This window comes from Dendropsophus ebraccatus, chromosome 7 (genome assembly GCF_027789765.1).
Source record: "Dendropsophus ebraccatus isolate aDenEbr1 chromosome 7, aDenEbr1.pat, whole genome shotgun sequence".
Lineage (NCBI taxonomy): Eukaryota > Metazoa > Chordata > Amphibia > Anura > Hylidae > Dendropsophus > Dendropsophus ebraccatus.
The window spans coordinates 28,303,684-28,447,862 of record NC_091460.1 but is presented as its reverse complement, the minus strand read 5'-3'; the positions used below and the strand labels follow the sequence as shown (position 1 = coordinate 28,447,862).

Below are 144,179 nucleotides of genomic sequence, written 5' to 3'. Positions count from 1 at the left end.
GTTGCTTACTGTTTTATGTAGCGTTAAACAGTCAAATCTGGTTAAGCGCGATGCAGTAAAGACGGGATATAATTTAGCGCAGCGGTACATAGATTTTGAGATTTTGATTTGAGGGGTTTATTATTGTAAAATTATACGTGACTTAATGTTTTACAGCAATTTCTGCCTTATAACAAGGTAATACCACGACAGGAGGACAAATATATTGTCCCATCTAATTTCATACAAGCTCGTGGTTTACTTTCAGTAATTTATATTCTTGTTCCTGGCTTTTATATCACAACTATAAAGGATATATTGCCGCTGTATATCACTCTTCATTCCTTCATGATCCAGTTATTTTAATCTTCATCCCCGAGTGCCATAAAATTAGAAATACCTAGTGCTCGAAAGTCTTTACACTCTCATTGCCGAGGGATCAAACTGTTTAATCCTCCAGTCTCAGTGCTTAACATGTATCTGATTTCGCCTCCTGTAGCTATTATTGTAATCTATAAGAATGTGCCTTGATTCTTGGCTGTAATGAGGATTTCACAAGTCTTTATTAAGGAAATATTCGCCGTCTCCTGCTGGGCCGCTTGTCGAGAGCCATGAAGACTGATTGCTGTTACCATCATATTTCAGCTTCTCTGACCTCCAGGTGCATTAACACTGTAGGTGTCCGGGAGGAAAAGAGTACTCAGAGACTAGTGATGTGTTTCATATCGGAGAGACAGATAAACCCGAAGGAACGATTAAGGTGATTAACATGTCAGGAGCAGCTTTATAATAGTTATATTCTTGTATATAGGAGCAGTATTATAGTAGTTATATTCTTGTATATAGGAGCAGTATTATAGTAGTTATAGTCTTGTATATAGGAGCAGTATTATAGTAGTTATATTCTTGTATATAGGGGCAGTATTATAGTAGTTATATTCTTGTATATAGGGGGCAGTATTATAGTATGTATATTCCTGTATATAGGAGCAGTATTATAGTAGATATATTCTTGTATATAGGAGCAGTATTATAGTAGTATATTCTTGTATATAGGAGCAGTATTATAGTAGTTATACATGAACTGGAGAAAATGGAACGGCTGCACATCCCATCTATGGCTGATACTAATGCCGCTAGGCCTATATTAAAAATCAACACCAGAGTGTCTGTATATGAATTGATCAAGCCATATTGCCCCGTGTACCACCGCGCAGGTCCTCTGGTCCACACGGGTCCCTACGCTAACTCCACACCGTGTCGGTCAGCGACCGCCAACCCCGCAAAGCGTGCACGTGCAGGGAAGGGAGGCCATGGAATGGCCCTGCAACCCCAATGTCACAGGACCAGACCCAAAAAGCCCCACCAAAACCCGGCCAGCACCACCGGCTGGGAAGGCTGCCCCCAAACGACACAAGTATGGATATGGTATTACACTTACCATTGCTGCTCTCACAGAATGGGGAAGACATAGGGTCCAGACATGTGAGCACAGGCATATCCTGCTAATTTTGGTCATGTGGGTCTTATAAAGGAGTGCTAGCTGTTCAGAGAGGGAGAACTGTAAAACACGAACTGGAGAAAATGGAACGGCTGCACATCCCATCTATGGCTGATACTAATGCCGCTAGGCCTATATTAAAAATCAACACCAGAGTGTCTGTATATGAATTGATCAAGCCATATTGCCCCGTGTACCACCGCGCAGGTCCTCCATGTCGGTCAGCGACCGCCAACCCCGCAAAGCGTGCACGTGCAGGGAAGGGAGGCCATGGAATGGCCCTGCAACCCCAATGTCACAGGACCAGACCCAAGACTTGTGCTGTTTGGGGGCGACCTTCTCCGCCGGCGGTGCTGGCCGGGTTCTGGTGTGGTGTTTTTGGGTCTGGTCCTGTGGCATGGGGGTCGCAGGGCCGTCCCATGGCCCCCGTTCCCTGACTGTGCACGCCTGCGGGGATGGCTTGATCAATTCATACACAAAATTCTGATGTTTTTTATTTAGCCTAGGGGCACTAGTATCAGCCATAGGTGTGAGGTGCAGCGCTCTTTTTCTTCCCTGAACCGTATTATATTAGTTATATTATTGTATCTAGGAGCAGTATTAGAGTAGTTATATTCTTTGATATAGGAGGCAGTATTAATGTAGTTACTGTATATTCTTGTATATAGTAGCAGTATTATAGTAGTTATATTCTTGTACATAGGGGGCAGTATTATAGTAGTTATGAACAAGGAAAGGAAGAATAACTCTCGCACTCACCTGTTCGGCGTCTTTAAACTTTATTGCAGATCATTAGCAGGGAGGGTGCAGGCGCGTCTACCTGGGAACGGACGTTTTTGGGGAACACCCCTTTCTTCTGGCCAGGATACACGTCATTGCTACGTAGTGCTCTTTATAGACAGGATCACGTGATAGTGAACAACAAGTGACAGGTACAATTAAATACATAAAAATCAGCTTATAAAAAGACACTAAGGTCATTCCGCTCATTCAGACCAATAGGTGCCATTGCATTCAGTTTTGAGATCCATAGCGATTCTCTTTGCAGCAATGTTTGATGTCTATCATCGCCCCCTGGGACGTCTTTAACTCTCTTTAGACCGAGGAATTGCAGGACCGAGGTATCGCTATGGTGCACTTGTCTAACTTGCTTGATGAGGTGGGGAGCCCCCTTTCCTGTCCTAACCGAGTAACCGTGCCCTTTATAGCGAACCCATAATGGTCTCTGGATTTTCCCAATATAGAAACGATCACAAGGGCAGGTGATAGCCTAAACATGATATTCACATGTGGGTTAACCAGTTCCCACTCTTTTTGTTACCTCTTGTCTTCCATAGCACATCTCCAATCGTCTTATTCTTTCGATAGGTTACGAGTGGTGGCTGAGCTGTAAGAGCTTTCAGATCGGGGTCTTGTTGGAGTAGATGCCAGTGTTTCCTAACTGTGCTACGGAAAAAAGGAAAATTTTTTGTTATTCTTTTGAGCCTTTGTTCTTGATTTGGAGTAATTGATCCCTATCCTAGTCTAAAGGCTCTATCGAATGCCTTTCTAACCAGTTCTCTGGCATATGCTCGCTCAACAAATCTGCCCTCCAGTTCAGGGGCTTGAGAGCAAAAAGATTCGTCTGAGTTATTTACTCTACGAAGACGGACCATCTGCCCGGTAAAGGATAGCTTCAGGGACGTGCACGGGATGTGAGCTTGTGAAGTGGAGGAGAGAATTGCAGGCAGTAGGCTTTCTATAGACTGACCTGGATAGTGTCCCTTGGCATGCTCTAACCTTGACATCCAGAAACTCTAGTGTGTCCCCTCCTATCTTATGGGTGAAAAACATATTCAATCCATTGTTGTCATTGAGATATTGAACAAAGTTCTCGAAGCTTTTGGCATCTCCATCCCAGATAACAGACCGCCGTGCCCATGGCAGTACCGATGTCCTGATCATACCAATCCCCTTGGAACTGGAAAGAGTTACTGCTCAAAATAAATCTTAAAGCTTTACAGACATAGGTGCAAAAATTCCCAGGTTTACCGCTCTGTTGTACAAACCAAAGGATCCACATCAGTAGAGGCTATAGTAAAGCCCTCGCACCAATCAATGGATTTAATGGCTTTAATAAAGTCCCCAGAGTTATTCAAGTATCCTGTCGTGCCTACCAATAGGGGCCTAAGAACCCAGTCCAGGTTTTGAGACAGTGCCTCAGTAGTTCAGGCAATGGTCAATACTATAGGGCATCCAGGTGGTCTCTCCAGGAATTTATGAATCTTAGGGAGAAAATACTACCTGGGGGCCCTAGGCAATGGAGGTAACAGTCTCTCGGCTGTCTTTTTGTCAATGGCCCCAGATTGACTGTGTCTCTGCAGAAGGGTACTGAGCTGTTCCTTGATCTTGGGCATGGGGTTAGTCTTAAGTTTGCAATATGCTCGCTCATCATTGAGCTGGCACTGTGCCTCTTGTAAGTAGTATGTCCTTGACATCACTACAGCTGCCCCCCTTTGTCAGCCCTTTTAATAATTAGATTGTGTCGCCCCTTAAGCCATTGTAGAGCCCTCTGTTCACTCTTAGAAAGATTCTGAGTTGGTTTAGTATAAACCAGGGCCTTGACATCTTGACATCTTTTTGGAAAAGGTCTATGGGCCCCCCTGGGGCTACTTGAGGACAGAATGTAGACTTATTCCCACCATTGAATACTTCTAAGGGTAGCTTCACACGTACCGTATCGCTGCGTTTTTAACGGTGCGTCTTTAACGCTGCGTTTTTGCTGCGTTTTTTACATGCACGTTTTGATTTTCACATGATTTTCATGTGAAAATCAAAACTCGCATGTAAAAATCGCACAAAACACGCAGCGTTAAAGACGCACCGTTAAAAATGCAGCGATACGGTAATCCCGATTCTTTGTCGGTCCTCCCTGGGTACCATGGTAATCGAGACATAATGATATCCTAAACATATGTTAATTCCACCCTTTGCACAGACTGCAAATTATGCTATATCATAGACAATAGTAATTTTTCATAAAAACGGAGCATAAGTAAAACCTTCATTTAGGCCGTGGGGAGACAAAGTATGTAGTTTATATATCCACTGAGCCTCAATTTGCAACATTCTTGTCTCCAAATTACCTCTTCTGGGTCCTAATTTTACGACTTGTATTCCCCATACTTTCAAGCATTTTGGATCTCCACTGTGCTTTTCATTTACATTTTTAGCTACGCTGGTTTCTACTCTGTGATGGATGTTGCTGATACGCGATCCTAGTCTCCGTCGTAGTTGTTGAGTTGTTTTACCTATATAGGTAAGTTCACAGGGGCATTTTATGGCGTAAATTACATTGGTAGTTTGACAGTTTATACATAATTTGTATTAACAAACTCTTTGGTTTTCACCATATATTGACAGAAGGAGCACATACCACACGGATGTGACCCTGTGATAGGTAAGTTCACAGGGGCATTTTATGGCGTAAATTACATTGGTAGTTTGACAGTTTGGCATCATTTGTATTAACAAACTCTTTGGTTTTCACCATATATTGACAGAAGGAGCACATACCACACGGATGTGACCCTGTGATACTGGTTTTTAACCAAGCGGTGCCTGTCTCATCTGTGGTCGCAAAATGACTATGTACGAGGAGTTCACGAAGATTTTTTCCCCTCCTATATGTCACTGAAGGGGAGGGAGAGATCATCTCTTTCAAATCTGGGTCTGCAGTCAAGAGTGGCCAATATTTAGATAGTATTTGTCGCACTTTCCAGTGGGCCGCGTCATACGTGCCAATGCACCGTATGATTTTTGATGTTGTTTTATTTTGATTGGTGTTCAGCAAACTGTCTCTTGATGCCTTCTCAGCCCTATTGTACGCCCTATGGAAGACCTTTTTAGGATACCCCCTCTCCGAGAATCTTAGGAGGAGTTCTTGACTCTCTTTCTCAAAGTTGGCCTCATCCGAGCAGTTCCTTCTCGCTCTTAATACTGCCCTATAGGTATGCCTCTTCTAAGTGGGGCCTGGTGGTGACTATCCCAAGTCAAAAAGCTGTTTGTGGATGTTTTCTTACGGTGAATTTCAGTAGATACACCTCCTTCTGTGTTGATCCTAATTTTGAGATCCAAGAAATTTAACTCTTCTTCGTGTATCTCGCTAGTGAATTTCAAGCCAAGATCGTTAGTGTTCAGTGTATTGACGAATTGTTGAAAGGAATCAGTGTCACCCTCCCACAAAATTAACACATCATCTATGTACCTTGCCCACAGTGAAATGTGTTCGGTGTAGTGACTTAGTTTATCATTAAAGACGTGCTCCGACTCCCACCACCCAAGAAAAAGATTAGCGTAATTTGGTGCACAAGCAGTGCCTAAACCCAAATTGTGTTGTATACTTGTGTACAATGCTTCTACATCTAGACTTGCGATCTTGGTTTCTGGAGATACAACAATTTCCTGTAGCTTCTTAACTGTCTCTTTTGTATCTTTTAGAAAGGATGGCAGGGTGCTCACGAAAGGTGCCAAGATTTGGTCAATATATCTACTTGCTCCCTCAGTAAGGCTACTGTTCCCTGATACTATGGGACGTCCTGGAATAGGTATACGTTCCTTGTGTAATTTGGGCAATGCATAAAAGGTTACCAGGGTAGGTGTAGGATTGTACAGTACCTTAAACTCATCATCTGTAATCAAATTATTGCCCCTTTGCTTTATTTAGCATCATTTTCAATTCCAACAGATATTATTTGGTTGGGTCACTTTTTAGAATCTGATAAGTATTCCTATCTTCCAAGACGTCCAATGTCATCCTTTTATAATCCTCTTCATTTTGGATGACCGGGTTCCCACCTTTTATCCGATGATTTAATGGTTATTCCCCGTTTTTTTTTACCAGATTGTTGAGCAATGTTCTTTCCCTTGTGGATAGGTTAGAATTATAATCTGTTATTTTACATTCGATTTGTTCGATTTCGTTAGGTAGGTGTGAGGTGCAGCACTCTTTTTCTTCCCTGAACCGAACCTTTTTAATCTATATTTTAGATCTCTCAAATTCCACACAGTCAAATGGAGATGGTCCAGATGTGGATGGTTGAAACCTTTCAATATACGCTCTTCGAGAGCTGCATCAATTGCGGGAACCAGACGCGACGCGACCAATGTGGTGCTATCAGGATTACCTGAGTTTTGTTGAGCACTCCGCCCACTCCATCCACACATCCAACTTGTCTCTGAAAGGCAGGACTCCTTGTGCCCTGTTTGTTGAGGTAGTATACTGATACTGCATTGTCCGGCTGAACTATAACTGATTTGTTCTTCAGCATGACTCTGAAATGACTAAGAGCTAGTCGGACTGCCCTCAGTTCTGAGATTGAAGGACAACTTTGACTCCTGGAGACCATTGCCTTTGGACCCACAAGTCTTGTATATGGGCACCCCAACCTAATTTGGAGGTGTCGGTAGTTAGGATAATAGGGTCCGATGACTGAAAACTGTGACCTCTTGATAGAATTTCCTTGAAAAGCCACCACCTGAGAGACTTCCTTGTGTTCCCAGAGATTGTGAGGGATTGAAACAGGGATCTCAGACTCCTGTCCCAAGCAGACAGGATTTCTTGTTGAAGGTCCCTGAATTGTGCTTTTGCCCAGAATACTGCATCTATCAAGGCTGCCATTAAAGGGGTTATCCAGTGCTACAAAAACATGGCCACTTTCTTTCAGAGACAACACGACTCTTGTCTTCAGTTCAGGTGCGGTTTGCAATTAAGCTCCATTCACTTCAATGGAACTGAGTAGCAAAACCCCACCCAAGCTGGAGACAAGACTGAAGCCGTCTCTGGAAGAAAGTGGCTATGTTTTTGTAGCGTTGGATAACCCCTTTAACCTGAGCACACACATAACCTGGCATATGCAAAATCAGTTGATGAACTTTAGAGACTAAAATATTGATCTTGTCCTCCGACAGGAAGACTGACTGCAGCTGAGAGTCCAACAGAAGACCCAGAAACTTATGAATATTTGGCTGAAAATAGGATTTCTTGTGGCTTATCAGAAACCCTGCAGACTAAGGGTATAAACCCACACACCGTATATGCAGCGTATTTACTGCTGCGATACGCAGCAAATACGCAGCAAACACGCAGCAAATTCGCAGCAGATTAGATCTAAATAACTGAACACAGCATCAAATCTGTACCAACAAATCTGCTGCGTATTTGTTGCGTATCTGCTGTGTATACGGTGTGTGGGTTTGTACCCTAAAGAAGAGCACAAGTTATTGACAGTTGCAGTTAAAGAAAAGCTTTTGAGGAGGGGATAAGCAACCAATTGTCTAAATCAGTGCTTCTCAATTCCAGTCCTCAGGTGTCACCAACAGGTCATGTTTTCAGGATTTCCTTAGTACTTAACAGGTGATATAATTATACTCAGTGCATCAGGTATTCTCACAGGTGTCCTTTGTATGGGAAATTCTCAAAACATGACCTGTTGGTGAGGCCTGAGGACTGGAATTGAGAAGCACTGGTCTAAATAGTGTACAATATGCACCCCTTGCAGGCAGAGATGAGCGACCATGACAACTGTAACTTTTGTAACTATTCTTGTGACAGGAGAGAGGCCAAAGGCTAAGACGTGGAACTGCAAGTGGCGAACTTCGGAACCCAGCACTATAGCCACCCTTAAAAATTTTCTTGAGCTTTGATGAATCGGTACGTGGAGATAATCGTCCATTAAATCTATAGTGAACATGAGTCGAACATCTGGTTTTAACAGGTTTACGGCAGAACACATGAAATGAATTTCTCTCTCTTCAGATGACGATGAGACGCCACTTTCCTACTGGTTTTGGTACAGTAAAGATTAGTGAATAGACTCCTCTGCCTTGCTCCCCACTTGGGACTTCCAAAAAGATGTTCTATTGAATGAATTCTTGCATTAAGGTTTAAAAGAAGTCTTTGAAGAAAGTTTAACTTGTAGCTGTTTGTTACAATGCCTACACCCAGGAGTCTGTCGTTATGTGCTCCCAGATCGGAAGGAAGTTTTGCAGCCTTGCACCCATGAAGGATGAACTGGCAGCAGAATTCATTTTTACTGTGACTGGTTTCACCTTGCTTGGACTTGTTGTGGGTCTGGTCCCTCGTTTGGAATTTTTTGTCCGACTTTTCTTTCTGCCTTCCTACAAAAGCTATTTCTTCCTCTGCCACAAAAGGATTTAAAGGAGTTATCCATTGCTACAAAAACATGGCCACTTTTGCCCCACTCTTGTCTTCAGATTGGGTGGGGTTTGAAACTCAGTACCATTTAAGTACACCTAAACTAGACACAAGAGTGGGGCAAAAGTGGCCATGTTTTTGTAGCAATGGATAGCCCTTTTGAAGGACTGCGGAAAGGAAAGGTCTTTTCCTGCTTTTCCAGCTTCCAAGATTTTGTCCAGCCTGGAGCATATAAGATGACCTGGAGCAAAAATTACTTTTAGAAGCCGCATCCCCAGACCATGGTTTTAGCCAGGCCAATCTTCTGATGGAATCGACTAGGGCCAAATTCTTTGCCGAGATTTTCAATGAATCTACAGGAAAGTCACAGAGATAATCTACTGACTGACTGACTTAAGTTTAGCGACTTGATTTAGCAATTCTTCTCTAGGCGTTTTATTTTCTATGTCACTCCTAAGTTGACTGAGCCATACCCTTAAAGCTCTAGCAACCGGAACAGATGAAATTGCGGCTTTAGACACATCATCTGAATTACTGTAGGTCCATTTAAGAAGAGAGTCATGGGAGGGAAGGAGTCATGGGAGAAAAGGAGCATGTTTTTAGAGAGCTTTGCCACCATTGGATCTACAGCCCCTGGATTCTCCAGGCTTCAGATTCTGCTGGATCCAACTTGTAGACTGCTTTGAAACTGGAACCTAATTCAATGCGTTTGTCTGACTTCCTTTATTCTTTTTCCATAATCGATTTTAAAACCTGATGATCTTGAAGCACTCTGGACTTCTTTTTGAGTAAATAATACAGGCTGTCTTTATCTTGAGAGGACAACTTTTTTTAAGCCTGCTCTATTTTAAACAAGTAGTAATCTTCTGATATGGGGCCATCAAAATCGGTAGAGACCAATGAAGGAGAGGATGAATTGGAGTAGAAGGAATCAGAAGACACATCACGCTTATGTGTTTTGCTGTCTTTCTTAGACCGCCCAGAGGATGTATGAGCTTAAACCAAGAGAAAAATTCTGTGGCCTCCTTTATAAAAGTAGATTGCTCTTCAAGAGGAACACGCGCAGCACATCATCACATCTTGTACATTGACTCCTTCTCTGGCTTTAACAGGCCATCTAATTCTTCATACAAAAATCACAAATGCATCCTGACAAGTCATCTGGGTACAGGTTGTTCATACAATGCACATACTGTAAGTGATGCTTATGCTGCGTTTACACGGAACAATAATTCGCCCAATCGTACAATTAACGATTTAGAAGTAACAATTTTTATTTAATAAAGATCAGCGTTTAGACAGAATGATATATCGTACGGAAAATTCGTTTTGCAATCGCTTAAGCCTATCTCGCACACAGGTAAAATCGGTGAACTGTTTACACGGAATGATCTGCGAATTTTTTGCAAATGATGAACGACGATTTTAAAACATGTAAGATCAAAATGAACGTTAGAATTCATTGGTTTGACGTCACTCCAGAGAGAAGAGAGACCTGTCAGGGAGAGGCAAGGCAGAAGAACTTATCAGGGGTGAACCCCTAAACAAAAGAACTCTGCTGGCAGAAAAACAGTACATAAGTACATAGAAGAGCAAATGAATATGTAACTAAGAAAGAGCTGGCCACAATAGTCACCTTAGCACACAAGGAATCCGCCTACTCCACACAAAGGAGGTGCACGTCGCCGGACTCCTGCTGCTGAAATGGAGCTCCAACCAAAACCACTGACATGTTCAAAAACAGGAGCTCCTGTTTTTGAGAAAGCGCTGAGGCACGAAACTGTCATCTTTCCCCTCTTGGTGTTTGGATAAAATAAATATACATACCGAAGACTACAGACCCAGCGAGTGCACAAATTTATTCTCTGACTTTCATCATTATAGTAGTTATATTCTTGTACATAGGGGCAGAATTATAGTAGTTATGTGAATATTGAGCAACAAAGAAGTGGCACTCACTCTGATTCAACCAAAGAGCTGCTTTATTGAACACACTGTTGGAATGTGGAAGGTTGAGGAGCAGGTGCAATCCTAGACAAACGTTTTCGAGCTACACCAGTGCTTCATCAGGTTGTAAACACGTCACAAGGGGTGGAGGTGCGTTATAACAGGTGAGCAATCAATACATCACAAACACCAATAAAAACAAAGTAGATCAAAAAGCAATGCATTAAGGTACAAGTACATTTAAATAATTACTTTCATTTAGTCCCAATGGACCCAACTGCATTCAGTTTAATCATCCATTGTGTCTCACGGACTAGCAAATGTTCCAGCCCAACGAGGATTTGGGATCACTTGCATGTACAGCATGAACGTGATTAATCAAACGAGGTATTCCTTTGCCGGTACACAAAGAATATAAAGAATCCATAATGCCTGTTTGGTCTTGCCCATATAAAATCGTCGACAGATGACGTGTGGTTTTGCATGTCTGATGAAACATTCCACACGACCTAGGACTATAAATGAGACATTTAGAAGTTGTGGGCAATACTGGCACTTTCCACCTAGTTTGTTGCCTGTAGAGCGATGTAATCATATGCTATTCGTCTTGATGGCAGTAGTGGTCAGGGCATCTCCTTATGTAGTATTTTTTCTAAATTTGACCAAAGGCCTACGGGTGGCCACTTCTTAAAGATCTTCATCTTGCTCTAGCAGAAACCAGTGCCAGTGAATTCTGTAACACAAAAGTAAAACATTCTATTTGTATTCTGAAAGACATTATTGTTTCTAGTTTTACAACATAAAAAGCTCTATCGTAAGCATTATCGACAAAGTCTAAGGGGTAGCCCCTCGCGAGGAGGCGTGTCATAAGTTCAGCAGCCTGTTGTTGAAGCAATTTGTCTGTATTGTTAGTTTGTTTTAGCCGGGCCATTTGACTAAAGGGGATGGAATTTTTTTTTACAATAATTGGATGTGAACTAAGGAAATGTACTAATGCATTTGAGGCCGTGGTTGTGCAAAAAACAAATGTCTGTATACTTTTATCAATGACATCTAAGAATTCAAGGGACTGACCCCCAAAATGTGATGTGAAGAACGTATTAACAGAATTATTTTTGTTTAGATAAGTGACAAAACTGTCAAAGCTGGTGAATCGTTCCAAACTATAAAAACATCATCCACGTACCTATAATAGGCTACTATATACTCAGTGAAAGGATTTTGGACAGAAAAGATAAGATTTTGCTCTAAGAGAGAGATTGTCATATGTACAGGAGACCGGCGTGCCTATCGCAGTGCTGGTATCCCGACGATACCAATCTCCTTCATAAACAAAACAATTGTTACCAAGAGAAAGACAGAATAAGGTGCTCTAGACAAGTTAAAGAAAAATAGAGTATTGTAGATACAATAATACTTATAATATTCACAAGGTATAAAATATGCCTATTTATTAAAAGTGTGTATAATATATATATATATATATATATATATATATATATGTGTATATATATATATATATATATATATTTGCAAAAAAGGGGTCCGTGGAGCCTCAGTTACGAGTCTCAAAACACGGGAATAGCCAGATATCCCTCTCTCCAGAGAAGGAAGCCCATTGCCAAGGGGTGCCTCCTAGTGGGGAGAGCACCAAACCACCCTGATACGTAGTCCCTCAGGTCCTCACTCTGTAGCGAGCTTTGGGACCTACATAGGGAAACACCAAATATATAAATATACATACATATACATAATATATAAATATATGCACAACATATACTTAAAAAAAGAGATAATTCTGGTACCAGAAAGCTAAAATTTGGGATAATAGGATGTAGTGTTTTAAAAACAACAACAACAAAAAAAAAAACATAAAAATGCAACAAATGGGTGGAAAAGTGGATGAAAAAATGAAAAAGGAGATAAAATTAGAAAAATTGTAAAACGAATACAAGAATGGAAACTGCAATAATGGAAAAATAAAAAATAACATTAATGCAAATAGAATTAAAAATACAGATTATGATGACTACGGATCAAAATACAAATGAGTCCGGTAATAATCAAAGGAATCGGCATAGAATGCGACAAAAAGTGGTTTAAAACCAATACCTTTATTATCTAATTCATAAACTCAATAGCGCTGCCAATTATTATTATTATCTTTTTCTCTATGATTAAGATGCAATGTGTATAGAATTTGTAACGCTTAGAGTTGTAATTCCGGTATATGACACCTCTCATCCGTCTGGCGCTGCAGTCCGTTTTCGGGTTGAGTTGGGTCCGGCAGGGGTATTCTATCTAGCACTACAGTCCGTTCTTAAAGGATACCTGTCACCCCCCGTCCTGGGGTGACAGGCTCCCGACCCCCGTTAGAGCGCACTATACTTACTCACAGGAGAGTCCGATGCCCATAGAGAATGACGGAGCATCGAACTCCCCATTCATTCTCTATGGGCGTCGGACTCTGCTGTGTGCGCGCGCGCCGGGCTCCGGGAGCTGAAATCTCCGTGACCCGACCGCATCAGGAAGCGGGACCCGGCGCAATTAGGTGAGTGTAGGGGGATCTAGCAGGGGGTCAGGAGCCTGTCACCCCGGCACAGGAGGTGACAGGTCCTCTTTAAGCTGAGTCAGGTCCGGCAGGGATATTCTCACATCTGCGGCATTCTAAACGTTGGCTGTCAAGTGCTTGCAGCGCTTTTCGACGCTTAATATATAGGGTAACTGCTTAGCCCATGCCCAGAGAAAGCTGTTGCCCATGGGACTTCGTGCGGGCTTGGCGCCAAATTTAAAAAATATGCTGCTCAGTAGAAGACTGTAAATGGATGAATGGATATTCCTGTTATGCAATTGTAATCAATGTTCTAATGGCTGGACACGTTTCGATGCCCTCTTGGCATCTTTATCGACAGCAAAACATTAATGATAGTCCTGTAGAGAAAATCCATATATATATTTTTTATGCAAGAGGAGTAAGTCCTGATTGGTCCTTTCTAGCCTATGGATTGTTTTCTAGCCTATGGATCTATACAGAATTATGTAAATATAATTGGATAGCTAATCAGGTTTTTAAAGTGTACAATTGCATAATGAAACATTAAATATATAAACAATATCACATATAATAGACATGTTTTAAAAAATATAGGTAAAGCAGATAGATCATTAATAGTTTAATATTTGTAGATATATCTTACATAGAATCATTAGATAACTAAAGTATGTAGATAGTGCATTTGATAGACAAATGTAATAAATAATGAGTTGTAAGGGACCTAGGGACTGATCGCAGGGTCCATCACCACACTGATAGGCAGCCTGGCAGGTAAAAGGCGATGGGAAAGGGCCCCAGAGGCCAAAGAGACTAGTCATGTATCAGATGAAACCAAAAATTTCGAATTCCTCATTCAGTCCCCTTGGAGCTACTGTTTCGAAATTGTAAATTAATCTAGATTCGGCTCTAGACATAGCCGAGATGTAATCTCCCCCTCTCCAGCTTGGTTTGATCATTTGTAATGCAGATAATTTGATACCGGAGATGGTATCAAATGGTGGTGGTGTTTGAAATGAAGGGATAGTGGGTGTTTCTCGTTACCTTTTTGTATTTTATAAAAATGCTCATGCAGTTGAGTTGTCGTTTTGTTAGTCCGATATATTGTTTGGAACACGGACATTGAATAATGTATATCACGCCTTTAGTTTGGCAAGTTAGTAGTTCTAGTAGGTTCCATGAATAATTATTAAAAGTGGAGATCCCTTTGACTGTTTTCTTTTTGAATTTTGTTTTTTGCAGCAAGAGCATGTCCCACATCTATAAAAGCCCTGAGTAGATAGCTAAGTAGACGTTTGTTGTTTCTGATGGTGGGGGCTACTTTCAAGCCTAGATTAGGGGCTTTGGAAAATATGATTGGTTGCTTTTGAGGTAGTAGGGGTGCCAATATTTTATCTTGGCAGAGAATGGGCCAGTTCTTATGTATGATTTTTTTCTATGGTATGGGTTGTATGGTAATTTTGGATAAGTTATCTTTTGAAGGGGATTGTGTGGTAGATTTTGCTTTTTCTGTAAAGTATGTAGTTCTGAGTTATGTATAATGTTGTCTGGATATTTCTTGGTTTTAAATTGTTCTGTGAGGTGTGCTGCTTCTTGATTTAACCTGTCTTATTATTATTATTATTATTATTGTGCCCTTAATTCCAGAGCGCTATACGATAGGGGTAACGAGCAGAAACAACACAAGATCAAAACACATTACATGAAGGCAAATGGCAGACTGGTACATGGGGAAGAGGACCCTTCCCACGTTTGAGACTCCTAAACTGACTGGTGGGGATGTTTAAAAGCCATCTTGGGAGCTGGCAACTGGTAAATAGGATGTAACTATTTTTAGCAATAGGTTTAGTGTATGTATGACAAGTCAGTTTATTAATTTGCACTCTAATAGTCAGATCTAGGAAGTCTATGTGTTGATTACTAATAGATGGGGTGAATTTGAGATTAAAAACGTTGTTGTTGAGTTCAGAGATGAAATTACCTAAGTCTGTTTTTTGTCCTTTCCAAATGAGTATGACATCGTCTATGTATCGTTTCCAACATAATAATTGTGAGTTTAAATGTTGTGAGATGGTTAAAGATTCCCAAAATGCCATGAAAAGATTTGCGTAGCTGGGGGCGAACCAAGTCCCCATAGCCGTACCTGTTATCTGGTTATAATAGTTTGTGTCAAAATAAAAATAGTTATGTGTTAGGATGAAATGGATCGCTTGTAATGTAAATTCTATTTGATTGGCTGGCATAGGTGTGAGTTCTAAGAAGTGTTTAATGGCTTGAATTCCTTGTTGGTGATCGATGATGTAGTTAGGTTGCCATGGAAACGTCTCTACAAATTTGACAACTTGTGTGGTATCTTTAATGTATGATTGGGTAGTTTGTACTATTGGTTGCAGTAATCTGTCTATGTAATTGGATAAGTTAGCGGTGAGTGATTGTATACCGGACATAATTGGGCAACCAGGGGGATTTATGGGGTTTTTGTGTATTTTAGGGATGCAATAAAAGACAGGTAAGCGTTCTGAGTTCCAGTAATGAAGTCGTATTCCTTTGAGTTGATGATTTCTTTGTCTTTGTCTGCGTGCGGGCAGTGCGGGAGTTTAAGGGCGCCAGGGCTGTAAGCTGCGGGTGGCCGGCAGCGGCACAGGGGTTAAAGGCCGGGCAGCGGATCCGCTGCGTGTATGGGACCCATTGAGCTTCACAGTACAGGATCCGCAGCTGATTTCGCTGCAAATTCGCAGCATGAAAATCAGCTGCGGATCTGGTAGGTGTGAACGCACCCTTAATCTTCCCCTTGAATATAAGTAGGTGTTTATCTAGCTTGTTTAAGAACACTGTTGCCTGAGCTTCAGTTACACGAGTCTGGTACTCTAGCTTAGCTTTTTTCAGGTCCGTGTTCACACAATCATATTCAGTCTGATTTCTGTTAAGGATGATGGCCATTAGATTAGTGGCCTGTACATGGTGAGCTTCCTGCCATTCTGACGAATGTGTCATCGTCCTGCTATTGCAATGGCATCTTAAAGGAGCACAAGCCTCTAGGTACTCTTACTAATGGGTTAAGTTTACGACCCCTAGAACAAGGCAGAAGAGACATGCAAAGCAGTAACCAATAAGAATTGGTCACACCATACAGTATATAAGGCAGGAAGGACCACCCACAGTCAGAGTTCGTATGCAGCAAACAATATTTAATCAGGAGGGTGTGTTGTGCTGCCTTTGGACGCCAGGAACAGGAATTTCTTGGTAGGTAGGTATTCGAAATTCCCAATTTCCTGGGTCTTACGGTAGCACACAATGGGAACTATGTAGCAGTGAAAATAAAAGGGGGGGGGGGGGGGTGCAAAACCAATACTTAGTACAACAGCACCTTCCTGCCCAGGGCTGCTTCGCCAGTGACATTCAACCTGTAGTAGGTCGTAACGTTGATGTACTTGACCACGTAGCTGCCCTGCAGATTTCATGAAGTGGTACATTTGCCGCTTCAGCCCATGAAAATGACACAGCTCTAGTTGAATGGGCTTTGATCCCTGCTGGAGCTTGGAGATCCTGCAGCGAGTGTGCCAATGTAATAGTATTACGAATCCAGTTGGAGACAATCCTCTGAGATACCTTGAAACCTTTCATCTTGCCATCATAGTGAATGAACAGATTTTCAGCAGATCTAAAGGAGCTTACTCTATTGAGGTATTCGAGGACAGATCTTCTCACATCCAGCGGGTTGCCTGTGGCTTCCAATGAAGGAAGACTTGGAAGTACAATCTCCTGATTTAGGGCTGATTTGGAAGCCATTTTTTATGTAGAAAACCTGGCATAGTTCTTAAAAATAAAGAGTCTCCTAGATCTCTGAGATAAGGTTCTCTACACGAGAGGGCCTGCAATTCGCCAACTCTTCGAGTTGATGCTATAGCTACCAAGAAGGCTGTTTTCCATAATAGGTGATGTAATTCCGCCGATTCTATTGGCTCAAATGGTGCCTTCTTTAAAGCTTCTAGCACTAGGTGTAGCTGGAGTGGGGTAGCTTACTGGAGGACTCAAGTTCCTTGCCCCTTTAAGAAATCTGGGGATTTCCTGAGAATTTTCTGGACATGAAGGAGTTGATAGCAGCAAATTGCACCCTGAAGTTTAGTACACTGGAAATAGAAAAGTCTGTAGAGGAAGCTTTGAAGGTTTTCCCGACTCCTGCGTATTTTAGTCTAGTACTTCTCCTTCTGGCATTCAACAATGTGTTCTGTACGTCTACCGAGAGGTTCTCATTGTCAAAACCAATTAGTTCATCCTCCAGGCTGTTAGCTTGAAACGTTCCAAGTTCGGATGCAGAAGACCTTTTTGGGAGAGGAGGTCCGGGATTAGAGGAAGATTCCATATTCTGCCCCTGGCAAGGCTGATTGCCAGCGAGAACCACGGCCTGCGTGGCCAATATGGTAGAATGAGGATGCATTTCACTTGTTCCCTCTTCACTTTAGAGAGAACTTTGGGAATCAAGGCTAGAGAAGGAAAGGTGTAAACAAAATTCCCTTCCCACGGAGTTGTCAGACCGTCCACAAATGTCGGGTGATGAGATGGATCTCTTGAGCAAAACTGGGGGAGCTTGGCGTTTTGCTGAGACGCAAAGGCGTCTAAGTCCGAGACTCCAAACTTCTGAGTCACTTGATGAAAAATCTCTGGTGACAGAGACCATTCCCCCGGAAGTATTGTATGCCGGCTGAGGAAATCTGTCGTCTGGTTGAGGGTCCCTTGGAGATGGATTGCTGACACCTGGGTTACATTTTGTTCTGCCCAGCGAAAGATTGAATGGCTTTCCTCCAGGAGGGAAGGGCATCTTGTGCCCCCCTGTTTGTTCAGGTAAAATACAGCAGCAAGATTGTCTGACTGTATCAGGACACTCCGATTTTTCAACAGGGATTGGAAATAAAGTAGGGCTAACTTGATTACCCTCAATTCCCTTCTGTTTGATGACTTTTCTCGGGAAGACCACCTCCTCTGGATCCAGGAGTTCTGGATATGAGCTCCCCATCCAAACTGTGAGGCAGTTGTCAGTACGATCTTCTCCTGTGGAATCAGGGATAGTCCTTGAGATACATGAGGGGGCTTGAGCCACCAACTAAGATCTTCCTGAGTCAATTTTTCGAGGTCTTCATATAGTTCTTCAATGAGCGATAATCCCTGTTCCAGGCTGTCAGAACATCTTTCTGTAGTTGCTGAATATGGGCCCTGGCCCATGGAACTGCATCCAGGGTTGATGACAGGGTGCCCAGTACCTGCATGGCCATCCTGATGGTACATGTAGTATTCTTCAGCAGTAGGGAGACTTGTTTCTTTAGTCTTTGGATCCGATCCTCTGACAGATATAGCCTCTTTTGCTGAGTGTCGATTATGAAACCCAGAAAGGTCAAGACTGCGTAGGTGTCAGATGAGACTTGTCGAAGTTCACCAGGAAACCGTGCTGCTGTAGTAGATGGATCGATTCTGTAACCTGGCAGGACAGCTGGCATGCTGAACTGGCGATGAGTAGCCAACCGTCCAAGTAGGGTACAACACGGACTCCCTTGATCCTCAGAATCGCTGACAGGACTATGCAGACCTTTGTAAATACTCTGGGGGCTGATGAGAGCTCGAAGGGGAGGCAGGAGAACTGCAGATGGTGAATCTTCTCTTCCCAGAGTAGAGCCACTCGAAGGAATCTCCGATGTGCTGTAGCTATCGGGATATGGAGATAAGCATCTGTAAGATCTAGTGATGCTAGAAAATCCCCTTGGTCCACTAGCGGTATTACAGATCTGATATTGTCCATTTTGAAAGGTATCCTTTTCATGAACTTGTTCAGATGGGATAGGTCTATGACCAACCTGTACTTCCTGTTGGATTTGGGGACCGTGAATATCCTTGAGTAGAACCCCTTGCTCCTTTGGGGATTGGGTACAGGCTCCAGCGCATTATTGGAGATAAACTCTCTGACTAGAGGGAGCAGCTGAGGACCTGAGGACCAGTTGAGAAAGTAATGGTCTGGAGGTGCAGTCCTTAACTCTAGAAAGTAGCCGTTCTCTATGAGAGATAAGACCCATTTGTCTGTTGTAGACTCTTTCCATTTTGGAAAGAAAAGCCCGAGTCTCCCGCCTACGCCTGAGCTTAGTAAATTGGCGTCATAATTGAGTCTTTTTTTGACTGGGCTTTTTTGGATGATGATGCACCTGATTGTCTTGGCCTGAAGTTTTTGAACCTATTGGTTCTGTAATCCTTACGTCCTTTTGGTGGAGACTTAGTCTGCCTCCTAGGTTTAAATATTGGCTTCCTGGGGAAGGGAAAAGAAGGACCTTTTTCTTCATGTAAGTCCTTCAAGATGCTTTTGAGTTGAGGACCGAAGAGAGATTCTGGTTGAAACGGCAAGGAGCAGAAGTGTAGTTTAGAGACAGATCCCCCGTCCACTGTTTTAGCCAAAGACATCTCCTGGTGTAGTTAGATGAGGCTAGAATCACACAAATATTCTGCAGCGGCCTTCATGGTCGGTATTTTTTCCAGGATCTCTTCCCGTGGTACCTGTGAGGAATGATGTTTAGTAATATCACTAAGCCATACCCGCAGGGCGCGTGCCACCGGAACTGTAGCTAAGGCGGCCTTGGAAATCGCTGCAGCAGCCGAGTAGGATTTCTTGGACAGAGTATCTGCTTTCCTGTCCAATGGATCTTTAAGCAGGGTAGCTTCCTCCTGTGGAAATTTTGCCACTGCAAGGTCCAACTTGGGAGGAGCTTCCCAGGTAGAGGTGTGTGCCTCCTGCAATCTATATACAGCTTTAAACCTAGAGCCAACATCCAGCTGTTTGTCTGGCTTCTCCCAGTCTGTTTTCATCCAGGACTCTAGCAAGGGATGGGATGGAAAGGTTGGCATAGGATTGCAAAGATTTTACAGTCCAGAAAAGAGACACTCCCTTTTCCGCAAGTGAGGCTATGAGGTTTCCAGGGATTTTAGATTTAGAACTTGTACTTCTTCCTCTCGAAAAATGCACCTGCGTCGACTCTTCCAGCACTGAGAGTACTAGTTGCTGTACTTGTAATAGCGTTCACATAACATCTGATTAAATGGAATGGCCATTTTGGTGAGTGGGATGGGAACTTTGGAAGTAAAGTAATAGATTGGTAGCAGTAGCCTTACAAAAGATAGATGTAGCAATAGTGTTGTCAACAAATTCTAAAAATCTAAAAATTCTAGGGCATTACCTCCTTTCCATGGCCATATTTCCATGAAAAAAGGGCTTCAGAGCCTTACCTAATCACTAAGACATCATCCACATACCTGTAGTATGCAACAATGTACTTGACAAAAGGATTAGCAGTAGCAAAAATGGTGTCATTTTCAAATTGAGAGAAGAATAGGTTGGCATACTGTAGATGCAGGAGACCGTCGTGCCCATGGCAGTGTCAATTTCCTGCCGATACCAAACCCCCTCATAAGTAAAAAAAAAGTTATTCTGCAAAAAAACAAGTAGAGCCTTGACAAAATTTCTTAGAGGAAGAGGCTCCCCCTTGCCTGTGAGGATGCGGTCAATAACCCCCACATCAATGTCATGAAGGATGCCGGTGTAGAGACTCTCCACAATCACAGAGGTAAGGGAGTAGCTGTGCTGGCAATCAGCGGCTTGAAGAGCCTGTAGGAAGTCGTTACTATCTTTCAAATACATGGGATAACTAGCTAATACAAATGCAAAGGCCAGTCTAAATATTGTGAGATGCCTTCTGCCCCTGAACGGACAGCTGAGAAAATGGGACGTGCCGGCGGCCAGTCTAGTGACTTGTGGATCTTAGGAAGTAGGTACCACTTGGGTATTCTTGGTGACTCTAGGAACAATTTTTTAGCTGTGCGTCTATCAATGACTTTATTAGCAGAATGAGTGTGTAAAACAGTCCTCAATAATTCCTTGGTCCGTTGAGTGGGCTCAGTCTTCACAATGGAGTAGGTCCTTGTACAGTATATCGTAGTTGTCATAGAGCTTTGCTACAATAGTACTCTTTGGTCATGACCGTGGCTCCGCCTTTATTGGGCCTCTTCACAATAACGTCTGGGCAATTTTGCAGCCAAGATAAAACTCATCGTTTACTTGCAGTCTTTGGATATATTAAAGGGGTTACCAGTGCTACAAAATCATGGCCACTTTCCCCCTACTGTTGTCTCCAGTTTGGGTGGGGTTTTGAAACTCAGTTCCATTAAAGTAAATGGAGCTTAATTGCAAACTGCACCTGAACTGGAGACAACAGTAGGGGGAAAAGTGGCCATGTTTTTGTAGCGTTGGATAACCCCTTTAAAGCCTTAATGTCAGATTTTTGGAAGAGGTCAATTGCTCCCCCTGGAGTTACCTGTGGTGAAAATGTGGATGACTGTCCTCCAGTAAAGGGGGTGGTGCCACTGCTGGTTGCTTCCAACATATAAGGTGTGCTAGAGGAATTCGTTTCAGCAAGTGATTTCCTGTGTGGAAAAACCTTGGGGGGCAACAAAGCTGCTCGTTGCAATTTCCGATGAGTGAGATGTTTATTAAAGGGGTACCCCAGCGTGGGGGCAGTTTTCCGCTGGGACCGGGGAGGAGGTGGCCGAGGGAAAAGACATCCACTCATCTCCCCGATTCAAGCGACATGACGTCTCAGGTCCTCTCAGTGAAGGAGGGGGGATTTGATCGGACTTGAAACGGATCCCGCCTCCTTCACTGAGTGGCTGAGCAGACCTGAGACGTCACGTCTAGGGCCCGCGTCAGACACCCGGAAGCGGCCGGGCAATAGAGCGCCGCGATGCGGCACCCACCGCTGGAACCGGGGAGGTGATTGGACGTCTTTTCCCTCGACCACCTCAGGTCCCAGCGAAAAACTGCCCCCATGCTGGAGTACCCCTTCAACTGCAAAGTATTTTGTGAGGCTAATCTTACGGATGGCTTTAAACATATGAACTTCAAAAGTTTCAGTCAAAGTCTTCTGTGATCCCAAAATTAAGTCCCTTATCCAGGAGGCCAATACCGAATCGGGGAGGACAGTATTAAAAATCTTAACGCCTCCATATCACCTGTTTCCTTGTCTGTTTGTTAAGGTTCCTTTTTCTACCATTAGTGCTGCCACTGGGAGTTACTGATTTAGTTGTTTCTTCGGTATTGCTAGAATCTGAGTCAGTAGTCCAATATTTGGACAGGTGCTTCTTATCACTTTTCCGCTTTCTTTTACCTTTCGGTTTCCCTTTTAGTATACGACCTTGATCATAATCTGTCTTGTCGCGCAAGAACTTGTTCTTTTTGTATTCCTTGATGTCAGTTTGCATAGAAACCAATCTCTCTTCTAATTTGCTGAAGAAGACAACTGTTTGAGATTCTGATAATCTTGTACTGTATTTATGTTTTGCTCTATTAAGCTCTGCAATTACACGTTCATAATCTTTTTGGCTTTTCCTCAAAACGATGGTCATTAAATAAAGGATTGAGCTAGATGTGCGTTCTGCCATTCCTTTACAAAGTCAGGATCTTCTTGAAATTGTGATGGAAGCTTATATGTACGCAAACCTCTAGGTATACGATTACTCTTATAATATGATTGTAGAGAGTTGACTTCCAGAAAAGATGGATTTCTCCCTCGGCTAAAGATGTTAAGCGGTATTCCAGTGATTTAGGACTAATTACCTGAACCACCTCCTTTGTATTACAAAGACTCTATGTATCCACGTCCTCCCTTCCTGCATTTAAATGCTTCTTCAAAACTCATATGTTCGGAGATCATATTGGCGTCCATGGCATGTAAGCTGTGTGCTTAGGCTTAAGAATAAAACGAAACATGCTGTGGCACAAGAATAAATAGCCGGCACTACTGACAGGACGCTGATGGATATCTACAGTATATGAAGAATGAACACAAAGAAATACTGGAGGTGCACAGATGAAACCAAGAAAGTTGTATAGATGGCATAAGACCAAGAATCCAGTACTCACCAGTGAGCTGCAAAGTCTTCAATTTATTACGGACATCTCGGGCACAGACAGGTAGGGGGAAGGTGATGAGCGGGCACAACTCTAGAGGCACAGAGCTGCCACAACACCGCACAAGCTACCCTGGCACACGGCATCACCACCTAAACACATAACTTGGGAGCATACATTTGTACAACAGTGTCTACATTGTCCTCATCTGTGATTACCTTTTGGGAATAACTAAAAGAAATAGAAGACACCAGGAGTGCACATAGTGTGATACTGCAAAGTGGAAGCTGAAATTCAGCAAAGGTACCAGGGGTGGTCGTGCTATGGGCACAACACCGCCGATCACTTAATCAGATAATACCTCTTGCAGCCATATCACGGGGCCGGGGGAAGCTGGTAGAAGGTCAAAGTAAGGTAGCAGACTTGAGGCACAGCCGTGCCGAAGATCCAGGACTTCTGGTGCTGGACGGCAGAAAGTAGTCCCGACTGTAACGATGGGAGTCAAAGTAGTGGGTAACATAATTGCCTAGATTACGCATTTTGAGGTGTGGCCTATTCGTCAGATCAGTATGCCATACTGATCTGAAGAAGAGTTACACATAAGTCAATGAGACACACAAGATGGAAATGTGGAATGTAGATAATAATGCATAAAGTATTCTCATTTTCTCATGTCTGTAATGTGTTTACTGATGCTTTTTTCAGCTTTCTGACTGTGCATCCAACATATTTTAGCTGGCAATCTTTGCACTCTATTATATACACCACATAATCACTTTCACAATAAATGAAATCCATAGTCTTGTATCGGTCCGAACCATTGCTATTAGTGAAAATGTTGGTGGTGGTCATGTATTTACACATGTTGCATCGAGGACGTCCACACCTATCATTACCCATCGGTTTATGTAGTTTGCTATTATTGAGTGGTTTCAAGGTGCAGGTTGACTTCCTAGAGTGTGTCCTCTCCTGGCAACACAACGTAATCCTTGGTCGATGATATTGCTAAGTATAGTGTCCTGTCTGAGTATACAGTATTTACATTTTTTTTGTAGGATATTAGTAATTTTTTATACGTGTTGGAAAAAAGTCACAGGAGTGACATCATTGTAATCAGTGGAATAAGGTGTTTTCTGTTTCTTACGCAATAAGTTACTTTTAAACTTATGAGACAACGTTACAAGCTCAAGAATTTTTTTTTACTATAGCTACGGGCTTTTATGTGGCACAAGCTTCTTCCATTTGTAGCGAAAAAACTTCTGGAGAGGAGCAAGCACGTTTAATGCCTTAGTTCGCCGACTGGCACTGACCTCACTGTGTGTTTGGGATGGTTGCTATCTGCAGGTAGCAATGGGTTTCCAGAAGTAGTCTTTCTATAGAGTAAGGTATGTACTTTGCCCTTGATGGTGTCCATTGTCAGTTGAATGTCCAAGAATGGTATGAATGTTTTGTGGGTCTGTTATGTGAAAAAAGGTTGTTATCATTATTATTGGTATATTGTAAGAATGTCTTCTTCCTCACCCTGCCATATGATGAGCATGTCATCGATGTAACGACCTTGTGTCAGGTGAGAATGGATTAGATCCAGAAAAAAAATTCTTTCCTACCACCAAGCTACAAAGAGGCCAGCTAACGTTGGGGAGAACTTCACCCCCAAAGGAGCGCCCCTGATTTGTAAATTTTTTTTATACCAGAAAAACAATGAGGCTAATTCCCATTAAAAACACTTTCTTTATTATAGAAAATACGCAAAAAAAAACAGCAAAAGTTCAACAATAGAACAGACCAGGTTAAGGTGGCAGTGTGCAAGGTAGCGTGTAACAATATATTATATTATCATTATTAACCTTTCTGGGGAGTCATATCCAACCAACCCTCATATTAAAGTGCATCAGGTTATTTCCCTTGTATAGCTGCCATCCCAATAGAATTAGTAATACCAGCATAACAATCACCCATGTATTTGCTGTCGTGTATCACTGCCACCAGGTCCCCCTCAACGCACGTTTTGCGTTATCGCTTCCTCAGTAGGGTGTCCATAATGGGGAATTCAGGTATAAGATTTTTAGCATCCTTTGCATATGCCCAAGACGACACCCTCCTCCACCAAGGGGCACAGCTGTTGTTTAACCCCTAGACGACCCAGGGCGTATAGTTACGCCATGGAAGTCTGTCCCCAGACGACCTAGGGCGTAACTGTACGTCCTGGGTGTTTCTCCGGCTATGAAGCGCGCTCCGGAGCGGAGCGCGCTTCATAGCAGGTGGGGGCCGGCTGCAATCAGCAGCCGGGACCTCACCGGTAATGACACGCTGCAGCGATCGCGCTGCCGCGTGTCATTAACTCCTTAAACTTAAGTGTAAGTGACAGGGGGAGTCCCCTGTCACTTACCGATCGGGACCCCCGCAGTGTGACTGCGGGGGTCCCGATCGGTAAAACGGACTGCCGGAGGTCTCTCACCTGCCTCCGTGCGGTCCGATCGGCGATCTGCTACACTGAGCCTGCACAGGCAGGCTCAATGAGCAGATCGCCGATAACACTGATCAATGCTATGCCTATGGCATAGCAATCATCAGTGTATAAATCTAAGTATTGTATGTACAAGTCCCCCAAAGGGACTTCAAATGTGTAAAAAAAAAAAAGTTAAAAACACTAACACACTACCCCAAAACCCCTCCACCAATAAAAGTTGAAATCACCCCCCTTTCCCATTATATAAATAAAACATATAAAAATAAATAAATAGATAAACATATAATATACCGTAGCGTGCGTAATTGTCCAATCTATTAAAATATAACAAGCATCATTGCGAACGGTAAACGGCGTACACGAAAAGAGGGAAAAAAGTGCGCGGATTACCGATTTTAAGTTACATTATATACATAAAAAAATTAATAAAAAGTGATCAAAACGTCCGATCTTCACAAATATGGTATTAATAAAAACTAGAGATCATGGCGGAAAAAATGACACCCCATACAGCCCCGTAGGTGAAAAAATAAAACCGTTATAAGCGTCACAATAGTCCCATTTTATTTATAATTAATTGCCAAAAAAAAGGATTTCATTTAAAAAAAATATATAACATTAGAGAATTTGCGTAAACCTGCATATGGTTGTGTTCGGACTGACCTATAGAGAAAAACGGAAACACTAAGATCAAAATTTGCACGGTCCACTGGGTCATTTTGGGCCTGGTCCTCAAAGGGTTAAACTTGGGTGGGGGATCACTGGAAAGTTTCACATTAATGTTTGGATTATCCAGGGTGTCATTCAAAGTGTTTCAAAAAGATCGAAATGATTAGTGGGTACAAATGACATGCCCTTAGATAATATCTGTATATTTTCTTTAGTTAGATTTACTGAAGATAAATTAACAAGGTTGTTATTATTGTCATTGACGTAAGAAGAAATAGAGGTAACTCTATTTGTCCTCGTCTAGTTCTTGGTAAATCCAACTGTGTTTAATCCGGATCACGTGCACCCTCCAAAGTATTTCTTTATTCTTATATGTATAATGGGTTTTTTTTTGTGTCTGTGTCATTGGGGTTGCCATACTGACATTGGAGACGGTGTCAAAATCCGATTCCTCCAATCTGTCCGATTCTATGGATGGAAAACTTTAACGCTGCCTTGCGTTTATTAGGTGTGGTTTTCTTCAATATGGAACATGGTCTGAAAGGGTGGATGCGTTTCCACGTTCCACGTGTACACTAAATAGTTAAGGGAATAGTCTTCATTATCTCTTGATATATATATTTTTTTTTAATGAGACAATGTAATCCTCTAATTCCTTCAGTTTATCTTTTATTTTGGAATGTAGTGTGTCATATTCACTAGTACCATTTTGCAATAAAGATTTGGTTTCGTCCAATTGTATTTTTAGTTCGTCCAGTTTTTTCTTTTCATGTTTGGTAATTGGACGTATAAGTTTTAAGGAACATTCTGTTAGCGCCTTGTACCATTCTGTGTGGAAATCATCACAAATTTTTGGTGGATTGTTTGTAAATACGTAATCCTCTGGGGATCATTACCTTTTCTAAATAACTTGTTAGTGTACTACAATCCCACCATAATTTTAGTTCCTGCATACATAATTTTTCCCATTTATCAAATAGGGTTTTTCATTCCAGGTTTACATTGCTCAGCAAATCGAAAACCATATGTAGTTTGCGTGTGTGATCATCCTCCATGTTAGAAGTAGTAGGCGTGTCAGTTGCATTAGTTGCGTTAGTGTTAGGCGTGTCCAATACTACTGTGTTTTTGGAATTTGTCAACACAGATGACCAGGCTTGTCATATTTGAAGCTCTTAGTGGGATCATCTGGATAGAAGCAAACTCCTTTCTGCCTGACAATGAAAAAGAAATAAGGTAGATGTGGTTCGATGTTACCATGTTGGTGCAGCTTAAATAAAACCTGCATAGCCATGACACAATGGGGAGGAGGGGAGCTTCACTCCAGAAAATGTTAACAATGACCATATGTAGTTTGGGTATGAAATAAAGTGGACTTTGTCCGAACACTCTGTATCCCTGAACTTGGGAAGACCAGAGCCTAACCTAGGTTTATTACTGCCAAGATGTCCACTGGCATAAACCCCATCTGGTGACAGACACTCTGTCCGACCGCAAACCTGCTATCTTGAAGGTCCTTCCTGGCACCTCTATGCCTAAACCTCTTCACATTCCTCCTTTTGAAGGCTTGGTTTGTGTAGTTGGAGGTAAAAGATGGAGCGTGATGTGAGACTGGTCACAGATTTATTTGCCATCTGCTCCGGGTAATTTTTAAAGGGATCAGGAGACCCTAAGGACTAATGACCTCTGTAGGGCCTACCAAAGCTAAGTTTATCCTACTGCTTCTTCCACCGCAAGAGTAGGTAAATTTTGACTCCCATGTACAAACACATCAGACAATCCTTCCGATGTGGAAAAGACATGACTTTACTTCATATAAGTCTTCTACCTTGAATAGTAATTTCCAGAACTAAGCACCTTCTGATTGATACCTCAGTTAACCTATGTATGGTTACATCATTGGTGTAAAACAGGATAGGAATGCAAGCACTTGGTTCCACAGCTAGTGGCCAAAATAAGGACTACACTGCCATTCCTGCTTTGCCTCTTATAAATGTCCTTAACTGAGTTTCCTGCAAGAAAAAGCATCAAAATATTTTAGATGTTCAATAAACAACTATCGTCTACACTCTAATACTATTTACATTACTGGATGTGGTTGTAAGACTGAAGTCCGCTGTTAGAGCAAAGCAGATCACAATTATCAGAGTGGGTGCGGGAGCGTCTCAAACGGCAGCAGCCATTTCAGGCTACATAGCTTGTTCTCAGGCCAGAGGTGCTTTATATAACAGGTGCACATGTGATACTATTAGACATGCAAAACATACCATGTAAATAACAGAGTATCTAACACAAAAACGACTAGGTCATTGCGCTGGTTGAGCCCTTGGGGCCCTGTAGCATTGGTTTCGCTGATCAGTAGTGATTTTTTAGGAGAATTTGGTGCCTGTCCATACCATTATAGACAGTGTCAACCTAATGCAAGCTCAGAAATTCCAAAACTCCTGTATCCACTCTATATGGGCTTCTTTAACGTGACTGACTCTGGGGACCCGTTTGTGGACAGAATAACAATGCTCTTTAAAGTGCACCCAAAGTGGTCTCTTGGTTTTACCAATATATTTGTGACATGGACATACAATGGCGTAAACTAGATAAGTGGATCTACGTGTAATAAAGTCAGTTATGTGGCACTCTTTACCACCCAGGTTATTGTATGCCACATTTTCCATCTGATGAAAATATTTACATTGGCCACATTTTCTATTTTCCTGTGGGAGTGATTGCTCTAACCAGTTGGTTTTACTATTATAGTCAAACTTAGCAATGATTACATCTCCTATCATTCTACTGCGCCTGTATGTAATCAAGGGGTTTCTTCTCGATATCTCTCTCAGATCTGGGTCTTCAAGGAGAAACCCATGCTTATGGATGGCCTTGGTGATTGTTATTACAGAGGGAATACTTAAACACAAAGGCAAAATGTCTCTTAGTACTATGTTTCTCTGTAGGACACTCAAGTAATTGCGATCTTTTGTAGATTTTTAGCTCTCTCAAGGGCCTCTTGAACCACAACTTTAGGGTAATTACGAGCCACCAATCTGGCTTCCAATTCAGCAGCTTGTTTAGTAAACTAGTCATAACTACTATTACCCGCAAGAGTCTCACCATCTGTCCGTATGGAATGGCCTGGATGTTAACTGGTGGAGAGAATTGCTGGCTGAGTGTTTCCTGAATACAGATGTAGCCAAATGTCCTTCTTTTGCCTCAACTAGAACATCAAGGAAGTCCGGAGATGAACATCCATAATTAAGAGTGTTGACTTGCTTGTTGGTATTTAGAAACCGTGCAAAGTCTTGGAACTGTTCTTCAGTCCCCTGCCAAATGACAAATATGTTGTTGACATAGCTTATATAAGTTTCTCAGGCGTCTTGAGATCGATGACTTTTTTTGGCCACGTATTTATGTAGTAAAATTTGCAAGGATTCTTTTATTTTGGCTGTAGGGTTTTTCAAAATAGAGTAGGTATTCTAGTCCTGTAACTGACGAATAGCTTCAGAGCCATAGCCCTTAATTGTCATCACCACAGTGCAGGGCCGATTCTAGCTTTTCTGCCGCCTGAGGCGAGAACTGACAAGGCGCCCCCCCCCCCCCCCCCCCCGGCCGATATGGCCAAAAAATTAAATCTCGTTTTTGTTTTTTTTAATTTGAGACAATTCTTGATTTAAATCTCGATTTTCTATTTTTATGTTAAATAAGCAGAAAAAATACACCAATACACAGATGAAGCAGTACTAGCAGCTGTACTTGAATGAGCTGAAAAATTGCATTTCAGCATTATATCCCTGTTCCCCCCCCTGCCCTCCTCACATTCCCTGTAATATCACCATGCCCATAGTGCCCCTCACATTCCCCATACAAGAACTCCAGCACTCCCAGGTCCCCCCATTCAACATGATTAATGCCTCAGCTGAGCATCCTATCCTGTGACCTGACAGGATAACAACAATCTGCAACTGCTGACCTCTGACCTCAGGAGCCAAGAAGAGCCATAAAACGGGCTGCTCTGTTAACTCTTTCAGTACTGCAGAATGTAGAGTATTACTGTGCATCACTTACATTCTACAATACAGAAAGAGTTAACAGTAGAGCAGAACATTACTTTTATGCCTCTTCTCCTGCTCTTGCACTGTGCTGAGGTCAGCTCGGAGTTCGGCAGTGCAGAGAAGACATAATATAGCGTCCCCGCTGCTGTTAACTTTTTCTTTTCTACAGTGTGTAAGTGATGCAGAGTATAATAACTCTGCATTATTGAAAGGGTTAACAGCAGGAGACACTATATCTATGTCTTATGTGATGTGAATACCTGTGAATACGAGGCTTCCAGTGCCTCCTCAGCGCTTCTCATGAGGCAACTGACAGGAAACACAGCTGGGCACTGAGCCGTAACTAGTTGTAATGATAAGGACACAGGACGCTTATGCCGCCCCCCTCAAGAGCTGTGTTATCTGCCACCTGAGGCGAACACTTCACCTCGCCTCATGGCAGATACGGGCCTGCCACAGTGGCTCCACCTTTGTCGGTTCGACAGATTTTTAAGTCAGGTCGTGATTTTAACCATTTAATTGCCTCAAGTTCCTCCTTTTGATACTTCCGTAAGATGATTAAAAATTGAAAGCGTGTGCATGGTGTGCTGCTTGCCATTTAGCAATGACCTCACTGTCCTGTTGAAACTGTGAGGGCATCTTGTGAGATCATAGACCTCTGTGAACGCTGCTGACATACAGTAGGACTGCAGAGAATTAACAGTCCAAAACATGCAAATTTCTTTTTCTTCTTATGTAACTCAAGCGATCTGAGTCACATGATGTGAAAAAAGCTCCTGCACCCACCCTGCCCACACTGAAAGCCTCCTGATGATATGTCCCACCTGAACAAACAGCACCAGTCCAGCACCCACCAGTCAGATGAATATAGTGTGCAGTTCCTCTCGTTTAAACCTGATGGACTAGTGGCTTCTAGTTTTATTATCCAAAATGCTTCTCATATGAGAAGCTGTTTCTGTCTATCTCTGCCATCTGGGAGAGGATTAACTCTTCCAAGACCAACAAAGGTCAGAACCTTACCATTGTTATGGACATTCTTAACATGGCTGATGAGACGTGGGACGCCTTTACCTGAGCACAAGGAGTATAAGTACTTCTTGAACCGTGTCCACATGGGACGCTTGGTCTTACCCACATAGTATCTTTTGCAGGGATATACAATAGCGTTTACAACATGTTGTTTTAAAAGTTATGAAGTCCTTGATCACACATTCATGGCCACCTAAATTAACAAAAATGAGGCTGAGTGACCTGATGTGACTGAGAGCATTGTGATCTCCGAACAGTGAGTATCCTCAGTTCGGTGTCTGCACAGCGGTGGTTCTCAGCATGTGTGAGAATACAGTTCATTCAAGAACCACAAGGCTTTGAGTAAGAAAATAGAAGCCAGCGACACTTACCGAATTTTTAGAAGCAGCAGTAGTAGTTTATTTTCAAGATGCCATCATGCAGGTACGTTCAGGGTTGGAAGAGATAAGTCCAAGGGTGCTGTGCACCATAGCTGCAGCCGTTTCGCGAGCTATCTTGCCCACTTCATCTGGCCCCAATCAGGACCAGATTTCGGGCAGGTGTGTCCAGGCGAACAACCATTTTTATGCAGTAGAAATGCAGCTTGTACGAAAACGGTTGTTCACCTAGATCAGGCATGTCCAAACTTTTTTCGAAGAGTGCCAAATTTGATGAAGTGAACATGTGCGAGGGCCGACCATTTTACATGCTACATGCTATATGCTTTATAACACAGGCAGATAATAGCAAGCTGGATACCTGGGGGGCCGTAAAAGTTCGGAACGCGGGCCGCAAATGGCCCTCCGGACGGACTTTGGACATGCCTGACCTAGATGCACCTGTATCCGATTTTTTTTCCCTCCCCACATACATGCATAGAAGTCTGTGAATAAAGGACTTGTCTACAGCATATCGGTGAGTGCTAGCTCTGTTTCTTCCCATTGCATCCATTATTCTCTGCTCTTGCTGTGCACCCTGTTGACTGAGACTATATTGAAGGCTACTTTTGTCTTGACTTTGGTCGTCCTTACTCCAAGGCTGTCTAGCATGCAGCACCATGTGATGGTGCCAGCTCCTTCTTCTCTTACCATTGTATTATAGTAGTTCTATTCTTTTACATAGCAATTTTAATTGTAAAAACTTACAGTAATACAATCAAATCAAACAAAGTATGCACCTGTGTACATGAAATGATCACATTTCCATTACACATATATTCTTTCATAACTCACTATTTCTCTGGCATCTACTGATCTCTACTGTTCTTATCGACCTGAGCTCAGACATGATGTGGAACGTATGGTGGAAAGCTTCTCCATGTACAGACACTCTTGTTCTCAAGTGTCAGTGATAATACTTTGTGACCGGTATTATGTACATTGTCTCTCTGTCAACGTTATTATGGAGGGAACGCTATAAGTGATGTCAGGATGTGTCAAGGACCGTAATCGTAAAATTTTTAACTTGCTGGCAACCTCCCTCCATATTTTCCTTCCTTTCTCGCATTTCCTTATAAAGTGCTGCATTGTCTCTTCCTGCTAACATCCCAGGGAACAATTCCTATCTGACAGACTGAGGTATTTCAGATTACCCCTAACAAACATCCCTCCTTGTAGCGACAGCCAAGCAATGTCAAACAGCTTTGCGGGAAGACATTTTCCATTGAGGAACCCAAGACTTTCTTGTAAGGTGGTGGTGGGGCAATGTACCAGGTACCGGTGAAGGTGGTCACTTGTCCATCTCCTCCTCTTGAGACTGCTGCCTAGCACCAAGGAGTCATCAAAAGGCAATATCCAATAGTCCAGGTCCCCAAAATTTACTTTTAGAAACAGGGCGTCAAAAAACATATCCAGCCCACCCCCTCTCCTCCATAGGTAAGTTATACCCCTTTTTACCATATTTAACCTGTTCCTCCATAAGAACTGGAAGAAGAGGCCAAAGTGCCTAGCTGAGAGAGATTCTGGCAAAGGTAAAAACCACAGAGATGTACAAGAAGACAGGGGCCAGGTAAGTCTTAAACCTTGCAATCCTTTCTCTATAGGTCAGCCTCCAGTTCTTCCATCGCTGAACCTTTGCATTTCCGGTTTCTAACTTCTCTTTCCAATTTAGCCTGGCATTATCATCTCTCCCAGACTTAACCCCTAAGATTTCAGCATGGATTAAGGCCGTCTCAAATTTTGGTAGGTCAAATTCTGCATCATTGTTCAAAGTTTAGACAGCTTGACTCTTTTCCAGGTTGACCAGAGACCCTGATGGCTGCAGACAACATCTCCACCTCACAAGGCTCAGATATAACTACAGTCACATCATCTGTGTAGGAGGCAACAACATCCAGGGGCAGGTAATGAGGGACTAGTACCCCCTGAAAATTACACTACTGCAGTAATCTCAGGAACACACATTCAGCAGCAGACTCAGTGGGCAACCTTGTCGCACCCCTGCCTCAACCCTGAATGTGCCACCCTGCCAACCATTAATCAAAGGAAAACCTCTCAGTCTCACAATACAAAGTTCTTAGCCAATCTATAAATTGTCCGGGAATACCGTACTTTGACAAAGTAGCCCACAGATACTCATGATCCACTCTGTCAAAGGCCTCAGCTTGGTCCAAACTCACAACATCTCCCACACCTCAGAGCTTTACATCTCTCAAACCTCTCCCTGATGGAGAGCACCGCTCCAGAGATGTTCTACCCTTTTACTGTGCCAAACTGACAGCCTGACAACAATGCTGGGGACAAATATACTAACCTAGGGAACAGAATTTTTGCCAGAATCTTTCTGTCAACATTCAAGAGGGCAACTGGCCTCCAGTTCCTGATTTCGCTATGGTCCTTACCTTTAGACAGCAGAATCAATCAGGACACTCTCTTGGATGGATTCATCAGGTGATTTTCCAAATAATTTTTGTACATGAGGATTGGAGCCAAGAGGTCTCAAGTTTTTTTTGTTTTTTTTTTAAATCTGCTATTAACCCATCTGGACCTAGTGTCGTCTTCAGGTTAAACTTATCAATGGCCTCTTTGACCTTTGCCACCGTTAACTCTGCTGTCAAAGGAGAAAAGTTCCATTCATTAGTGTCAGGTCCTGGAGTTGCCTCAAAGAATTGGGCCACCGTCTCCCTGTCCAAAGCCGCCTTTTGAAATAAGTCAGCATAGTAAAATCTCAACACCCCCGAGATACCCTCCCGAGTTTCTTGCAAAACACCCTGAGAGTCAGTGAGGCCAGTGACCAGCTTCTTAGCTACACACTCCTTGCAAACCTCAAAGGGATCAGGGGCCCCTAAAGACCCATAATCCCTTTCCAGAACCAGGGAGGTATACCTGTTGTACTGATACTGACCCCTGTCATATTTCATCCGGTCTATCCTTTGTTGATCCCCATCCGCCAAATAAAGTGACTCCAATTCCTTTTGCATCCTGAGAAACCGGTTATATTTAATCTTCCCTTTTGTAGCAGAAAGTCTCTTTAAGAGGGATCTGATATCATCCTTGACATCCTACCACCAGTCTTACATGTTTTAATAGAAGTCAATTCTCTCTTTTTCACTCTCTAAAAGAGAGGTAACACAAGCCTGAACATAAGGGTCTTCTAGAAGAGTGAAGTTGAGTCTCCACAACCTTCCTGAATCTGGATGTTTCATGGCACCGAGGCAGAATTACAAAGCTAGATGATCTGAATAAGGGACTGCTTTCTCCTTCCTCTCACCAATGACTTCATTTAGACTCACTAGAGCGAAATCTATTCTGCTTTGTACAAACAAAAAAATCATGGGTGGTGTCAGCTCACCTGTCTGATGTCCCGAATTGTAATTGCAAGTGGGGGGTGCACTGATTCCAGGTAGCCAGCCCGTTTGTAACATGCAATCCAAGGAAAAAGAGTGTGGATCCAGCACATCCAAGAAATCAAAAATCTGCTAAAATATTAGACTTTATTCCATTTCCGATTAAAAACGTAAGCTCCTAAGGTTGGAGTGTGATAGCTAGACAACGCGTTTCGCGCATGCGCGCTTAATCATGTCTAAAGCCGTCATTGTGGGTGTTGATTAAAAGACTAAGCATGGCCAGTAGTGATCGTGAAACGAATCACGTGATGTTGAGTAAAGGTTCTAATCTAACAGCTGTGTTGGAACACGAATACTGTATCTTAGTTCCAAAATCTGTTGCTGTGTTTCATAAAATTTTTGCTGTATGATAGATATAAATTGCTCAATCTCTATTCATAAGGGCAAACCCAAACAAAAAATATGTATACATTTTGTATTTTCCATATCCAATGAGAGAGCAAAACAAAAAGAGAAAAGACATCGGCCAAAAAGCCATAAAGTCTGAATATTGTGCATAACTTCATAGGAGTAAACCCAGGAAAGATGACCATATAATATTATGGACTATTTATGTACTGGTCCAAAGCGATTCATATGTTAAACAAGCTAATTTGTATAAATTCAAAAGAAAACGCACTTGGACTCAACCATACAGTAGGTCTGAATGTGCACCAACGCAAAAAATGAAAATAATGAAGGTGAGAAACAAAAAAGAAAATATATAGCTATAAATGGTTATAGTAATTAGATACAGTTATACCACAACATGCCAAAAGATATGTATTATTGACATCATGCATGTTGCATGATTTGTCGCTGAGACAGGATAAACTCAGAACAGTTATTAATCATATTATATGATTAGTGTTAGTATATTAATAATGAAACAATAAATCATTCCTAAAATTAAGACCCTTCGGTGCCCTGGTATCGAGTCAAAAAATGTTTTTGGCTTCGACATGCAGTAATTTTTCTGCCAGTCGCCCCCTCTGGCGGGTCTTTGTACTTTCCTTATTCCATAGAAGTAAAATGAGGAGACTTTCCCAGCATGGACTTGAGAGAAATGCTTTGCTGCCACTGAAGATTTGCAAGTTATGCCTTTTCTGATGTCTGACAGATGTTCATTTATACGATTTTTTAGTTTGCGAATTGTGCAGCCCACATATTTCAGTTTGCAAGAGGTACATTCTGTTACATACACTATATGGTGGGATTCACAATTTATGAATTCCCTAATGTGGCGTTCATTAGTGTATTGCACAGCGTTTGTCCACATTTGTGGGAGCCCATGTATCTAGTTGGTAAACTGTTGGTTGTGGCGGTTTTGAGCATGCTTGGCGAGATCATGTCTCCAAGAGTTTTACCCCTGCGAGACACGAAACGGAAACCCCCCTCTATGATAGAACATAGAGTTTCATCTTGTCTCAATATGTGGACATTCTTATAATCTTGTTATATTGTTGAGAGTAACATGTGGAAAAAGTGATGGATTTGTTTTCCATGAATTCTGTCCCAAAATTAGTCTTTTTCTGATTCCGTGAATGGGAGTCCTCATTGTTTTGTGTGTGTCTGTTGGGATGTTTATGTTTTTCTTTCAATAGATCTGATCTGGCTTTAGATGTTACTATATTTTGTGCTATATGTAAGTTTTTTGCTTTGTAATCCCTCTGTAATAAACTTTCTGATGCACAGTCGAGATGTAAATCTCTGATTTGTGGATCTGAGCAGGCCCTTTTAATGCGTGTAAATTCCCCGACTGGAATTGCTCGTATTGTGTGAGCTGGGTGCTCACTGGTGGCATGCAAAATTGTGTTCCGGGCTGTGGGTTTACGGAATAGGGCTGTGGTGACATGGCCTAATGTTGTGGGGGCAATTCAATTAATATCCAGAAGTGATATCTGAGTGTTTTGTACATCATTAGTGAACCTTAAGTTCAAATTATTATTAATTATATATTGCATGAATTTTGCAATCTCAGATGTCTCAATAGTCCACACGATGAGTACGTCATCTTTGAAATGCCCATACCACCGCATGGACTGGCGAACCGGGTTGTTAGATGAAAAAAATTATTGTTCCTCCCACCACACCATATATAACCCTGCTAGCGTGGGTGAAAAGCGAGCTCGCATAGGCGCTCCTTGCACCTTTAAGTAAAATTCATCGTTAAATGTGAAGAAATTATGTTTTAACAAATAATCAGTGACTTTAATGATGTACTCCCTCAATTCCACACTATACTGGCTATATTTGTAAAGATGGAATGCCAATGCTTGAATGGCCAATTCGTGGGGAATTGAGGAGTACAGGGCACATACATCGCAACTCAACCATGTGTTTGGTAACCAATCAAATTTTTCGAATGCCCTAAGGACCGCCCCACTGTCCTTAAGGGTAGCCAGGTACCCGTTTCACCAAAGGTTGGAGAAGTTTATCCACCCATTCACACAGGCGCTCATTCAAGGAGCCCACGCCAGATATTATGGGGCGTAAGGGGGGAAACGCCCTTGTGTATTTTAGGTAATCCGTAGAACGTCGGTGTGATGGGTGCCGTGGACAATAATTGGGTTGCCTGTTTTTCGGTTAAAATGCCCTGAGATATTCCCTCTTGTACGATATTTTGTATTTTTTCGGAAAACAAAATTGTGGGATTTTGATTTAGTTTTTTGTAAGTAGTTGTGTCATTCAAAATATTATAGGCCATGTCCAAATACATACTCCTGTCAAGAACAACAATTTTGCCCCCTTTGTCGGCCATTTTCACAATGACGTTTGGGTTATGTTGGAGGTCCCGTATGGCCTGTCTCTCTTTAGATGAAATATTGCTTTTTTTGAAAGAGGTTTCTTCCATACTGTATCATGTAATTTACGTAAATCACGCTCCATAGCATATTGGAATTGCTCCAACGCATCCACTCTGGATCTTTTTGGATAATATGTTGGATTTTTATTTTGTTGAGATACGCTATGTATCAGTTCGCTACTAAGTGGAGTAGTTTCCTGGGCTAGGTCCATCAACTGTAGAAGGTTAACCTGGTCATCAAATAAAAGTTCGCTAAACTCATTGGTGAGAGAGTCCTCCGAATCTCTATTCAAAAGGACATAATTTGTCATATTGCTGCTGTGAAAATGCCGCTTAAGAGTAAAGAGCCTTGCAAAGCGATTAACATCCAATATTGTTTCAAATAAATCAAAATTCTTATTAGACGGAACAAAATTGAGTCCTTTGGAAAGCATATTTAAATGGTCACTAGTTAAATGTACAGAAGAAAAGTTCACAATACTCTCGTGATCAACATGATGTGTGGTTGGTATCTGTTCAGATTGTTGTAGATTTGTTTGTCCATTTATCGTCTATGGTAATAAGTTTTTTTGGGAGGATTTTTTATGTATCCTGCCTCCACGGTCCTGGATTATTTCCTTCACTATTTTGGGTGTTTGATCTTGTTAGTCGTTTATATTCTGGGTCCACATTGTTTGTTCTTCGTGCACCCCCCTGTCTTTTGTGATATTTGTTTTTTTTAGGGTTGTAGGGTTGTTGTAAAGCCAGGTTTTCCTGGCTAGTGTCAGAGGTGAATTCACATTCTGATGCCTCCGTTGTCTCTTGGTCGGTGGAATCAAAGCTGACATGGTTATCATTATATTTTCTATGGTGTTTCTTATTTTTAACATTTCCATTATTTTTCAGGATGGGTCGTGGTTTTGAGGGTCTATGAAGTTTCCACGTGTAAATTTGGTTTAATGAATAGTCCTCATTGTCACGTTGGAACTTATTTTTCTTTTTTTTTATGGTGTAATTATCCAATTCCTTAATTTTCTCTTGTGTTCTGGTGTGTAGTTCGTTATATTCCCTGGTGTTAACAAGTGGTTGGAGAGAGCCTTTGACTTCATCCAATTGTATTTTTATTTCTTCACATTTTTTCTTTTCATATCTCACTATTGTTTTTATTAGTTTTAGAGAACATTCTTAGAGTGCTTCATCCCACTCCTGTTGATATTGCTCTGGTAATGTTGTTGCCGGTGTTTTATATATGCGTAGACCTCGAGGTATCATTGCTTTCTCCAAATAAGTTGACAGAGTATTCCGCTTTGTCTTCCAGTGAAGCTAGCCCAGAACCGTTTCAAGTCTGACATTAGCTTGAAGCTTACATCATACCCCTCCCTGTCAGGAAGATTAATCATTGCTAGGATGTTACTAGACAGGAAGCCCATCAGGTCACACAGTAGGTCTCACACAATAAATCTCCTATTGGGCAGATCTTCTTTGGGGCTCTTGTCTGAACCGGACCACATTCCTCCTTTTGAAGGCCTGGCCCGTTTAGGTAGCATTGGACATAAAGGATGGTGACCCTTGGCTCCAGGCATTCCCATGAGGGGCATGACCTGTTCCACTCTCCTGAGGCAATGGTGGACATGGTGTGGGCTGCTGACCACCTGCTCTATGTGGCTCTGCCACGTCTGTGGTAACTAGTGGGGGTAAGTCCTCTTCAATTGATTGTACCACCCCTTCATTCCCAGCAGACCGAACCAAGACTGATTCTGGAACTATTTCCCACCAGACTGCAAGAAAGCATCAGACACAGCGTCCTCCACACCATCAGAACCAGGCATGTCACAATCATTAGTGGAAGCATCCTGCACAGCAGAGTCCCCAGTATTCCGCACAGCAGAGTCCTCAATATCTCGCACTGCAGAGCCCTGCGTATCCTGCACTGTAGAGTCCCGAGTGGCCTGCTCAGATACGCTCTGAGGTGCTGCTACAGTGTTACCTGTAGTACCTCACCAGGGGCTGCTGCCGGACTTGACTGTTGTTGCTTAGATGGATTTTTCTTGTACAAGCTTCTATCTTCAAAAGAAAAAGTTGCTGGCTGTAATAGGCGTCTTACCTAGGACTGCAGGGTGTGAGACCTATATGTTGTGGCAGAGTTCTTGTCTCTATCAAACATCTCCTGGTTCCTTTATGTCTAACCCACTGGTCCCATTTTCTCAATAACAGAGTCTATCTCTGTCAGACAGATTCTTGCCTAGTGGGTCCAGCTTCCCCAGGTTTGCAGCCTTTAGTTTGTATATACAGTCTGTTTGTTTCTGTAAGAGCAGTTTTTCAGAGTCTCCATCCTCCTCACCAGCCCTCGGATATGACTGGCCAGGTGGAGCTCAGGTGCTTGCTGCTCTGGGGGCCTCTGTCTTGTCGGCTGTTTGCCTGCACTGCTGGTCTCTGTAGTTCCACTCGCTCATGGCTCTGGCGTTCAAACGGCAGCATGACACATTGCTGCAGATTTTCCTGCATGGTTTGTCTTTCCAGGGATGTTCTCCTCTTTCTGCCTGGGGTGGAGGTGGAGTGTCCACCTGAGGCCTGTAAAGGAGATTGCTGCACACTCTGCATGTCTCTTTTTTTTGGGGGGGGGGGGTCCAACACTTTCTTGCTCATGTGTTTGCTCACTTACACTGGCAGGTTGTTTCACCAGACTCTCAGGCTAGATTCACACAGCGCAGCGTAAAATCCGCTTTGGATCATTTACATGTAAAGCCACCCTTACTGCTTCTTGCTTAGCACAAACTTTCTTCTCATTACTGGATCTGCTGGCACTCTTTCCATCCACAGAAACTTTGGAATTTACATCCCTTGGTTGAGTTGTCTGGGTATTATTCCCCAGATTAGGCCTTGAAGCCTGGGCCTTGCTTGGGGAAGTTCCCCGCCCAGGATGGCCTCTTCCTGGGCTTACTTCAGACATCTAAAGACTCATGAGCTCTTCAACACACAACCTCTCAGCAAGGAGGCAGTATTATGGTAGTTATATTCTTGTATATAGGGGCAGTATTATAGTAGTTATATTCTTGTATATAGGAGGCTGTATTATAGTACTTATATTCCTGTATATAGTAGCAGTATTATAGTAGTTATATTCCTGTATATAGGAGCAGTATTATAGTAGTTATATTCCTGTATATAGGAGCAGTATTATAGTAGTTATATTCTTGTATATAGGAGCAGTATTATAGTAGTTATATTCCTGTATATAGTAGCAGTATTATAGTAGTTATATTCTTGTATATAGGAGCAGTATTATAGTAGTTATAGGTATAGTGAAGAAGAATAGATGCGGTCACTCACCACAGATGATGCCGTATGAATGCTTTATTGATCTGGGGATGAACACGGCAGGGAAGGGGGAAGGTGGAGGAGCGGGTGCTAGTCAGACAAACGTTTTCACGCGGTCACGCGCTTCGTCAGGTCTGATACAACGTCACACCGGTAGAGGTGTGTTTAAGACAGGTGTGCAATTAATGTAAATACAGAACAAACATTAAAAACAAAGCGATGAAACACTCAAAATAGAAGAGCATTCAGATCTGTCCTTTCGTTAAGACCAGATACACCAGTGGCGTCTAATCTGATGATCCATTTAATTTCGCATTTTAACAATGTTTTAAGCCAGTCCCCACCACTACCTGAGGGGTTAACCCTTTCAAGGCCTATTACTTTGAGGCATCTGGCATCATTTCCATGCACAGTGCGTACATGGTCTATGAGGCGAGGGACCCCCTTGCCAGAGCATAATGAATATAGGTGCTCCTTGAACCTTATCCATAGAGCCCTTTTAGTTTGCCCTACATAATAGCGATGGCAGGGGCATAGAATGGCATATACCACGTGAGTGGTCTTGCATGTGATGAACTGTCTGATGAAGACCTCAGTCCCTCCTAAGATGATGTAAGCTGCTGTAATAAATTGTGGGCAATAGTGACATTGACCGCAGCGTTTATTGCCTACTGGGAGAGTGCGTGTAAGCCAAGATTTGGGGCGTTCAATTGTGTTAGAGGCTAATGTGTCCCCTATAGTGGTGTTCTTTTTAAATGTGAATAGGGGTTTACACAGGGCTGCGTCTTTTATGTCCTCATCTTGTTCGAGTATATACCAGTGCTTTCTGATAATGCTCTTAAGGGTCTCGTTCATGGGGGAATTCTGAAGGGAGAAAATGAACCTTCTCTGATTGCTGTTAGAATTGACGTTGTCATGTGTACTTCTATATTTAGGCTTACGAAGAGCGATCCTACTCATACTGGAAGCCCTAGTGTAAGCTTTGTTAATAGTATCTAGGGGGTAACCTCTAGCTGCTAGACGGTTACGTAACTCCTGAGCATGAATATGAAATGATTCGTCAGAGTTGTTAATACGTCTCAGTCTAACCATTTGGCTGTAGGGGATGGATTTCTTAACTGAGGGAGGGTGAGAACTGGAATAATGTAGGATGGCATTGGATGCGGTTTTCTTGCGGAATATAGTAGTTATATTCTTGTACATAGGAGCAGTATTATAGTAGTTATATTCTTGTATATAGGAGCAGTATTATAGTAGTTATATTCTTGTACATAGAAGCAGTATTATAGAAGTTATATTCTTGTACATAGGAGGTAGTATTATAGTAGTTATATTCTTGTATATAAGGGCAGTATTATAGTAGTTATATTCTTGTATATAGGAGCAGTATTATAGTATCCATTCTCTCCAGTTCGTGTTTTACAGTTCTCCCTCTCTGAACAGCTAGCACTCCTTTATAAGACCCACATGACCAAAATTAGCAGGAGATGCCTGTGCTCACATGTCTGGACCCTATGTCTTCCCCATTCTGTGAGAGCAGCAATGGTAAGTGTAATACCATATCCATACTTGTGTCGTTTGGGGGCAGCCTTCCCCGCCGGTGGTGCTGGCTGGGTTTTGGTGGGGCTTTTTGGGTCTGGTCCTGTGACATTGGGGTGGCAGGGCCGTTCCATGGCCTCCCTTCCCTGCACGTGCACGCTTTGCGGGGTTGGCGGTCGCTGACCGACACGGTGTGGAGTTAGCGTAGGGACCCGTGTGGACCAGAGGACCTGCGCGGTGGTACACGGGGCAATATGGCTTGATCAATTCATATACAGACACTCTGGTGTTGATTTTTAATATAGGCCTAGCGGCATTAGTATCAGCCATAGATGGGATGTGCAGCTGTTCCATTCTCTCCAGTTCGTATTATAGTAGTTATATTCTTGTATATAGGAGGCAGTATTATAGTAGCAATGCAAGAAAATGATTGTCCACAGCTCCATGCAGTAAAAAAGTTTTTATTTCATGTTGTTACAAAACATATACAAAAGGATAAAAAAATTCCTGACGCGTTTCGGAATAACAATTCCTTAATCATGGCAAATACATTGTACAACTTTACAAGCTTATCTACATAATGAAATGAAATCACAAGCCCCTCCCCAAAAGCCCCTCCCCAAAGCGGTGTGTGGGGAATGCAGACACATAATCACTGCAAGTCACATGATACAATCATGATATCATAAATGTATGGTCATGTTTGAAATTCAAACCAAAGGGAATCCTAGTACCTAGACATAGGATCCAAAACGCTTCTCTTTTACGCAAGGTGTCAACGCGGTCGCCACCTCGCTTGGGACAATGAACCTTCTCAATAGGAGTAACCGTGAAACTAGACAGATCTCCTTGATAAAAATAAGCAAAATGGTGTGACAAGCCAGACATAGATTTGGTGAGAAGTTGTAGTGGCATCGGAAATATGTTCCGCAATTCTTATTTTCAATTTCCGTTTAGTGCATCCTACATACTGCATTCGGCATGTTGAACATTCTGCTAAATAAACAACATAAGTAGAATTACAGTAAATAAATGTTTTGATGTCAAAATTTACATTTGAAGTCATGGAAGAGAAACAAGTACGTTTGTTTAAATATGTACATAAATTACAGCAGGGTAAACCACATTTGAAAAATCCACGTAGGCTCAACCAATTATGTTGGGGACCTGACACCTGTGGGAGTATACTAGGGGAAAGTAATGGTCCTTTTACACGAAACGATTGATCATTTTTGCGTGATAACGGTCGAATTCGAAAGATAATCGTACGTGTAAACGCAGCGAACGATCAAACAACAAGCAAAAAATCGTTCATTTTGATCTTTCAACATGTTCTCAAATCATCGTTGATCGTTCTCAAAAAATTTGCAGATCGTTCCGTGTAAACTGTCTTTCAGCGATTTCACCTATGTGTGAGATAGGCTTAACCCCTTTGTGCTGCAGCTAGTTTTGGCCTTAATGACCAGGCTAATTTTTCAAAATCTGACCTGTCTCACTTTATGCTCTTATAGCTCAGTGATGCTTTAACGTATGCTAGCGATTCTGAGATTGTTTTTTCGTGACATATGGCACTTTATGTTAGTGGCAAAATTTGGTCACTACTTTGTGTGTTTTTTGTGAAAAACATCAAAATATCATGAAAAATTTAAAAAATTTGCATTTTATGAACTTTGAAATTCTCTGCTTCTAAAAAAAGAAAGTCGTAGCACATAAATTAGTTACTAAGTCACATTACCAATATGTCTTCTTTATTCTGGCATAATTTGGGAAACATATTTTACTTTTTTAGGGTGTTATGGGGCTTAGAAATTTATCAGCAAATTATCACATTTTCGTGAAACTGATTTTTTTAGGGACCAGTTCTTTTTTTAAATGGATTTAGAAGTCTGGTATCCTGAAAACCCCCATAAGTGACCCCATTTTGGAAACTACACACCTTAAAGAATTAATCTAGGGGTATAATGAGCATTTTAACCCTACAGGGGCTGGAGGAAAGTATTCACAATTAGGCAGTAAAAAAATTGAAAATTTAAATTTTCCAATAATATATACGTTTAGATTAAAGTTTCTCATTTTCAAAAGGAATATGAGACAAAAAGCACCCCAAAATTTGTAATGCAGGTTCTCTTGAGTACAACGGTACCCCATATGTGGGCGTAAACCACTGTATGGGCACACAGCAGGGCTCAGAAGGAAGGGAGCGCCAATTAGCTTTTCCAATGCAAATTTTGCTGAAGAAGTTTCTGAGCGCCAGGTGCGTTTGCAGAGCCCCTGTAGTGTCAGCAGAGAGAAAACCCCCCATAAGTCACCCCATTTTGGAAAGTACACCCCTCAAAGAATTCATCTTGGTGTGTGGTGACCATTTTGACCCCACAGGTATTACAGGAAAGTATTCAAAAGAAGACAGTAAAAATGAAAAACTCGAATTCTTCCAATAATATGTTCGTTTAGTTTGAAATTTCTCAATTTCACGAGGAACAAGAGGAAAAAAGTACCACAAAATTTGTAACGCAGGTTCTCCTGAGTACAATGGTACCCCATATGTGGGCGTAAACCACTGTATGGGCACACAGGAGGGCTCAAAAGGGAAGGAGTGCCAATTAGCTTTTTCAATGCAGATTTTGCTGAAGAAGTTTCCGAGTGCCAGGTGCGTTTGCAGAGCCCCTGTAGTGTCCGCAGAGTAAAATCTCCCAATAAGTCACTCCATTTTGGAAAGTGCACCCCTCATAGAATTTATTTTGGGGTGTGGTGAGCATTTTGACCCCACAGGTATTTGAGGAAAGTATTCAAAAGTAGACAGTAAAAATGAAAAACTCAAATTTTTCCAATAATATGTTCCTTTAGTTTGAAATTTCTCAATTTCACGAGGAACAGGAGAGAAATGTCACCCCAATATATGTAAAGCAGGTTCTCCTGAGTAGAACGGTACCCCATATGTGGGCATAAACCACTGCATGGGCACACAGCCGGGCTCAGAAGGGAAGGAGCGCCAATTAGCATTTTCAGTGCAGATTTTTCTGAAGAAGTTTCTGAGCGCCAGGTGCGTTTGCTGAGCCCCTGTAGTGTCAGCAGAATAGATTCCCCCCAAAAGTCACCACATTTTGGAAAGAGCACCCCTCAAAGAATTCATCTTGGGGTGTGGTGACCATTTTTACCCCACAGGTATTAGAGGAAAGTATTCAAAATTGGCCAGTAAAAATGAAAAACTCGAATTTTTCCAATAATATGTTGGTTTAGTTTGAAATTTCTCAATTTGACGAGGAACAGGAGAGAAAACGCACCCCAAAATCTGTAACGCAGGTTCTCCTGAGTAAAACGGTACATCATATGTGGGCATAAATCACTGTATGGGCACACAGCAGGGCTCAGAAGGGAAGGAGCGCCAATTTACAGGAGCAAAACCGCAGCTAGTAATGGTTATTAGAATAGCGCAGTTACTAAAATAAAATAAAAAAAATGAGATTACAGGTAATGTGGGGTGGTTACGGGCAACTAGGGGTGGTTATGGGCAACCTGAGGTGGTTACAGGTAATCTGGGGTGGTTACGGACAACATGGGGTGGTCACGGGCAACCTGCTGTGGTTACAGGCATTGTGGGGTGGTTACAGGCAACGCGGGGTGGTTACGGGCAACGTGTGGTGGTTATGGGCAACCTGTGGTGGTCACGGGCAACTTGCTGTGGTTACGGCAACGTGGGGTGGTTACAGGCAACGTGGGCTGGTTACAGGCAACGTGGGCTGGTTACAGGCAACGTGGGCTAGTTACAGGCAACAAGGGCTGGTTACGGGCAACCTGCTGTGCTTACAGACAATCTGGGATGGTTACGGGAAACGTGGGGTGGTTACGGGCAACCTGCAGTGCTTACAGACAATCTGGGGTGGATACGGGCAACGTGGGGTGGTTACGGGCAACCTGCAATGCTTACAGACAATCTGGGGTGGTTACAGGCAACGTGGGCTGGTTACGGGCAACCTGCAGTGCTTACAGACAATCTGGGGTGGATACGGGCAACGTGGGCTGGTTACGGGCAACCTGCAGTGCTTACAGACAATCTGGGGTGGTTACGGGCAACGTGGGGTTGTTACGGGCAATGTGGGGTGGTTACGGATAAACTGAAGTTCTTATAGGCAATCTGGGGTGGGTACCTGTAATCTGACATGGGCACCGCAATCTGGAGGGGGTCATTGGCAATTTGGGGTGGTCAGAGGCGACGTGTGGTGGTCAGAGGCGACGTGCGGTGGTCAGAGGCGACGTGTGGAGGTCAGAGGCGACGTGCGGTGGTCAGAGGCATCGTGGCGTGGTCAGAGGCATCGTGGCGTGGTCAGAGGCATCGTGGCGTGGTCAGAGGCAACGCGCGGTGGTTACGTGCAATCTGGGGGGTTACATGTAATCTGGCATGATTACGGGGAACCTGGGGGGGTTATGTGCAACCTGGAAGGGTTACAGACAATCTGGGATTGTTACTGATAAACTGAAGTGCTTATAGGTAATCTGGGGTGGGTACATGTAATTTGGGGTGGTTACGGGCAATCTGGAGGGGGTCACTGGCAATTTGCGGTGGTTACGGGCAACGTGCGGTGGTTACGGGCAATCTGGAGGGGGTCACTGGCAATTTGCGGTGGTTACGGGCAACGTGCGGTGGTTACGGGCAACGTGCGGTGGTTACGGGCAACGTGCGGTGGTTACGGGCAACGTGCGGTGGTTACGGGCAACGTGCGGTGGTTACAGGTAATCTGGGGAGGGGTTAGGGGTAATTTGGGAGTAAACTGCAATTATTACTATAATAAAAAGTGTGTGTTTTATTTTTTGTATGTTTGTCACTTTTTGTACTTTACATATTCATTTTCACTGTATTACTATGATTACTGTGATATTTTCTATCACAGTAATCATAGTTCAGTGACAGAGACCAAATTGGTCTCTGTCACTTTAAATTTTCAGAGCTTGGCTGGTTGTGAAGCGCATGCGCACTTCATAACCAGCCAGGACGTCGAGGAGGAAGGAGCTCCGTGGATCCGGTGAGTAAATGGGGAAGGGGGGGTGACTGGGGGACGGGGGTGACAGGGGGGGTGGGGGCGACTTGGGGGGTGGGGGGACATCACTTTTTATCCCCTGTCACCAATCATTCATGGTGACAGGGGATAAAAAGTGCCGGGAGCACATGGTACAAGCGATCAGCGGTATATAGTATATACCGCTGATCGCTTGTACCGGGACCCCACAGGGGGGTCCCCGATGACTGCCCCATGCTCTCCGCTACCTCCGGTGGCGGAGAGCATGGGGCTTTCATTCATTTTAACTCTTTCATCGCTGTGAACCGACGTTAGTCGGTTCACAGCGATGGCGGCGGCCATCTTGGAAATGATGGCCGCCGGGGGAGGGGGGTTAGTGATCGCCCTACTAGGGGGGGCTGATCTGAGGTCTGGGGGACACTTATTTCATCTCCCCCCGCCGTAGATTCACGGCGGGGGGAGATGAAAGGCGGCGGCAGCACCGGTAATCCTCTTTACCGACGGCCGCCGCTATAACGTTAATAGCGGCGATCGTCGGTAAGGGGGGGGGGGCCGGGACGGACCCCACACACTGCCCCAACCCCTCAGCTACCTCCGGTAGCCGGGGGGATGGGGTGGGGGCCGTCCCGGCCCCGCAGCCTTATTCTCTGCCATCGCCGTAAAAAGCTGATGGCAGCAGAATAAGGCCCATTAGTGACCGCCGTAGAAAGCCGTATCGGCGGTCACTAAGGGGTTAAACGATCGCAAAACGATCGCATAACGAATTTTCAGTACGATGTATCGTTCCGTTTAAACGCTGATCGTTATAAAAAAAAAACTGTTCATTCAAAATCGTTAATCGTGCGATCGGGCGAATTATCGCTCCGTGTAAAAGTACCATTAGTTACCAAGTGTTACTCCTGGACGAGCAACACATCTGACACCTGCCTTTAGGATCTGTTCACATTTCTCGTCCTGTTACAACAGCGGGATATACTTGTTAATGATCTTCTTGATCTCCGTGAATTGTGGACTATATTGAGTAGAAAACGTAAGTGGAGTAGATGATGCATTACCTGAAACATTACAAGTGTCTCCATTAGTAAAGTTATGCTCTGTCCATCAGATGATAAATACAATTACGTTTTTCCGCCTCATGATGAGAGTAACCTCTGCACAAAAAGCACTGCTTAAGATCAGAGCACGCTATCTCATATAAATTTTGGCTAGAACAATTCCTACGTACGCGGACAAATTCTCCTGTTGGTAAATTATTGATAACATGTTTAGGATGGCTGCTTGCCGCATGGAGGATGCCATTTCCAGCACTAGGTTTCCTATACAGCGTAGTACTGATTCTGCCATGATCAGAGGATAGGAGGCTATCCAAAAAATGGATTGTGGGGGAGTTACACTGGTAAGTGAATTTCAGACTGAGATGATTAGAGTTAAAGGGGTTGTCCGGCGATAAAAAATTATTCACAGAATAACACACATTACAAAGTTATACAACTTTGTAATGTATGTTATGTCTGTGAATGGCCCCCTTCCCCGTGTCCCACCACCCCCACCCATGTACCCGGAAATGTGGTGCGCTATACATTACCTGTCACGTGCCGACCACGGTCTCCGATCCTCAGCAGTGACGTCTTCTTCGGGAGGCCGGCGGATCTTCCCGAGTGCCAGCCGCCCTCTGCAGCGTCATCCGAAGCTCAGCCGCGATTGGCTGAGCATAACTGTGCTCAGCCAATCGCGGCTGAGCTGCTGATGACATGGCCGCGTCATCAGCAGCTCAGCCGCGATTGGCTGAGCACAGTTATGCTCAGCCAATCGCGGCTGAGCTTCGGATGACGCTGCAGAGGGTGGCCGGCACTCGGGAAGATCCGCCGGCCTCCCGAAGAAGACGTCACTGCTGACGATCGGAGACCGTGGACGACACGAGATGCGGTGAGTATAATGCACCACACTTCCGGGTCTAGCGTGGGTGGGGGGAAACACGGGGAAGGGGGCCATTCACAGACATAACATACATTACAAAGTTGTATAACTTTGTAATGTGTGTTATTCTGTGAATAATTTTTTATCGCCGGACAACCCCTTTAATAAAAGTGACAAAATCCTGTGCCTCCTGCTCTGTATCAGTCCATATTAGGAGGAGGTCGTCTATAAATCTACCGTACCCAGAGATACCGTGTTTGTAGGGGTTGTTGGCACTATGCAAAACGACATATACAAGTTGGCCAAAGTCGGGGAGAACTTTGCTCCCATCGGACAACCAGAAATTTGGGCAAAAAAATCCTCTTCAAAACGGAAAAAAAATATGGGTCAGCAAATATCCTACTACATGAACAATATAGTCTTGTAGCAGTTTGCCATAATTACTGTATTTACACAAGTGATCTCTCAGCGCCGTAAGAGCCCTGTCATGAGAAATGCTAGGATATAATGCTGTGACATCACAAAACAGCCGCATGTCTTCTGAGCCAACACAAATACCCTCTACGGAGTTCAGGAGAGATTTACTGTCTCTGATGAAACCCATAGTACGGGTAGCTAGAGGCTGTAGTAGATCATCTACCCAAGCGCAGGGGCGTTCAAGGAGTGACCCCACACCCGAGACAATGGGGCGAAGGGGAGGAGGAAATACACCTTTGTGTATTTTGGGGAGGGCATGAAAAATGGGAGTTAAGGGATGTTAAACAGTAAAGTAAATACTAACCTTGTTGCCAAAGATACCCATGAACACGCCTCTCTCCAAAACTTCCTTGAGCCTTTAACGCTGGGTGTAGTATCAGCTGGGAGGGGTCTATCAAGGACCACCACGGACCCTCCCTTGTCTGCCTGATGGATAACAATGTGTGGATTATTGGACAATACAGTCAACGCTTGTTTTTGCCTGACTGTAAGATTATATGTATTATTAGATACTTTCGAAGATTTCTCTAGCTCAGTCAGCTCCATTTCCACTTTGGATTGAAAGACATCCATGGCTTGAACACGGGCATGAAGGGGATAAAAGTTGGGATTAGGTACTTTACAACGATTTATAGTATTGTCCACCATGGATGACTCATTAACCCCACAACATTGAAGATCTAATAAAGATTAGGTGGCTACCTGATCACAAAAAGAAAAACCCAAAGGGGTAACACCTTGACCAACCACATTAAGGTAATTTCTTTTAGTAGAGATTAAAGAAATTCCAGGACTCTCAGGTTCCTCCTGCTGGAAAAAAATGTTTTTTTGACCGTTAGTAACCTGACAAACTTATTTGCATCTTGTAAGGTTTTGTACAAGTCAAAGTTACAATCGGGTACATATGATAGTCCATATTGCAATACCTCTAATTTCGTTTGGGAGATAATACTGGCAGACAAATTATTCATTTGTTGCGTTTTGTTGTGCGTTTCCCGCCTCGGGCGATGTTTTCTCCTTGCCTGGCGGGTCCTTGTCCCTTTTTTGGAGGATTTTGAGGCTATGTTCACACTGCGTATATGTCCGGCCGGAGATTTACGCTACTTGCGGCCGGCTACGTATGGACCGCGAACTTACGCCCGAAGTCTACTTATGCTTCCCTAGTGCCCTACGTAGCGATCTGACAGCGGTCTTTTACTTGGAAAGCTTCGCCTAGCCCCAGACACCCCACAGAACCTTTTGGATCGGCACAAAAAGCTGCAAAAATGAAGAAATCACCACTACGTACGGGACCGCATGTAACGCTACGGGCGTAAGTTCCGGCATTTTTGTACGCAAACAATGGTCTGGTTCATTTTTTACGTCGCCGCGTAAGATCCGGGCGCAAGTTCGTACGTAGTGTGAACTGTGCAGCCGTACTTCGTATACTTTCCATTATACGCAAACTACGTAAGTCTCCGGCCGCTTATTCACGGAACGCGCTACGGCTGGAAACTTACGTAATGTGAACATAGCCTTAGATTGTGTAGGATTGTTAGAATTATAAAAAAGCAGAAGTATTCGGTCTAGCATAGGCCCGGTTAAACCTTTTCTTCCTTCTAACAGTTTTTTGTTGATGGAATTGTTGTGATGAAGTTGTTCGGGCATTGTTTGGATCATCATATTCAGAAAATTCTGTTTGTTTGTCCAACATATCCTTTTCAGTGATACTAAATTTTTGTTCAGTATAGTAGCATTATAGTAGTTATATTCTTGTATAAATAAAGCAGTATTATAGTAGTTATATTCTTGTACATAGGGGCAGTATTATAGTAGTTATATTCTTGTATATAGGAGCAGTATTATAGTAGGTATGTGCAAGGGAAAGAGACAGCCGATCTGCACCACTATCCAATATTCCAGTCTCAATGGGTCCACGGACGTCAGTATGCAGGATACACCGCGGTATGTTTGGCTTGGTGCCAGGGGTGCAAGACAGTAGGGAAGAAATACGTAATGTATGAGGTAGATGAAGACAGCACTCACCCGGTATGAGACAGCTCACTTTATTCCATGGATAGCGGGTAGCAGGGAGGGAGAGGTAAGGACGCGCACTGGGACCAGTGCGCGTCCTTACCTCTCCCTCCCTGCTACCCGCTATCCATGGAATAAAGTGAGCTGTCTCATACCGGGTGAGTGCTGTCTTCATCTACCTCATACATTATAGTAGGTATGTTATGATGAGATGTAGTGACCCGCACCACGCCAAAGGAATACAGCACTGTAGTGGAGAAAGTCTTTTGATAAACTCAGTTCTGATCCTTCCGTGGAGTTAAGAATGCTGTACAGGGGTGCAGGCTACGGAGTGAAGACATACATTTGTGTGTAGAAGAAGCACGTAGTAGCACTCACCAGTAGTTTTCAGCTTGCTGTCTTTATTTATTCCAGGGGAGCAGGGAGAGGAGATAGGTTCAGACGGCACCTATATTCTTGTATATAGGGGCAGTATTATTGTAGTTATAGTCTTGTATATAGGAGCAGTAAAATAGTAGTTATATTCTTGTATATAGGAGCAGTATTATAGTAGTTATATTCTTGTATATAGGAGTCGTATTATAGTAGTTATATTCTTGTATATAGGGGCAGTATTATTGTAGTTGTATTCCTGTATATAGGGAGTAGTATTAAAATAGTTATATTCTTGTACATAGGAGCAGTATTATAGCATAAATTTTAATTACCATAATTTAGCTTTCTTCAAGTCTAGAGGCAGCACAAATGGAACATTGGTTCTTCCTACTTTTTCCTAGGACCGCCCACCTAAAACAAACCTGAACACAGGTTAATCAATCACAACACAAGGTACATCATAAGTGAGCATCTGACCCAAACACCGTTGTGTATAAATGAATAGACTCCTATAATGCTCAACAGAAAAAAATTTATTGGGTGGGTATACATGTGCTGCCTCAAGACTTGAAGAAAGCAAAATTATGGTAAGTAATTAAAATGTATGCTTTCTACTTCATCTAGAGGCAGCACAGATGGGAGCTAACTAGCTAACTCAAAAAATGGGGGTGGGGGGGATAATTATACCGCAGCACCTAATACTCCAGTGCTAAAGGCAGGACTTCTGCTTATCCTGTCAAGTCTGTAGTGGATCACAAACGCCGACACTGAGGACCAGGATGCAGCATTGAAGATATCAACCAACGGAATTTGCGCTCTTTCTGCCCATGAAGTCGATTTCATGGAATGCGCTCTTAGGGGCATAGGTGGTTCTTTCCCCACCAAATTATAGGTCTCCAAAATTGTGGTCTTTATCTGGCAAAGGTATCTTTAGACACCTTCTTTCCTTTGTTGGCTTCTGCGAACTGAATAAAGAGGTTTTCATGTTTTCTGAAATCCTCTACACGATGTAGGTAACATGTCAAAGCTCTGCCCACATCCAGTGATTGTAGTTTCTGCACTTCCTCATTAGCTGGGCTTGGGGAGAATGACTGGAGCAGGATTTCTTTATTTATATTTTGGACAGAGGCTACTTTCGGTATGAAGGATGGTACAGTTTTCAGTAGTACACCCTCGGGTACAAATTGAATGAACAGATCCTTCGAAGAAAAGGCTTGCATTTCTCCCAGTCTCTTAGCTGATGTAATAGCCACCAAGAAGATTACTTTAAGGGTAAGCCATTTTAGTTCTGCTTCCTCAAGTGGTTCAAAAGGAGCATCCATCAGTTTTTGCAAGACCAGGGGCAAATCCCAGGAAGAGATGGGAGGCTTTTTCACAGGTCTAAGGTTTCTTAAAGCTTTAAAAAACCTCATAATTATGGGATTTCCTGCATGAAGTCCATCAGTAAAAGCATTAATCGCCGTCATGTGGACCCTTAGAGTATTGGCCTTTAATCCCTTTTAGAAGCCATCTTGCAGGAATTGCAATATTGCTGGTAATGAAACCTCTGCATGATTATTTTGCTGTCTCCACAACGTAAATTTTCTGCACAATTTTGAGTATAGCTTATTTGTGGATTCTTTACGGGCAGCTAACAGAGTGTCAATAACCTGATCTGACAGTCCTTTCAGTCCTCACATACTCCATGCCGTAAGATGTAGATGCGATAGGCGTGGATGTAACAGGCCCTCCTGAGAGAGCAGATCTTTGTGGAGAGGTAGAGTCCAATATTTGCCTTTGGACAGCCTCAGGAGTAACAGAAACCATGTTCTCCATGGCCAAAATGGCGCCAACAGTATCACCTTGGGCTTGTCCTGTATGATTTTCTTCAGAATGTTCACTATTAGCACTGTTGGAGGGAATAGATAAATGAATTTGTGACTCCAAGACCCTGAAAACGCGTCCAGAATGTGTGGTGTGTTTGTTGGATTCAGAGATGCAAATCTGTGCAGCCTGCGGTTCCGTCTGGTCGCCATCAAATACCAGTCAGGCACACCTCATCTCTGCGTTATCTGATGAAAATATTTCTGATTCAAGACCCACTCGTTGGGATTCAGCTCTCTGCGACTCAAGAAATCGGCTTAAACATTCTCCGTCCCTCTGATGTCAATTGCCGCTATTCTGGACTGTGATTGTCTTCTGCCCATGTCATCAGTAACCTGCATTCTCTCTCCAGGGCAGGACTTCTGGTTCCCCACTGCTTGTTGATATAAAAAAACTGTTGCTGAATTGTCCAACTGTACCAGGACTGACTTCTCTCTCAGATCTGACGCAAAGTGGAGTAGTGCTAATCTCACAGCTTCTCACATCTCTCTCAAATTGGAAGAGAGTTGGGTTTCTACAGTGGACCATCTGTCTTGAATTCACCGATCTCCCAGATGTGCTCCCAAACCTCTCTTGGAAGCATCTGTAGTTAGGACTGTAGACTCCAATAGTTAAAAACTGCTGCCCCTCGATAAGTTTTTGTGCACTAGCCACCATTGTAGGTCTGTCTTCGTTTGCAGGGAAATCTCTAATGATGCTTTTAGAGACGCTGGGTTCACCCTCGCAGGCTGAAGGTCTAACTTTTTGTGGTTTATAATGAATCATGCACTCTCCAATAGTTGTATCTGGAGATGACTGAGAAGAAGTTGTTGGGACGCTGCAATGAGTAGCCAGTCGTCCAGGTAGGGGATTAATTGAATTCCCTGTAGACGAAGATTTGCAACCAACTCAATGGGTACCTTTGTTTAAATTCTTGGAGATGAGGTGAGGCCAAACGGGAGGTGAGGCCAAACTGATAGTGATGAATTTTTGTGCCAATCTGTACCGCTACCCTCAGGAACCTTCTTGACACAGAGTGTATAGGTATCCCACGCCTCTGACTCAGCGGGATCAAGCCGATAGACCGATCTCAATCTCGAACCCAGCTGCAACTGTGTATCCGATATTTTCCATTCTCTCTCTATGATGGTTTTCAATACTTGATGACCAGAGAGTACATTAGACTTTTTGCGTGGGAAGTAATAAAGATTTTCCTTGTCGTGAGCAGAGGACTTATCTATCTTGACTTCTATGAATCTTTTAACTGCTTTAATTAACTTATCAGCATTTTCTCTCATAAAATTGACTCATCTGAGCCTGAATCTCAGCTTGAGAAAGGCTGAAGTACCAGCCAAAACGTTGTGTTTTTTTCACAAGAAGTGCTGTCTCCTACGTTTACTATTGAATCTGAATCTGACTCAGAATTGGAATCTGTATCCACAGACGAGTCGTCCAACTCTGAAAAGTCCACCTCCTGAGTTTTGTTCTCTCTCTTCTGTCCAGAAGTAGAAGGGGCCGGATTAACAGCAGACACCGATGCCATGGGCATATGGGTTTTAAACCAGGAAAAAAACGCTTTAGCTTCCAACATGAAAGCTGAAGTTTCATCTTGTGGAGTACATGACCGATGCTTTAAAGGGGCCACATGTATAAGCCAGAGTACCCAAAATGGCATGGCAACCCTTTTATTCCTGCTTTTACGCAGCGGGCACTCTGGCCAGGGTTTAGCACTAACGGTGGGCTAAGCAGGTGAGATACAAACCTCACCGCCCTCCTGAGATAGGAGGACAGAAAAAAACACAATGGTGAACAGACTCCTAGGGTGGTGCACACAGTAAAAACAAAGAGATGTATGGCACTCACCCAAAAGTAGTGGGGTCTTCTATTTATTCATGGACACAAAGTGCAAGCAAGGAAGGGGGAAAATGGCAAGCGTGCACGTCTAGAGAGGCAACGGTTTTGCGGTACAAGTGTGCTTTGTCAAGCCCAGTGCATGCCGAGTAGTGAGGGAGGTGTGCTTAAAAACAAGTAGGTGAGACAAAATAACAGGTACAACATAAACATGTAATTATGCAAATGCTAGTACAAAAGAGAACACAAATTGTTACGTTCATTTAAACCGATGGGGCCAGTAGCATTCAGGCGAGTGATCCAGGCAGACTCTCTTAATAGCAATTCTCTGTGCCTGTCACGACAGCCTCTCGCGGCATCCACTCGTTCGAGACCAAGAAATCTCAAACACTTTGTATCACCATAATGAGCAGTGCGGACATGGTTAATGAGTCTGGGAACTCCTTTCCCAGAGCGAATGGAATATAAATGCTTCTTAAAGCAAACCCACATAGGACGCTTGGTCTTGCCTACATAAAAGAAATGGCAGGGGCATAATAGGGCATAAACCCCACTTGGCGTTTTGCAGGTCATAAATTGTGTTATATGACAGTCATTACCACCGATGTTCATATACGCTACATTCAGAAGTTGGAAACAGTATGTGCATTGTCCACAACGTTTGTTTCCAGCTGGTAGATTTTGTTTTAACCAATTAGTTTATGATCATGTTTACAGTTCTTGAGGACGTCTGCAATAGTTTTATTTTTGCGGTATGTTATTAATGGTTTGTGTATGGCTATATCTTTAGGGTCCTCGTCTTTCTCTAATAAGATCCAGTGTTTTTTTTATGGAATTGGCTATGGTATTGTTCATGGGGGAGTTTTGTAGGGCAAAAGTGAAATGTTTATTCAGGCTATGATGTGGATGTCTAGTGGGTGCTCTGGCGGCAGATATACTCGTATTGCGGGCTCTATTGTATGCAAGGTCAATAGTGGAAGCTGGATAGCCCCTAGCTAGAAAACGTTTTTTGAGCTTGATAGCTTGCTGTTCAAACCCTGTGCCAGTGTTGTTCACTCTCCTAAGACGCAGCATTTGGCTAAATGGAATAGCCTTTTTGGTGTGTTCTGGGTGGGAGCTGGAGAAGTGAAGCAAGGAATTAGTAGCAGTAGCTTTGCGGTATACAGTGGTATTAATACATCCGTCTAATATCTTTATGAGGACATCTAAAAATTCCAGACTGTCACCTCCAAAATTATAGGTAAAGGCCATGTTCACAGTGTTGCGTTCGTTCAGATACTGGATGAAATCATCCAGTATCTGAACGAACGCAACCTTAAAGGGAATGTACCATCAGGCCTGGGCTGAAGCACTGGAGGCGGGCTGACCCACCCCCAATGGGAGGAAACCTCCTCCCCTCTATGACACTGCTCCATTAGAATCAATGGAGCTGTATCATAGAGGAACGGTGTTTCCTCCTTTTGGGGGTGGGTCAGCCCGCCTCCAGTGCTTCAGCCCAGGCCTGATGGTACAGTCCGTTTAAAGTGACTGTACCACCAGGCCCAGGCTGAAGCACTGGGGGCGGGCCAACCCATCCTTAGTGGGAGGAAACCCTAGCCCCTCTATGATAGGGTTCCATTGATTCTAATGGAGTCAAGTCAGGGAGGGGCTGGGGTTTCTTCCCACTAAGGGTGGGTTGGCCTGCCTCCAGTGCTTCAGCCTGGGCCTGGTGGTACAGTCACTTTAAGGACCTATAATCCCGTTCAACAACCAGGGAGGTATACCTATTGTACTAATACTGCCTCACCTCAGATTTCAGCCGGTCAATCCTTTGTTTGTCATTCCCACCCGCCGAATAGTGACTCTAATTCTTTACGCAGCTTGAGATACTGGCCATACTTACTCTTCCCTTTCTTAATTGACAGTTTCCTCGAGGGAGCAGATCCTCCCACCAGTCAGCCATATTATCATAGAAGTCCACCCGCTCTAGATGACACTGTATAAGGGGGTGAACACATCTCTGCACATAAATGTCCACCAAGATAGTGGAGTTTAGTTTCCATAGCCCTCTACCTATATCTGGACGCTTAGCGGCCCCTAAAAAAAAAAAACACAAGGCCATATGGTCCGAATAAGGGACAATCTTCTCACTTCTCCCGCTAATTGTTTCAGTCGGATTCACAAAAGCCATATCTATCCTGCTGCTACTGTCAGAGCAAGAATAAGTTAGTTTTGGCTTTCTACCACCCTGCTTAAAGACATCGCTCAAACCAGCCTGCAAGATGATGTTATTTAGGACCTTGGAGTCCCTGGCCACGGCTCTGCCTGAAGATCTGTCACCCGATGTTCTAGTGACATTAAAGTCCCCAGCCAGTACCACAGGAACAGAAGAGATACTGCTTGATGTCATTGAACAACTGGACTCTTTCAGCCACCGTCTGTGGGACATAGATATTTGTGAGCCGGAGCCTCCTACCATGAATAGTGACCTCCAAGACCAAGCACCTTCCCATGCTGACCTCTGTCAGCTTATGTACTGTCACATTGTTGGTGGTAAATAGCATGGCTACCCCGGCAAAAGGCTCCACAGACAGTGACCAGAAAGAAGGACCAGTTGTCTATTCTCTCTCAGCCTCATGTAACAGCCCGAATGTTGTCAAGTGGGTTTCCTGTATAAAGATGACATCTGTGTCCATATAATTAAGATGGTCATAGACTGTGTCCTCCTAACTTTAATGCTGTTCACATTACTGGAAACAATATTTAAAGTGAACCCAACCATCATAAGATATAACAAGAAGAGCAGAGGCATGACCCCCATTATCATAGGTCAGAGTCCGAGTCCTCCTCTCTACCACCTGTCTCCATGTCTGACTCTACCTGGGTTTCTACAGCTGGGTGTTTCCTTTTTGTTGGGGGATCGTGCCCTGTGTCTTCTTCAAATTCATCCTATATTCTTTTTAACTCTGACTCTGAGAGGATCCCATACCTATTGGACACCACCATCACTCCGGATCCATTGTTAACCCTTTTCTTTGCACTGATGTTACACTCACTCTCAGGTCTACGAGAGGACGTGTCTTTTTCCTCCTTTTATTTTGGAGGGACTTACTCTCCCCAGACACAGGTGTATATTCAGAGGAGGATAGCCCTGGCTGCTGCTGGTCCTGTGGAACAACCTCCATGCCCCCCTGTGCACTCTCTGACTGCTACGGTTCTGGTACAGTGATACTAAACCCCTGATGGACGTCTTGTCTTGTCTTTGTATGGCCCCAGACATAAAAACCTCTTCTACATCCTCTGCCCCTCCACAAGGTCCTCATCAGGAAGAGCCCTACAGATGTTTTGCCAGGCGTCAGGACAGTCCCTGTGAGGATGGCCAATCTGTCCACAAAGGTTACACCGAATATTATGGCACTCAGCACTTACGTGGTTAGTCCCACCACACATATTACATTTCACCCCAGTACAGGAGCTGGCTAGGTGACCAGGCTTGCCCCATTTGAAACACTTCCGGGGCTGACCAGGATAGAAGCATACGCCTTTCTCTCTACCAATAAAGAGTTTGGCAGATGTTGTGTAATATTACCTTGTTGGCGCAGTTTAACCAAAACCTTCCATCCACCAGTCCAGATCCCGTCATCATCTCTGTTTTTTGTGAGGTCAGACACCAGATCACAATGCCTGCAGAGCCACACAACAATGTCCTGGGGGGGGGGGGCAGCCTCATTCCAGATGATGATGTTAACAATGACAGTATCTGGTTTGGATATTGGAATGAAGCTGAATTTGCTCCAACTCTCTGTGCCTCTGAACTTGGGAAAATTAGACTAAAACCTATCCAGATTAGACATGAGCTTAAAGCTGACATCGTAGCCCTGTCTATCTGGTAGGTTAGGTAGGTGCCAGGATGTTTGCTGGCACAAACCCCATCTGGTGGCACAGGCGCTCTCACCACAAACCTATCCGGGAGGTCCACCTTGGCACCTCTGTGCCTAACCCTCACTACATTTCTCTGATTGAATGCCTGACCTGTATAGCCGGCACTGAAGGTAAACAATGGAGCACCACAGCTCCAGGCATTCCTACAGGTTTGGGGTCTACTGTAGAGGGGCCTGCTGTATCTGATGTATTTGTGGGTAAAGGGGGATAACTTAAGAACATTACTCTGTACCACATCTCCCGTCCCATCCACCTCTATATCATCATCAGACAATCCACCCCAAAAAGACTGTGCACCCCCACCAGCCACCGATCCCTCAGGTCTATTGTCAGCAATATCACCATCCCCAGTCCGTGCCCCAGCATTAGAGCTCTGCTCCATCACCCTGTCACCTTCACACACAGGTACGTGTCCACTGTCCTGTTGTTGTACTGGCCCTTCTGGGACTTGTAGTACCTCTGCTGCTTTATCCTCTGGCACAGGGGCAGCTGCAGGTTCCTCTTGCTCTCCATACTTGTAAATGTCCCCATCTTGAAAGGAGAAACTTGCGGGCTGTATGACGGGTCTTGTCACCTGCTGGGGCTCATCAGGGATGTCTGACTCCATACTGGACTCTGTATCAAAGTTCAGTTTATACCGGGAGGAGCATTCCTGATTTTTATAGGTCTCCGCCAGTGGTCCCATCCTCTACAGTGCACAGTCTATCTCCTTCACCACCTCAGCCAGCTCCATACTCAGTGAGTACAGTTGCTTGTCATGCATGGCTTTATGCTGAGGACTAGCTGTCTTTAGCTTGTACTCACAGTCTATCTGGGATTGTAGCATGAGTGTCCTCTCAGCTCCTCCATCTTCCTCACCAGCGCAGGGATCTCCTCTGCCAGCTGTAGCTCAGGTGCCCGGGTGGTCTCGTTGCCCTGCGGTCTGGGTTTGGGCAGTGTCTCAGGCTGTTTGAATACAGCAGACCCATCGCTAGGCACATGTACTGGGGTCCGGTCACAGTCACCAGGGTTAGAAGCAGACACAGTCTTACAAACATCAGGTGTTTTCCCCATAGATTTAGCAGGAGATACATGCACAGACCCCTCAGCATGGCTATGGCTCTCACCTCCGGTCTGGGATCTTGTGCGGCCTGAGCGGGCCATGCTGGTCACCACATCATGCTGCTGCAGGTTTTCTTGCAATGTCTGCCTCTCCAGGGACGTTCTCCTCTGTCTGTGTGCTGGAGAGGTGAGCTGCACAGCTGATGCATGGAGGCCGCTCTCCTGTGCACCTCCCTGGATCAGCCTCACCTCCTGTGCACCTCTCTGGATCAGCCTCACCCCCCGAGCACCTTACTGGCTCTGCTTCTCTGGCTTTGGTTTTCCTACAATGGATTCCTTCTGGGAGACGCTTGCTCTGCACGCTGCATACCTTGGCTGGTAGACCGTTTTACTGGACTTCCTTCAGATGCTTTTTCTGCTTCTTTCTTTGCTTTAATCACTTCTTATTTTCATTCTTTGCACTTGCAGTGCTGCCATGCTGGATATTCCTCTGCACAGGAATCACTTTGGGATTTGCATCCACAGTAGAAAAGGTCTGGGAGTTTTCCCCCAGTGTAGGCCGAGAAGCCTGGGCCTTGCTTGGGAAGCTTCCCTGCCCAGGGTGGCCCCTCCCTGGGCTTACTCCAGACATCAGGAGAACCACTGACACACAACCTCACAGCTAGGAGGCAGTATTATAGTAGTTATATTCTTGTATATAGGGGGCAGTATTATAGTAGTTATATTCTTGTATATAGGGGCAGTATTATAGTAGTTATATTCCTGTATATAGGAGCAGTATTATAGTAGTTATATTCCTGTATATAGGAGCAGTATTATAGTAGTTATATTCTTGTATATAGGGGGCAGTATTATAGTAGTTATATTCTTGTATATAGGGGGAAGTATTATAGTAGTTATAAACAACGGGAAGACAAAGTAGAGCGCACTCACCGTATCGGCTAAAAAAACTTGATCCTTTATTGCATCGTAGACATGGTGCTCATGGAGGAGGGAGGTGCAGATCAGCATCCTAGCAGCAAACGTTTTCGCGACACATGACGCTTCTTCCGGCTGTAGACGTCACAATGGGGGAGGGAATGGCTATTAGTGCAAGGGAAAGCCCATTAGTGCAATACAAAAATGTGAATACATACATAAAAACAATAAACCATAAATATTTCAGATGTTGGGTACAAGCAAATGATCATATGAAAGGGCCAAAGTCATTTCTTTCATTGAGACCACTGGGTCCTATGGCATTAAGCCTACTGATCCAGATGGTCTCTTTACGGAGTAAGGACTGGTGTCTATTGCCCCCTCCCTCGGGTGTGAACCCCCTTTCAAGTCCGAGGAATTGTAGCCCTTTAGTCTGTCCTCCATGTGTTTCACGCATGTGCGCTATAAGCCGGGGAACACTTTTCCCTGACCAGACTGAATAGCAGTGTTCTTTGAAACGAGTGCACATTGCACGTTTGTTCTTACCAATATAAAATAATCAGCACGGGCAGATAACAGCATAGATTACAAAACTGGTCTTGCAGGTAATAAATTCGCGTACTTTACACTCCACACCGTTCAAGGAGATGACGAAGACCGGGAGTAACTGCGAACAATATGAGCACTGACCGCAACGTTTATTGCCAGATAGCGTGGTGCTGGTCAACCAGTTGTGTGAATGAGTCGGTGTAGCTGGCGTATTTTTGGGTTTGATGGTGTCCCCTAATGTATTATTCCTTCTGTGAGTAATGAGAGGTTTTCTAATAGCCATCTCCCTAAGATCAACGTTTTCGTGGATGTAGTGCCAATGTTTGTGAATACAATTATGGATATAGGCATTCATGGCAGTGTTTTGGAAACAAAAAGAAAACCTCGCTACACTCTTATCTTCTCTCCTTCTCGGTTTGCGCAGTGTGGTAGATCTGTCCACTTGAAAAACTCTAGTCTTAGCTTGGTTGATGACCTTTCGGGGGTATTCTCTCTGTCTTAGTCTATCACTCAGCTCTTCAATTTGGCGCTGGAAAATATATTCAGTGTTATTTATTCTCCTCACTCTGAGCATCTGGCTGAATGGGATAGACTCTTTAGTGCGCTGGGGGTGCGAGCTTCCATAGTGTAAAAGAGAATTAGTGGACTGTGGTTTACGATATAAAGATGTCACAATGTGTCCCTCACTGATATCTATTGAGACATCTAGAAAGTCGAGCTTATTGCCACCATATACACTAGTGAAGGCCATGTTGACCCAGTTATTATGATTAAGGTAAGCAATGAATTCATCAAACTGCGTGTTGTCGCCTTCCCACACCACGAAGATGTCATCGACATATCTCCAGTAATGGGAAATGTATTGTATTTAGGGATTCCCAGAGGAGAAAACAACGTCTGACTCCATCTTGGACAAAAATAAATTTGCATAGGTGCACCCATAGCGGTACCGATGTTTTGACCGTACCATGCACCCTGAAACTGAAAAAAATTATTATGCAAAATGAAAAGGAGGGCTTCACTGACAAAAGCACGGAAGGCAGGGGACCTGTCAGTCTGACAAAGAAAGTAGTCGATGCGGGTGTAGAGGCTCTCGACGTCAATGGAGGCCAACACGGAAGTAGGAGACAGATGTACCGATTCAAGGGCCAACAAAAACTCGTTAGTGTCCCTAAGGTGGACAGGGGTACTATCAATGAGTGGTCTCAAAGTCCAATCCAGGAACTGGGAGAGACCTTTCCGACACCGACCCAATAGCAGAAACTATGGGGCGGCCCGGCGGCTCCCCCAGATCATGGATCTTGGGAAGATGGTACCACTTAGGGGCCTTAGGCGTCTTGACTAACAGCTTCTCAGCTAATTTTTCGGTGATAGCCCCCGTGCAAACATGTTTGGTCAATAGGGATCTAAGTCTTCTTAAGAGGGTCATGTGTTAGTCTGGAATACACAACAGAATTACCCAATTGTCTATGTGCCTCACCAATGTAGTGTTTAGTAGTCATGATAACCGTGGCCCCTCCTTTGTCTGCCTTAGTCACCGTGAGGTCAGGTCTCCCTCTAAGCCACATCACTGCTCTCTTTTCACTAGGTGTCAGATTGTCCGGTGTGGTGGGGTACACAAGTGCACGCATATCATTCATAACTGCTTTCTGAAAGCAGTCCACTGCACCCCTCGGGGCAATAGGTGGGTTAAAGCTAGACTTGTTGCCACCCATAAAAGTCTCAGGCTGTCCCTGTACATCAGATGGGACACTCAGCTCACTGAGTAGCTGCACACATTGTCTTTCTTGTGTATTATGCTCGCTAGCAATAATAAAACAAAGAGGTCCTATTCTACACCTTATCTGAAAGACTAGACTGTTGTTTCATATTTTTATTAGTGGCAAAAAAAATTTTTTAAGTTTATTCTGCGTAGTGCTAGTTGAAAATCTATCTCAAATTTGGTCAAAGAGAATTGCTCAGACACACCGTAGTTCAAACCCTTGGCCAGCAATTCAGTGCATTCAGGCGGGATAGATTCCCCTGAAATATTGACCACGTTGGCTTTTAGTCCTTCCAAGTGACCTGCTTCGCTTTCTTCTTGCCCTTCTAAATTCCCCTTCCTTTTCCTACCGCCCCGGTGGGTTCTTCTCCTCCTAAAGGGACACTTGCTGATGCGGCTTGCGCTCGAGTGATTCTGGCGTTTTTTGGTAAAATTTTTTCCGATGCGCTGCTATCTGAATCGGTCGTCCAAAAATCTGATGGCGGTCTCATCCTCGGTCTCATGGTTCTTCTCGGTTTCCTGTTGTTCCAGTCAAAGACTTTATTGTTGTCATAATCAGCCTTGTCCCATAAGAACTTGTCTCTCTTACGTTCTTTGATCTCACTCTGCAGGACAAGCAACTTTTTATCAAGTCTTTTGTAGAATGAAGATACATTAGCCTCCAATTGGCGTGTGCGTAATTCTGTCTTAGCAAGACACAGTTCTTGTGTGATATCTTCATACTTCATGCGATTACGCTTAAGTACGATGTTGAGGAGGTTCATGGAGTGTTACAGATGGGCTTCTTGCCACTCAGCCATAAAAGTATCGTCCTCGAAGTATTGGGCTGGGGGCTTGTACGATCTAAGTCCTTGTGGCACTCTCTCGCTGTCCACATAAGACTGCAACGAGTTGATGACACAGAAAAACTTAATCTCTTTCTCGGCTAGAGAACAGATCTTATACTCTAACGATTTAGAGCTAATCAATTGCAAGTCTCTTTTATGGTTGCATGACGTGAAGAACGCCTCTGCATTTTCCCTCCCCTCATGAATAGCCGCGTCTGGCGTACTTGTTTCTTGCTCCATAACTTCCTCCATGGTGCAGAATAAACGCAAATATCTGGCGCTGTGATCCGGTGTGCACAAAACCCTAGAGCAAAGCACTGGTGTAAATTATAGTAGTTATATTCTTGTATTTAGGGGGCAGTATTATAGTAGTTATAGTAGTTATATTCTTGCATATAGGGGGCAGTATTATAGTAGTTATATTCTTGTATTTTGGGGGCAGTATTTTATAGTAGTTATATTCTTGTATATAGGGGGCAGTAATATAGTAGTTATAATAGATATATTCTTGTATATAGGGGGCAGTATTATAGTAGTTATATTCTTGTATATACGAGCAGTATTATAGTAGTTATAATCTTGTATACAGGAGAAGTATTATAGTAGTTATATTTCTGTATATTGGAGCAGTATTATAGTTATATTCTTGTAAATAGGAGGCAGTATTATAGTAGTTATATTCTTATATATAGGTGGCAGTATTATAGTAGTTATATTCTTGTATATAGGAGTAGTATTATAGTAGTTATATTCTTGTATATAGGAGCAGTTTTAAAGTAGTTATATTTCTGTATATTGGAGCAGTATTATAGTAGTTATAGAGCTGGAGAGTGCAGTCGGCACTGCCGGCAACGCTAGCAATAAAAGGACGTATGATAGAGCGGACCAGCCTGAAGTGCTTGTACTAGTGGTGCTCCCAGACAAAAGGCAAACAGAAGTATGCTATGTAGTGGCGAGAGGAAATAGAGACTGGGGCACTCACCGATGCTTCCAAGCTGATAACTTGAATACCGATGTTTACAAGTCCATGGTGGAGGGAGGACAGATGGAGTAGCGGGCGCCTATACCCCGGAACGACGTTTCACGCCCACTCGGCGCTTCTTCCTGCCGGGAAGGTCACCTGACCTCAGAAGGGGGTGTTTTAAATACAGTCACCAAAACCAATAACAAATTGCAAAACAAAAACGTGATAAACAATAAATAGAGTATCACAGGCAGTTGTTATAATCATTGCGCTCGTATAGTCCTAACGGGCCAGTGGCATTGAGCTTGGATATCCAATACACTTCTCTAGATAATAGCTGCTTATGCCAGTCTCTACCGTCCGTGGGAGGTTTAACTCTTTCAAGGCCCATGTATCTCATACAGCTAGTATCTCCCTTGTGTACAGTGCGGACATGTTCGATCAGGCGTGGTACGCCTTTGCCAGTTCTTACTGAGTACATGTGTTCCTTGTAACGAATCCACATTTTCCTCTTGGTTTTGCCCACGTAAAAAAACATACAAGGACAAAAAATAACATAAACCACAAAAGTGCTTTGACACGTAATAAATTCCGTAATGTTGACGTCAGAACCATTGGCACTCACCGCTTGGGGTCGTGAAAGTCCTTTATTTAGAGGAACGTGGTACACTCAGCTAGGAAGGGGGAAGGTGGTAGAGGCAGGGAGCGTCTGGTGCAACGAACGTTTTCGCCCTATGTCGGGCTTCGTCTGGTTGTGAACACGTCAGAGGAAGGGGAGGTGCTCTTATAACAGTTGAATGCAATACAAATCTTTGCTATAAACAAGTTAACAGAAAAGCGTTAAATACATTAAGGCAACAGTACGTTCAAATCATTTCTCTCATTAAGCCCCAAAGGGCCAACAGCAATCAACTTTGTAATCCATAGAGTTTCTCTCACTAGTAAGTTTTTTAACCAGTCGCTGCCATCGTTTGGAGGGTTAACCCTTTCTAGCCCGATGTACTTCAGACATTTAGGGTCGTTAGCATGTACTGTGCGCACATGATCTATTAGTCGGGGGACCCCCTTCCCTGTTCTAAGGGAATAGAGATGCTCTTTAAATCTGACCCATAGTGCCCTCTTCGTTTTACCCACATAGAAATGGGAACAGGGACAAATTATGGCGTATATGACATGAGTTGTCTTGCACGTTATCATTTCTTTAATGAAGCACTCCTGATCTCCCAATCTAATATACGCTCTGGTGAGTAATTGCGGGCAATACTGGCATTGCCCGCATTTCTTATTGCCCTTAGGTAGAGAGCGCTGTAGCCAGGTCTGATTACTTTTAGGGGAGGTGGCTTTGAGGGAATCGCCTAGAGTTGCGTTTTTCCTAAACGCGAGTATCGGCTTTCTCGCGGCCACGTCCCTAAGATCAGTGTCCTGTTCCAAAAGGAACCAGTGTTTGTAAATTACATTACGGATGAACTGGTTCATGGGCGAATTTTGCAACGCAAATGTGAACCTTTTGCCAGTTACATTGTAATTGTTAGAACTTGTTTTGCTGTGTGGCTTGCGAAGGGAGGGGCGACTACGAGCTGCAGCTTTCTTGTATGCAATGTCTATTATATTCTGTGGATAGCCTCTAGCCAAGAGGCGTAACTTGAGTTCTTCTGCTTGCAGGTGGAAAGCCTCGTCGGTATTATTGATCCGGCGGAGGCGAACCATCTGACTATAAGGAATAGATTTTTTAACTGTGTCGGGGTGGGAACTGGAAAAGTGGAGGAGAGAATTTGAGGCAGTGCTTTTGCGGAAGACTTTAGTGCAAATCTTATTGTCAATGACGTCAACTTTTACGTCAAGGAACTCTAAGGATTGACCCCCAAAAGAAGAGGTAAAAAACATATTCTCCTGATTAATGTTGTTAAGAAAAGAAACAAAATCATTAAATTGCTCTGAGGAACCACTCCAAATAATAAAAATGTCATCCACAAACCGAAAAAAAGAAACAATGTATCGTATAAAGGGGTTATGGGCAGAAAAAACATATTTGTGTTCAAACCAAGATAGAAAGAGATTGGCGTGCCCATTGCAGTGCCGGTCTCATGACGGTACCAATCTCCCTCGTATAAAAAACAATTGTTGCGCAAAACAAAAAGCAAAGCCTCTTTAATGAACTCTCTAAAGGGCATGGGTTGTTCTGTACGCCCGAGGACGTGGTCAATAGCCTCCACACCCGCATCATGTGGGATGCGGGTGTAGAGGCTCTCCACGTCCACGGACACCAGAGAGTATCCGGGGAGCCATACAACTTCATCCAAGGCATCTAAAAAATCATTTGAATCTTTCAAATATGTTGGAAACAAAGGAAGGAGGGGACATAGAGCCCAGTCAAGATACTGGGATAGCCCTTCGGTCGCAGACCCGATAGCCGAGACGATGGGACGTACCGGCGGCCAGGTCTGTGACTTGTGCATTTTGGGCAAAAGGTACCATTTAGGGAACCTCGGGGAAGCCGGTATAAGCTTCTCAGCCGTTTTTATGTCCAAGACCTTATTGGACACAGCAGAATGCAGCAGTGTTCTAAGTCCCTCCTTTATTTTAACTGTAGGGTTGCGATCCAATTTGGCATAATTCCCACCATCTTGAAGTTGTTTGTTTGCTTCTTCCTGGTAAAGGACCCTTGGCCAAATTACAGTTGAGCCACCTTTATCGGCTCTAATGGTGATTAAGTTGGGCCGATTCTTCAGCCAGATCAAGGCTCTTTGTTCTTTAGCCGACAAATTAGCAGGGGCTGTAGGGTAAAGTAGTGCCTTGGTGTCTTTTAGTACGGACTTATAGAAAAGATCTATTGCTCCTCCTGGTTGAATCTGAGGTGCAAACGTTGAATGGTTGCCTCCAGTGAAAGGTCCAGGCGGACCTACGTGGGTAGTGGCTTGTAGTTCATCTCAGCTGTTATCCAGTGTTGCTAATGTTTTAATATTTTGCAAATCTGTGGGAGATGCCTCTTCGGGGCCAAAGAAGCCCAATGGTCCGATTGTATATTGAGGTTTAGTAGATTCCTCTGTTGCTCCACTAAAAGTATGAATGAAGAAATATTTATGTAGGTTAATTTTGCGGACAGCTTTGTATAAATCCGTCTCAAACTGTTCATATGAAAAATCTTCGTTTAGCCCGAAATTTAACCCCTTTGACAGGAGTGATAGACAACCGTCTGGTACCTTTTGGGGTTCCTTTGATTTTGCCTGTTTCCTCCTCTTCGTGCCCCCCCCCCCCCCGGCGGATCGGGCGTCTAAAGGGGCCGACTGTGGTCGATTGGACTGATATTGTCCTGTTGTGTTATCGGACTGACTGGAGTCTGAATCGGTAGTACCGTAATCCATTGCTTTTTGTCTAAAACTTGCGCTTCTCTTGCTTTTAGCCTTTTTGTGATTCCAGCTGAATATGCGATTCTGATCGTAATCAGTTTTGTCACGGAGGAATTTAGATTTTTTTATTTCTTTAATTTCCTCTTGGAATCTTGCTAAATGCTTCTCTAAATTGTTGAAAAACGTTGCAGCTGCAATGTCGCCGACTCTAACTCGATATTCACACTTTGCTTTACCTAGTTGTTCGTTCACAAGTCCATATTCAGACCTGTTCTTTTTAAGAACGATTGAGATTAAGTTCATAGCGTGCTGGTGATGGGCCTCCTGCCACTCTTGGACAAAACTTTCATCTTCCTGATATTGAGAGGGCATTTTATAGGTGCGTAACCCTCTGGGCACCCTTTTACTGATGGCATATGACTCAAGTGAGTTGATAGTCCAGAAAATTCGCGTTTCTTTCTCTGCCAGAGAGGAGATGCGATTTTCTAAGGATTTCAAGTTAATGACTTGAACTTCTTCCTTTGTATTGCAATTGACAAAAAACGCTCCTGCATCCACCCTTTCAGCTATTAGTGAATCACTTGCTACTGGTGTGCTTATGTCCATGAGAAATCCGTCTTGTGCACTGCCATGTGCCAAGGCAGGAGAGGTAGTCATTATAATCTGGAGTAGAGAGAGCAGTTTTATTCTTGTACACAGGGGGCAGTATTATAGCAGTTATATTCTTGTATATAGGAGCAGTATTGTAGTAGTTATATTCCTGTATATACAGTATGAGCAGTATTATAGTAGTTATATTCTTGTATATAGGAGCAGTATTTTAGTAGTTGTATTCTTGTTTATAGGGGCAGTATTATAGTAGTTATATTCTTACATACTGTAGAAGGCAGTTAATTTCTTCTCAAAGTCCGTCAACATACATCTAACGGGAGCTTTACTCATCTTTCCAGGCATCACATGTCGCTTATAACACATAAGAAAGTGGGTGCAATCATGCAGGAGCCTGAGGAAGGTCAGAAACAATCATGTTAACTGTATCAGCGGCCATATTGTTCTTTACAGAAACAGATAAAGCCGATGAACCGCAGAATAGAACCTTAAACAACTATTTTACGCTGGATTTATTAAAATAAATGACAAACTTTTCTACAACTTTGAAAGAGCCATGGTCATTCTCCCGGCTGTGTTAATCCCTTTCACCAGCACTGTGTATGATATCGGGTTTCTATACTATAGAAATTAAGCACTTATCTGTAATTCCAGGTTTCATCCCAGTCTCTCGGCAGTCCCATTTCTGTGTATGATAAGGAGAGCACATTCAGCCGACACGCTGCTGATCGAAGTCTAGATGGTTTAAAAATAAAAATAATTGAATTGCATTTTTTATTGTGGAGTATTCAATCCGCAAACAAAATTATCTCCATCCTCTGCCGGTACATGCACATTATACTGGGCCGAGCATTTAGCTTTAAAAGCTGGTAAGAAAGGACAAGGTAGAAGAGCAATGTAAGCTGAGGATTTTTTTTTTTTTTTACTATGTTCTATTTTCTTTTTATCAAATCATATATATCAGTGTTCTTTGAATAGGAGTTTATAATGTAACACCTACTTATAGTTGTCCAGGGCAGTAATTTATTATACTGCAATTCTAGTAGCTGTAGTACATCATAAATTAGTATGTATAGACAACACACATTATAGTGTTAGTCCCTCATAGTAATATCCATAGAGGTAAATAAGCACAAACGAAGAATCTTACAAAAAGGTGGAGACCGCTCAGACTCCCAGAAAAGCAGAAAAATAATCTTCTACATAAATAAAAAATACTGTACTCACCACTGTGTCAGTACACCAGCGTAAACTTTTAGGCTATGTTCACACTATGTATTAATTTAATAAACAATGGCCATTCTTTTCAGTAAAAACAACGGCCATTGTTAATTGAATCAATACATTTGCATTGATTCCATTGCAACAACGGCTGTAGTGTATACACACAGTATACACTAAGGCCGTTGCTGAACTGCGGCTGCAGAAAATAATGAACATGTCTATTTTCTGAGACCGCATTTCAACGGCTGCCGGCTATACTTTACATTGTGTGCAATGCTTAAAGTTATGCAGCGAAAATCTTAAAATAGTTTCAGAAAGTTACACAGATTTGTAATTTAGTTCTATGTAAAAATCTCAAGTCTTTCCATACTTATCAACTGCTGTATGTCCTGCAGGAAATGTGTTCTTTCCATTCTGACATATTGCTCCCTGCTGCCACCTTGTCCGAGACAGGAACTGTCCAGATCAGGAGAGTGTTTCTATGGGGATTTCCTGCTCTGGACAGTTCCCGACATAGACAGAGGTGGCAGCAGAGAGCACTGTGGATTGGAAACAATACACCACTTCCCGCAGGACATGCAGCAGCTTATAAGTATGGGAAGCCTTGAGATTTTTAAATAGAAGTAATTTACAAATCTGTATAACTTTCAAAAACCAGATGATTTGAAGCAAAATGATATTTACTGGACAACCCCTTTAATTGGAACACAGGCACACTCAAAGGTGCCTGCAATCCAAATAGAAATAAAATAATGTTCATCTAGCTGATACTGCAGTATCGGCCGGGTAAACATACAAGACAGCGGCTGTTTTTTGACACTGCTAACAAGGGCCGTGTCAAACAATGGCTGTTGTCCTCACACTGTGTGAACATAGCCTTAAACTGTTTAGGAGCTCCTGATATCATTGATCATGATGCTGGTCCAGTTCGCAGAACACCGTCCGTGTACATCCGGAATACTACGGACATGTGACCCCTTATAGTTAAAGAAGAAAAATCATTGGAAAAGGAAAGGAAAGAGAGATGGCACAAGGTAGGCAATCCTTCAAAATCTACATTGCCCACACATACTGTATATAGCATATCTTCTGGGTTCGATGTAAATGGAAGATGGGAGTAGGTTTTTTTTAACCCTTTCACTACCTTCGTCCACCTGGGATTTTGAACATTCAAAGACAAACTAACTGAATATGCCCAGTGATCATCTCGCTCTATCCTGGGTCCCATTTGCCACATAACCCTCTCTTCATGTCCAGAACCTCCAGAACGTTCTCCTCCTAAATATCCAAATACTTAATCACCACAATAAAGATCTCTGAATTTCATTTTTATTGCCCGGTGATAAAGGGAATAAGGTGATTTGCCGAAGGTCACAAATAATTGGAGCTGATTTCAGACCAGGGTCTCCCATTTCACAGACGACTGCCTTGACCAAAAGGCCACTAAATTAAAATGACGGCACAATTGGAAGCTGCTGCTTTTATCGCTTATCCGGCGCTGCCGAGGAGAAGTGTCAGGAGAAAAAAAAAAAGTTATAAAAGGAAAAAACACTGATGAGACAATGAAGCGCTGAGGCTTCATCCTAAACAGAAGGGGCTGTAAATGACCTCCAAATATTGAGGCTTTATGAGGCAAGAAGTGGAAGGACGGGAGGAGGGGGGTTTATGAACAGCGACAGTAAGGAGATGGGCTTCAACCTGATGGAGACCTTAAATATACTGTAACATTTATTAGCACAAGTGTGGCGGAAAGTGTCAGCAGTTTAGATAAACCTGGAGGCGATGCTTGTTATGCTGAGCCCAGGACATTATGTGGAGGATAGAAGACCTGACTACGGGAGGATCCATCTGACTTTTCAGTAATCATTACCTCCTTAAAGCACATTTCCATTACAAAAAATTGCTCATGCGGGGGTTGTAAGAGGATTTAACCCCTTACTCTTTGCCGAGCTTGTATGAGGCAGCCGTAATATTAAAATGGTGTATCTATCTGCATATTGTACCCACATAAAACCAAAAAAAGAAAACTACAAATGCAAGACCAATATATATATACAAGTACTTATTTTTATTTGAAATATCAAAGAAATAATTATTTCAGTTAAAAAATACATAATACATAACAAAGGGGCTGGAGCAAATACAAAACCCCATAGAAACGGTGGATTAACTGGGTTCTTATATATAAGATGCTATATCACAGAATAAATAACAGTAAAAGAGAACCTATATATATATATATACACGTATACTGGGCACTGGGTTGGTACTACATACAATATATAAATACAACTCAAAGTGAGTACATAAAGAAAGAACACCATTTAAATGTAGTGAATATTACCCATACATGTCTTAAGTATACGAGTCCACCTCACCATACACCCGACGCGCGTTTCGCGTGTTGCTTTATCGAGGGTTATCGAGGAATCACCCTCGATAAAGCAACACGCGAAACGCGCGTCGGGTGTATGGTGAGGTGGACTCGTATACTTAAGACATGTATGGGTAATATTCACTACATTTAAATGGTGTTCTTTCTTTATGTACTCACTTTGAGTTGTATTTATATATTGTATGTAGTACCAACCCAGTGCCCAGTATACGTGTATATATATATATATAGGTTCTCTTTTACTGTTATTTATTCTGTGATATAGCATCTTATATATAAGAACCCAGTTAATCCACCGTTTCTATGGGGTTTTGTATTTGCTCCAGCCCCTTTGTTATGTATTATGTATTTTTTAACTGAAATAATTATTTCTTTGATATTTCAAATAAAAATAAGTACTTGTATATATATATTGGTCTTGCATCTGTAGTTTTCTTTTTTTGGTTTTATGTTGGGTAGTTCTGGGTGCGCATAGACCGCACTATTTTGGCCTTATATAGGAATATTGTACCCACATAGCAACTCTGAGCCAGCAAAGCGTGGACTCCGGGGGGGGGGGGTCTCTGAAGGTGTGTCTGATGGGGGGTCTGGCAGCAGGTCATGTGGAATGGAAGTAAAGGGAATCTGACAGCTTTCAGTTTGGTGAGGTCACATGGGGATTAGTAAATAGATGCCTTTAGTGCTGCTGGAGGACTTTCACTAGCATGCCTTGTCCTTTTGGAGGATTGTTGTACAGGACCCCATGTCCGTCAAAAGGGCAGGCTGAGGAATGGGTGGGAATAATGTCCTGGGTAGTTTTTTAAAGCATTAGAAAATGATGATTTTCTTAGGAGTTGAAAGATGCTCATCAGCACTAAAGGTATGGTTCATTTAGTAGCCTTGTGATTTTGCTGTCCCGGTAAGGACCTGACAGATTTCCTGTAAAGGGGGTTATCCTGGATTACAAAAAGTAATGGTGCGTTTACACATAAAGATTTATCTGACAGATTTTGGAAGCCAAAACCAGGAATGGATTTGAAAAGAGGATAGATCCCAGGCCTTCCTTTATGACCTGATCCCTGTACATAGTCTGTTTCTGGTTTTGGCTTCAAAGATTTGTCAGATAAATCTCTCTGTGTAAATGCACCATAAAACTGCCTTCTTGCAGAAAAAGCACCACCCCTGCCCTCAGGCTGTATGTAGTATTACTATTCATCCTTATTTACTTCAATGGAACTGCTCTGTAATACCCCACCTAAACTGTTTTTATTTTACGGTGTGGCTGGGACATTATCCCGCTAAAAGAGGCCACTGCCATTGGGAATCCGGCTGCCACAAAGAGGGGGACTTTGTGTGTACAATGGTTAGATAGATGGTACATATCACAGAAAGGCCAAGTGATATCAGGACCCAAGGTTTACCAGAAGAGTATTGCTCATCACACTGCCTCTGTCAGCTTGTCATTTTCCCATAGTGCATCCTGGTTCCATCTCTTCCCCAGGTGAGCAAAGCATATGTACCCAGCTGTGTACAAGAAAACCTGATTCATCCCGCTAGGCTGCTTTCTTCCACTGCTCCTTGTTTAGACACTTTCTGCAGTGGATGGGGGTTGTATTTGAACAATAATTTGGGATTTATTCTAAAAGCCAATTTTTTGTGGGACTGAACCGGTTCAATGAGCCTTGGGAACTCATCATTCAAGTTTTCCTTCTTTGGATCACTTTTGATAGATACTGTAGAACGACTAGGAACACCCACAAGACTGGCCCATTAGGAGATACTCTGATCCAGTCTTCAAGACACCACAATTTGTCAAAAACACTTGTCGTCCCATTATAATGAGATAATGGCTGATTGGTGCAAGAAGGAACCAAAAGTTCATAATACTCCTCATGCACCTCCATTTCCATATTCTGAACTTTCAGCCATACTTACTATAAAAGAACATCAAAACAGATGAAGCCACTGATCTTCATGCTTTACACCCAGCACAAACTGCCTGTAAAATAGCCAAGCAAACTCAATGGTGACCTTCACTTTATATCCCTCTTTCTACAGATGTTTTACATACAGACGTCTTCATTCTTTATGTTTTTAATACATTTTTACTATTGTGGTGATAATAATAGACGTAGATGCTCCTGGCTGCTCTGGCAATCCATTACTCCTTCCAGTATCAAGCCACTTAGATGCTGCAGACACTATGGGTTAAAGCATTCAAGGGTTAACCAACAAGGGCTGGAATTATCTCTGATCCCAGCTGTTGCTGTAGAATATAAGCCGTATATTACAACCAACACATGCCACAAATGATGCAGGTATTAACCATAGTCACCATATTTATAGCACAAGCCGTGACCACCAGTGGACTAGAGGAAGATGAAATATACTGTAGCTGTCTCCTACACTTTACATATACATTGTGAGGTGAGGGACATGTGAAGCCCTCTTTAACATGGGCGAACCTTACCTAACATCACCCCACCGCACCCCCGCTGAAACCTTAGTCTCTATGCTTACTGACTAATACAACATTAAAACAAAGACAACAATACTGTATTCATCATACAAAATAATGCAATATAATGTATTTCAACTAATGTATAATTTTCAATGTTATGCAAATTACCTTAAGTGCACTTTATTACATTTCAACATATCACTAGAAAAGCAAAAGGAATCCATTTGCCAACATTAAGGTATTTGTTCGATTGCATTGTTATTAGGCAATTCTAAGATTTTAGATGTGACATTACAGGAGCTCCACTGAGTGACATTTTTTGTACATTCTCAGTTTTTTACATTTTTACAGAATATAAGTTATAGGAGAGAGGGAAGGAAAAATGTAAAAAAAAATTCCTCCACAAGTCTATAGGATTCCTTACAAAGACAAAGGAAACTGAATTCTTTATTGGAAATTACAGCATAAAACCAAAGCTTCCTTAATCAAGAGAGAGATATACATGCCATGGCCCGGGGTGCTTAGAAGGCAACAGCAGGTGGGCTTGTGGTGTACCACCACAGGTCTTGCTAGTCTGTATACCACTTGCAAAAGCCTGTACTCAAAAGCAAAGTGGTAATGAAGTCATGTCTAAATTTTGCCACTAGATGTCGCTAGTATGTTTATGTATACTTGTATACTGCACAGCTGTAGTGAGCAAGGGGTTATTGTTTGTTTGTCATATATGCACCAATGAGAACTATTCTTCTTCACCTCTATTTTCCTTTCCCTTTTCCTTTTTTTCTCCACCACTCACAGGTGTCGTACACACCTTGTAGGAAGTTGTCACATGGGGAGAGGAAGTGTACACCGCCGCTAGTCAAGTTCTTCTCTGGTTCTCGAAGAGGCAAGACACACAGACCACAGTCTCCTGCAGAGTTTAGCCAGGAGCCTGGCTCTGCCAGGTTTCCCCTCCGGGACAGACCAGCTGTAGTGTACCTACATGTGAAACACAGAGACTCTTTTCTTCCAAGCAACACTTATCCCAGCTATGCAGTGCTAAACGATAAGAGACGACAAGTCAGGGATCACCTCAACCCACACCGTTGAATATCTCTAAAGGTGCAGTATCTAAAGCTAGAGGAACTGATCCGGATAGAGCAAAGTTGTTACAAGCCTACATCTCGCAGCGCAGATGTAACCAGATAATTTTGGCCACCTTGCCTAACTCATGTAACAAAGACTGGGGCTTGTGTCACCTTGTTAGGACGGGTCACCCGACACTAGGGAAAAAGGTGGTATAGCAACAAAGGTCGAAACACGGGCACATGTATTCTTCTACTCTCAAGTACTCTCAAATATTCTATTACTTCTTCTAAAGTTCCAGCAGAACACAGTACTAAATTGGGTCAGGACTCTCAAGACAAACTACTCTCCACTCTCACGACCTACTCCTCTCCTCTATTCTGAGTTCTCTCTACTTCTTAGCACGCAACCAAGTAAACACTGTTACTTAGCCTATAAAGTTCATAGCACAGATTTTGTCTAGTCAAGTCAAAGGCCTATTGTCAGCTGGTGTACTAAAGTGTTATTACAGTAAAGAAGAGTTTATTTATTATAACGGGACTCAGTGGTTATTGCTCAAGCACCTACACAGTAGTTGCAGTAGTCATCTCCCCTTTCTGTAGGTGGCGGTACCGACAGTCCGGGTGGGACCCATCACATCCCGGCAGGTTACCGACCACAGGGGAAATGATATAGCCAGCCACACAAAATCAAAAGCAGGTGTGCCTCCATACCTGTGTACTGAGTCAGCACTGGCGTCACAACAAACTACTACCTGGTTGGGCTATATTCCACTGACCAAACACCACAGTAGTGGCGTCATACTGTACCATCTAGCAAGTGACTGTTCGAGCACACACCACAGGCTGCTGGTGTTTTACTAGGGCACTTGTCATGGTGGGCAGGAGTGGTGATACCCAGGCCCAGACACACTGGCACTGGGCTTTGTAAAGGGGAGCACAAGTGTGGGTGCAGGTGCGGTTAACTTTTTACTTGAGAACTTCAGTGCAATACAGCTGAACAACTTTAGTAGGTTTAGGTACAGGTACTGGTAGTGCTTGAGGTAGTAGCTGATATTAGTAGTAAGACGTAGAAGAAGTGTTGATTGACATAGATAGGTTTAGGGACTGTCTTGAGGACCTTGCCTAATTAGTGCAGTACTCTGATGGGATAGTGTGAAGAGTGAACTCATGAGAAGAACTCATGCTCACGGTTATAATAAGTAGTGAAATTAAAATTGTCTTTAGCTGTGGCAAGGTAAGATTGTTCTTCATCTCTAACATATTTCTGAGTTCCAATCCTGGACTAATAGCTTTTACTACAGCCTCAAGAATTTCTCCCTCCTGGTATCCCTTGTGTATCCCCAAGTCTATCTGGTGAATCAGGTTAGTATAAAACAGTTTCTCTTTTTGTTCTCTTTCACCAATTTGGCCATTTATTTTGAACTCTTTGCGGATGGATATCTCTGAACTGGTCATCTTTACTGGTACTTCTGTCTTGGGGGAACATGGAAATTTGTCAGCACTAATCACCTTCACAAATGTCTTAGCTGATTCCTGTACTGTCTTTTGTAAGGCAAGGAATTGTTCTTTTAACTCCTGCAGCTGAGTCTGTTAGGGAGATACCTGACTTTCTGTCCCCTGTACTGATTCTGGTTCCACAGCCTGCACACTGTCAATAAATTGAGTTAGTCTCTGAAGAAATACCAATAGAGTGTCCTCCTCCTGACTGTCCTCCAACTCATCCAATAATCGGTTCAAGGCTGCCAAAAGCTGTCGGCGATTATGCGCCTGAGCAAGATGCTCCTCTGGTAGCTTCATGAATCTGGCAACTGTCCCCAGTTCTGCATAGGACAACTGCAGCAGCAACTTAAAGAGTCACTGTCGTATTTTTTTTTTTTGCAGAAATCAATAGTCCAGGCGATTTTAAGAAACTTTGTAATTGGGTTTATTAGCCAAATCTGCCATTATCTGCATGTAAAAAGCCTTTTCCCAGGTCCCCCCCTCCTTCCTCTTTTTCATCCACTCTGAAAAATCTGAAAATTGTGACTTGTTGCAGGAGACGTACCCTGTCTGCTCTAGGGAGAGGGGAGGGGGGAGGAGGAAGGAGGGAGTTAGCCGGCAGCAGAAAGCAGATAACAGAGGATTACAGGCACGGAGCTGGGTGACAGCTGTAATCTGAGCTCAGACAGGTCACTGGTGATGGTCAGAACAGATAACGAGTGAGGGATTTGTAGATTAACTCTTTGTTGTCCTGTTTTGGTCTTTTCTTTAGCTCTCTCCATAGGAGAACAATGAAGACAGGGGGGAGAGCTTCAAACTGCTTTTTCATGATAAAAATGCATTTTTTGGATAATAAACCCAATTACAAAGTTTCTTAAAATCGCCTGGACTATTGATTTCTGCAAAAAAAAAAATTCACGACAGTGACACTTTAATAATAATAATAATAATAATAATAATAATAATAATAATAATAATGCTTTTATTTGTATAGCGCTCACAGATTCCACAGCACTTCACATAGTTTTGCCAATTATTGCTCCCTGTCCCCAATAGGGCTTACAATCTAAATCCACCCATCTGTATGTTTTGGGTGTGGGAGGAAACCGGAGTACCCGGAGGAAACCCACGCAAACACGGAGAGAACATACAAACTCTTTGCAGATGTTGCCCTTGGTGGGACTCCAGTGCTGCAAGGCTACAGTGCTAACCACTGAGCCGCCGTGCTGCCCAACTTACTGACCTTATTGATGTGTCCCTCCACATCCATGGTTGGAGATCTATTTGTTTACTTTAAACACAGTTCTACTGTATTGTTGGATGGTGTACTGTCTCTTCAAGACTGAGTGAACATGCTGGCTTATGCTGACATTTTCTGTGTGCTGCAGATATAACTGGGTTACCCTGTGTCTCAATGTGGCTGTTGTATCCCAGGTTATGCTGAATGCTGTCCCCCTTAGGCTTCAGATTCCTCTCATAATCTCCACCAGAATTGTTATCCACACACCACTCTTACTATATGGCAGCTTGTGGTGTTGTGAGTTCTTTGGGATTCTGAGGGAATTGAATGGGGTGCTGTGTCAGGTCTCCTAAGTGTATCTTCTCTCTAGCACACTTGTTAGGCAGACTCCATTGTAGTGAGGTTAAACAGGTTTTATTCTGGTACATTATCCATACAGTCAGGGCCGCCATCAGGGCAGTATTGGCAGTACAGTTGTATGGGGCCCGGGCCCAAACTAGAATTCAGGGGGCCCGCTGAAGCTCCTCACAACTGTACTGCACACACACACACACACACACATTGCTCCTGCTGTCTGTCAGACGCTCACTATCAGGAGCAGAGCTGAGAGAAGACACAAGCAGGGCCCCCTCCTCACTCCCCCCCCCCCCCAAACTGTACTGCAACTGTACTGCACACACACACACACACACACATTGCTCCTGCTGTCTGTCAGACGCTCACTATCAGGAGCAGAGCTGAGAGAAGACACAAGCAGGGCCCCCTCCTCACTCTGTCTTATCTGTGTCCATGACTTATAAGTAACGAGCTGGTAATACTGCAGGATTCCAACTCTAGATATAATTAAAAAACCATCCTTTACCTGGGTTTTTGGCTTCTCTCCATAGAGAGAGGTCAACATATAAATTTAACCTTAACATTTGGCGCCCGAACAGGGACTCAGCCTCTTGCAAACTAGAACGCAGACAGACGGGATGTGGTGATTTATCCGTCATCGGACGCGCAGATATAACTGGCCAGGTAAGAAAGACTTTCCTTTCTTACGTACTATCTGTGCCTCAGGGGAACGGATCTAATGAGATTCCCGTCACCTGTGTTCTCTATATATGTTTGTAAAGCTGAGTCTAATTGTTAGACAAAGAACTCTGTAACCCAGGATAGGACAAGGTTAAAGTGCTGCATTGCCGTCGCAAACTGTTGTGTGATTGAGATAAGCTGTTGCTGTATTTATGCTGAATTAAGGAAAGGGATTGCCGAACATGATCACTTCTGCGTCCTTACGGGGAGGCTGTGATTAATGCTTAACCCTTGTAATACAGCATGGCATCGAGAACAGCTGCGAGGTCACAGACAGCAGGCACATAACTTTTGGAGTGAACGGGTTCCTGATAAGTGATATCTGTCTCGAGCAGCGGGAACAATACTTGTATTGATCCCATTATTTGTGCTTGTACTGTGGTAGAGAGCAGGTCAGAAGATCTGTGACTTACCCCCTTGCCCCCTAGGAGGAATTAGCAACGAGGGACAGTAGGTTGCTGTAGTGCGTCGCCATAGTGTGTCACTGTGACGGCTGGGCCTATAGCGGCTGTGCTTGTTAAAACCTAAGGTTTAGGTTTCGTTCCCCAATACGCTACCTAGGGATTAGCTGAGCAAGGATGAGACAGTTATTCTCTAAAAAAAAGGGATCACCAGTCTCCACAAGAAGTTTATGTGAAGCTGATGTGAAGCTAAGGAAGATAGCGATGGGCATGTAAAGATGCAGTGCAAGATCTAGAACAGATCTTTAGGAGGCTTGATATGAAGGCAGATACATGCCTTAGCCCCACCAACCTCTGGCTCTCTGACCAACACCTGGGAAACCACTCACACTCCTGTGCACACTTATTTTTGCCTTGTGGGTAGGTAACCAGACCTACATGTAACATGCAGGGCAAATGGGTCCTTGGAATTTCCAGGAATCTTAGGGGTTAATCGAAGTACTATCCCTAAGGGGGAATCAAGGATTAGAGTTCTAAGAGGGGAGGGTGGGAAGTAGATAGAGAGATGAGAGCCAGAGGGTCAGACAGAAGGAAAACATTCAGGATAATGGGTGGGAAGCACAGGTCCAGCTGGGTGGACATGTCATGTGCCGGTGACCAACAATATCTAGATAAGACAGAATATTGTAGTGTGTGTGGCAGACCCAAGCCACATCATTATGTTACACCATTGTACCCAGTTTATATCTGTATACAAACCCCAGATCCTGCGAAAAGCCAACCTACGTCCAATGGTGGCTTATAGACCCTTTGTTCTGCAGGAATCTTCCCCTTGGTCGGCTGTTGAAGTAGTTACTTTGATTTAAAGTGCCCCTTACCTGATAGTAAGACCAATGCCTTTGTGGAGGTGGGAAGCCTAACCTCAAATAGTGTATAGTGCCATATAAGTGTCTGAGTACAAAGCCACGTACTCAGACAAGGAGAACAGTCCAGCTCATTGCTAGATACAGTACTGAGAGAGCTGAAGAGGTTAATTAATGCTGCGTAGTGAAGCAGCATACAAAGTTTTTTTTGTGTGTTATTTGTTATGTTTTGTACAAGGTCATCAACCAGCTCTGAGGGCTGCAGATCACATGCAAGCAGAGTTAGGAAAAAGAATCAGAGCTGTTAGTGTAATGTAATGTACGCTCCTACATTATACTGTATTTCAGCCAGTCTTACTAAGCTGGTGTTCCCCTTTAGAAGTATGTTACGTGTTACAAAATGTTGATCATTTTCTGTTGTCCCGACCGTGGAACATTTGCTTATTTAGCTACGCCACTTTTCTGTAATCAGCCCTCAAAGATGGCGACTGAAAGCCAACCACTCCCACATATCATCCACGTCTGTATTATAATTGTGACGTCTCAAAACCATGCCCTAAGCCAACACCCCTATATCCGGTTATCTAGTCCGGTGGCCATTTTAACTCCTGGCATTTCTGTCCTCCGCCCATACTGCTTAGTGTCACTGAGGGGGCGGGCACAGGATTCTCCGATAGAGTTTAACAACTGTTTTGCACATTTATTAATGAATATTATTACCTGATGGTGAAGAAAGTTAGACAAAGGTTTGTTGGAGGGAAAAGCAATGAGACTGTTTGAAGGAGCTGGGTCTATTAGACCTATTAGTGTATACGGAAGTGTCAGTAGGAGGAGTCAGAGAGAAAAAGTACGTTTTATTAGGAATGTCAAGAGAAAAGTGATAATTGGTAAAGATCAAACGCAGAATTTTGTGCACTTATTAAGAACCCAATGGTATAAGGAGCCTGTAGTAACTTATTACTGTAACTTACACATTTGTATTTAAAAAGTAGGTTGTAGGTATATATATGTATCCCAATATATATTGTAAGCAGATTTTCTTTAAGTGTGTGTCCCCAACGTATGATATTTCAAAGAAGAAGTAGTTTACTATAGTAAAATATATATACTTCTAAGGAGTAGTAACTTACTACTGTAATATATATTTCTATGTAACTTTATTTAACAAGTCTTTATATATATATGTGTATATATGTGTACACATCTATCCTAATAAGTTCTACGCAAATTGTTTTTTTTCCTACTAAGTTATAAGTATGTGTGCCACTGTCCAAGGTTACAGTCTGGTGCATAAGAGCACAGCGCTGATATCTTCTGTAACTTCAAGGATGTTAGAAAAAAAAAGAAAAAAAAAAAAAACTTCCAAGAAATTTTAACTCTTGTATCTATGATTTTACTGCTCACTGCTCAAGGTTAGAAGTGAGGCACAGAGCGTTCTGTTTACTGATAAGAGCAGCGTATGGAAGGAATATTCATTTCAGCGAATTCATTTAATTTTTTTAATGTTTTTATTTTTAGGGGTAACAGTTTTGTGATGATTATAGCAGACTTAGCTCATGAATATATATGTACTTTTATCCCTAGTAAAAACCAAACCCATGTCCATGGCTCCAGTCTGCACTCCTTATGCCCCCCCAATATATATATATCTTGTGTTAAGTGCATTGAATCCAGCATCTCTGTTGCCTATTGATGTAGATTCAAATGGGGGAGGGGATAGAGGTGAATGGAAATGGGAGCAGCCCATTTTGATGGAGTAGCCAATTTTGATGTTTTAAATTTTTTTTAAACACCGTACAAATTTTTTATTTTTGAATAAGGATGTTTTTGTTACTTATTGTGTTTGATATTTTAAATTGTGAAAGATGAAAATGTAATTGAAAGCCCAAATATTAATGAAAGTTTAAAAGTTTTCATTGTAGATTATCCCAGACTTTTCAAAGATGGATGACACAAGACGCAAGGATATATGGTGACCGCCATGCAGCGTGACGTTCCACTGCAGAAACCGCTCCTGCCATAAGCTGGAGGTGAGGACAATCACTGAGACATGTAGGATGGTTGAAGGTAACTGTGCAGATGTCTATATGAAGCCCACCATTATGGGTTAATTGGCAAATTAGAGATTTGTTTGGTCCCTGGGCTTACCAAAAACACTTGTAGAAAAAAAAAACTGTTCAAAGAAGAAGAAAAGCTGCCATAGAGCGGCTGACGCAACGTTCACGCTGACAAACCCTGATGCCAAAAAGGGTGATGGATGATGGATAAAGCTGGTGATGCGGTGGTTTCCGGTCTCTTCCTGAGGTAACCGTACATAGTGTACAGGTGGATGGGGAGATGTTTCCGGTCTCTTCCTGAGGTAACCGTACATAGTATACAGGTGGAGGGGGAGATGTTTCCGGTCTCTTCCTGAGGTAACCGTACATAGTGTACAGGTGGAGGGGAGATGTGGATCTGTTTGTTTTTAAGTCTTTTCCAGAGACAATCAGCAACAAGCTGAGAGACCAGCGGATGGAGAGAAGGTACAGGGTAAAGATGGCATCCAATAACTATTTGCCGACAGCCTTGTATCCCACTGTAAGTTATCTGACAAAACCAGCAGAAGGAAGCCATGTGTAATGTGATGTAGTATCCTCACATTGGGCGGCCCAGGGGACAACAAATATAGAAGAGAGGGTTGTGTACGGCTGTATTATCTACACCTGTCATAACCTACTGTAAGTAACACCGTAAAGTGCCTGTCTGCATAGTCTGTCATCTTCCTGCCTGTTTCAGGGAATGTAAGTGGACGTCATCCAGCTGCCACAGGTGGCCTATATAGGTATGTCCTTGTCTGTACTGGTGTCTTCTTTACAGGTCAAGCCAAAACTATGGGAGACAACAAAGCCAATGTCTGAGGTGATACTAGTGGCCTTAAAAGAAGCGATATAACTGAGGCCAAGAGTCCAAGTGTCTGTAAAGAGGCCTGTCAGTCAAAAGATGGGTTTAAGGATAAAGGATCCATACCAATGCTACTATTACAAAAAGGATCATATGATATATTATTCTCATAAAAAGGCTTTGAAACCTTAGGTGATGTATCGTTTACACTTTGCTTTATTTCTATGGTGGTTATTTTATGTGTAATATGTGATGATCTCAGTCAGACAAGAGACAATTCAGTAGGATCCAAATATTATATCGGTAATAAGCGCCCAGTTACCTCATATTATTGGTATATGTATTATACTATATGATTATGTACAGGAAGAGATGTGACCATGCGACCAGTCATTACTCCTGTGTGATCTAATCATAAAGATGTTTTCTAGGTACAAAATTACGTAAAAAGACTAAAAAGAAGTGGAAATTTTGAGAATCCGGTACTAAAGATTGTGAATTCACTAATTGGTTATTATAAGTGAATCTAGTGGTTACATAGTAGGTCACATTGTGGAGATTTTATTGCATTTACCTGTTATGCTGTTTTTGGTTTATGTATCAATGAATTTTTATTTTTTGCTTTTGCCATGAGATAAGATTTGTTCACATCTTAACTTTTCTTTTTCAGAAATTTTTTAAAGTTAGTTGTTGTGATTTTCCAATATCCACATGATGCCTAAGTGGTAGAGTTTTTGTGATAGAGTCACATCTGTTATATACAGTGAAGAACTTATTGTCTGATCACTCAGTGTCACAGGGAGACGTAGGAGTGACAGGAGACTAGTTAGGTTCGGGACGGAGGATTGTCTTACCTTTAAAGCAGTCCTACGGTAAAGGGACCTAGAGAAGGGGGCTACATCTGTAGTCAAGATTAGGGACAAATCTTAGGGACAGGAGTGATGAGACAATAAGGTTTGGTTATTTTGATAAAATCCGGAGAGGTATTTGTCATATATATATATTAGTTTGGGTATTGATAATAAGCTTTTATTTGTCTTGTTGTAACTAAGCTGTATATTGATGTATACTGTACAGACTCACCCATTGTTTAGTATTTTCTTTCGGTTATTGCAGATCTTACTACCACATCTGCTGTAAGTTTGTTCCGCCATCTATAACTTTCAATAAAACGTATGGTACTATTTTTGTCTATCCTATGGTGATGCCCATAAACTAATGGGAGTCCTTCAGGGTCTCTTCCAAGTGGTCTTATGCATAATACTGATCTGTTTTTCAGTAAAAGTGTTCATGTGTATTTTCTCTCGTATAAAACCTCGACAAACAGGAAGAAGCTTCACCCTCATATAAGAGACTAATGTTACTATGCTTTCTTTCTCTTATCGGTTCTCTTGAATCTGTGCCGCCTGGACATTTCTGGAGGTTGGATGCTGTACTAGTACTTGGAGGATGTTTTCACCTGTGGTCCCTTGATCAACCTGCGGCTGAGGGTAGAGTCCTTAAAACCTCCGGCTACGACCCAACCACCAGTGATGAACCATATCCATGCTCCACGGATGTCAAATGGGGGAATGATAAGGCCAGCCATACGATTTTACCTACCTGCACCGTACCTATATGACTACACATATATATAGGCCTCTTGCTCAGAAGCTCCAGCACATTAGAGAGTCCCTGATAGGGTTAACTTATAGTTGGACCATTTCTTACCTTGGAAAACTTCTGATATGACACTAGAAAGAATGTTTTGTCTCAAGAACTATTTCCCTCAGAGACATGTTTATCAGCGTCCAAGGCCATTCTCAGAGGAAAGTTGCCTGTCTGTTACAGTGGGAATAATGTGAAAGTATCATTGCACAGAATGTATTGTTTTAACCTTTTTGAATAATAATAATGAATACTAATATAGATGCCATTGCGCATGACTGAATATCTAAATCACTAGCACCGCCTCATCTATGCCTTATTAGCATTTGTTACCACCCTATATTTTATCTGTCTATAAAATGTGATTACCATAATAAAACTTGGGCCATTTTCTCCAGGCTTATAATCATGATACATTGTCTTATCTGTGTCCATGACTTATAAGTAACGAGCTGGTAATACTGCAGGATTCCAACTCTAGATATAATTAAAAAACCATCCTTTACCTGGGTTTTTGGCTTCTCTCCATAGAGAGAGGTCAACATATAAATTTAACCTTAACAAGATGATGCTTGGTTCTTTATAAAGAGAGAGGCTTATGAAGTTCTGCAGCAGCTGAGAGGTGTGTATTATGATGTTCTGCAGCAGCTGAGATGTGTGTATTATGAGGTTCTGCAGCAGCTGAGATGTGTGTATTATGAGGTTCTGCAGCAGCTGAGAGGTGTGTATTATGATGTTCTGCAGCAGCTGAGATGTGTGTATGATGAGGTTCTGCAGCAGCTGAGGTGTATGATGAGGTTCTGCAGCAGCTGAGAGGTGTGCATTATGATGTTCTGCAGCAGCTGAGGTATATTATGATGTTCTGCAGCAGCTGAGGTGTATGATAAGGTTGTGCAGCAGCTGAGGTGTGTGATGTTCTGCAGCAGCTGAGGTGTATGATAAGGTTGTGCAGCAGCTGAGGTGTGTGATGTTCTGCAGCAGCTGAGGTGTATGATAAGGTTGTGCAGCAGCTGAGGTGTATGATAAGGTTCTGCAGCAGCTGAGGTGTATGATGAGGTTCTGCAGCAGCTGAGGTGTATGATGAGGTTCTGCAGCAGCTGAGGTGTATGATAAGGTTGTGCAGCAGCTGAAGTGTGTGATGTTATGCAGCAGCTGAGGTGTATGATAAGGTTCTGCAGCAGCTGAGGTTTATGATGAGGTTCTGCATCAGCTGAGGTGTATGATAAGGTTCTGCAGCAGCTGAGGTGTGTGATGTTCTGCAGCAGCTGAGGTGTATGATAAGGTTCTGCAGCAGCTGAGGTGTGCGATGTTCTGCAGCAGCTGAGGTGTATGATGAGGTTCTGCAGCAGCTGAGGTGTGTGATGTTCTGCAGCAGCTGAGGTGTATGATGAGGTTCTGCAGCAGCTGAGGTGTGTGATGCTCTGCAGCAGCTGAGGTGTATGATGAGGTTCTGCAGCATCGCTATCCAGGAAAAAAATGGTTTGATACACAGATTTCCTGGTATTCGATAGTTCATATTAAGCTACATAATAGCGCAGTTTAACATAAAAGTATTAGTACAGAGAACACATCAGGCGGCTTGCTAAGCGACGGCCATGTTCTCTGTGCGACCCTTGCCCATTAGTGTCACCTTCGCTGCCCGGCCCACTCTCCGCTCCCAATGGCCCCAACTTTAAATAGTCGGCACTTAGCGAACACTTGTGTCGGCTGTTTTACAGTATATGGTCCTGCCCCCCATCCTCTCCCTAGGACCCGCCATTGCAGTGGCCCTTCATCTCCCCCCAGGGATGGCTGGTACAGTGGTACAGCAACTCCCAGCATACCTCTTTGTGCACAAAAAGGTATGCTTGTAGTTGTAGTGCACAAGAAGGTATGCTGGGAGTTGTAGTGCACAAGAAGGTATGCTGGGAGTTGTGTCGGGAGGCTGGTGCTGCAGCATATCTCCTTGTGCACTAGTATGAGGTTCTGCAGCAGCTGAGGTGTAATATGAAGTTCTGCAGCAGCTGAGGTGTATGATGAGGTTCTGCAGCAGCTGAGGTGTGTATTATGTTATGCAGCAGCTGAGGTGTATGATGAGGCTCTGCAGCAGCTGAGGTGTGTATTATGTTATGCAGCAGCTGAGGTATATGATGAGGTTCTGCAGCAGCTGAGGTGTGTATTATGTTCTGCAGCAGCTGAGGTGTATGATGAGGTTCTGCAGCAGCTGAGGTGTATTATGTTATGCAGCAGCTGAGGTGTATGATGAGGCTCTGCAGCAGCTGAGGTGTGCATTATGTTATGCAGCAACTGAGGTGTATGATGAGGCTCTGCAGCAGCTGAGGTGTGTATTATGTTATGCAGCAGCTGAGGTGTATGATGAGGCTCTGCAGCAGCTGAGTTGTATGATGAGGCTCTGCAGCAGCTGAGGTGTATGATAAGGCTCTGCAGCAGCTGAGGTATATGATGAGGCTCTGCAGCAGCTGAGGTGTGTATTATGTTATGCAGCAGCTGAGGTGTATGATTAGGCTCTGCAGCAGCTGAGTTGTATGATGAGGCTCTGCAGCAGCTGAGGTGTATGATAAGGCTCTGCAGCAGCTGAGGTTTATGATAAGGCTCTGCAGCAGCTGAGGTGTATGATAAGGCTCTGCAGCAGCTGAGGTTTATGATGAGACTCTGCAGCAGCTCAGGTGTATTATGATGTTTTGCAGCAGCTGAGCTGTATTATGATGTTCTGCAGCAGCTGAGGTGTATGATGAGGCTCTGCAGCAGCTGAGGTGTAGTATGCTGTCTGCTTACCTTCATAATACACCTGAGCTGCTGCAGAACGTCATAATACACCTGAGCTGCTGCAGAACATCATAATACACCTGAGCTGCTGCAGAACCTTATCATACACCTCAGCTGCTGCAGAACCTCATCCTACACCTCAGCTGCTGCAGAACATCATAATACACCTGAGCTGCTGCAGAACCTCATAATACACACCTCAGCTGCGGCAGAACCTCATAACACACCTAAGCTGCAGAACATCATAATACACCTGAGCTGCAGCAGAACCTCATAACACACCTCAGCTGCTGCAGAACATCATCATACACCTCAGCTGCTGCAGAACATCATCATACACCTCAGCTGCTGCAGAACATCACACACCTCAGCTGCTGCAGAACATCATCATACACCTCAGCTGCTGCAGCTCATCATACACCTCAGCTGCTGCAGAACCTCATCATAAAACTTAGCTGCTGCAGAACCTCATCATGAACCTTAGCTCCTGCAGATTATCATGCTACACCTCAGCTGCTGCAGAACCTCATCATAAACCTTAGCTGCTGCAGATCATAATACACACTTCAGCTGCTGCAGAGCCTCATCATACACCTCAGCTGCTGCAGATCATAATACACACTTCAGCTGCAGCAGAACATCATAATACACACTTCAGCTGCAGCAGAACATCATAATACACACTTCAGTTGCTGCAGAACATCATTTTAATTTTAACCTCAGGCACCAAAAAAGCTAGAAGTGGCCCTATGTATGATGGATGTAAATATAAAATGTACATACGTGTGTTCATATCTGTTTAAAGTGTGTGTTGTGTGTATATGATGTATGTAATATATACAGTGTGTTTTGTGTGTGTGTATGATGTATGTAATATATACAGTGTAAGTTGTGTGTATATGATGTATGTAATATATACAGTGTGTGTTGTGTGTATATGATGTATGTAATATATACAGTGTGTGTTGTGTGTATATGATGTATGTAATATATACGGTGTGTGTTGTGTGTATATGATGTATGTAATATATATGGTATGTGTTGTGTGTATATGATGTATGTAATATATATGGTATGTGTTGTGTGTATATGATGTATGTAATATATACAGTGTACGTTGTGTGTATATGATGTATGTAATATATACAGTGTAAGTTGTGTGTATATGATGTATGTAATATATATAGTGTGTGTGTATATGATGTATGTAATATATACAGTGTGTGTTGTGTGTATATGATGTATGTAATATATACAATGTGTGTTGTGTGTGTATATGATGTATGTAATATATACAGTGTAAGTTGTGTGTATAAAATGTATGTAATATATATGGTATGTGTTGTGTGTATATGATGTATGTAATATATACAGTGTAAGTTTTGTGTATATGATGTATGTCTTATATACAGTGTGTGTTGTGTGTGTATACGATGTATGTAATATATGTGGCATGTGTGTTGTGTGTATATGATGTATGTAATATATATGGTATGTGCTGTGTGTATACCATGTATGTGTGTTATTATAATGGGGGTCATCTCTTCATGGTAAGCCAGGATATTTTGTCAGTCTGTTATTTTACCCAGCAATGACGTCACTCGGGAAATTACAGGTGTAAATAGAGAAGATATTTTTGTGTGAACCATGACTACTTCGCCACTGAGGGCCGCCCACATGACTACATGGGGTAATTTACATATGGTTTTTCAAAGTTGTTTTTTGGGGACGACTGCAGCACAGTCACTCCCGCTCTGTGTTTGAAAAAAACACAAAAACAGGCTTATAATGTTAGTCGTCTATGGTGTCTTTTTTATATTACACAGAGCGGGGGAGAGGATGCACTGCAGCAGTCTTCTCCTGATTGGTATGGGTCTGAATACTCGGACCCAGACCGATCAAAACTTTTGATATGTCTCTATAACATGTCAAGTTTTTTTTTTAAGTAACAGGTACACTTTAAAGGGTACCTGTTACAAAGTTGATGTTTCTGGAGTGGTGTTCAGACGCAGGTGCTGCTGGGAGATTGGGTAGAACTAGTCTGGTGTGGGACATATCGAATTAAACCCAATCCTCTATAGGCAGCTGCGTCTGCACACCGTACCAGAGACATCAGTCAAAGATATGTCCCGGATTTTTTGTTAATGGGGGGCCCAGACACTTTGAGTGTATGGGGCCCAGAAATTCCTGATGGTGGCCCTGCATACAGTAAAACGCCATCAGCCATAAACATCAGAGTGAGACAATGCTGAAATGATTCTTCACATAGGGAGGATATGTCTCAGGTACCTGTATTTATCAGTCCTATCCTGTAACACCCTCTGCTGCTTCCCACTGGGCTGGAGCCTCTCTCTCTGTGGTAAATCCTGGTCTCTCTCTCTCTGTGGTAAATCCTGGTCTCTCTCTGTGGTAAATCCTGGTCTCTCTCTCTGTGGTAAATCCTGGTCTCTCTCTCTCTGTGGTAAATCCTGGTCTCTCTCTGTGGTAAATCCTGGTCTCTCTCTGTGGTAAATCCTGGTCTCTCTCTCTGTGGTAAATCCTGGTCTCTCTCTCTCTCTGTGGTAAATCCTGGTCTCTCTCTGTGGTAAATCCTGGTCTCTCTCCCTGTGGTAAATCCTGGTCTCTCTCTGTGGTAAATCCTGGTCTCTCTCTCTGTGGTAAATCCTGGTCTCTCTCTCTGTGGTAAATCCTGGTCTCTCTCTCTGTGGTAAATCCTGGTCTCTCTCTCTGTGGTAAATCCTCGTCTCTCTCTGTGGTAAAACTTGGTCTGTAATGTTATTTTCTGGCTCTTTAACCCCTTAGCGACCCATGACGTATCTGATACGTCATGGTGCCGCAGGGGGTGTTCATAGCGGGGTCCCGCCGGGACCCCGCTCTGAACGGCACCGATCCCGGCTGCAATCTGCAGCCGGGCAGTGCCTCTATTAGCCGGCGCGGGTCCCGTTGCCGCGCCGGCTAATTAAGCCCTTCAATGCAGCTGTCAAACCTGACAGCTGCATTGAAGTGCTTTCCTCCGTGCATCCCTGGTGTCTAGTGGCACGGATCTCCCCCCGCGATGCGATCGCGGGGGGGAGATCTGTTCTTCTGCCCGTGCTGGGCCTCAGCGTCGGAATGACGCTGATCCTGGCTCGGCAATAGATTGCTGTGGCCTGCAGCAGGCCATAGCAATCTATGACCGATCTAATGGATCTTTGCTGTGTATATACACAGCATTGATCTCTATGAGAGATCAGTGCTATGTATATACAAGCCCCCCAGGGGGGCTTCTAGTGTATGTAAAAAAAAAAGTAAAAAAGTGTTTTTATTAATAAAAAATCCCCTCCCCTAATAAAAGTCCAAATCACCCCCCTTTTCCCATTTTATAAATATAAATTAATAAATAAATAAATTAATAAACATATTTAGTATCACCGCACACGTAATCGCCCGAACTATTAATTAATCACATTCCTGATCTCGCACGGTAAACGGCGTAAGCGCAAAAAAATCCCAAAGTGCAAAATTGCGCATTTTTGGTTGCATCAAATCCAGAAAAAATGTAATAAAAAGCGATCAAAAAGTCGTATATGCGCAATCAAGGTACCGGTAGAAAGAATGCATCATGGCGCAAAAACTGACACCTCACACAGCCCCATAGACCAAAGGATAAAAGCGCTATAAGCCTGGGAATGGAGCGATTTTAAGTGACATATATTTGTTAACAATGGTTTGAATTTTTTACAGGCCATCAGATACAATATAAGTTATACATGTTATATATCGTTGTAATCGTAACGACTTGAGGAACATGCATAACAAGTCAGTTTTACCATAGGGCGAACGGCGTAAATGCAAAACTCCCCGAAATCAAAACAAATTCGGTTTTTTTTTCAATTTGACAGCGCAAATGATTTTTTTCCGGTTTCACAACATATTTTATGGAAAAATTATGCCTGTAATTGCAAAGTACAATTGGTTTCGCAAAAAATAAGCACTCATATAAGTCTCTAGGTGAAAAAATGCAAGCGCTATGGACTTTTAAACATAAAATGGAAAAAGCAAAAGCGCAAAAACGAAAATTGGCTTTGACCTTAAGGGGTTAAATAAATCTGACTTTCTCTGTGTGTTTTTACCTCACAGTACAACAGGATCTCTTGTTCATTTCTGTCTTTTTCACACAACAGAATCCTGCTTCTTTTTACCTCATAGCACACACACTGACTCACAGACTCTGACTGAATCTCCACACAAGATCCTTCTGAGCTCCTCCCCTTTGTCCCAGCATGCACAGCACACATCTGCCTGTTAACTGCTTCACTGCTGGACAATTACCAATATTATGTGCTGGCACCACTGGCACTCTCTAACTGCCAGACAGTGGTCATTATTACCCTTTACAGTAATAGTCAATATTACCCTGGGCCACACAGAAGACTGCCTTTTTTCCCAAGAAAGTCTAGCAAGTGTCAGGTTTGGTAGCATGAGACCCAGGCTTGAACTAGTGGGCAAAGCTAATCTCTCAAGATTACCCAAGAAGGCCAAGCAAGTATAAGTGCAACATGTCAGCTTAGGCTCTTTGTTCCACTGCAGATCAACCTCTGACTTCCTGAGATTGTCCTGACTTTTTAGAAGAATCCCTGGTGTAGGTAAGGTTAAACCCAGGTGACAGTTACCCCACCTTTGGGCTTAGAACTGCATCATATCTTTCTTAAAGTCGCTCATAAAGAATCTGTAGGTGGGGTGGTTCCTGACAAGGGCTCTGGCCCTGGGCCAGGCCCTGGTTACAACTGCAGCAGGAACTCTTTCTCTTTATCTTGCTATCTCCACCTTCCACTAAAGAAGACTCTCCCACCAGGAACTAACACACTTATATAGAGGTGACCCAGTCTAACTTCCTATGATGGGGAACATACTGGAAAGAGGAGAAAGAAGAAGTGTAATAGGTCAGAAGTGTGTGTGGTACCTGCACCAGTGATTGGCTGAAAAAGAACAGCGAACAAAGCAAAGTTAACCTTTTACCTTCAGCTGTGCACAGCAGATAGGGAGAGTGAGACACCAAGTGGTGATAGTGTGGAAAGGCACCCTTCATCTCAGAATATGATACCTGACAGAGTTACCTTTAGTGGAACATCCATACAGATGGCATAGAATTAGTATTGATACATAAACATAGCATGAATTAGTCAATAATAAGCAAGTCAGAAAAATATGCCTGGGCTATGTTCCTGCAAACTGAGTTAGTCTGCTTACTGAAAATGATGCATACTGTACATGAAAGGTAAATTAAGGTTTCCCCCTCATCTGACAACCCATAAAGCTCTGAGCAGCTGGCCCTTGTGTATATACCCACTGCTTTCTGTCCATAGTGTTACAATATCATCTTTGCTGTTTAGTTCTTGGTGTAACCCCTTCCTTGCTACAGTGCTTTCATAGTACCCTGCAAACCAACCATGTAAAGAATAAAGAAGAAATACAAAGGCTATACAAAATCTTATAACATATAAAATATCCCCAGTCTATGTCAAAAGTTTAAATAAATGCTCTGGACTGGATCCTTCCATGGGATTCTACTTCTAGTAGCAATGAAGAGGAAGCTGAGTAAGAGGGATCGAAATTTTGATGCACCAGAAATTACGGAAAGTAATAAAACAGCAGGATTATTGGGTATGGTACCTGTGTGTGTTTTCTAATTAAATCCACTATTTTAGCCCCAAAATACCTAAAGATAAGGGCAATTACATGTGTTATCCTGCCTCGAGCCTAAGATAGTTGGGAATAGTGGGTGTAATACAGCAGGGACTTTGAACCACCATGTTAGGATTTTATAATTGGTCTCCTGAGCTTTGCAGGAAATAGAGGATTCGTGACAAAGGGTGAAAGACGTTGCCCATTCCTTCGAGGAGAAAGTGTGGCAATGCTCTCTATCTCAACTAGATAGGAAGGTAGGAGGGGCATACAGTACCATATTAGTCAAGTTCTAGATAGAAGATATTGTTTTAATCGAGGATGTGTGTCTTAAAGGGAGGACACAGTGTCTTAAAAGGAGTAAAAGACTGAAGTTACAAGGAAATATTCCCAATATTTACTGGTCCATACAGTGTATAAGGTCACAAGGAAGTGTAATGATCAGGGAAGTGTTGAGGGGAAATGACAATAGTATGGATGTCATCCTTGGGATAAGCTCCGGATTTAAAGTGATAGAAAAAGGGGTTACCCAGAACATTACCTTTAGCAGTCACTTTCCCTGGGTTCTAACTATAGCTCCCAGTTCTCAGATATCCCTAGGACTTACAGTACGGTCAAGCTGTATGAGAAGCGGACAGGTAAAAAATAAATTAATAAAAACAAAAACATACAGCTATGTATCAATATTGAGACGTAACAAGAATAATAAAACCAATTAAACAATAAATGACATGAAACACAATGGTGGAATCGGTGATGGCACAAACAAATAAAGATGATGGCAGACAGGACAAAGTACAAAGAACCAGCCCTAGCTTCTGATCCCTAATCTTTTCTGAACACTAAGCATAATGCCAGACATCCCTAAGCCTCACATTTCCTACAACAATCCCTATGGAAACTCTAGTCTAAAACTTAGCATGTACTGTAAGTCTGAGCAGAAACCATGAACCGAAGGAAATAGGTAGAGTTTTACAGCAGCAATGCTGATAAAGCCAGTCAGGGACTTGTTAACATCAGCTGTCTCAGAAGGGAGAGGGGGGAGACAGAGAGAGAGGCTCACACGCAGATTTCTGTGTCTTCACCAGAAAGCAGCAGCTGAGAACTGGGGAAAGGAGACTGAATAGATAATAACAAGTATGGAAGGGATTGTTAGTCTCACCATGGGCAGCAACATATAATAAGTTATAATGAGGTATAAAAGAGAGAATCCAGCACTCACTGATACTCGATAGCAGATTTCACTTTATTGGTTGTCACGATGGTGCAGGGAGGGGATAAGGGGGGTACAGACGTGTCTCCTAAGCGACATACGTTTCTGGCACGAAGCCTATCTTCTCGGCAAGGAGTACGTGTCAGTAACAGGAAAGGGTGTGACTTATGTACAGGTGCGTGCACGTGACTTTAAATAACAAACCATATAACAACGTTACAAAGTCTTATAAAAAGACACTCAAATTGTTTCTTTCATTAAGCCCTAACGGGCCAGTAGCTTCCAGGGCTGATATCCACAAGGACTCCTTTTGCAACAAGACCTGGTGACGATCCCTCCCATCCTGTCTAGGGTTAACCCTCTCCAGTCCAAGGAATCTAATCTGTCTGGTATTGCCTCCATGCTCCCAGCATATGTGGTCTTTTTAGTGTGGGATTCCTTTTCCTGTTTTTATGGAGTACATGTGCTCCTTATACCTTTTCCACAAGGGATGTTATGTCTTCCCCACATAAAAACGCTTACATGGACACACTATGGCATACACGACATAATTAGATTTGCAAGTAATGAAATCACGGACATAGCAATCCTTGCCTCCTAACTGAGTATATGCCACATTCATAAACTGCGAACAATAGTTGCATTGGCCGCATTTATGGTTACCCTGTGGCAACGAAGCTGGTAACCAATTGGACTGTTTATCCTGCTGAACACCCTTATTTAAAACATCACCCAGGGTACTATTCCTCCTATATGTGATGCAGGGTTTGCTGGATGCAATCTCACCTAGGTCAGGATCGTTCTCCAACAGGGGCCAGAGTCGGCACATGGCAGCTCTAATCGTGTCATTTAAAGGGGAGTTTTGGAATACAAAAGTAAAACGTTTTTCACCTTGTCTCTCCTTTTTCCTACTAGGACATAATAGAATGGATCTGTCCTGATTGGATGCTCTATTATAGGCATCCTTCATCATTTGTTTAGGGTACCCTCTGGGCGCAAGTCTCCTCTCCAGATTGCCAACCCGGACCCTAAACGGGCCTGGCCTGTATTGGCCCAATTCAGTTCACTTATCTGATACCAGGCTGGAGTTTAACTTAGATCTTTTAGGCTATGGTGTCCTGTATACTTATTATTTATTTATAAAATAGGTTATAAATAGATATGGTTGGGATTGTTTTATGATTCCCTTTTCTGGCTGAGCCAGACTCTATCAGCAGAGACTCTTTGGCAGCATTGGAAGGTAAGTATGGACCCTGTTCTTGCTAAGCGACCCATTGGCACCCCACAATTATGTTGCAGAGGTGCCGATTGGACACCTGACTGGTTCAGCAACTGTCATTCAAACCATTCAATATAATTACAAGGTGGTGTAAGGTATTAATGACTGCCACTGGTCTATCGCTAGTGTCAGTCATTAGCTTTGGGGTCGGCTACACATAGTAGCCGACCTCAATGGCTCAGCTCCTGAGTCCGCTCAATTCATCCCTTGACGTCAGCCGACTTATATTTATGTATTGTTGACGTAAAAGACATCATCAAAACATTTATTGCTACCCCTGCAAACACCTCGATATCCAGTCCCCATCCCACCACTTTTGGGTGGGGCTACATAAACGTTTCAACCTACATTTTCACAATAGATAAATACAGGCTATTGTTTCCTGATATCAGACATCTCTGACTCTGCTGTTCTTTGATGGCATAAAAGAGGGAAATCACTAGCCCTGATGTCCACATGCTTATCCTCTTATCACACTGCTTCCTATATTATAAGGTGATGGCTTTATGGTTACTGCTCCTTTAAGAGGATGCTCTCTAATAACACTTTAATTCAATCAGACAGAAGCATCAGTGCCTTAGGATGGATGACCTATTCACTCTTTTGATTATGGTACAAAGAAATCCTTCCTGGGGGCGGTGGTGGTGGGGTGGTCTGCTATTTACAGTCTACATCTGTTGGGAGAGACGGAAGATTATCCAAGTATCCAACCTCAGCTCATCTGTTCCTGTCTGAACATTTATTGGGAAATACTAAAACTACTGATTTCTTTAAATTTGTAAAAAATTTAAAATTGCATTTATTTTGTTTAGCACTTTAAATCATGATCTGTGGTTTCCTATAATGCAGGTAATGGATCCTATGGCACAATCTTAATTCAATGAATGCAAAAGGTAATTGGAAGTCTTCTTGATCCATTTGGCACTGGTATTCAGTCCAATAAAAAAAAAAGAATGAGTAGGAAATAAGTTTTCAGTATAGAATGAATGGATAAGAGTTCAGATTCTTGCATTTTCCATATAGAATGCTGCCTTAGATATTTCTATATACCGGTTAATCCTACCCATTCAGGCCTGGACCCCACAAGACCTGTGAAGGGGTTATGTGGTATACAGTATGTACCAAGAAATTAGCAGCCGATCCTGAGCGCTGTCTGGTGCGGCCTCCGTGGATTGGACTCGTTTCTCCAGCATATCCCACAGACGATCCATTGGATTGAGATCTGGAGATTTTGAAGTTCCCACCTTAATCTCCTTGTCTTGTTCCTCATACCTGACTAATGTCTGCAGTGTGGCCCCCAGGGCATTATCTTATTAATAGAGGCCGCTGCCATGAAGAGGAGGCCTTGGCCTGTACAATGAATCAGTAGATTGATCCGTATGATGCCAGGACACAAGGTCCCTAGCAGAACATTGGCCATCACACTGCCCCCGCCGGCTTGTCTTCTTCCCATAGTGCATCCTGGTGCCATCTCCTGTCCAGGTACTTGACACCCATGGTTACCCACATGATGGGAAATATGATTTGTCAAACCAGGTCAACTTCTTCCATTGCTTCATGATAATTCTGATGCCCATGTGCCCGTTGTAGACCCTTTCCTTGGTGGCCAGGGGTCAGTATAGGTCATAGTCCCACACTTATTAATCTGTGATGCCTTTTGTGTCCAGACACCTTTCTATCATAGGTAGGAGGAACCTTTTACTTTCTCAACACTTTGCTTTTATAGCAGTGGGTGAATAGAAAGCCTCCCCCTGCACACACATCAGTGACTCCTTGAGTTCCCATGAACCTTTCTCAAGTTTACAAGTTGTCTTTTCCTCGAGCACCCACACAGCCGGCCATTTTTTGAGATGCTTTGTATATGGTGACTTGTGTACTGTGATGTTGTGGCGTTATTTCAGTAGTATACAGTGGGATGGTGTTTATTACATGTAAAGTATATGGTGATGTTTTGCTGCGTTGTCTCGTATATGGTCACATTTATCGCTGTTATAGTCTGGCATTTTGTTGCTTTGTCAAGGCCTTTACTAAGCGCTGGAGGGTGTGAAATGGACGTAGGCCAGTAAAGGAGCGCTCCTCGTTTGTCCTGCTATGCGTTTTATGCAGTAAGGGTGCGTTCACACCTACAGGATCTGCAGCAGATCTGCAGCAGATTTGATGCTGTGTTCAGTTATTTAAATGAAATCTGCTGCAGAAAATCAGCTGCAGATCCTGTAGGTGTGAACGCACCATAAAGGTGTATTCATGGTGAGTGCCGCAAGCACTTTCTTCTTTTATTATTTCTATGGACTATATGCACAGCTGAGCACCACCAACACCAAAAAATCTGTTGTGGGACACCTTACTTAAACTGCTGGGTCCTGTATTGCCGGTGTTATAGTATCCTGAGGTTTCTACATTTTGATGTGTAGTCACTACTATATGGTGCCTTTTTGCAGCATTGTAGTACTTTGTGCTAGTATTTTGTTGTATGGTGATATTCTGGTATGTCCCACTACATGTTCTCTTTTTCTTCTTACAACTTGGTAAAAGTGTCTCACTCTAGTGTCACAGGATAGGACAGGAGGCCGCGGTTCTTTACTCCAACCACTAGATGTCAAACTCACACAGAACAGCTGCAGATAACACTAGGTCTAGCTACACAAACTCAAGACTGGACCTGCAGTAGAGCACAGTGCCAGAAAGCCGTTCTTTACTGAAAGACGCTCAGCTTCATAGGATGGACACTACAAGCCAGCTCCACCCAGACCTGGGAGACCTGGGACTCGTCCTACCCCAGTAGAATGAAAACCCGACACTGTGGGGCAGAAGGCGATAAAGTGAGATAACTGAGACTTATTCATACGTGTGTACGATAATATTCTTCTTCAACACTCTAGAGACACAACCACATCCCAGCAGAGTATATAGTACATTAGGCAAGGGCCCTCCTATCAGGTCCCTGACACCTGTTACTTTACCGTTTCTTCTATCAATTCACCTAACTATTTTGCACTAAGAAACGTTTTTCAAGTAAAGTTATAAAGTTGCTTACAGTGAGACTCTGTCGTCCTTGCCGTCTCACTTGCACCTACACTCCGCATCTCACCTTAGTCCTAACCAAGGTCCGGCTGCCATGTGTCCAGGGGTTAGTGTTGCGGCTCCTGGCCACCATAACAAGTAGCCTCCAAAACACCAGAACCCACCAGCAGGCCCAACATCCGTACCAGCAACCAGGACCACAGCAAGTATTGTTATGGGGCAGAGCACATCAGTGCCCATTAGAACTGAAGAATGGATACCCGACCTGTCCTTTATCCACAATGTCCCCTCAATATAACATACCACAAAGTTTGTATAAGTTTACTTTTTTTTTTTGTTGCTAAAAAGTGATAGCTAAGATAAGGAAGCTAATAGAAAGCAATCCACTAGTCGTATCAGTAAAATCAGGCTAGGGATAGGAGAATTACAGCGGAATCTATAGCTCGTTCATTATCTCTGAATAGCTCCTGAAAGAAGTTTATACTCATTGTTGTGCGTGGCTGGAAGCGTTGTATTTTACATTTTATTATGGCTGCTCGGCTCATTAATAACTGCCAGATTGATTAAACTATTGGAGGTGGCAGCAGCTATTGTAAATTAGAGGAACGTGCCCAGGTAGATTAGTCATCCCCCAGATGTGCTCGGAATAAACCATTGCCGGATAAATGGTCTTTTTAGTGATTTTCTATTAAATATGCTCCATTAATGATCTTTGTTTTATGTAGCTGCGGGTGAGGTGATAGGAAATGGCGTGGAGCGAATACGTTATTGCAAACCCTATAGCTACCGCGCGTTGTGTAGACTCGGAGATGAATGTATGTATAAATCACAAGTAGGGAACTTTTGGCGTTTGAAGTGAATTCTCTACAGGGGTTTAAGGCTTCAAACTCTGGCGTAGTTCTCCTTCGATTGATGTCTGATATGCATCAGAAGAGGGGACAAGCGGTGGAGCTGGGAAGCTTATCCTCTGAAGACGGTCAGTCAAAAATGATGGAGGAGATCATTTCGCCTGACACTGTATCATGCCATGATGCCGTCATATTCCATAGCAATGTGCTTAGAATGTAACCTCTCCGATGCTGGGCTCTGGGCACCATGGTATTATTTAATGACATTGCGTGGCACCACCATGGGTTGTATAGCAGTTGTATTTATTGATATTGTGTGGAACCACCATGGCTCTGTTTCGTGAATAAATTTTCGCATCAGGCCCCTCTACGCCGAATGCTCTGCTTGTGATTACTGAAGGCTGAAAAAGTTGGATGTAGCCCTCGGGAGTCCTGGAAACCATCAAAACATGGATATGCCCAATGGCTGTATCCATGTTTTCCAGACAGCAAGCCATAGGGTTGCATCCAACTTCTTCAGCCACCAGTAATCAAATGCTGAGAGTTCGGGTTCAGACAAACCTGCACGTTCTTGAGTTCACTCATCTGTAGTAGGCTGTCAGGTAGGGGTCTGGGAAGACAACAGACGAGTGCAGCCCTGCCACTGGCACCCGCCCCAGCTGGCCCTACCTACTTGCCACAACAGTTTTAGATAACTGCGGACAACTGGGCGACGTTCCCTATGCTGTAACAAGTGCAACACAAAACAAGAAAAGACAGACTAACACAATAATAGCAAAGTCAGTGCTCAGGGTCAGCAACAAATGGGCAGTAAGGTACAAAATCAGAATCCAGAAAGCGAGGTCGAGGTCACAGAATGCAGAGGTCAGGATCACTAGGTAACACGGTCGGGAGATTGCTAGGAACTAGGCGCTATCACAGGCAAGGGGGAAATGCTGGGGACAGAAACTTATAGTGAGCAGAAGGCTAAGGGCTGAAAGGTAACTGGCCAGGTCAGCTGTCTGTCACTGTGCCCTTACACATAACACCTGATGCCGATCGGCCGGGGACCTCGGCTACAATCAACACAAATGAAGTGCAGCAGGCCGGCTGCCAGGGACGCCGACGGTGCGCCGACGGTGCGCCCCCAACAACCAGCCCTGCTGACAACTAAGGATGCTGGCGGCATCTCCGGAAGAGCAGAGCGGCTGCTAGGGACACTGTCGGCGCGCCCCTAGCAATCGGCCCTGCCTGCAGTGAGGGGCGCCGTCGGCATCTCTGACAGCGGACACGGGCGACCCACTTCCTAACATAGGCACTAGTCCTGAAACAACCTAAATGGCCCCCAGAGGGTAATACTTGTAGCAATGAGATACTCACAATACTTAAGTTGCGATGTCCACTGCATGATGCAGGTATTGGAATAGGTGCGTGACGTGATAACTACAATGGCTCTGGGCCTGGCCTGAAGCTCTTCCAGTCTCAGATATGTTATGATGTTTCAAAAAATGAATGGATAAACTGTTCCCATTTTACAGTCAGTTTTATAGTCCTATACAAAGGCTGATCTCTGGTTGTGCTTTTACTAGAAGGACAGCTGTACTTTGTAACATAACCTGGCTCTGAGTATTCAGTTCCCCTACAGCGCCACCACAGGTGAAATGAAGTATTTCGGTTCTTTTCACGGTTCTTTAGAAATTAAGTTACTATAGAATGAACATATTGGCTAATTGTCAGGAGGGGGAGGCAGGGACCAGACACGGCAGTCAAGCCAGAGGTCAGGTAACAAAGTCAAGCAAGCAGAGGGATTAGGTACGGGCATCGCAGGAATAGACAGGGGAGCTGGGACCAGGGTATGAACCTAAATAGGCAGCAGGGAAAGACTGGCTTCAGCTTTCATTTATTAGGATCAAGAGCCCCGTCCGAATCCCCATTGGACCGACGCTCTGACCCTCCAGTTTCCAGACAGGCAGAGAGGAACATCAATCAACCAGACTTGTTCAGCTGCGGCAATCAAGACTGGGAGAGTTCAGTGGTAACCCTTGTATTGCCGGAAGCTGAGAAGCAATCAGTCGTGTCACACAGAAGCAAAAACCAGGTCCAGTTCACACCAGGTTACTGCACATTCTTGACAGTAATTCAGAGAAAGAGTGGCTTCACACTACGGAATTCTCGCGGATAAACTCCGCGGAATTCCGCCGGCTGTCCGCGCGCCTTTCCGCCGGCTCCATAGACACCATTCTATGGGCTGGCGTATTCCGCTATCCGCCGAAAGAAGTGACATGTCAGTTCTTTCGGCGGATAGCGGAATACGCCGGCCCATAGAATGGTGTCTATGGAGCCGGCGGAAAGATGCGCGGCCATGCGCGCGGACAGCCGACGAAATTCCGCTGAGTTTATCCGCGAGAATTCCGTAGTGTGAACCCACCCAAAAAGAGAAACACTTTTTAGGTGCTCTCTCTTCTGGCTCAAGGTTACAGTTAGAGATGAGCGAGCCGGGACAAGGTTTGGGTCTGTAAGATCCCAAACCCATTGGCATTTGAATCCCGCTGTCTTTCCGATCCATGGGGAGTCCCACCTGGAAAACATAGATACAGCCTCGGTCATAGAATTTATCTCTGTTTTCCAGGTGGGATGTCTCCACCTTCCCTAAGGACCAGGAAGACAGCAGGATTCAAATGCCGATGGTTCGGGTTCATATGAACCTGAACCTTGGCCCGGTTTGCTCATCTCTAGTTAAAGGCCATGACTAAAGAAAACTTTTTTGTATTTTTTCCTAACCACACGACCCCTTTAGGCTATGCTCCCACCACAGGATTTTGGGGTAAAACGACAACTGCAATGTTCACGATCATCTCATAGTGGAAACATTGCCTCAAACAGATTCTATAGTTTTAAACTCTCGTTCCAACAATCCTTCCCTATCCAACCTCACGTCCTCATATTGAGTACAAAGTGACTTTCCGTCTACCTCTACTGTCTCGGCAAGTTTATGCTATCCTTTAAATACATCTTTGTTGCAAAAAAACACAGTATAATTGTGTTTCTTTTGTATGCTTTAGGAAGTGTCAGGAAGAGTTGTATGCATTGTGAGGCTCGGTTTACATTCTATTATTCAATTGTCAGAATATCAAGAAACTTTTTCTTTGTGCCAAACTCTGGAAGACCGATGAGAAATCAGGCTGCTGTGCGGAGCCTCATTCTAAGGCTGAAAGAGAAATATAATTTCTCTAGTTTTTATTCTTCTCCCATGGAACGTAGTTAAAAATAATACCACAAAAAAACATCAGCTATTCTCAGGATGAGCAGTCAACAAGACGGCATCAATATTTATAGCTGGCAGCCACTGTTGGCCATACTCCGGTTCTAGCAGTCATGCAATGGGCACTGCGTATTTTAACCCTTCTTTGGGCTTTTTCGTTGCCCCTATTCCAAGAGCTACAACTTTTTACTTAGTTATATGATGGCTGTCTATTGCAAGATGATGTAAGTTGTAGTTTTTTTGTGTAGTTGTAGTGCTATAGCGTCCAGATTTCCTACTAATTTTCCTAAGAAGCATACGAATCTTTTGAAGGATCACCACAAGGTGGCTTATGGATTAGTACTGTGTATTAGTGATGAGTGATGAGTGAAATATTTGAATATTCGATTTTCGTACGAATATCTCCCTGATATTCGACTATTTGATCGAATATTCGATCCCATTTAAGTCTAGGGGAACAAGTATTCGATTATTGAAAAACATCTATTCGACCACTTGGAGGTACACCAAGTCCACAATGACACCTAAGGGAAAGGGGATTTGAACGCTTATCAAATATTTATCGAATATTCGGCGTACTATTCGATACTATCGAATACCTTACTATTCGATTGAATATCTATTCGCTCATCACTACTGTGTATACTGTTATGTCTGTGAATTTTCAGGCCTCATCGCAGTTCTTTGCCCATATAGTACTGCAGAAACTGCACTTTTGGCCATGATTCAGTGCCTGAATTGTATGTTTTCTTTGTACTAGTCATCTTTGTCTGATTCCAGTCAGAACTCTGTCTGATTCGAGTACTTGCTGTCTAGTGATTGACAGGTTCACCACCACACCCGCCTGGTTTCGTCGGCTAGCCTTAGGGTATGTTTACACATTTTTTTTTTTTTTTTTTGCATTAACACCACATTGTACACTACCTTCACCGTCCATTGCAGAGCAGCTGCATGCAGGACATGAAGGTCGTCAACTGCCACTTCAACACCAATGTTCTTTTCTGCAGCCTTCATGCAAATGTGCAGGCAAGGCATTAAGAGGCCATTGCCTGCCTCCATCCTCGTTGTCCCCTACCGCCAGATGTAGCGCTGCACACTGTCTGTAATTATCCCATCGTTTGCCGTCATGCCACACGCTGTCCCTGCTGTGCTGTACAAGTGTGCTGTGATGAGCTCTCTCTGGTGGCCGTACACTCTGTTCCTGCTGTGCATGTGACCTGTGAATTCTTCTTCATGGAAAAATAAGACATCCCCTGAAAATAAGACCTAGAGCATCTTTGAGAGAAAAAAATAATCTGAGGAAATTAGGATAAGCATAAGCTGTATACCTCCTTCTCAATGAAAACTTGTGTAAATGTGTATGTGGCGATGCATACAGGCACTTACCTCCAGCTGGTAACCATTCATTGGGCTGGGGCTGTGTATGCAGCCACCCCAGGAAATTCAAGGGCAGGGACCATGCAGTTAACAGGGGTCACTGCACCTGTGTTGGATTTTTGAGCATAATCTATTCTAAACAAATAGCATTATTCCCATAAGAGGTCACATTTCTTCTACGACAGTCTCTTATGTTGTCCAACATGTTTGCCCTGTATCTGTCATTTCATTCAGGCTGTCAGTGATCATCACGTCTGGTGAATCATCTGGGACCTTAGATGCCCCTTGGAGTCCCATCTGACTAATATGTATTCATAAGAATGACGTGAGTCTTGGGGGCATCCGAGGCTCTGCTGTTTACATCTAACTCTAAGAACACAATTAGCCTAATGTTTCCTTCCCCAACCTCCAGATTATTACAGGTATACTGATCTTCCAATTAATCTATTTTCGAGACATCCAGACAAAATTTATCATCATCTCTTCTGTGGTCACTTTGTTGTAAAACACTTCGTTCCAATGCCGCAAACACTGACATTTCAAAGTTTTTTCCTTTTCATTCAAAAAAGTTTCAAATGTCAATGTCAAGTGCAAATAAAATAAAGCCCAGCTTAGAGGTGGTAAATTGACCGTCTTGGACTTATCCTTGAAATGCCAGTCAAATGATAGCATTAACCACATGACTTTGCCTTTCTTTGCCCCGTGCTCTAGATATTAGATGATAATCTCGCTTGGACTGGGTTACTGCTCACATTCTTCTCTTTGCTTTATATTGTGCTTCTTGGAAATTCAATATAAAAAATCAATACAAAAAAATCATTACAAAAATGACTGATTTAAAAAATATATATTTTCTCATTTATTTTCCTGGCAGCTCACAGTAATGCCCTAAATGTACCAAGACCAGAAAGTGTGACGTGGTCAAAAAAAAAGTCTAGCAAAACTAGCAATCTGGGATTTTTGCGAAAACCTTTTGAAAAAGCTTGCCATATACATTATAAACATATCAGCTTAACCAAACAGCTCATTCTCTAATGTGTTTGGTGTTTTTTGGACTCTCTCCTGACACTAGGTGGCTCCCTTCCTTTAAAAATGTTGTCCACTGCCTGTTGTCAGAGGATTTCTGTCTCTAGTAACAGCTAGATCAAGACAATTTGGAGGAATTTGAGGGTGGGCCTTAGCATGTGCTCTGTACAGGAGAGAGAAAGAAATAGCCTAAGAAAACCTGGGCTGTATAACTAAAAAAACACGAGAAACTATTATATTACTGAAATAGTAGTTAATGCTTGGGGAAAACTTTCAGCAGATGTGTTTGGTCCTTAGTAAATAAATGTTACTCTTCCTGATATAATTATATATCTATCATAAGATAAAAATAAAGGAAATAATATGAAGGTAGAGTTGAAGACTAGGTGATCTTTTTCTGCTGATAATCTATGTTTTTGCCTAAATGCTGTCAGTCTGTCTGCTGAGAATGATCCACAAAGGTAAATCAGGGCTTTCCCTTCTTATCTTTCACCAATAAATAAGTTTTAGTGCAGATGTCTCCTATTTGAAAGGGATTACCCAATTTAGTATTACTTGTCCACAGGATAGGGGGCAAGTATGAGACTGGCCCAGCCGAACCCTCCCTTACCAGTATACCTACACTATATGGTCACAGTGCTGCAGAGTAATTTGCCCCCCCCCCCATAGTTACTGCTGCTGTTTCTTAAATGGTTACTGACACAATACCCTGCAACTCCTCTTCTCCCTTCCACATGCCATCTATAATTTTGTACTAAAAAATATATGTAGAGTTGCCAAACGGCACTGTGTGGCTCAAGGCTCAAATAGGGTGCTCTGCCCCACGGTTCCAGACCCAGGTCCCGAAGGTAACTCAAAAAAGAAGGCAAGAGGCGGCACTCCAAGATTATAGTGAATAAAACGTGGTTTAAATTTATTCACCCAGTATGCAACGTTTCAATCTACTCAATGAGATCTTTGTCAAGCTCATTGCTTGACAAAGATCTCATTGAGTAGATTGAAACGTTGCATACTGGGTGAATAAATTTAAACCACGTTTTATTCACTATAATCTTGGAGTGCCGCCTCTTGCCTTCTTTTATAATTTTGTACTATATAGATGATCTCCCAACACAGCCTGTCCGGTGCATTTTTGCTAGCACTATATCATGGCATAGTAGTAACGACTGGGTGTTGTGCTGGGATAGGCAACTATAAGAAGGAATAACTGACAAGCTCCGCTCTGGTTCAGTATTACAGCGTTTCCCAACCGGGGTGCCGCAGCACACTGGTGTGTCGGGAGAACCCGCCAGGGGTGCCGCGGGATCCCGGTGGGAAATGTGCGCTGTCTCTTTAAGCATTCCGAGAAGCTGCGGCCGCGCAGCTTCTCGGGATGCACAGATCACTTTCATGTTCCGCCCGCACTATGAGCGGGCGGAACATTAAAGTAAGCAGAATATAGGAGCAGGAAGTGTCGGCATCCTGCTCCTATATTCACTCCCATAGGCCGCCGGCACTTCATGCCAGCAGCCTATGGGAGGCCAGGACGTGACCTCTCACGCCTGCCGGAAGTCCCGTCCCCGCGGCTCGCAAGATGGAGTCCGAAGAGGAGGAAGAGAGCTGCTTCCTGCAGCCACAGTGCGGATTGGATGAGAAGGATGTTTGTTTGTTTTTAGGGGCAGAACAGGGGGCATTATTAGTTCATGGGGGGAACCTCTGGGGCATTATTAGTTTATGGGGGCACCTCTGGGGAGATTAGTAGTTCATGGGGGCACCTCTGGGGGCATTATTAGTTCATGGGGGGCACCTCGGGGGCATTATTAGTATATGGGGGCAGCTCTGGGGGCATTATTAGTTCATGGGGCACCTCTGGGGGCATTATTAGTTCATAGGGGGCACCTCTGGGGGCATTATTAGTTCATAGGGGGCACCTCTGGGGATATTATTAGTTCATAGGGGGCACCTCTGGGGGCATCATTAGTGTATGGGGGCACCTCTGGGGGCATTATTAGTTATGGGGGCACCTCTGGGTGCATTATTAGTTCATAGGTGGCACCTCTGGGGGCATCACTAGTGTATGGGGGCATCTCTGGGGGCATTATTAGTTATGGGGGCACCTCTGGGTGCATTATTAGTTCATAGGGGGCACCTCTGGAGGCATTATTAGTTCATGGGGTCACCTCTGGGGCATTATTTGTTCATAGGGGGCACCTCTGGGGGCATTATTAGTATATGGGGGCACCTCTGGGGGCATTATTAGTTATGGGGGCACCTCTGGGTGCATTATTAGTTCATAGGGGGCACCTCTGGGGGCATTATTAGTATATGGGGGCACCTCTGGGGGCATTATTAGTTCATGGGGGCACCTCTGGGGCATTATTAGTTCATAGGGGGCACCTCTGGGGGCATTATTAGTATATGGGGGCACCTCTGGGGGCATTATTAGTTCATGGGGGCACCTCTGGGGGCATTATTAGTTCATGGGGGCACATCTGGAGGTATTATTAGCTCATGGGGGCACCTCTGGGGGCATTATTAGTATATGGAGGCCACCTCTGGGACATTATTAGTATATGGGGACACCTCTGGGGGCATTATTAGTTCATGGGGCACCTCTGGGGGCATTATTAGTTCATGGGGCACCTCTGGGGGCATTATTAGTTCATGGGGCACCTCTGGGGGCATTATTAGTTAATGGGGGCACCTTTGGGGGCATTATTAGTTCATGGGGGCACCTCTGTGGGCATTATTAGTTCATGGGGGCACCTCGGGGGCATTAGTAGTATATGGGGGCACCTCTGGGGGCATTAGTAGTTCATGGGGGCACCTCTGGGGGAATTATTAGTTCATAGGGGGCACCTCTGGGGATATTGTTAGTTCATAGGGGGCACCTCTGGGGGCATTATTAGTTCATCGGGGCACCTCTGGAGGCATTATTAGCTCATGGGGGCACCTCTGGGGGCATTATTAGTATATGGAGGCCACCCCTGGGGCATTATTAGTATATGGGGGCACCTCTGCGGGCATTATTAGCTCATGGGGCACCTCTGGGGGCATTATTAGTATATGGAGGCTACCCCTGGGGCATTATTAGTATATGGGGGCACCTCTGGGGGCATTATTAGTTCATGGGGGCACCTCTGGGGGCATTATTAGTTCATGGGGGCACCTCTGGGGGTATTATTAGCTCATGGGGGAACCATTAGCTCATGGGGGCACCTCTGGGGGCATTATTAGTATATGGGGGCACCTCTGGCGGCATTATTAGTTTATGGGGGCACCTCTGGGGCATTATTAGTTTATGGGGGCACCTCTGGGGGCATTATTAGTTTATGGGGGCACAGCAGGGAATCCTACATACAGGGGGCACAGCAGGGGATCCTACATACAGGGGGCATCCCACATTCCTACTCGCTTTACTGCACATAACACCAAACAGCGCAGTTACTTTGGGAGCCGACAGGAGGGAGAAGGGGAAGGAAGTTGCTAGAAATCTGCGGAGCCTAAATTGTTTGTCTCGCAGGTTCTGAAGAGATGAAAAGTAGCTGGAAGAAATCATCATGGAGGTCTGGGCCGGATGGAGAGGAAAAGGGAAAGTGACTCCTCAGATCAAAGAAGACGTCACCTGTGAGTCACTGTATGACGGTTTTCTTATTTTGTAGAACATTATTTAGTAGGGGCGCCCCGATGAAATTTTTTTTTCCACGGTGTGCCCCGAGGTGGAAAAGGTTGGGAAGTACTGCAGTATTAGAAAAGCACAGCTACTTTCTTGCAAAAACAGCGCGACCCTTGTCCTCGGGTTGTGTGTGTTATTGCAATTCAGCTCCATTCACTTCAACGGAACTGAGCTGCAATACCACTCCCAAACTGAGGAAAAGAGTGGTGCTGTTTCTGGAAGCAAGCGGCAATATTTTCCTAAACCTGCATAAGTTTTGCTATGGAACCAATGATTTCTTTCCACATCCTTGACAGATATGTTATTACACAGAAGAAACAACAATGGCGTCAGACATCACGATGGGAATTCACGTAAAGAATTCTGTTTTTCTACTGATTTTCCCTTTAATTCAAATGTTCTCCATAGTTTCACTCCCGTCTTTTCTTTCCTAGTGTAAACATTATTGCTGTAAGTCTACCCGACTGTCAGGACAGCTAAAGAACGGGAGACCCCGACCATAAATCCATCCCTGGTGGAGCTATTATATCCCTGTCTTGTAGGTCATAGGAGACATCAATAATTAAATACTGTAAACAATATTATACTGTACCAGAGGTCATTGCCCTTGAGTCAAGTACATAGTCTTATGTTTGCACTGTAAATTCAGTATGATCACCTTATGGCCTAAGGTTCAGATTTTATGAAATGTTTGCAGAACAGCCACGGGTATACGACTTTACATACTGAAGGTCACCGGGGGGTTTGTAAGTGATTCACGTCTGCAAATGAATAGCTACAATGTTGCGATGTCAAGGATACTGTGTAATGATATTCAAAATGAAAGGTGAACGCCAATGACAGATGCAGGAAACGTTACTATGTATCCAAATCGCTCAGCGGGAGGTTTAGATATGTAATTTGTGTATACAGGGAATACTGTAGAGAAACTCTACATTTAAAGGGGTACGCTGGAAAAAATATTTTAAATCAACTGGTATCAGAAAGTTATATAGATTTGTAATTTACTTCTATTTACAATTTTCCAGTCTTCCAGTACTTATCAGTTGCTGTATGCCCTGCAGGAAGTGGTGGTTTCTTTTCAGTCTGACACAGTGCTCTCTGCTGCCACCTCTGTCCATGTCAGGGACTGTCCAGAGCAGGAGAGGTTTTCTATGGGGATTTGCTACTGCTCTGGACAGTTCCTGACATGGACAGAGGTGGCAGCAGAGTGTGTCAGATTGGAAAGAATACACCCTTTCCTGCAGAACATACAGCAGTTAATAAGTACTGGAAACTTGAGATTTTTAAATAGAAGAAAATTACAAATCTATATAACTTTCTGAAACCAGTTGATTTGAAAGAATAAGATTTTCGCTTGAGTATCCCTTATATATAATATTTTCTCTTTATCTATACAGATGTCTACACAAAGAGATGAGGAATAAAGATGAGCGCTACTTGAGCATGCTCGAGATCGGTCGTTAAGCATTTGAATATCAGTGGCTAATGAAGTTGGATGCATCCCTGGAAAACATGGATACAATCTATCCAGGACTCTATAGGGCTGCATCCAACTTCCTTAGCCACCGATATTCAAATGGCGAATAACCTGTCTTGAGCATGCTGCAGTAGCGTTTATCTCTAGTGAGGAACTACTAAAGTAGTACTTGGGACAAGCTTAAAAAAATCAGAGAGCAGTAGATGGTAGGAATTTAACAATGAAGTGATACTTACCTGTCCCGGTGTTCCTGCAGCAGCACCACCGGTCACAGTCACCCACTAGTCTCTGGTATCTCCCGATTCCTGTGTCATCCCAACACCAGTGAAAAGTTATTACTCTGGTGATGAAGGAAGAAAAATCCTTTGAATAAGATCTATGATGGGCTTCTCAGTATTTGGTGTTAGGATAGTTTAATCTGGATTAAAGGGGCACTTCAGTGGGGGGGGAATATATATATATATATATATATATATATATATATATATATATTTTTTTTTTTCAAATTAACTGGTTTTAGAAAGTCATATAGAATTTTAATTTACTTTTATTTAAAAATCTCAAGTCTTCCCATAATTATCAGCTGCTGTATGTCCTGCAGGAAGTGGTGTATTCTTTTCAGTCTGACACAGTGCTCTCTGCTGCCGCCTCTGTCCATGTCAGGAACTGTCCAGAGCAGAAGAGGTTTTCTATGGGGATTTACTGCTGCTCTGGACAGTTCCTGACATGGACAGAGGTGGCAGCAGAGAGCACTGTGTCAGACTGGAAACAATACACCACTTCCTGCAGGACATACAGCAGCTGATAAGTCCTGGAAGGCTTGAGATTTTTAAATAAAAGTCAATTACAAATCTATATACAGTAACTTTCTGACAACAGTTGATTTGATAGAAAAAGATTTTCGCTGGACAACCACTTTTATTCCAGAAGAAAACAGACAAAGAAAAGTATAAACAGACAAAGAAAAGTATAAGTGCAGGATCACTGTCTACCTAGTTTACTTGAAGTTTGTTACCATGGAGAGTTGTATGTCTGTATACTACATAAAAACATTTCTTTACCTGCAGTTAGTTAAGTTTCTATTCTGAGGTCCTAGAAAAAGTTTGATTTCAGCTCTGGAGTGTAGCTTGGGATCTGATCCAGTATAGCTAAGAATTTCTTTTACACAAATGTCCCCTCTCCCCTTCCCCCACATTCTGAAATAACTCTGCAAAGCTCAAATTCATATATAAAGAATAAAACCCGTTCGTGTTTAAGTCTCTTTGGCAAAAGGAAATTGTCAGACAATCGTCTTCATCTATTCTCTCAATCTTTCCAGCGAGACTGTTAACAGCGGAATCCAAACCGTTGTGTATTACAGCCGTCACTCTTCAGGGACCTCCTTGGGACCCTTATCATGTGCCGTTTGCAGCACCATCTCCCAGCTGTCATGAAAAATTCAGACGTCTTGATGCACTTAAGACGTTCCTGTGTGTCAATTGTGGAGGAAGAGGATGAAGAAGCTTCTGCATCAGCACGATTAGGCCGAGAAAATGTCACTTCATTTACATAAGAAGTTTTACTTCAACCGTGTGTTCATATATATATATATATATATATATATATATATATATATATATATATATATATATATCTGGAGAGAGAGGACTGCAGCAAAATTGACATGCAAATTACAGCCTGTCCACTTGTACTGTACATAGCTGAACCTCTAAGGTTCTCATAATTTTTCTTTACATTTGTAATTTAATTGCTCAGATGCATCTAATATTATATTTTAAGCAATTTCTCAAATAGTCTTGATTAAAAATCTGCTACCGTTCAGTCTCCATGGTAACAGACTACATAATGTAGTCATGGAGTCATTTTACTTTCTAATCAACCCCTGTACAAGCAGTATATAAGACTCTGGGTTTCTGCTTATCACCACTTCTTCCCTGTTCCCGTGATGTGTGTTTCTCAGAAAACCGCTACTACTCTAAACAATCCCAAAAATCGGAGTGGCTTTACCGCTTGAGGCTACTGTACATTGCTTCCTCCCACAGCCACTGCCTGGAGAAGAGCCACACTCCTCTCCTGGCAGTTAACCCCATAGATGGCTTTCTATGGGGAGTACGGAGTGAGATATTCTCCCCTCCATCACTCCTCTGAGCTGTCCGAGCAATTGCACAAGCTCCGAGATATCTTTAGTACTAAAGTGTTACTTGTACTCACGTTTAGACAGTGTCTGACCGACTTCTGCCCCCTGGTATCGTAGAACCCATTCCAGTAGGGTAGCACGAGCCCCAAACTTGGTTATCTGGGTGTAGCTAGGTGTCCCAGTTACCTGCACTGTGGAGTAGGATACGTATACCTTTACGGTAGCTTTGTCCTATTCGGATCAGCTCCAATCTCTTCAGGAGTCTGTCCTGCACTTTCTAGATGTGTTCCTGGCATGTGCTAGGGTGTTCCTTGGTGACTACTCTCCCTTACTTGTGCTTAGCACGGCATAGTGTAGGTAGTAGTTGCTTTCAAAGAAATATGGGTCTCTTGCTGCATCTGTTCATACTGAATGCCCTAAAAGAGGTCCTGGCATTAGCCAGGCCCGGGCTTGGCTTCTGCAGGAGCGGTTTTGTTTAGTTTCCTCTCTCACTGAGAATCTGACTACAACTGAACTAGGGAACCCCCTCCAGATGAAAATATCTAGTGGTAGTGGGTATAGTCTTTGTTTCCTGTCCAATCTATAAGCTCATAAATGTGTATTCAGAGGTTAAAGTGTTCAGTGTTCTGGTTATATGGTCGTAATTTATATCTGAACAGTACGGTACATTGAAAAGAAAAAATCCAATCCATTCACCAAGCTCCTATCACAGGGCCACCAAGGAGGTGTTCAACGAAGGGAAACTTTCTACAGCACCGGTTGTAATATTGAAACACACCTCCTCACAGACGACTTACCGTGAAAATGAAAAATGTCAAACATAGACGACTACGAAACAACAGAAAAGATTTATTACTATGTAAATCCATTATTACATTCTGGCTTTTTAAAATCAAACCATACTGGTAGCCGACCGCTGCGACTGTGGATCTAAAGGCTGATTCATACCGGTAATTGCCGTCACAGAATATTATACTAGATTGCTTTGTGGTAGAACACTTTTCTATACAAAGAAGGGATTTCAGATTTATTTTTCATTTTTTATTTTCTTTATTTTTTTTGTATTATTTTAACTCTTGTGTTTTTGTAGTGACAGAAGAGCACAAGAAGAATTGAAAAATGTGCTTTGTCTGACAAGGGGGCATAGCTTATCTGAAAGGGGCCGAGACAATGGAAGAGACAACAAGTACGCTGGACGGGCAACAACAAGACAATCTCTTTATCTGTTCTGTATGATTCTCCTCTAGTTGGTGGTACCCGAAGCCTATTTGAATTGCATAAGTAGCCCTGCTCCTCTAAAATGGTACATTTATACAGGATGTGCTATCACAAGAAAGTTTGCTATATTTCCCAGCATACTTAAAAGCATGGTGTAGACAGTAGGGCGCATCACCTGACCTCCTCAGCCACCATTTGGATAGTTCCTGTTCTTGTGATAAATCATCCCCAAAGTCTTAAGTGCATAAAGCAGATACCAGAACATGGGCCGTTACACGAGGAGAGCTGAACATAAAAGTAGAAGACCATCAACTCAGCCACAGAGCTGGAATCTACACCACTGTGCAAAGATGAACGGGAAGAACACGGCCAGAGCCCTACAGAAAAACCTCCATCGGGCAGTGGCGTAGCTACCATAGAGGCAGGAAAGGCGGTTGCTATGGGGCCCGTGGAGGGAGGGGGCCCAGGGAAGATAAGAGCCTCCTGTGTCCTTTTGCTTAACCCCTTATTTACTGCAGTGTGTAAGTGACCTAGTGTTCTCTAACATGCTACAAAACAAAAAAAGGGTTAATACAAAAGACAATTAGCTCTCTGTCTGACTACCCTGATAACCTCTGACCTCTGTTCTCTAAGTTCCTGCAGAGGTCAGGGGTTATCAGTGCAGGAGTAGAAAGGAGAGAGCTAATTGTCTTCTATATTAAGCCTTTTTTGTGTTGTAGCATGTAAGAACACTGGGTCACTTACACACTGCAGTAAATAAAGGGTTAAGCAAAAGGTAGTCTGCTCCTGCACCTATGTATATAACCATAGGATTCTTCATCTGGCCAAAAGAGAATTTTTTTTTTGGCCACATCACCGAGTATTAGGGATGGTCCGAAACTGCCGAGGTTCGGGTTTGTATGAACCCAAACGCTCTGCATCAGATTCCCGCTGTCTGCCCGCTCCGTGCAGCGGGTGGATACAGCGGGAGGACCGCCTGGAAAACTGGGATACAGCCTATGGCTATGGCTGTATCCCAGTTTTTCAGGCGGTCCTCCCACTGTATCCACCCTCTCCACGCAGACATCGGGAATCATTACCGAGAGTTCGGGTTCGGACCATCCCTACCGAGTATGTGTGTATGTATGTATATATACATGTATATAGTGTGTAGGGGAGGTTTTTTGCTATGGGGCCCCTATGAATCCTAGCTACGCCCCTGCCCTCGGGCAATAGGTGTACATGATAAATTGTCACATGGACTTAGTCTACCTTTCCACTCATGCATTCGGAATGGGTTCTCAATGCTGCAAAAACCACCCCACCCCACGTTCACCCCCAATAGCCAATAATCCCAGCAACATTGCGCATGGTTCTGAACACTGTGGCATGGTTTCCACCGTGTTCAGAACACATTTTGAAGGCATATGTAGAAACATAGAATTAGACCAGAACCCTTGCTGATCTGCTGATTGAAGGGGCCCCAGCACAAGCACCTATCAGTTTCAGAAGTAGCAAGAACAAATGGTCCATTCACCTTTAGATGACTGGAGATTATCTTTCAAACTCCATAAATCGGAGAGAATATCATAAAGACAAGACATGATGGGATCCAACTTTCTCACTTACCATGTCCTAAACCAATATTTGGCTTGGACTGTCCGGACATAATAGGAATTGTAGTTTTGCTGGAGGGTCAGATGTTCCATATCACTTCCTAAACAGAGGAAAAAGATGTCCCTATGATATCCCTGCACTAGCCCTAAAATAAACTATGCACTAAAAAGGAGAAGGCACTAAGACCTAGAAAATACTGAGTTTCAAAACCCCACCCAGACTGGAGACAACAGTAGGGGGAAAGTGGCCATGTTTTTGTAGCGCTGGATAACCCCTTTAAGCTTTTTAATTGAACTGCACCCCAAGCATCCAGACATGAGCAATCAAGATACCAATAGACTTTTGTCTGTCGCTATTTTTTTTCTTTTTAAGAGAAGTCTTCTATGTTTATATCCTTTACAGTGCGACAAGTGATTAGTGAAGTAGTTTTCTTTTTTACATAGATTTTTTTAAATTAAAAATTATTTAATTTATTTAAAATAAAAATGACATTTTTGTACCAGTAAAATGGTTAATTAGATATTTTGGAAGAAAAACTCTTGGAATTTCATACTTAGAATCTGGAGAAAAGCCTTATTGTTTCCTTCCTTCCTCCTCAGGAATAGGATTTATTAGTCCTGATATATTATCCAGTCAGTGTGTTATTTAAAAAACATTTACAGAGAGATTGACGCGAGTCCATGCAGCAATACGTTATAAATAGACCCTGTACAAAGAAACTCAAGCCAGATCCTCTGATGGAAGATATTGATTCCATCATCCCTCCATCGCGAGATGATGAAATAATAATTATGTACACTGTAGATGACTAATGATGCCATAGCCTTCCCATTATTTTTCATTTCCATTTACTTTGGCTGAAAAGTCAATAGTTGGCTGTGATTAACATAGGTGCCGCTTGTTTATGGGCTGAGACTGTAGCTAGAGGTAAGAAATATTGGAATAGCAATGCGAGTTGATCGGAAAACCAAAATCATCCAAATCAACCTTAAGGGCTATAGACACCTTTCTAACGGAATTTATTTTATCGTTCATTTTGTTTCTTAAATGTAGAATTAAAGCGACTTTGTACCCACAATCTGACCCCCCCAAACCACTTGTACCATCAGATATCTGCTTTTAATCCAAGATCTGCCTGGGGTCCGTTTGGCAGGTGATGCAGTTATTGTCATAAAAAAAGTAATTTTAAAATTGCAGCCCTGTGCCCTATGGGCATATCTGTGCTCTAACTTTGCATCACCCCCTCCGTCCCTCCTCACCACCCTCTTCATCATTAGGAATGCTCCTGGAACATTTACTCCTGTTTGAACATTGCACAGGTGCCTTAACAATCCAGCCCATGTGCCGTGCTGACACAGGTGGGGAATAGGAAGCAATCTGCCTGGAGCATTCCTAATGATGAGGAGGGTGGGAAGAAGGGACGGAAAGGGTGGTGCAAAGTTAGAGCACAAATACTCCCGTAGGGCACGGAGCTGCTATTTTAAAAGTAATTTTTTATGACAATAACTGCATCACCTGCCAAACGGACTGCAGGACAGATCTTGGATTAAAAGCAGCTACCCGAAGGTACAAGTGGTTTGGGGGGGTCAGATTATGGGTACAGAGTCGTTTTAAAGGGTTTTTCAAACATAAAACTAACTTGTTCCCTAGCTACAGGATTGGGGACAAGTAAGAGGGGGGGGGGAGTCTGACCTATGTAACCCCCAGCGATCTCTAGATCAGCTGCCGGCTCCTTAGTTTTGAATTCAGCCATAGGTTCGGCATGTGACCTATGTTCTCTATGGAGGCGGTTGGAAAACCTCTTTAAGTTACTGTCTAAATAGTCTTCACTTATTATTTCTACCATTGTCGTCCTGCTGAATCTATGTAAAGGTAGCAATACACATATGATAGTGTTCAATCCAACACGTGTTTGACCAACAGATATCTCTCCTGATATACCAGTACACATTGACGCTTGGCTCAGGTAAATGTTTATGCGTGCAAGATAAAAAGTTGTAGGGTAAGTATCTCCTCAAGAAGAAAAGGATCAGCAAAAAATCCAGCATGCTCAATCCTTCTCTCCCGTGACCGTCCCTGTCTATGAAAGGTCTCTGGTCCACTCCTTTCTCAACAATAGAGAGAGCAGAAGGGAGGTGGAGATAGTTTTAACTACAGACAAGTGTGTGGGGAGAGGATACATGAAGGGCAGCTCACATAGGCTTCTGATAGGGAGAAAAGCAGATACAAGGCAGGATATATGGAGTATGAAGGGAGGCAGAGCACCCATAGCAAACGTCTCTTGATCACATAGATCTCATATCCAGCTTGTGAAAAAAACACTTACATGAGAAAAAAAAAATCGAAATCAAGGATCTGGCTGCAAACTGTAAGGAGGTCTTATATCTTAGTACAGATAGCAGAGGACTCCTTAAGGGCCCTTTTACACAGAAAGATTATCTGACAGATTATCTGCCAAAGATTTGAAGCCAAAACCGGGAACAGACTATAAACAGAGACCAGGCCATAAAGGAAAGCCTGAGATTTCTCCTCTTCTCAAATCCAGTCCTGGCCTTGGCTTCAAATCTTTGGCAGATAATCTGTCAGATAATCTTTCTGTGTAAAAGGGCCCTTAGATCTCTCAATGGGAGCATCAGGGGAACTACATGATAGTAGACAGATGGGTGATTTTAACATTGTAGCAGATTAGAGCAGAAACAGGTGGAGCAGGGATCAATTATTAATGCAAGTAAGGGTCCATTTACACAGAAAGATTATCTGACAGATTATTTGCCAAAGATTTGAAGCCAAAGCCAGGAATGGATTTGAAGAGGATAAATCTCAGGCTTTCCTTTATGACCTGTTCTCTGTTTATAGTCTGTTCCTGGCTTTGGCTTCAAATCTTTGGCAAATAATCTGTCTGATAATTTTTCTGTGTAAATTGATCCTTAAGGTCAAGGTAGGTCAGGAATCCAATAAAATAAATAAATAAACAGGAACATAAGATCATAGAGCCTGCAAAACTGATCAAGGAGTGGCTTGCTTCTATTATCGCTAGAAGAACTCTGTGCAGACACTGAACAAGCAGGGGATGATGGCAGATTGCAGAGCTGCAAAATTGTGAAGAAAAATCATTAAAAGGGTACTCAAGAGAAAATTAATTTCTCTGGTGCCAGAAATCTATACAGAATTGTAAATTCTATTTAAAAAAAATAAAATCTTCCAGTACTTATCAGCTGCTGTATGTCCTGCAGGACGTTGTGTATTCTATCCAGTCTGACACAGTGCTCTCTGTTGCCACCTCTGTCCATGTCAGAAACTGTCCAGAGCAGCAGCAAATCTCCATAGAAAACCTCTCCTGCTCTGCACAGTTCCTGTCATGGACAGAGGTGGCAGCAGAGAGCACTCTGGAAAGAATAAATCACTTCCTGTAAGTCATATAGCAGCTGATAAGTACTGGAAGGCTTAATTAAAAAAATATATATATACATAAGGAAGTATTTTAAAAATCTGTAAATACCCCCACACACACACCCAATAGGAGTATCCCTTTAAATAAAGTTTACAGATGGAAAAACCTCTCCTAAGTACATGTCTTATGTATAGAAAAGAAAGTTTTAACGTTCAGGATAGTTCTATTTTATTTCAGATCCGAGTTGGGTTTTATGTTTAAAAACAATAAATAATTAATTCAATGAATGTAATTTTGGAAGTTGTGAATATGGTAATTACCAGCGCTCTAAGATACATACAAACAAGTCACTGTGTCTATAGTAACTAATAGAAAAGTCCACTGCTGGAATTTTATCAACCCTAGACCATAAATAATTAACCTGAATAACTCCAGAAAAGTCACTTGAAGATGTAAAAAACTCTCTTAAAGCAAAGAAGTAAAAAATTGACTGTGTGTTGCTTCCTCCTGATGCTGATTTTCTTCTGCAAGGTATGAGAGTGGGAGCTTAAAGGAGACCTGTCAGCTCTCCTGTGTGATGTAGTATAGAGAATCTGTCCTGTGTGGTATAATATACAGGATGTGTCCTGTGTGGTGTAGTACAGAGGATGTGTCCTGTGTGGTGTAGTATATAGGATCTGTCGTCTTTCTTGTGTAGTGTAGTAAAGAGGATCAGTGGCACATTATAATCCGCCCACGCCGCTGCGGCCCGCCACTGCACTCTTGTGACCGCAAGCATTATTTCGCTTGCGGTCACAGGAGTCCCCGGCTGCCTCCGACTGATGTGCGGCTGCCGGGGGTGTTTTGTCCTCTCCCCGGCAGCGCGTGCATCACACAGCTCACTGTGCCACCTAAGCCCTGACTTCCGGTATTAAGAGCGCACGTTAGAGACGCTCAGGGCCCAGGCGGCACAGTGAGCTGTGTGATGCGTGCGCTGCCGGGGAGAGGACGAGACACCCCCAGCAGCCGCATCATCAGCCGGAGGCAGCCCGGGACAGGAGCCGAGAGGATTGACGGGGGAACGGATGGCAGGTGAGTTGTGTTTTTTTTTTTATTTACTGACTGCTGTGCAAGGGGGGGGGGCATCTATAAGGGGGGGGGGAAGCAGAGGGGGACCATCTATAAGGGAAGGGAAGCAGAGGGGGACCATCTATAAGGGGGGGGCGGAGCAGAGGGGGACCACCTATAAGGGGGGGGAGCAGAGGGGGACCATCTATAAGGGGGGGGGAAGCAGAGGGGGACCATCTATAAGGGGGGGGGGAAGGAGAGGGGGACCATCTATAAGGGGGAGGGGAGCAGAGGGGGACCATCTATAAGGGGGGGAGCAGAGGGGGACCATCTATAAGGGGGGGGGAGCAGAGGGGGACCATCTATAAGGGGGGGGAGCAGAGGGGGACCATCTATAAAGGGGGGAGCAGAGGGGGACCATCTATAAGGGGGGGGGGAGCAGAGGGGGACCATCTATAAGGGGGGGGGAAGGAGAGGGGGACCATCTATAAGGGGGAGGGGAGCAGAGGGGGACCATCTATAAGGGGGGGAGCAGAGGGGGACCATCTATAAGGGGGGGGGAGCAGAGGGGGACCATCTATAAGGGGGGGAGCAGAGGGGGACCATCTATAAAGGGGGGAGCAGAGGGGGACCATCTATAAGGGGGGGGAGCAGAGGGGGACCATCTATAAGGGGGGGGAGCAGAGGGGGACCATCTATAAGGAGGGGGAACAGAGGGGGACCATCTATAAGTGGGGGAGCAGAGGGGGAACATCTATAAGGGGGGGGGGGAGCAGAGGGGGACCATCTATAAAGGGGAAAAAAGAGGGGGACCATCTATATAGGGAAAAAGAGGGGGACCATCTATAAAGGGAAAACGAGGGGGACCATCTATAAAGGGGGGAAAGAGGGGGACCATCTATAAAGGGGAAAAGAGGGGGACCATCTATAAAGGGGGGAAAGAGGGGGACCATCTATAAAGGGGGGAAAGAGGGGGACCATCTATAAAGGGGAAAAGAGGGGGACCATCTATAAAGGGGAAAAGAGGGGGACCATTTATAAAGGGGGAGAGAGGGGGACCATCTATAAGGGGGGAGAGAGGGGGACCATCTATAAAAGGGGAAAGAGGGGGACCATTTATAAGGTGGGAGAGAGGCGGACCATCTATAAGGGGGGAAAGAGGGGGAACATCTATTAGGGGGAAAGAGGGGGGCCATCTATAAAGGGGGAGAGAGGGGGACCATCTATAAGGGGGGAAGAGGGGGACCATCTATAAGGGGGAAAGAGGGGGACCATCTATAAGGGGGAAAGAGGGGGACCATCTATAAAGAGGGAAAGAGGGGGAGCATCTATAAGGGGGGGAAAGGGGGACCATCTCCTATAGGATTAGCACCCTCCTCTCCTGACATCCTCTGTGGTGCTGGGACCTCCCCTATAGACCAGCACCCTCCTCTCCTGACATCCTCTGTGCTGCTGTGACCTCCCCTATAGATCAGCACCCTCCTCTCCTGACACCCTCTGTGCTGTTGTGACCTCCCCTATAGATCAGCACCCTCCTGTCCTGACATCCTCTGTGCTGCTGGGACCTCCCCTATAAGACCAGCAGCCTCCTCTCCTGACATCCTCTGTGCTGCTGGGAACTCCCCTATAGATCAGCACCCTCCTCTCCTGACATCCTCTGTGTTGCTGTGATGCTGTGACCTCCCCTATAAGACCAGCAGCCTCCTCTACTGACACCCTCTGTGCTGCTGTGACCTCGCCTATAAGATCAGCCCCTCCTCTCCTGACATCCTCTGTGCTGCTTTGACCTCCCCTATAAGATCAGCACCCTCCTCTCCTGACATCCTCTGTGCTGCTTTGACCTCCCCTATAAGATCAGCCCCCTCCTCTCCTGACATCCTCTGTGCTGCTTTGACCTCCCCTATAAGATCAGCACCCTCCTCTCCTCACATCCTCTGTGCTGCTGTGGCCTCCCCTATAAGATCAGCACCCTCCTCTCCTGAACTCCTCTGTGCTGCTGTGACCTCCCCTATGAGATCAGCACCCTCCTCTCCTGACATCCTCTGTGCTCCTTTGACCTCCCCTATAAGATCAGCACCCTTCTCTCCTGACATCCTCTGTGCAGCTGTGACCTCCCCTATAAGATCAGCACCCTCCTCTCCTGACATCCTCTGTGCTGCTGTGACCTCCCCTATAAGATCAGCACCCTCCTCTCCTGACATCATCTGTGCTGCTGTGACCTCCCCTATAAGATCAGCACCCTCCTCTCCTGAACTCCTCTGTGCTGCTTTGACCTCCCCTATAAGATCAGCACACTCCTCTCCTGACATCCTCTGTGCTGCTGTGACCTCCCCTATACGATCTGCCCCCTCCTCTCCTGACATCCTCTGTGCTGCTGTGACCTGGGGGGGGGGGGGCGCAACATCAGGGTGAGTTGGCAATATGTTTATTGGGGGCAGCGGAAGTGGGGTGGGCAATGCTTACTGGGGGTAGCAGCAAGGGACCAAACATTATGTTTATTGGGGTCAGCAGGGAGGGGAGGCAGGCAGTGTTTTTTGGGGACAGCGTGGGGGGGGCAGTAGCGGATCATAATGTGGGCAGATTGACTGGGGGGGGGGGGCCAGGTTGGGTGGACAGCCCAGGGCCCAGGGTACATTTAATCCGCCACTGAAGAGGATGTGTCCTGTGTGGTGTAGTATATAAAGGAGGTGTCCTGTGTGGTGTAGTATATAGAGGAGGTGTCCTGTGTGGTGAAGTATATAGAGGATGTGTCCTGTGTGGTCTAGTATAGAGGACGTGTCCTGTGTGGTCTAGTATAGAAGATGTGTCCTTTGTGGTCTAGTATAAAGGATGTGTCCTGTGTGGTGTAGTACAGAGGATGTGTCCTGTGTGGTGTAGTATAGAAGATGTGTCCTGTGTGGTCTAGTAAAGAGGATGTGTCCTGTGTAGTGTTGTATAGAAGATGTGTCCTGTGTAGTGTTGTATAGAAGATGTGTCCTGTGTGGTGTAGTATAGAGGATGTGTCCTGTGTGGTGTAGTATAGAGGATGTGTCCTGTGTGGTGTAGTATATAGAGGATGTACTGTATCCTGTCTGGTGTAGTATAGAGGATGTTTCCTGTGTGGTGTAGTATAGAGGATGTGTCCTGTGTGGTATAGTAATAAGGATGTGTCCTGTGTGGTCTAGTATAGAGGAGGTGTCCTGTGTGTTGTAGTATATAGAGGATGTCTCCTGTGTGTTGTAGTATAGAGGATATGTCCCCCAGTGTGGTCTAGTATAGAAGATGTGTCCTGTGTGGTCTAGTATAGAGGATGTGTCCTGTGTAGTGTAGTATAGAGGAGGTATCCTGTGTGGTCTAGTATATAGGAGGTGTCCTGTGTGGTCTAGTATAGAGGATGTGTCCTGTGTGGTCTAGTATAGAGGATGTGTCCTGTGGAGTGTAGTATAGAGGAGGTATCCTGTGTGGTATAGTATATAGGAGGTGGCCTGTGTGGTGTAGTATAGAGGATGTGTCCTGTGTGGTGTAGTATAGAGGATGTGTCCTGTGTGGTGTAGTATAGAGGATGTGTCCTGTGTGGTCTAGTATATAGGAGGTGTCCTGTGTGGTCTAGTATAGAGGATGTGTACTGTGTGGTCTAGTATATAGGAGGTGTCCTGTGTGGTCTAGTATAGAGGATGTGTCCTGTGTGGTCTAGTATAGAGAAGGTGTCCTGTGTGGTGTAGTATAGAGGATGTGTCCTGTGTAGTGTAGCATAAAGAATGTGTCCTCCTGTGCGGTGTATGATTGTAAAAAATCAAGTGATACTTAAAGGGGGTTTTTCCATCTCAGCTAATATAGTTACACTTGTAGGACTCATATACATATTTTTTCAAATCCAATCATTTAGCAAAGGTGCCTCCTTCTCCTGATATGCTGCTCTTTTCCTTTCATTGTTGACAGCTCGTTGTCTAGGTTACTGACCACCACTCACTTTTGATCAGGTTGAAGTGCGCTGTAGTTAATTTAACTCCTTCATTCGCAGTAATCTCCATCCAGACGGCTATTATAAATCTATAGGATTGCTGGATGGAGATGACTCACAGTGAGAATGTTACCCCGCTTATCTCCCCAATTTTACTCCTGGTCAGTGGGGGAGTAAGCAGTGTCCCATCAAAACTTTTGACACGTCAGGTGCCTTTTTTATTACAATCACAAAACTTGTAGCTGAAGAAATGTCCACGTCCAATCCTTCATATTCTTCTATGATTCCTGCTATTAGACTTGTCTCGGTTCTGCTTGGAAAGTTGGAGAAAGTCAGAAGGAGTTGATATATCTGCTATTTTTATGTTCGGTGTCAGGAGGATCCAGGTGTTCAGCTTCTTACTGTACTAATTTGTGTCTTCTTATTACAGCATAGGAGCGCAAGATTGTCTGTCTACTGAGATTCATCCCCTAGCCAATTATTGCTATGCAGAGAGCAGTTGTCTCCGTACCTTACTGTGTGATTTACAGAGGCATATATATCATGCTGTACATTTACATACTTACCATCTGTCCTTGATTAACACCAATGGTTTAGGATTTTAAAGCAATGGCAATGAATAGAAGCGTTTATTTCATTTAATTTTTTAACTTTTTTCTTTCTTTTGATCTTTACTAAATTAAACCATCATGTTTTTTTTTAACATATTGTTTTTATACCTGGGGGGTGCAGAGGGCACCATCACACCTGTGTCTTTATGACTGAAGGGGCTCGACGGGGTCCCCCATCACATATGAGAACAGCTGTCGTAGGAATGAGCCTTATGGAGGTGTGATGACATCTTGTGTTAATTACATGATATAATTATACTAGACGGAGCACTACACCAATTAGTCCTTTTTTTTTTCTTTTTTTTTAGTATGTATCATTGTATGGTGTTATACAACAGATTGAACCAGTGAAGCCTGAAAGATGTAATAGGTGGATGGTAATGTAAACTATAAAAATAATTTTTAAAAAATTCAAAAAATTATGTTTTTTATTTTATTTTTTAAAATTAAAAGTATGCATTCTCATCAAACAACAACCTCTTACAATTGGATAGCAGAGCTTCAATATTCAAGAATGATTTGAGACAAGGCCCCACAGGAACTACCTGCTCAGCCAGTACATGACTGCAGAGGTGTCTTGCCTCAGTCATTGATTGGCTGAGCGGGGCTGTAACGTTATAGGATTGGGAGCCCAATGGGAGACGGAGAGTGGTGACCTTTGTCTAGAGTACTCCAATGCAGAACGGGTTCACCAGCACTACCTACAGTAGTTTAAGTGGATTTGTGCTGTATGGAGGTGCTCCTCATATGAAACCACATAATAGTACATATGCAAAAATGGATGAGAAAAAAGAGATTGAGGGCACTCACCACTTCTTGTGCATTGTATTTATTTAACGTGTAATATACAAAAGAGTCGGCAGGTAAAATTCATGTCGGGCACGGACATCAAACACTCATCAGTGCTTGCAGTAACTGTTTGGTGTCCGCGCCCGACATGAATTTTACCTGCCGACTCTTTAGCATACTACACGTGGAATAAAGACAATGCACAAGAAGTTGTGAGTGCCCTCAATCTCTTTTTTTCTCATCCATTTTTGCTTTGTCTAGAGTACACTTTAAGGGTGGGTTCAGACTGAGGAATTATCACGGAAAATGTCAGCGGAATTCCGTCAGCTGTCCGCCCGCACATCTGGGCGCCTTTCCGCCAGCCTTATAGACACCATTCTATGGGTCGGCGTATTCTGCTATATGACGAAAGAAGTGTCATGTTACTTCTTTCAGCGGATCGCGGAATACGCCGGCCCATAGAATGGTGCCTATGGGGTTGGCGGAAAGGCGCCCAGATGTGCGGGCGGACAGCTGACGGAATTCCGCAGACATTTTCCGCGAGAATTCCTCAGTCTGAACCCACCCTTAGGCAGAGAACCACTTTAACCCTTAGAGGACCCGGACAATTTCAATTTTTGCGTTTTCGGTTTTTCCTCCTTGTGCTTAAAAGGCCATAGCAGTTGCATTTTTTCACCTAGAAACCCCCATGGGCCCTTATTTTTTGCGCCACTAATTTTACTTTGCAATGACAGGCTGAATTTTTTCATAAAGTACATTGCAAAAACAGAAAAAAAATTCAAAGTGTGGTGAAATTTATTTGTTTTTTTTCATTTTTACGCCGTTCGCCTTGGGGTAAAGCTGACTTGTTATACATGTTCCTCAAGTCGTTACGATTACTATGATATGTAACATGTATAACTTTTATTGTATCTGATGGCCTGTAAAAAATTTAAACCATTGTTAGCAAATATATGTTCCTAAAAATCGCTCTATTCCCAGGCTTATAGCGCTTTTATCCTTGGGTCTATGGGGCTGTATGAGGTGTCATTGTTTGTGCCATGATGTGTTCTTTCTATCGGTACCTGGATTGCACATATGCAACTTTTTGATCGCTTTTTTATTACAATTTTTCTGGATTTGATGCGACCAAAGATGCGCAATTATGCACTTTGGGATTTTTGTGCACTTACGCCATTTATCGTGCGAGATCAGGAATGTGATTAATAGTTCTGGCGATTACGCACGCGGCGATAGCAAACATGTTTATTTATTTATTTTTATAAATCACTAGTCAGACCACATATGGAATACTGTGTACAGTTTTGGTCACCGGTATATAAGGACACAGCTGAAGTGGAGCGGGTGCAGAGGAGGGCAACAAAGGTCATTAAGGGAATGGGTGGGTTACAGTACCAGGATAGGTTATCAAGCTTGGGGTTATTTACGCTAGAAAAAAAGACGTCTTAGGGGCGATCTGATCACAATGTACAAATATATGAATGGACAGTACAGAGATCTTTGTAGTGATCTTTTTACTCCTAGGTCTGTAACCATGACAAGGGGGCATCCTCTACGTCTAGAGGAAAGAAGGTTTCACCACCAGCACCAAGGGAGGCCTAGATGCTTTTCTTGAAAAAATATAATGTTACAAGTTATGGGCATTAGATTTTATGTGATAGGACACTGATCCAGGGATTATTTTGATTGCCATTGGAGTCAGGAAGTAATTTTTCTCCCTGTGATGGAGCAATTGTCATCTGCCTCATAAGGATTTTTGCCTTCCTCTGGATCAACACGGTAAGGTTATACTGTAGGTTGAACTTGATAGACTCTTGTCTTTTTTCAACCTTATTAACTATGTTAACCTATGTTATTCCCCTTTTTTCCAACTTTTTATCAAAAATGTTAACAGGGTTGCAAAAAACTGAAAAACTTTTTTTTTTTCTTTCAGGAAGGCTGGGTTCACACTACGTTTTTTGCAGTTCATTCAACATATCCTTTAAATTGGAAAAATTGGTAAAAAAAACAGGTGCATTTGTGTGCATCTGTTTTTCCATTATAAAAAAGGATCAAAACTGTTCCATTCTTTTTTAGTGTACACTAGGGATGGTCCGAACCCGCCAAGGTTCGGGTTTGGATGAACCTGAACGCTCGGCATTGGATTCCCACTGTCTGCATGCTCCGTGCAGCAGGCGGATCCAGCGGGAAGACCGCCTGGAAAAATGGGATACAGCCTATGGCTATGGCTGTATCCCATTTTTCCAGGCGGTCCTCCCGCTGGATCCGCCCGCTGCACGGAGCGGGCAGACAGCGGGAATCATTGCCGAGGGTTTGGGTTCGTACGAACCCGATCCAAACCCGGTTCGGACCATCCCTAGTGTACACAAAATGTGGTTGATCATGTTTTTGTGTATTGCAGCTTAATTAATGGGCAAATGCTGCAATACTAGAAATGTTCTCTGAAAAGACAGCAGATTTTTTTTTTTTTTTTGTTCACAACAACCAATCACAGCTCGTATTTAATAGGAGCAGTGCGGCGTTTAACATTTATTCACTAAAAAAACACACATTACAAAGTTAGACAACTTTGTAATGTGTGTTATTTAAGTGAATGGCCCCCTTCCCCGTGTTCCCCCCACCCCGGAATTGTGGTGCATTATACTCACTGACCCCAGCCGCCATCTTGGGTCGACAACGTCATCTTCGGGAGGCCAGCCGAACCGCTCCAGCCGTCCCTCATGCCGCACCCCTCTGCCGCATCATCAGCTGCTCAGCCGCAATTGGCTGAGCATAACTCGTCGACCCAAGATGGCGGCCAGGGTCGACAGCAATTCAGTAAGTATAATGCACAACACTTCCGGGGTGGGGGGAACACGGGGAAGGGGGCCATTCACTTAAATGTATAACTAAATGTGTGTTATTTAGTGAATAAATGTTAAACGCCGCACTACCCCTTTAACAACCTGAGCTGTGCAGAAAAAAAAAAAAAACAGTGTGAGTATGAGGCAGCTTGATAAATCAAATCAAATGCACCAGATCCTGAATGTTTTCTGCTGTATTCTCTTTATATTCATACTATACTATATAGCTTTATAGTAGTTTAGTAGTGTGCTTGTGTGACATGGAATAAGAGCTACATTAATCAGGCCTGGCATCAGAGCCAACTGCTTAAGGCCCCATTGACAGCACAGACCTGGCCATGGCAGCCCAGCAGGACAGTTGACCGGCAGGGGTGCCAGCTATTGGCACCCCACCAGTCAGCATTCGAGAATAGCCCATCAATCATTTTTGGACAGAAAACCTATATAAGACAACACTGCAGCTTTACGTGACCATTTCTTGCAGAAATGTAATCTCTGAGCCCCATGCAAATTCTGTAACAGGGCCCTATGTCTACCATGTGCCATTTATAATACTGGTGTCTTACTATAGGACATATAATGTACATTCTTCATCCATGTAGACTCTTTACTAGAAGACAGGTCTGGCAGTAGGAATAACCTGGTTTATGTAGATACAAGTAGGAACTTTAGGTCTAAAGTTTGTACGAAATACAGTACATAAGGCTCATTCCCAATGTCTCGTTGGAGTCGTAATGGCGGCCCAAAAGGCAGCTTGTTCTAGGGAACAATTACGTGCATAAACTCTGGAGGACCAGATTAGAGTGATGTTGTCGCCCCCCCTTTGCTCTATGTGTGGTTCTCCACACCATTCACAAACTTAGATGCTGCACATTCAATATTTACTTGTCTGTGTCTTCTTTCTGCTCTAAAATAGTTTAATTTCATTGGTGGACAATGTCATCTAGGCAGGGATTCACAGTAGTTGGGCCCTAGTTCCAGCCAGGAGATGGGGTCCAAATGCCGTGAAGCCCCGCCTAGGTGACACTGTTAACCAATGAACATGTTCATTCTTCAGCGCGGACAGGGCAGGAGCGCGCGCCTCCCATAGACTCCCATTATGAGCGGGAGGCTAACGGCATTCCGCGGCGGACAATTCCGCCGCGGAATTCTGCTAGTTTTGCTCAGTGGGAACAGGGCCTAAGAGAGGTGATAGTTTCCCTTTGAAGTAATACTATCAGCAGGCTAGACAAATCTAACCTGCTGATATGTCCCTACTGCACCGGAGATGCTGAGGAGGCAGGTATGTGTCTTATCTTCATCCTCTGCGGCGTTCTGGTGCAGTTAGTCATTTGCTCCATGGTCCGTTGAGACCGTTAGGAGCACTGCCCGCATCCGTAGTGCCGATCCGGCCTGGCCCTATTCATTATCAGTAGAAAGGGGCCGGCAGTGCCCCTAACTGTCGCACCAGACTGTGGACTATCTGCACCCGAATAGCCTTGAAGAGGAAGGTAACAGATATAGCTTCCTCCTCGGCATCTCCTGTGCAGCAGGGACATATCAGCAGGTTAGATTTGTCTAACCAGCTGATAGTCCCCCTTTAAGGTCCCAAGCAGAAATCTGTTTAAAGACCATGGTAGATTTATTAAAACCCATGCCCCACGCCAGATCTGCTGAGATGTGCACACATGCAGCAGCCTCAAATCTATACCAGCTTCGGTAAATTGCCACCATGATTTATGCCCGCTAGCAGACAAAAAAAAATCTGGACCTTTTTGCGGATATATGACGAATGTAGTCATGATAAATCCCCCTTTTGAGTCTTTTAAAATGGCAGTCAGAAAACTGGTAACAGGTTGGTCTGCAGAAAGGCATAGGCCCAGATTTATTAAGCAGCCTTACAGTGGAAATGATGTTTGTTGCCAATAGCAACCAATCACAGTTCAGCTATTAAATATTTCTAAGTCATGGTAAAATGAAAGCTGAGCTGTGATTGGTTGCTGTGGGCATATTAGAAAGCATTCCTAAGGTAAGGGGGCATTCACATGTTCTGCAATTTATGGTCTGTACACAGACTGGAATTCGGAAATCCCGGCATCATCATTCCGCATTTATGTCTAGAGGCCATTACATCAGTTGCAATTCCTATGGACTGGTCATAGGTGTTTACTACAACTTCTGTTCTACTAGGCCCTGTAAGCCTCCAAGATGTCAACCAGGGCCTCAAGACATTTGGACAAAGACAGGTGACCTGGAAGTTTGTGTCTCTGTAAAGTGAAAGAACTGACCCCAACTCATCTGGGAAAACCGGAGTAAGTGGTGAGTAAGGAATTGCCACAATTATTGAAGCTGGGCATTTTGGTTAGAACTCTCTGGATCATGGATATTGGAGGAAATACATGAGCTATGAGGAAGTTCCATAGGATGACAAGGCCTGCACCACCACCAGGGAACAAAATGGTGGACACTTGGCTCTGGAGGCTATAACCATTAGAATTATGTTTGATATCCCCCACTGAGACACAGTTCTCTATAAGAATGGTATGTTCAGAGACCACTATCCTGGGACAGCCAAGCCTCCTCTCAGTCTGCCGGCCGGCCTGGTTGTATCCAGCCTCCTGGATACAACCAGCTGTCTATGAGAAGCTATTGAGGAGCTGAAGCATCGTCCATTGTTTGCTTATGGGTGAGCTAACACTTTATGACTGACATTGGAGGGCTGCAGTCTAACCTGGACGAGCTAAAGTATCTCCCTCCTTCTAGAGGATGTAAGGCTGAGCCAAACTGAGCCTCCCACCTACCAGACCCTTGTCTATAAAAGTGTATGGGACACTGTAGGTAATAGGGTGGTAGAATAATAAAAGTCAATGCATAGACACAGAAAAACAAAATCAAGCAATGGCTGTGTCCTAAAATCAGCAAAATACCTTTAGATCATGTTGGGAGTGGATACAGGTGAGACAGATAGAAATATAGGAGATAGATAGATAGGATATATATATATATATATATATATATATATATATATATATATATATATATTAGAAGATAGATAGGAGATAGATAGATAGATAGATAGATAGGAAATAGATAGATAGATAGATAGATAGATAGATAGATAGATAGGAGATAGATAGATAGATAGATAGATAGGAGATAGATAGATAGGAGATAGATAGATAGATAGATAGATAGATAGATAGATAGATAGATAGATAGGAGATAGATAGATAGGAGATAGATAGATAGATAGGAGATAGATAGATAGATAGATAGATAAATAGATAGATAGATAGATAGATAGATAGATAATAGATAGATAGGAGATAGATAGATAGATAGATAGATAGATAGATAGATAGAAAGTGATGACCAGCGGCACACCAGTTGTGTGAAAACAAAACGTGATGATTTATTCGTCAACACAGTCTAGCACGACGTTTCGTCGGGGATCCGCCACTTTCAAGAAAATGGCGGATCCCCGCCGAAACGTCGTGCTAGACTGTGTTGCACCTGTTGAGATGTATTGATTCACGAATAAATCATCACGTTTTGTTTTCACACAACTGGTGTGCCGCTGGTCATCACTTTCTATTTGGATCAAAGGTTCGTGGTCAGAACCAAGCCAACTGGCACCCGCATCGCTGAGACCTGTAGTGCCACTCGTTTCTACAGCATAGATAGATAGATAGATAGGAGATAGATAGATAGATAGATAGATAGATAGATAGATAGATAGATAATAGATATGAGATAGATAGATAGATAATAGATAGATAGATAGATAGATAGGAGATAGATAGATAGATAGATAGATAGATAGATAGATAGATAGATAGATAGATAATAGATAGATAGGAGATAGATAGATAGATAGATAGATAGATAGATAATAGATAGGAGATAGATAGATAGATAGATAAATAGATAGATAGATAGGAGATAGATAGGAGATAGATAGATAGGAGATAGATAGATAGGTAATAGATAGATAGGAGATAGATAGATAGATAGATAGGAGATAGATAGATAGATAGATAATAGATATGAGATAGATAATAGATAGATAGGAGATAGATAGATAGATAGATAAATAGATAGATGATAGATAGATAGATAGATAGATAGATAGATAGATAGATAGATAGATAGATAGATAATAGATATGAGATAGATAGATAGATAATAGATAGATAGATAGATAGATAGGAGATAGATAGATAGATAGATAGATAGATAGATAGATAGATAGATAGATAATAGATAGATAGGAGATAGATAGATAGATAGATAGATAGATAGATAGATAATAGATAGGAGATAGATAGATAGATAGATAAATAGATAGATAGATAGGAGATAGATAGGAGATAGATAGATAGGAGATAGATAGATAGGTAATAGATAGATAGGAGATAGATAGATAGATAGATAGGAGATAGATAGATAGATAGATAATAGATATGAGATAGATAATAGATAGATAGGAGATAGATAGATAGATAGATAAATAGATAGATGATAGATAGATAGATAGATAGATAGATAGATAGATAGATAGGAGATAGATAGATAGATAGATAAATAGATAGATGATAGATAGATAGATAGATAGATAGATAGATAGATAGATAGATAAATAGATACCATATTGCAAAACTTTTTTGTAGCTCAGGCTATGACTGTTATCTAATCTTCTTGCACATTTGATGATTATACCCCTCCATATAATATATTCTCCAGCACTGGCTGTGATATAACGCTGTGTATCCCTCCTGTCACCGCTGTCACTATTACACAATACACATTATACTCCCGGGGGATTAAGGATACACAGAAGGACCTATAAAGTGACGACTCCATCTCTTCTATTGATATATGCAAGCGGCAACCAACGACTTAAAGGTAGGGTAGACAATAACCCATTGGAGCCGGTGCAGTGATTTATATGACTACACCGCTCCTGTATAGTAGCGTCTCATGCCACAGATGGTGTCTGCGTTTCAATAAAGCTGATTAAAAAAAAAAAAGGAAAAGAGAAAGCGTAGCTATTGAGCATAGAGGGGAGTGGTGGAGCTGAGCTCAGCTGATGCTGGTTCCTAGAGACCAGAGCTCTCACATACAACACATTGGAGCTGTCACTGGAGAGGAGAGCAGAGCCCTGCTGCTGCCACTGCTGCCGCTGTATACACTCACCCTGCCAGACCATACACACCAGACACCCTACAATATCACTGCCCTCTGCACCCTGTGGGATTATACTCTTATAATACACCAGGAGGAGGCGAGCACCGGCGAGGTGAGTAGTTGTGTGCATGCATCCATCCTACTCTCAATGCAAATGTCAGATGTCTGGGTACCAGGGCATCTAACCAATGAAATGGAATTTTTGAATTGAAAATTTAAACCGAAAATTTTGCAATTTTTTTGAAAAATTCTTTCCACTGTTGCAAGCATCAGCCGGTCTCCATGAGCACAGCACTACACTCAACAATGGTCCTCTAGTAAGCTTGCCTGGTGTGATTTCATTGCAGGCAGGCATGTTGGAAGGATGCTGATCTGATGGGAGGGAGGCTGGAGGAGAGGGGGGGTTTGGCTGCTGATGTACAGGGAAGAGCGCTTTTCCTTTCTTTATTCCCTCGTGTTCCTCCTTTGTGATGGGAATAATATAATAGCAGACATCTGCAGGTCCCTTTCCCCTTTGCTTCTTCCTGTAACCCTCCTTGCATGCCCTGCCATATACTGACCAGCTGGCGGCGGGCAGTGTGGGGGGGGGGGGCTATATTTTGAATTGTGCATGCTTATATAAAATTAGGCCTCTCAATTTTTTATTTTATTTTTTTGAAGCTTTTAAACCACCTGCTTTGTAGGGTTGCTTAGGGACATCTTGCATTCTGGGGACTGTAGGGTCAGCAGGGGACAAGAGGATCTTGAATGACTTGGCAAAAGATTTAAATTCAATGCAACTTTTTATTAGAATTTTTCCATTTTTTTTCAACTTTAAAAAAAATAAAAATAATAATTTCTATAAGAAATTCTATGAAAAATCATAGATGGGATTTTAAACTTCACACATGCCGACTCAGGTTGTGTTTTATGGACTATTAGACGGCAATTCCCATTCATGTTTTTTTTGTTCTTTTTCTTTGTTTAATGCTTCATTTACACTTTTATATTCTCAAATTGCCTGCTCGGTGGTATTCTTCATTGGTTAGTGCCACCTCAGCACTTCCAAGAGTTTCCCTATGTGCTGGATGCTGTGATTCCTTATGTGAAGTCTTCTGGTCCAGGCTGGGGCTAAGTTTACAGGGAGCCAGGAGACCAAGAACAACTTCTAGTCTGCAGAGAAATACTGTATATACCAATGGCTGATGCTGTAAGGAATGATGTATTCATTGCAGGCAAATATTCTATATTGATAATAATAATAATAATAAATATTACTACAGGTTTTGATTATTTTTAAGTCATGATAATATTTTTTTTTTTTTTTTTTTTTTTTTATTGGCATTACTATTATAATAGTAGATGTAGTGTAATGGTATTATCTGTCTTTGATTTTTTTTTTTTTTTTTGGCAGTATATTATTGGCATTATTGTAACTGTATAATAATAATAATACATAATATTGTTATTTTTTTATCATCTGTCTTAATATTGGTAAAACATGAGGTAGTATGATCTATCCATTTATTGTTATTATTATTACTATTGTTGTTATTATTATTATTATTATTATTATTATTATTATTATTATTATTAGTGCACTGGTAATCTGGTAATTTCTGTCTGTTATTATCAATAATATTATTTTTTCTTTTATTAGTGGCATAGAATTATGTGTCTGTTTATAGTTATTATTATTATTATTATTATTATTATTATTATTATTATTATTAGTGGTAGATATTATTATTAGTAGTAGTAGTAGTAGTAGTAGTGGTATAGTGTTTGATATAATTATTATTTTGAGTGATATAGTGTTTGGCAATAATAAATGTCTATTATTATTATTATTATTATTATTATTATTATTATTGGTAGACATTATTATTATTATTATTATTATTATTATTATTATTATTATCATTATTATTATCATTATTATTAGTGATATAGTGTTTGGCAATAATAGATGTCTAATTATTATTATTATTGTTACTCACCTATTTATCTGCATTGTCTACCATAGTATAATGTATAATATAGGAAGTGCTGAGTTGATGGGGATGTCCAGGGTTGGCTCCTCTCTTCTACACGTTGTCACTGAGTGAATCATTGCCCTGTGTAACAATCCTCCTGGCTGGCTCTGTGGTGGGTCACTACTGTGAATCCTCCGGAGGGGGACTATAATGTGATTGCTGATGTAGATGCCATCGCCTGCTGCTGCTGCTGCTGCTGAGGATGTGGATGTTGCCTTTGTTATATTTCTTCAGTATGTGTTACTGGGACTGTGACACAAACTCTATTGTCTATGGATGTTTTTCATTTTTGGGCTTACAATGTCCATTTTATTATTATTTTTTTCCAATTTTGCCCTTCATCTATTGCACTTATTAACTTCAGTGATGTGATTTGCTTGTTAATTTACACAATTGATTGTTAAGTTGGGGGATTGGTAACTTGGGCCAATTGATTTGTTCACCTCTAATAAATGCATGGCTGCTTTTCCTATGTTTAATGCTCACAAACCAAATATATTGGAGGGGTAATCGGTATTTATGGATTGGTTTAGGCTATTACTATGAATGCAATATCGTGTGTTGGTTTACTGTAACCTTTCTGTTGCTCTGGATACTTTTCACCCCTCATCTGCGGTAATTATGAGATACCTGAGGTGTCCTGATTTACTTGTTGGACGATGGCCTGCGGCATGTGGATCTCCAGCTGTTGGGTAACTAAAGTTCCCATTATGCACATGCTGGAAAACCACAGCTTGGATCAACGTGTATAACAGTGTAACGTTAGGATGGACACATTCTATAAAGAGCCTAGGGTTTGTTACTGGTGCGGAACGTTTGCACTTGTTGTCCCTGACAATTGCTTATGACTTGGTGACTGCCAAATCAAGAGGCTTCTAAAGTCTACAGTATGTTGGTTGCCTTAAAGGGTTTTATCACTTGGTGATAAAAATAAACAAATAAAATTATTATATGTATGGTTCACTTTATGGTAGAAATGGAGAAAATTATAAAGGGGGGGGGGATTTTTCTTATTAGGTGGCAGTCTAACAAGTATTTTATGTAAAGTTTTTGTAAGTGTTACCAAAAATATTCGTGTATGCTGGTTACATGAAAAGCTTTACATAGGACTGGGCTTTCTTTCTTCAGATATAATGTAATTACCAGGGTTAGGCTATGGTCATACATTGTAAGAGATCGCCCGTTCCGTGACCCGGCCGTCTCAGAAAAGATCATCCTGGCCGCTACCGCAGTACTGGCTGGATGGTCTTTAGGACCGCAGCGTTCTGATGGGGGCGCATCCGTGCGCGCCCGCATCGTAACTCTCCACTGCACACTATGGAGCGAGCGGCCGGAGCTGCTCACTCCATAGTGTGCACTGACAGGGTTTTCTGCGGCCGCTATTCAATGAATATCGGCCACAGAAAACTGACATGTCAGTTGTTTGTGGCGCCGCTAGGGATCCTGGGCGGAGTGTATATTATGTGTATACACTCCGGCCAGGATCCCATAGAAGGCAAGGCAACGTATATTTTCGTACAAAGTATGCATACTTTTACGAAAATATAAGTTGTGTGAACATAGCCTTACCATGTATGTGACATCAGGCATTGAGATGAGATTGCAGCTGTATAAAGAGGCCACAGAACTCAATGTAACCATCTTGTTGGATAAAAGAAAGAAGTGTATCCAGCAAGTGACATCACCATGTTATCCAGGAAGTGACATCACCATGTTATCCAGGAAGTGACATCACCATGTTATCCAGGCAGTGACATCACCATGTTATACAGGAAGTGACATCACCATGTTATACAGGAAGTGACATCACCATGTTATCCAGGAAGTGAAGCCTTGATGCAGTAGTAAGTGCAGGGAAAAACACTTTATAAGCATTTCCTGTAGTAAGTGTATATACAATACTTTAATAAAAATTTTCCCCAGACTTCTCCTTTAATTTTTTTTTAAATAAATATGACATATCTACACCTGGTGACAATAAAGCTTTGGAACTATTGTCGCCTATTATCTTAGGTGCTTATGTTCCTAGGTCTGGGTCTGTCTGCTTGCACTGCCCAATTTAACAGATTTGAATATAATGTCACATTAATGCATTTCCAAGCAGCGCAGTTCCTATATCCCATAGTCTTCTACATTAAAAAGCTTTCTGACCATCTGACTCGTACATTAAAAATGCAAAACTTTTCTATTTTCCAGCTTAATCAAGACTAAGCACTCTAGAGAGCGACATTTGTTACTGACCAGACTAGAGTGATAGACTTGTTACAAGTGCATGTTGTGGTGTCCCTAGAGAGTAAGGTCTGTCCTTCCTACTAAATGGTTATATTGGCCTTTGAATATTGTGAACATTACATGTTGACCTACGAGTTGGCTCTAGTAGGAGTTTTGTAGAAATGGAACCAATGTGTCGTTGTAGGTGATTAACCATAAAGGCAGAGAAGACTCTTACTTCCATAGGGGAAGTTGTATAATAAATCCTGTTCATAACTACAGATGATCAAACAGCGCTGATGGTCAAGTTTGTACGAACTCGAACCATTGGTATGTGACTCCCGCAGTCTTCCCGTTCCGTGGGGAAGGTGGAGACAACCCGAGTCCCGTCTGGAAAACAGGAATACAGGAAAACAGGAATTAGAGATGAGCGAACCTGGAGCATGCTCGAGTCGATCCGAACCCGAACTTTCGGCCTTTAATTAGCGGTGGCTGTCGAAGTTGGATAAAGCCCTAAGACTATGTGGAAAGCATGGATATAGTCATTGGCTGTATCCATGTTTTCCAGACAACCTTAGAGCTTTATCCAAGTTCAGCAGCCCCAGCTAATCAAATACCGAACGTTCTGGTTCGGATCGACTAACAGAAACCTATGGCCCAGGCTGTATTCCTGTTTTCCAGGTGGGACCTGGGCTGTCTCCACCTTCCCCTCGGAGTGAAATACCGATGGTTGAGTTCGTACGAACCTGAACATCAGCGCTGTTCGCTCATCTCTATTCTCACCCAGGTGCCACAGCATAATTTCTTATATGGCTCAACTTGATTTATAAGTGTGATAATTGGTCTTGGATAGGATTTTCCATTTCTTACCCTCTTGAATGAGTATATGTGGGTCTAGCCTGGTGAATTTAACATTGGACATTTTATTTTGGCCGAAAATGTTCATACAGTCGAGTAATAGGGACATTAAAGGGGTTATCCATTGAGAGAAAAGTTTTTATATATTGTTGAAAGTATATAGAAAACAATAAAGAAGCTATGCTTACTAAAGATGAGGGAAATTCTAGGGATCATTTAGCAGGGGACCTGGAGACCCTTAGGAGGACTCTGGGGGAGTACGGAGAGGTAAACATTAGAGATGAGGGAATCTTGAGCACGCTGGGTTTGTCTAAACCTGAACGCTCTTCATTTGATTAATGGTGGCTGAAGAAGTTGGATGCAGCTCTAAGGCTGCCTGGAAAACATGGATACCTCATAGGCTGTAGGTATGTTATCCAGGGCTCCCTGGGCTGTATCCAACTTCGTCAGCCACCGGTAATCAAATGCAAAGTGTTCAGGTTCAGACAAACCCAGTGTGTTGTTATTTCTGCATAAGTCTCCCAGTGTCCTTCTATCAGTCTCCAGGTCACCTGCTAATTGATCTCACTTCCAAGATGGACTTGTCTCAGTGATGGCAGCCTGCTCGGCCAATCACTAAGACGGGACCGCATCATGGCCAGTGATTGGCTAAGCAGGGTATCACTGCAGAGATAACCCCTTTAGGGAAGTTATTCCAGCATTATTTTAGTGTTAATTATAAGCCACCCCATGACCGTACCACTTCCAATACCTTGTTGCTGAACAAGATAGTGTCCCTTTGTCTTTTGCTTTCATAGTCAATGCTGTGGTGCTAGAAGATGGGAAAAGCCTTTTGGTTCTATGCAGGTGACTAACCGTAATAAAGTACAGTTAAAAGCCGAGAAGCCTCAGAGGACTCAAAAAGTCCCCCTGCCCCATATGACACGGATGTAACAAAAAAGGATGTAAAGTCGAGATAAGCGAACCTTGAGCACGCTGGGATTGACCAAACCCAAACGCTTAGCATTTGATTACCGGTGGCTGAAGAAGTTGGATGCAGCCCTACAGAGTTCTGGAAAACATGGATACAGCCTATGACCCATATTTTCCAGGCAGCCTTAGGGCTACATCCATCTTCCTCAGCCACCGGTAATCAAATGTGAGAATTCAGAAGAACCCAAGCGTGCACAAGTTTTACTCATCTCTAATGTAGAGGTAATAGTTAGATCTGGGCCAAGTGTCAAGGGGGTGGCTTTATTGGCACGTTGCTTTGGGGAACGCAAAAGCCACAGAAGACACCAGGACTACAAAACATTAGAGGTCATTAGAGGTGTCCCCCCAAAAAAAATCAAAGGAAACAGATGCTCTCTTCCCGCCTTTAGTAGCTGTTGTTTTTAGGACTTATATATCTTCTCATAGGCATGTTTTTAGCTCTAGAAGTCATTTACAAGTCTTCCAATGACCAGTTGAGCTTCCCGTAAGGAAAGTATGTGGGCATCCATCTAAGAAGCCCTTGACTTTGCTGTGACTTTGCCAGCTGTATAAATCATAGTAAATTTATCTAGTCCGCTGCCAAGTCATCCCGTATCAATGCTGCGTTAAATGTCACCTACTAGAGCTGCAGGTATCCACAAATAATATACCGTATAGTATGTGTGTTCAGTATATAAAATCTTACCTGCTCTCTTTATACATTTGTACCCAATTTTTTTTTTACAATTTTGTAACCTTTTTTTTTATTCTGTAAAATTTTTACCATTTCGTTTCAGTTTTTGTTGTCTATAATTACCAATAAAAAAGACTCCGGAGTGGATATGTGAATTCTAAATGCCGTAATAAGAATCCGCCACCTGTTTTTGAAGCATTGAATTTATCACAATTTTCCGTACATTGGATAATACATAGATATCACACTGGGTCAAATGCACAAAGCGTATCCAGCAGAGAAATCCTTACTCCGTGTTTTTTGTGTATGGACCCAAAAAAATGATGTGTTGACAGATCCATTGTTTAACTGGGCCAAATAACAGCGTGTGCTGCGTTGTAGCTCAGCAAAAAAAAAAAAAAAAGGAAAGAAAATTGATTCTGAGTAAATTGATAAAAATCGATGCAGAAATATGTATTTCTTTGAGTTCCTTGCAAATGAACAGAATCCATTGAAAAATATGTTCCGATACAAGTTCATAGAAGGAGAGCGAGAACTTCTTTACGTCTTAACTTCTTAATCTTTCAAGAAATGGAATTATAGCCTCTTAATAACAGTGGCTTGGACAGAAATATTTGGGGGTTTGCGTCTGTGGGTACATATAACGTGTAGTCCTTAGATCAGACTTGAACATGCTTGAGTTGTGCTCATCTCTCGTAGTCATCTGGTCTTAGGTGGTTTCTCTCTGAAGCTGGGTCTAACACTTGAGCAGTACAGTGAGCTCAAGGCAGGGGGGTCTGGTAAGCGTGTCCTACCTCTATGGGGCAGTTCACACTGAGCAAGATCGCCACGGAATCCCGCCGTGCTCAGTGTGCTGCTGTAAGTAAATGGAGACGGCCGCTCGCTCGTCCGCTGCTGCCGCTCTCCACTCAATGAACTAACATGTTCATTCTTTGAACAGAGAGGAGAGGAAGCGGACGAGCTAGCACTCTCCCATTCGCTCAAAGCAGGACACTGAGCGAGGCGGAGAGTTTCGCCACGGAATTATGCCGTGTTTCCTGGCCCTATCTCTATTCCATCAGTGTTGCTCCAATGTTGGGATTCTAAAAGCTTGTGTCCCTGGTCCCAGAAATGACATTACCTGCAATGAAGTCTCTGTGCCATGCTGCACTAGGTCTTGCCATGAAGCCCTGAAAGCTCCTAGTTTAGTCCTATGGGGTGTGTGCATTGGACCCAATCGGCGTGCAATCTGTTTGCCACCTGAAGTTTGGTAATGCTCATGACCCCAATTGGATCAGAACTTGGGTCGTGCCCAGTACCGACCCAGCATGGTCACCTCCATGGATACCCAAACTTCTGGCTGCAGATCCATTGCACTCTGATACTTTGTGCCAGTTTCTCTATTTTTCTCCTTCCCTCTGGTTGCAGAAGAGGACAAGGGTAAACTACAGGCTATATAATATCCTTAAAGAAGCCAGGTTAGCCTCAGATGATTCTGGGTTTAAGCCTTATACAATGGAATCTGTAACTAGGTTTATGGCATCCTAAATGAGGGAAGCATAAACTAGTGACAGAAATGCTGAACAGATCAGTGTATTACTTACATCATTCTGTTTGGCCGTTCTCCTGATATGCAGGAGAATGGGATTTGTGCTGCGCCTCTCTCTCCACCCTCCAAATGTTGATTGACAGCTACCTGCCTGCATACAGTATATATATATATATATATATATATATATATATATAGAACACTGCCAATCAGCAGCCGGTGGCGTGTGCTGGTGCTCAAGAATATCCAGGACTACTGACGTGTGTGGTCCGCTCAGCCAGTCAGCAACTGTAGCGGGTTCCCGTTTCGGCCGCTGACTGGCTTAGTGGACTAAACACGTCACGACCCTGGTCTGGCTAAAACCAGGAAACAGCAGGGGACCAGAGTGGTGGTACACGGCCACCAACACAGGAACGGGGGAGCTAAAAGCACTTTACTTTTTTTTCTTTTACCTTCCCCCCTCCCCAGCACTTGTTTAAAGAAATAAATATGCCCAGACTTTTCCTTTAACTAGTTTTTATAAAAATGTTTTTGTTTTTTTGTTTTGTTAGACTGGATAACCCCTTTAAGACCTGTTAAGGCTAGACTTTGGTCATGTAATAGTGATGAATTTTTAGTCGCAGTTTGCAAGCCCTATGCGGTTTTGCTACCACTAGCCTTAATGCAAGTCATGTGCCATTGTGACTTGCTTGTGACTACTTTGTGATTTGG

At 43.1% G+C, this 144,179-nt stretch overlaps 2 protein-coding genes across 9 annotated transcripts in view; one reads left to right on the top strand and one right to left on the bottom strand.

Moving 5' to 3' along the window:
• Positions 1-48,710: 48,710 nt before the first annotated feature.
• Positions 48,711-105,994, bottom strand: LOC138796535 (uncharacterized). The gene is made up of 9 exons (XM_069976143.1): positions 105,860-105,994; positions 104,102-104,251; positions 91,959-92,419; positions 70,456-70,584; positions 66,860-67,049; positions 66,253-66,390; positions 62,148-62,297; positions 50,476-50,597; positions 48,711-48,832 (listed from the first exon to the last, which is right to left on the bottom strand). Exons 1-5 carry the CDS (start codon positions 105,992-105,994, stop codon positions 67,019-67,021), a joined length of 906 nt encoding a protein of 301 aa, XP_069832244.1. The 3' UTR covers positions 48,711-48,832; positions 50,476-50,597; positions 62,148-62,297; positions 66,253-66,390; positions 66,860-67,018.
• Positions 105,995-132,019: 26,025 nt separating this feature from the next.
• CTNNA2 (catenin alpha 2) overlaps positions 132,020-144,179 on the top strand; it is a 1,387,623-nt gene continuing 1,375,463 nt past the window's right edge. For 7 of the 8 annotated variants that reach the window (XM_069977185.1, XM_069977181.1, XM_069977187.1 and 4 more), the window contains exon 1: positions 135,172-135,323. The gene's annotated coding sequence lies outside the window, so the exon portion shown is untranslated. Of the gene's footprint in view, positions 132,054-132,214; positions 132,344-135,171; positions 135,324-144,179 lie in introns of those variants that run through there. The other variant, XM_069977183.1, reaches the window with a different exon arrangement.

Coding starts and splice junctions, on each gene's coding strand:
- LOC138796535 (XM_069976143.1), bottom strand. CDS start 105,994: ATGGAGGCAGGCAATGGCCTCTTAATGCCTTGCCTGCACATTTGCATG. Junction 104,252..105,859: donor CTCTGCAATGGACGGTGAAG/GTAGTGTACAAT, acceptor TATGTTTTCCAG/GTGGGACTCCCCATGGATCG. Junction 70,585..91,958: donor GATAGGACTGATAAATACAG/GTACCTGAGACA, acceptor GACCTTCCTCAG/GCTCCTGCATGATTGCACCC.